General features: G+C 44.1%; 3 protein-coding genes, 2 long non-coding RNA genes and 1 other non-coding gene across 8 annotated transcripts in view; 1 reads left to right on the top strand and 5 right to left on the bottom strand.

Moving 5' to 3' along the window:
* Positions 1-7,777: 7,777 nt before the first annotated feature.
* On the bottom strand, positions 7,778-28,114 carry WHAMM (WASP homolog associated with actin, golgi membranes and microtubules). The gene is made up of 10 exons (XM_032790627.2): positions 27,395-28,114; positions 22,733-22,906; positions 21,220-21,370; positions 19,807-19,976; positions 17,524-17,689; positions 16,307-16,494; positions 14,543-14,629; positions 14,359-14,454; positions 11,745-12,201; positions 7,778-8,506 (listed from the first exon to the last, which is right to left on the bottom strand). Exons 1-10 carry the CDS (start codon positions 27,992-27,994, stop codon positions 8,211-8,213), a joined length of 2,385 nt encoding a protein of 794 aa, XP_032646518.1. The 5' UTR covers positions 27,995-28,114; the 3' UTR covers positions 7,778-8,210.
* On the bottom strand, positions 23,794-24,036 carry LOC116830932 (uncharacterized). Its single transcript, XR_004375103.2, has 2 exons — positions 23,952-24,036; positions 23,794-23,901 (listed from the first exon to the last, which is right to left on the bottom strand). It is a non-coding gene; the product is annotated as an uncharacterized LOC116830932 (long non-coding RNA).
* A 5,284-nt stretch (positions 28,115-33,398) lies between the features above and the next one.
* On the top strand, positions 33,399-59,658 carry FSD2 (fibronectin type III and SPRY domain containing 2). Of its 2 annotated transcripts, none has more exons than XM_075069653.1 (13): positions 33,399-33,521; positions 36,446-37,302; positions 37,392-37,487; positions 38,325-38,558; positions 40,429-40,451; positions 41,606-41,727; positions 44,409-44,564; positions 45,385-45,519; positions 46,530-46,683; positions 47,233-47,366; positions 49,983-50,115; positions 55,120-55,296; positions 58,579-59,658. In XM_075069653.1, exons 2-13 carry the CDS (start codon positions 36,526-36,528, stop codon positions 58,829-58,831), a joined length of 2,394 nt encoding a protein of 797 aa, XP_074925754.1. In that variant the 5' UTR covers positions 33,399-33,521; positions 36,446-36,525; the 3' UTR covers positions 58,832-59,658. The 2 variants fall into 2 exon arrangements, with proteins under 2 accessions (XP_074925754.1, XP_032646515.1); XM_032790624.2 differs by having other exon boundaries at positions 33,399-33,533.
* Positions 59,659-61,191: 1,533 nt separating this feature from the next.
* On the bottom strand, positions 61,192-67,358 carry LOC116830929 (uncharacterized). 2 transcript variants are annotated; one of them, XR_004375102.2, is made up of 4 exons: positions 67,254-67,358; positions 65,170-65,585; positions 64,793-64,956; positions 61,192-62,536 (listed from the first exon to the last, which is right to left on the bottom strand). It is a non-coding gene; the product is annotated as an uncharacterized LOC116830929 (long non-coding RNA). The 2 variants fall into 2 exon arrangements; XR_004375101.2 differs by lacking the exon at positions 67,254-67,358 and adding an exon at positions 66,686-66,811.
* On the bottom strand, positions 63,859-63,989 carry LOC116830949 (small Cajal body-specific RNA 15). The gene has a single exon (XR_004375106.1).
* Positions 67,359-85,064: 17,706 nt separating the features above from the next.
* The window catches only part of PDE8A (phosphodiesterase 8A), a 193,869-nt gene continuing 152,114 nt past the window's right edge, over positions 85,065-126,819 (bottom strand). The window contains exons 9-22 of the mRNA XM_032790623.2: positions 121,752-121,840; positions 119,845-119,896; positions 119,705-119,747; positions 116,568-116,645; positions 115,288-115,358; positions 114,025-114,189; positions 109,747-109,795; positions 109,357-109,492; positions 102,803-103,001; positions 98,311-98,528; positions 96,948-97,080; positions 88,368-88,535; positions 87,416-87,545; positions 85,065-86,638 (exon numbers count right to left, since the gene is read on the bottom strand). Coding sequence (XP_032646514.1) covers positions 86,532-86,638; positions 87,416-87,545; positions 88,368-88,535; positions 96,948-97,080; positions 98,311-98,528; positions 102,803-103,001; positions 109,357-109,492; positions 109,747-109,795; positions 114,025-114,189; positions 115,288-115,358; positions 116,568-116,645; positions 119,705-119,747; positions 119,845-119,896; positions 121,752-121,840 — 1,638 coding nt within the window. The 3' untranslated portion in view covers positions 85,065-86,531. The remainder of the gene's footprint in view (positions 86,639-87,415; positions 87,546-88,367; positions 88,536-96,947; positions 97,081-98,310; positions 98,529-102,802; positions 103,002-109,356; positions 109,493-109,746; positions 109,796-114,024; positions 114,190-115,287; positions 115,359-116,567; positions 116,646-119,704; positions 119,748-119,844; positions 119,897-121,751; positions 121,841-126,819) is intronic.

Raw genomic sequence — 126,819 nt, 5'->3', positions numbered from 1 at the left:
CCCTCAGTCCCTGAACCCTGTCGAGAGGTGATGTCTGCTGGGGACACTGACCCCACCTCTGCCTCTGCTCCTGATCCTGTTCCCGCTCCTGGCTCCAGTCCCCGCCCTGAGGCGCCCCCCCCCTTGCAGCAGCTCTCCACCCCCCCCACCCTCTGCCCTGAGGCAACCCCTGCCCCAGCTCACCCCGTTCCGCACATGAGCATGAGCACAAGCATCCCGAGCACACCATGGCTGCTTCACATCTCCCACCTCCCAGGCTTGCAGCGTCTAAGCTGATTGGCATCGCAAGCCTGGGAGGCAGGAGATGTGAAGCAGCCACGGCGTGGTCGGGGAGGAGGTGGAGCAGGGGTGAGCTGGGGCGAGAAGTTCCTCTGTGTACCGCCCCCCCCCCCTTTACTTGCCGCAGGCAGCCCTCTCCGTGCTCCCCTGCCCCAGCTCCCTCCACCTAAATGCCGGCGGCGACCAGGGCAGGCGAAGATCTGGCCGCCGCAGTTGCTTCGGAAGAAAATGGTGCCCCCCCAAATCCCAGTGCCATAGGCGCCCACCTAGGTCGCCTAAATGGTTGCACCGGCCCTGCCCCAGCCCCAAAAATAGTCAGCTAAGCACTGTTCTGCCCACTTCTAATTAGAGGGATCGCAAGCAACCAGGGCTGCTGCTGAAACATAAATGGGCCTTTTTAACCTCATTGCTTGGTAAACCAGATATCGCTGTGTACAGTATTAACTCTGTAGTGCTGTGTGGTTGGGTTTTCCAAAAAAAATCTAATGCAAATGCACAGTTCATGCAAAAGGGGTCATTTACTAGCCCTGGTTGTGATACATGGATGGGCGTTAAATTGCAAAATACTGTCACACAGAAGCTATGGAAATTAGTATTAATCTGCTCCAACAGCACTGTTCATCCACAATGCAGCCATCCATTCAAACTTTGTGCAGCTTGTTCATTAGCCTTGCAATAGAGCGAAAGCAAAAAATCATGCCACTGAGCATCATAAGCTACGAAAAACTGTCAGGTGACACAATTATTGACCCCATTTTTGAGCAAGACTTTAATGGGTCAGACCCCTTGGAAACTTTCACTCTGTTTTTTTTTTTTTTTTTGAAGTGTAGGGTGAATCCATTTTTGGATGCTCACCTGAAATTCCTAAGGGCACATTGCCCACCTGTAGTTTCTATTGCAGTCTGTTGGCTTTAACACACAAATCAGTTGATAAGGCTATTTGATAGCCTTTTCCAAGAGATAGTATCAGTCTTAATAGCAAATTGATGTTAGCACATTTTCATATGGGAATCTGAGCCTTGGAATATAATCATGTTTGCTTTGATGTGTTATGTCTGCCTCAGCTATATTTAGGTAGATGATGCTTTGCAATAGCATTTCCTGTCAGAACCTGTGCATTAGAAAAGATTGCCAACAAATGCTCAAGACTACACGGTAATTGGCCAATATCTTTCTTAGTCTGGCTGCTGTTACTGGGTACAATTGCTGACTGTCAACCCACAACCTGTCTGTCTGTAGGAGGAACTGCGGTCAGGCTACCCCATGTGCATTTTAAATAGCAGCATTATTTCCCACCATTACAGCTGAGGGAATCTCCCTTAGTAACACAAGCATGTAAGACTCTGACATTGTTCTGGCACGAACCCCTGGCGCACGATGCCTTTTAAAGGTGCAGCTTTTAAAGTAAGTGTGACAGAACCTACAGCAAACAGGTCTAGCAGACCCTCCTAGTTTGAACATGCATATTGTGTCCAAAGCCTGTAAATACGAGATGATCTCATACACTCGCACCCCACCCACATGTCTTTCTTCATGCTGCTCCCACTCAGCCACGCTGCTTAATTCACAACATCTTGCATCATGTACCTACCAGGGCAGGGGCAAAGTGCTGATGGGGAGTGTTTGCAGGCACAGAATTCTCACAGCATGGGTGGGAATACAAGAAGCAAGGGGAGAAGTAGGACACTGAAATCCTAGAAGCAGCCAAAAAGCAAATGAGGAGGGGAGCATTGAAAAGGGAAAAAGGTGTGTATAGGGGGAGACAGGGAGAGCAAGTGTATGTAATTAGGCAGACAAAGTTTAGGACACCTAGCTCTGCTGTTGACAAACATAGCCCTACTTGAAGAGGAAGCAACTTAAACAATGCTGCAGCTGTTGCTAGCAGAGCAGCATAAACCCAGAGTTCCTGCTGCCACCTTAGGAAGGGTGGTGAGCGCTTTTGTTTGTACCCAATGAAATGATGAAAAAGCAGGATATATTGAGCCATAGCTTTTTCTGGCTCTGCCCAGCAAGTGGTGCCAGCAGTTAAGTGGAAACATGCAAGAGATTATACTTAAATTTCTACTGGCACTTCAGAAGTCTTTGGGTTAACACTGAGTTCATGCTGCTCCTAGTAGAATGTGCAATAACAGGCCACACATAAGGGTGACAGACTATTAACTTTTATTGCTGTCAGACTGCACAAGCCCCTGCAGCAGCTGGCTATGGAACAGTTGGGTTAGATGCATTGGGAACCGCATATGGGTGCTAGCCAGTCACACCCGCACTGCTTGTCCCAGCTGTACCTAGGATGTTGCACAAAGAAGGGGTTAAAACACATTTATTCTAATGGGAATATTTTCTATAATAATGGGATAGGAGGAGCTGATTAAGCATATCAGAAATATGGTCTTCAACGCATGACTGTGCTGCAATTGAACTGAACCATTCAGTTTATATACCATATAACCATGAAACCACCAGGCTTAAAAAGCTGTTCTACACAGGTTCTTATGCCATTGCTGTAGTATCAGCACACCATCCCATAGCGCATTAAACAATGTGACTAACATCTGTCAACTGTGAGCCATTCGCTCTACCAGCCACTCCCCGGCAGGAGAACTGTGCATGTTATGAAATGTTTTGTTTCTTTTCGTTGACACTGCTATGCATGTGTTTGTTAGCAAAGGCAGCCTAAGAAATTCACTTGGAGCAGGTGTGCAGAGGTTTGTGATGGTCCTTAGTGTGACTGACGCTGGATAGTCGTTATCACTACTGAGGTATAACCATTGAGTGTGACCCGGCCAGCAAGCGGAAGCTTTTGTGTCTTGGGTTAGTAGAATTTCCTGTATGATTGGTCTTCCTACAGCACCCTATTGAAGCAGATCAGTGGTAACAGGAAACAACACATTAGATAAAAACACCCCAAGTCACACTTGAAAGACAATGTGTCAGGGCCCTGGCTTTGGTCTCTGATAGGGAGCATGTTTATGTTGCTAAGATGGAGAGGTTAATGCTCAAAGGAACACTAAAGCGTTAAAAGCCTTTCCCTGAGTGGCGAGAAGGGCTGACTCAGCTCCTGCAGAAGGACTCTAAGCAGTAGGGCTTTCCCTGATCCAGGGACTGGTAAGCCAGGCCCATAGAGAAAAGCGAGATACAGTCTGTTTTATTATTTACAATCTGTTTTCACTGAAATAACACCTAGTTCTTATATTGTACTTGTTCAGCAGTAGATTGCAAAGCAGTTACAGTCTTTTTTAAGGTGCTGGTTGATTATTGCCACCAGAAAGAAGGGAACTGCAGGGTCTGGACATAAGTCACAGCTGATACACAGGGCACTGCAACGGTAAGGCCCGGTCCGTACGTGAGAGAATTGTATGAGAAGTGACTGCTCAGATGAATGAATGACCACTGTGAATGACAATGAACAGTCATCGTGCCAGGAAAGATTCTGAGAATCCCGTGATAGCCTGGTGATCAGAACACTCACCATGGGTGTGGGAGATCCAAGTCCAAGTCTGTGCTTCAGTGATTATTTATACAAAGGGGAATAGCTTCAACAGGAGACACACCCCTCCCCCCACATGATATCCCATAGGCCAGTGGCTAAGGTCTTCTCATGGAATGTGGGAGACCCAAGTTCCCCTCCCTTTCACAGATGATGGGAGGGGGGACTTGAATCCAGGTTTCTGACATCCTCAGTGAGAGCCCGAACCAGTGAGGCACCATTTACAAAACTTCGAGCAAGTCCTCCCCCACCCATTTGTTTTGCTGCATGTTTCGGCAAACAGACTGTGACCGGAAAACTTGGCCCAGGTCTAACATTGCATTGCTGTTGTCAGACAAAGGTGGATATAAATGATAGTGTTTCCAATGCAGCTGGTGGTGATAAATGGTTCAGAATACCTTGATCCTCCTCTTGTACATCAGATAGGTGCAAGGGCCTGCCTGACTCTGTGATTGTGGCCTTCCAGGCCAGCTGTGTTCCACAGACTAACCAACCAACCTCAAGAGTAAAACTTGTGTCAGCAGCCACTGGATCTCTCTGTACACGTTAGTGAAGCTGGAACTCACTCCTGGAAGAGATCAAGAACCTTGGCCCTTTTAGACAAAATTGCTAAGCCCATTTCTTCACTCTGGCCTTCTTGCAACACACACCACAGATATCATCTACTCACTGGATGGGAGAAAGAGAAATATCTTACGTGTGCATTTCATAAATTTGAGCAGTACTTAGCTATCATGGTAGCAGCCTAAATCAGCAGCAACTCCACTGACCCATCTAATGTTCCATTAGACTTCCATTGCCAATTCTACTGCCGCCTTTGTCTTTGCTTATTTTGATGCCAGTGGAATTATTCATGATTTACACTTGCATAACTCGGATCAGGATTTGGCCTGTAAAACTTAAAATGCTTGGCTTTTTAACATAAGACTCATTTTTATTTTAGACACACACATCCTCACATGCCCGCAAACTTGACAAACAAATAATGGAGCATTACTATCAATGTAAGGTATGGTCTTCTGGCTGTGCCTACTATAAAAAAGGAACTGAGTTTTCTTTCACTCCCAGATAGGAATGTCCACTAAGTGGAAACTTAACCCCAAGTGGGCAGTGGATGCTTTGAGTGAGTTTTGGGTACTACAGTCTATGACTTCAGAATGGAAGAGCTGGTACTACTGTTAACTGCAATTAGTGAATACAGTCCACCTTTGTGACTCAAGGGGAAAAACTTTCAGAAGTGTCTAAAATTGACTTTGGTGCCTAAACTCCATTGAGCTTCAATGATACTTAGGTCATGTCTACATGCACACAAATTGCACCAGTATAGTTATACTGCTAAATCCCATTAGTGTGGATGCAGTTATAGCAGTATAAAAGTAAGTTTCAGAATAGAAGCTCTGTTACTCTGTATCCACAAAAAGAACAGGAGTGCTTGTGGCACCTTCGAGACTAACAAATACAGATATAGCTTCCACTGCTTCCAAATAAAATAAACAAAATAAAGGACAGTTCAATATTAGAGATGCAAGTTCTAAAGCAGCACCAGACCCTAGAGCAGGACACAAACTTTAGTGATGCACTTCCCTTTATGTAAGTTTAGCTTGTGCTTGCTATAACAAAGTAAAAGGGAGAAGGTATGACAAGAGTATATGCCTGTTATCCTCAGCTACCTGCAAATCAGGTAGCACCACTGAAATCAAGTGGTATTATGTCAGTTCAAACTAGCTAAATCTATGACCCAAAGTATGTGAGAGAGTTGTTTTGGTGAAAGAACCTCTTCAGAGTGGGGAGATTCTGTTGCTCCTAACAATGCCTCTGATATTTTTTGTTTAAAAACAACAAATTAAGCTGAAGCTGGTACCTTAGAATCTCAGGGTTGGAAGGGACCTGAAGATCATCTAGTCCAACCTGCTGCTTAAAGCAAGACCAATCCCTAGATAGATTTTTGCCGCAGATCCCTAAATGGCCCCCTCAAGGAGTGAACTCACAACCCCAGGTTTAGCTGGCCAATCAATGCTCAAACCACTGAGCTATCCCTCCCCCCATAATAATAATTTTTTAAAAAATCAACTCATCTGTAGACATGTTTTCCCTCCCCTTGCCCCAAGCTGCTGTAGTTTGCTGCATAGTGTATACAGGCCTAGATTTCACAAAGCCAGCCTCTCCTGCAGTCGCATGATGCCTCAGCCCTGATGAAAACATACCCACCCACAGTCACAACAAGGCTCCAGAGATTGGCTGTATAAAGGCACCAAGACTTCAGGCCTTAACAAATCTTCTATCAAAGAAGATAGGGAACCCAGATTTAGAACCTTCTAGGGCATAATGGGATATAATTCAAATGCTTTTAACTTTACTTAAAAAAGGGAAAGAATTTTATAAGTTGTTTTTCAAAAACCACCTAGACTAAGAACTTTTTGAAAAATGCAAGAGAGCTGTGAAACTTCAAACTGCTTTAGCTTTCTCCCCCCTCAACATTCTTGTGAAGCTCCCACTTCCCTACTCTTCACTCCACTTGCATTTGTTTTGCCTTGCTGAATCGTCAACAGCTTCCATTAATGTGGTGTCCGGTGGCTCTTGTTCAGAGCTACATCATCAATCTCTACGGCAGAAGAACAAGGAGTTAAGGGTCTACCATCCTTCCACATTTGCTGCCAAATTACAATACAAAAATCTTTGAGAAAGCAAGAGCATTTAGCTGCCCTTATTGTGGCAGAGCACAATCACTGTAAGGTTGCCACTCACTACAAAAAAGGCACTTGTCAAGATTTTTGAGGCGCCAAGCTTAAAGCTTTGCATTGAAGGAAATAAGGAATCAATAACTTACACCAAACTATTGATAGTTTTAAAAATGAGAATAAACGACATCCCATCGGTAGTGTAAGGTTTTGTTTTTAATCAAGAGCCAGTATAAACCATAAGAACAAAACTTGATTCATTTGAACATATCACCATCAACCCAAGATAAAATAAGGTCTATAAATATAGTTTAGTTGTATTTTTTTTTAATAGTTGGGTTCCAGGCATAATGTAAATACTTGCCACTTGTTATAAGGCTGTATCAACTACTATAAAATTATAAGCACAGATATAAAAAGTCTCATTTTCCCTACACAGAAGTGCAACAGCACTGTATTACACTTCTGGATCCCAGAAAATGCAGTACATAAAATATTTTGGCATCCTCTCCTATGCCAACAATTCACTATGACTGCTGTAGTATTAAAAACATGCTTCAAAACATCTTAAACGTTAAAAAGAAACACAGTCATGTAAGTTTGAAAGCACATTATTTTCTTAGCTCATCACTGAAACAAACGTTCAGTAATTTAATACAGTATTTCAATATCCATCATTCCTCTTTACAATCATGAGGCTACATTTTAGTCACAGGTATTTTTAGTAAAAGTCAGGGGCACGTCACTGGCAGTAAACAAAAATTCACAACCCGTGACCTGTACATGACTTGTACTATATACCCCTGACTAAAACTTGGGTGCTGGCGGGGAGAGGCTGGCAGACTCCCTACCTGGCTCCGCTCAGGTCCCGGAAGCAGCCGGTACGTCTCTGCGGCCCTTAGGTGGAGGCACGGCTAGGAGGGCTCTGCGCGCTGTCCCCGCCCCGAGCGCCTGCTCTGCTGCTCCCATTGGCAGCCGGCGTGGCTGGCCCGGGGGTCACTGGAGTTGCTTAAATGGCCCCCAGGCCAGCTGCACATGCCACTGCAGAAGCCACAGAGGTCCCAGGAAGTCACGGAATCCGTGACTTCCATGATAGACTCACACCCTTAATCATGAGTACGGAGCTCTTCTCTAGTGCAGGCCTTACAATGGCATGGTAAATTGCTATTTACTAATCAGTAGCAAAGCCCTTATTCACAAATGTTGAGAGTAATCTGTATTATGGACAATATATAGTTCAAGGAAAATGGGCTCTAGAGGTAATGTGAAGAATTTCAAATTGCTTTAAAATGATCTCTCGGGATTTGTTTTTGCCTTTTCAATGCCAGGAATATTTATTTTTTTTTGAGTCTGAAATAGATTTTCTGTTAATTTTTTTTAATTAAAAAAAGGTTGTGGTAGCTTTCTTATGGACTATGCAGTAGTCAGCACCACAAAGTAATTTGGAGATTGAGTTCCTGGATTAAGCTCCCTATAGCCATACTGAAAAACTCTCAGTCTGCCTGAGTAAACTGGAATCTCTTGTTAAGCCGTGAGAATATATTTTAAATCTATGCTTTGTCTGTATCAACAAAAAACACTTAACCTCGGCAAAGAATCAACAGGACTGTTTAAAATAATATGCAGGAGCTTTTGAACTATCACGGGATTAGTTCTCCTGTGCACGCGTACGCATTCATTTCTCCAAAGACAGAACTCAGCTTCTGAAGTGTGCAAACTGATGAAGAGACAGTGTTCCAGTCAATACATCTCTTGCTCTAAATCGGTTAACTGTCCCATTCTCCATTATTGTGATCGCTATTTTCATCCTCTTCAGAGTCAGCAGACACTTTTTTAATTCTCTGGATGGCTGCCTTTATGCTTCTCTCCAGTTCACTGTTGGATCCTTTACTGATATCTTTCTTGGGATCCTGATTCACTTTCCTTAGCTTAACTCCTTGCCGTATAGCAGAGAGGATGCTGTCTTTTATAGAATCATTTGAAGGTGACAAACTGGGCTGTTCCACTTTACGAAGAAGAACTTCACCACGTCTTAAAGAAGCCAAAACTTCATCCATGGATCCTATGACAGATCAAATCAAATTATTATTCTCAGAAGGGGAAAATAGCTAGAGTGTGGGATATGAAATCCTGTAAGAGTGTTTACATTATTTGCTTTTCTCTCTAGCAGAGATTCATGGGAAAACTACTATCAGTTCTGGCATAGATTGTCATGGGCTTCAACCATGTCAGTCGCAATGTTTGGAATTGGGCAGCTAAAGCTCTTGAGTTCAAAATCCAGCCCTCGTCATCTGTACACAAGCTCCTGTGCTATGCCTGAGATGTAATTATATAGCTCAGTGGTTTGACCATTGGCCTGCTAACCCAGGGTTCTGAGTTCAATCCTTGAGGGGGCCACTTAGGGATCTGGGGCAAAATCAGTACTTGGTCCTGCTAGTGAAGGCAGGGGACTGGATCCAATGACCTTTCAAGGTCCCGTCCAGTTCTAGGAGATTGGTATATCTCTATATATTATAAAATTACAAAAAAGAAGACACATTTTACATGTTTTAAAAATAATATTGCTGCACACAAGAATGATAGCACGCATTCTGTATTAGAACCAATCTAGCTTTCCCCCTGTTTGGTTAGATGCCTGCCGTGACTGTCAATTGTGTTTTTCCTCAAGGAAGATAAAAAGAAAAGATGACGGTTACAGCATAAGGGCTAGACCCTCCTGCACTTGTGAAGGCTGTGGGAGTATCACCATTGACATCAGTAGGAGCTGGATCAGGTTCTAAAAGGGATCTTTTGTGTGTTAATTTTGAAAATAACTCAGAGCTGAATGAAAAAAATGGTTTAAATACTGAGTGTTAGTTTCTGAACTTAAGAATCACACTGTGCAAGTTTCTGGCTACATGCTTCTCTTCTGTTTTCTCAGTACTCTGGCAACAGCTCATATTTCTCTTCTTTTGTTGGACTCTGTGTTGATGACCTCAGACTCAATCAGCAAGGAGGAGGTCACCTTGCCTAGCATTCCAGAGAGGCGGTCTCCGCACATCAAAAGGCCCAAGCCCTCTGCTGAGCTGCTCACCCTCGGGAGTACTTCTTCATGTGCACTACAATGAAGTGCTGTGTGACTAATACTTCACACACACAATGTAATACAGTACTGAACTCTGTGCAGTCCTCTGGGACACTGAACTGCAGGTGCCAGGTAAGGACTCAGCAAAAACTAATTTCACTTAGTATACACCTTTCTAAGTCACATTTAAACTAAGTCTGCAGATGAAGACACACTGCCTGATTACAAAGGCCTTTTAGACTGATAATGTTAAGACAGGTGCTCATTTAACTGTTAGCATTTTAAGAGGGAAGTATGATAACACTGAGAGCTAATTTGCAGGAGTCCAAATATCGTATGTGCTGCATACAAATCTATCAGAATACTGTACTCTTCCAAAATCTGAATATGAAAGCCTTCCATATTGAGCATCCATGCAAGCATATTTTACATGCAAAGGTTTTGAATAGCTAAGTGGAGCTTCATAAACAAGTTGCTATAGGATATTTTAGTGTGACCATATCAGAATGCCCTGATGTTGTTCATTCGGATACTATTACAGCAATTAAAATGCTGGCTTTTTTCTTTAAAGAAATACAAGATTAAACTTCAAAACTACAGCTTTTCTGAATTTTAATTTTTGGAAGTGTATAGATCTGAGTGGTTAAAGCTGGAAAACCCAAGACTATGTTTATGCAAAAATAGTAGCATATTATTGTTATTGTGAATGAATTTTAGCAAAGCAGTTCTTATAGAAAAAGATAAAAATTCTGCTCTTGCCTGCAGTTCTTGATGCCAACCACATGCATGCATCCATGAGAAGCATTTATCTCATGACCTTAGTGACTGAAGTCTTACCCTACTGGTCTATGGACCTGCGATAAGACTACTTTTCACAGCACCTTGGAAGAACTGAAGACACTGAACAGGCAGTCCTGCTGGAGGCGAACTGAGTGATTACAATGGTTGGACAGATGTATTGTGAATATTTTGAAAAAGGAAAGGTGGGCACCACATTTACGGAATTGCTTCACTCAAAATGCAGTGCTGCTCTGTAAAGTGTCATTGTAGGATTGCTGTCTTCCTACTTACATCTGTTTCCTGGCAGTACTCAGAATATCATACCTACTTATTTTAGTTACAAAAGTAAGCTTGTTTGCAAGAAGTGGCCAACACAGTTATGAGAGGTTTGCTGAGTTCTGTTCTCATACATATGTAAGAACTGTTAGTTAAGTTCCAATGGCAAAAGTCAACCTTTGGCTACACCTGTGCAACCCCATCAAAGGGGACAATGGTGTCACATAGAGCAGAACTTGGCTGCAGGAACTTTTCCTGCGACCAATGAACGATCTAGAAAAACAAACAACTTGACTTTCAGACCCTGGGCAGAGTATGTACAGAACCACTTACAGTAAATGCTTACTTGGAAGCCAAGCAAATCTCATCTGGTCACATAAACATGGAACCTCATAAGTTCAGAGTTTGGGTAACATCAGAGTACAGTAAACATTCACACTGCATAAACAGTCAACATTAAAGTGCAGGATTACTGGGAGTAAAAGCTGCCCAATGCTGCAGTCTGCCTGAGTGTGTCACACATCCTTCTCCTAAGATTATGGCAAGAGTTTGTTTGGGAGAAAAGGGTTCTGCCCAATGTACGATGCTAAAAGTGCCACTGTACATCCAGAACCACTTCCCAGAAGTCAATGGGAGTTGGATTCACAAGAAAAGCAGGTGCTGGTGCAGAATTTGGATCATTATATCTGAACTGCAGAACTGGTAATAAGAATTGTTTAGATTAATTTTTAAAAGCTGTTAATAGTTATACCCCTGGCATGAGAAGCAAGAGCAGAACTGCCATTCTAGCAGAGACTAAAGCAAACATCATTTTCAAGTAACCAGTGATCTTGGGGGCCCAACTTTTGACAGTGATTTCCAGAAAGTGCTGATCACCCATCCTCTGAAAGTCAGGTCCCTTTGAGGTGCCTCAAAATCACTAGTCACTGCTGAAAATTTTGGCCTGCGTGGACAAGTGCAGGAAAAAAGCATATATTGACAGCTGGTTCATTGAGAGGTCAATACTAACGGCCCTTCTCTCTGGAAGCAGAATTATGGAAGATTTTCCTAGCCCACAGCAGAGAGAGTAGCTGTGAGGAACCTCTCCTTCCTGCGACAATACTCGTTACTTCAAGAGGGTGGGTGAGAGGTCAGAAGCCCAAAGGAGAAGGAAAATATCAGTCAGCATTAGTGTATTTACCTGTATAATTATTTACAGATCTTTTGGATGAGTCATCTAGTCTCCGTGTTGCAGCACTTTCCGTAGAGCCTTCGCTGTTGAGAGGAAGCAGCTGATCTTTGGTTGTCACTGATGTCTTTAAGGGCACAGGCTGGCAGACTGGCAGTGGTGGTGGTGGTGGTGGAGGAGGAAGTGGTGGAGGTGGTGGCATAATCAGCCCTTCATTGTGCTTCTGTTGCTTTGGGTCACCAGCAGGAACAAAAATCTGGACAGGGATGTCTGCAGGGGTATTCCCACATGCTGTTTTTAAACCTCTGGCTTGTGCTGGCCGAGTGCTTTTCAGCTGCTTTGGGGATGGACTAGTTATTGATACAGGCTGAGGGAACAGCGCTGGAGTCTGACGGGAAATACCTTGCGGTTGCTTGGGAGTGCGAGGCTGCGACCGAGATGTTTTTAACACAAACTCAGCTGGACACTTCTGCAAAAAAAATGAGAAGCCAGGAGTTAACATTCCCATCGTATTGGTAAAAACAATATATGCCAAGGAAAAGACTGCACACAGGAGCCAATATCAGACACACAAGCCATGCAAGAGAAACACCTTGTTTTTTTGATTTGTCACACTTTGGGATAAAGCAGGGAGGTGATTAGGGAATAAACACTGTTGCAATTGAGATGGGAAGCCTTGGGAGATGAGACCACAGTCAGGGTGGGTTTCCCCTCTTGACTTAATGATGTTGTGTCCCTTTACAACTGTGGTTCTCAACCAGAGATACACAAACCTCTGGGGCTACACAGAGGTCTTCCAGGGAGTACTCAACTCATCTAGATATTTGCCTAGTTTTACAACAGGCTACATAAAAAGGACTAGGAAAGTCAGTACAAACTAAAATTTCATCCAGACAATGACTTGTTTATACTGCTCTATATACTATACACTGAAATGTAAGTTCAGTATTTATATTCCAATTGATTTATTTTATAATTGTATGGTAAACATGAGACAGTCAGCCATTTTTCAGTTCTAATGTGCTGTGACACCTTTGTATTTTTATGTCTGATTGTGAGAGCAAGTAGTTTTTAAGTGAAGTGTATCTTGGGGGTATGCGAGACAAATCAGACTCCTGAAAGGGGTACAGTACTCTGGAAAGGTTGAGAGCCACTGTTTTATAACACTAGTGCTTGTCACAGGTTCTCTGGCCCTACTCTCTCAACCTGGTGCTAACTTATACAAGTGGACTAAAATAACCACTTCGATAGCAAAAGTCCTTGCTATGGAAACTAACGTAGGTGTCACAAACAAGAGGTTTTGTCTTTCCTGTAAAGATAAGCAGATGTGCTTACAGTTTTAAAAGGAGTGGGACTTAAATTAGACACAAAGCCTGATTTCCAGCCTAGCCTCCCACAAGTGGCGGAAAGGAATAGGCTCCACGTTTTCTAATTAAACAATCTGATTTGCAAAATGGGTAAGACTATCTTCTCTTTGCTAGGTTTTATGTAACCAGAGGCAAACTACTGAAAAGGGTAACAATGTGACATGGTTCCCATCTGGAAGGTGTGAAGATGAGATTTCAGGTTCTTACAAAAAAGGAAAACGCTACTGATTAGCTTTCTTAAGTAGAAACAATTCACTCTTAATTGCAAGAATGTGTGTGCGTACATATATATATGTATACGTTCTACTCTTCACCTCACTTAGCATGGATCATGATGGATTAATTCTTAATGATTTCACTCAGAATTCAATGGTCAGAAAAGCTAACGACCATCCGCTGCTATCCTATAGACATGTTCTTCTCTCAAATTGTCCACTTAAACATTGAAAGCCAGGGCTTTAGAAGTTCTGAAAATACAGCTCAGTCTTAAAACAGTTTACTGTGCTTCTGCATACCAGTCATTGAACAGAATAGGGGGTATAGGTAACAGCAAACATTTATAGCTTCAGACATGTCCTAGGCCAACTGTGGCTACTATCACAAGATACGGAAGACCTTTCGGTCCAGATTTTCAAACTCACATGCCCACTTTTGCGTGCCCAGTGCATACCCACAAATCAGGCATATGTGCGCAGCAGAACATGAAAGCCAAATATTGAGATGCGTAAGTGCCACATTTCTTCTTTGCTCAACACCTGAATTCTCTACAACTGTATCAACTTTACTGTCTTCGCTAAGGATCAGGTCTCCACTCCGTCTGCCAAGTGCCCACTGGCATGTGTGGGAATGACACATGCCTTCTGAAGGCAGCTTAACCCTCCCCATATGCCACGCATCTGAAGGCAATTATTAGGCTATTCCTTAAGCAAAGACATAGATAAGTGATTGTGGAGGTTTTCTTAGGGGGGTGGGAGGAGGAAAGGAAAAGCTGTTGCCTTAAATTCTGTTCATAGTAAGCAAAAGCCACTGCAATACTATTCTGACCCTTTCTGAGGTAAACTACTAGAGTCCACAGTAGTGATCGAAAAGCGTCTCAATGATATTTAAAGGATGTTGTAAAGGACTAGTGACTAAACAATATTTAAGTGGAAGGACTCTTTCCCTCCCCTCGCCACTCACATTAATCCTGTTACTTACATGGCATCTTCATAGTCATACATCTCTTTTTAAAACGTGAGTACGTTATTTACAGTACTTGCCTCTTTGAATGTTTTTAGTCTCTCCAGGGTTTTCTGGCGTTCCTGGCTTATCCAAGCTTTTTTCTTCTTCTCTTCCTCTTTCATCTTGTCTCTTTTCTGCATTTAAAGACAAGCAAGTCAACGGGCATGCATGCAAACGTGCAGCTACACGGTCTGTGCAAGAAATGTTCCTTTTTGTACTCACTAGCTGGATGCTGTGATGCTGATGGAAGCGTTTTGTGTTTTCCTGTGCCTGTTGTAGTCTAAACCGGTGGCTCTCTTCGCACTGATCCTGAGGGAACGGCATAATGCATGCAAACCATAGTTAGTTCACTTTAAAAGTGCGTCTGTGAAATCTGCGCTATTAAAGTAGTTGAAATGTCTATTACATTGGGCCTTGCCTTGTCCTGCCATGTAGGAGTCCCAAGTTCAAGAGACAATGCATCAGGCCCTAAAAATGGAAGTCTGTAGGAATCTTTGCACTGACTTCAGTGGACTTCGGATCAGGGTCTCAGTCTTTTACTACTCTAGGCTGGCAGACTGGGCTTAGGAATGCTACAGAGGAAGCATGTTCAGCCTTTCATGGGAGGGGGCATCTGACATTGCTTCTCTCCCCTGCATTCCATTCAAAAACAGCACTGATAAACACTGAAGAAACTGTATGCACCTGGCCTCAGCCAGAAGGATGGTGGAGATGTGAGGGAGGAGACACAGGAAAGAAAGTGGGTACTATAAGTTACATGGAAACTCCCTCTATTCCCCTCCACTTGATGCTCCCCCTCCCAATATTTCTTTAAATATAAAATCACAGCTGAATCTTGCACATATAGCATGGGGAACATTTAACAGTACAATACTCTTCAACAGGAACAAGTCAGAGAAGACACATGTTCATTATTTTCTGCCCGAGTCACCATTCAGTCATTTATTTGTCACTGTCCACATGGAGGATTTTATCCATGCGGTCGGTTAGGCATTCACAAATCAGCTGGGGTTTGGCTTCAATGTTAAACAACAGAAATAGAGCAATTAAGTGAATGAAAACAGAAGCAAAATACGTTCTCTGCCAAGGAAGTGGTCACAAGAGACAGAATGACTGACTGTTCTCCAGATGTATCTCCAGTGAGATTCTTCTAGCTCTTCTAGGAAAGCTCAGTCTAGAGGGGGTTAGGAAATTGGACAGATAGGCCAAACTCTGTTTTCTGAATTTAGTTCAGTGTAGTTACATGGGCTTAAATGAACCAAATGCATCCCAGCAAGCTTTGTGGGCTGCCGGGGCCAATTGCGATCTCATTGTCTTTCCACTGTGCTGCTCTCACTGCAACTAACACAAATACGAAACAGTGAGTGAACAAGTAACCCACCGAAATGAAAAGGCTGGACAGATTTGCAGCAGCAATGCCATTCCGAATGACCATTGCCCTGAAAGGTAAAGAAGGAACCATGGCACTGCATTTGTTGTTTGTACCTGCAGCCTTCTACAGTCTGGGCCAGATTCTCTGCTGCTCTTCAGCTGCTTTCTTCAGTACTGCTGGGGAACAAGCAGCCCTAAACCTGCCATAGCCAGCCAAGGGAGGATTCTCTCTCATGTAGGTGGATCCTCTGGTGGCACAGAGCCAATGTTACTGCTCTTAGCCCATACTCCTTCCATCTGCTGGCAAGGGAACTGGCTGGGACTTCACTGCACTCTACTAACCCCAGGCGTCTATCAATCCCTTGGGGTCCTCAGAAGCCAGTGTAAGTTAGAGCAACTCTAACGTATCATGGGAGACTGTCCCAGAGCTGACCCAGGATGAGTGGAGCATGAAGCTGTCTCAAACCCCCTCCTCCTGACAAGGACCAGTACTTATTCACATACTGTCCTGTATACCCCTCCTAATGCTTCCCTCATTGTTTTCCATCTATTCCTCAGCAAGCAGGATTTGTGGCATGAGCTAAAGTAACTGCACAGCTTCAGGAGCACATTTACTTTTTTGTTCCTGAGGTAGGCTCGTCTCGCACAGATAGTCCCACGTTTAGCCTCCAGCCGCTGAGTCTTCAGCCTCAGCTTAGTGATTTCTGATGAGCAAGCACAATGTTGTCCCACTGTCTGCTCAATGACCTGGAGCTCCTCAGGATTTTCACAGGTATCATAGTAAACAACTTCATCCTGTTTCTCTAGAAAGGCAGTTGGCATTTTAAAAAAAGGAGAGAGAACTCCAGAGTTCCTTAAATGTTTAAACACTTTGAGAGCTAGTGACACCTTAAAAAGCCATTGAAGCCAATAAGTAATTTGCTAGACAGAACAATTTTAAACAAAGCAGATTACTCTTGCATATATTCAGCTTGATCCTGCAAACACTTACACACATACGTCACTTGACTCCAGTGAGTAAAGTTACTCATGTTTGCAGGATCAAGCTCATACTCCCACTCTTGCCATCACTTAGTTTTCTATTTTAAATGTCTTCTTTTTGGGGATAACATGTACAACTTTTCATTCACCAACTGGAGTCTCGTGGCAAACTAACAAGTGTCATGAGACAAACACTAAGCAGTTAATTCTACTATTAAATAACAATGGACAACATTGTTTCACCGGATGCTGTACTTACAAATAATGGAGACTACTTAACATGGATTCGTATGAACATGAGAAATGTCTAACATTGTGTGTCAAACATATACAGTAGTTTAGAAAAACAACAAGAACGCATCAGTACTTCAGGAGCATCAGATTATCATCATGTCTGTTTGGTTTTAATATTGTGCGTTTTGCAGCTTTACCGTTAATTCTGCTGCAGTTTGATACTTTCAATATTAGGACCCAATTGTTAATGGGTCTCCTTAACTGTGTCACAAGCACATCAGTTTGTATGCACAAATCTGGTAACTGTAGGACCAGAGACACACATGCACATACAGTTACTTGTTTTATACGTGCAAAAGAGACGCACGCACATATCAGAAAGGCAGTTAAGAAGGTAAGTTGTCAATATGAACCTTAATGGCTATTTATCAAAAAGTGTTACCAAATTTGCTTAGTAAGGCAACAAATCAAAAGTTGCTTCAGCACCAAGAAAATCCAGTAATGCTCCCTTGGCATCAAGAGCCGAGTAAGGGTGATCTTTTTTATAGGATGTGTGCACCTCTGTGTTAGAACGTTTGGCTTTCTGCTTTTCTTTAAATGATGAGTTTCTTTCTTACCTTTTATCTGTCTCCTTAAAGTGTCCAGCTGTGTAATAAGCAGCATTTCTTCATGTTTAAGTATCTCAAATTGTACATTATACAGTTCCAGTTGGGTTTCATAATACTCTATTTCCAGCTTCTCTACTAGAGCTATATTCTCCTCTTGTTCATCAAGGTTTTCCATCTGCACGTTTCCGAACAAGAGGGAAAAAAAACAAAGCATCAGGGAGAGAATACACACAGACATACTCCAAGGTTAGCTTTATACGACACAGATGGAAACAGCAGGAGTAAAAACAACAGACTGACTACTTAGTCATTTCAACTGAGAACAGATGGTTGTTTCTAAAGGTGGCCAGCAAAAGGGAGACATGAGACATAGCTCTGGGCCCTTTTTTTGGCACTTATTTATGAATGAATGAAGACCACCTGAAAGAACGGCGTGCAATATATAAATAAATTAATAGCTGAAAGCCTGTGCTGTTGCATGGGTAGAATTGGTCAAATCGTGTGTAAAAGAAAGTTGAAAATGGCTGAGAACTTAAAAATTGGACAGTAACAAACCACAAATCCCAGTGATGATTAAATCTGGTATATTCTGAACTAAAAGAGCTCTCAGCCATGGTTGTAGCTGTTTCCATTGCTTCACACTGACTCAACAGACATTTTAGGTTTCAGAGGGACCCAGTGACAATCCTGGAATCTTATTACATACATAAAAAATCTCACCCACCTAAACAGTTTTTTCCTCTATTTTGTTTTATCTCCTTTAGTAATTAAAATCGTGTCTTCCCAGGACAACTCTCTATGGCAACTGGAGAGCTAGAGAAATGATGACATCACAAGTTCCTTTTTTAACTCCAGTGCCTACTAAACACAGTTGCTGTGTGCGTAGATCTAGGGGACATGACTGGGCACAGTCACATGCGAAAATTCTGACCACAATGACACGTGCTTAGCTGCCAGAGTGATGGACACAACAAATGCTTTAGACAGACATGGCTGGTTTTCTGAAGCAGAAACTGAAAGGGGTTAGATAGAACCTTATTAACCAGGAGTTCCTGTTAACCGATCATTTAAAGAAAAAAAAAAATCTTTTAGGGCCTCCTGCAAAACACATCAAAGTCAAGATGAGTCTTTCGATCAGGTCCTTAAAAAACAAAGCTTTGACTTTTAAAGGTTTGTACATGATTTCGAGTCACAAGGGCCTGTGTTGCATTGCTTGTTTGGACATGCATGTGCAGCATTTGATTTTACAAGACAGAATCAAGATCAAGGACTGAAACCCAAAGTCTGTGTTATTTCAAAATGAAATACAACTAAAATGGACAAACAACTGCTATGAATTAGTGCTCCACACACTGATCAGAGATAATACAATAGTAGTTAATTATTTCCAGTGGTCTCTTGTGGATTTTACTGATGAAAAGTTCTGTCCAATAAAAATACCACCCGGTATGCATGACTCTGCATCACAAATATTTTTTTAAATTAATAGAATATTTTGCCGTTCATAATTCCCCGCCCCCCGCTAACAACACTATGCAGAAATCTATTATAAAGGACCTTTTATAAAACACAAATGCACTGGTCTTAAAAACAACTGGAGACAGTGTAGTATATTACACTTGGAAAATAAAATAAAAATCAGAGAATTGTAGCAGTAGTTAGAGACAGTATCATTTTGAATTTTTATATTATTCAAGGCACAAAATTTCCCATTTCTGATGAAGTGCTATTAATATATCCCAAATTACTGTAAATTATTCTTCTCTGAAAATACCTCACTTCTCAGTGTTAACATTGAAAAGTGAAAAATTCTTTTAAAAAGGTAAAAACCACACTTTAATTTGTAACTTTTTTCTAAGCACTCCTCTTCCCTTATCCCATGCACACTTGGTGGGGGAGGAGTAATTTAAAAAAGGGAGAAAGTGTGCATTTCTCCACAATTGCAAACAAGAAGTTTTGAAAATATCAAAAGGGGCAGGTGAGCCTTTTTTGTTTCAAATTTTAAAAAAAGCAAACAAAAAAACCTAAAAATTCATCAAATAAGTTGGGGAAGGGGAAGGTTCCCCCCACAAAATTGTTTGAGGCAACCCTGGTTGGTTTTTTTTCTAAACAAATAAATTTTTCATCACAAATTTTTTAGACAGTTCTACCATTCAGCATAGCACTTCACCACTCTGCGGAAATGGGCCTTTTGACCCTGAACATCTCCCACTGACTACAGTGGGCTTTGGATGAGGTCCTTTCATTGGAGTAACAGAAAAGAATTCAAGTCACTCTTTGCTAGGGTCTTACATTTTTCCGGATGTCAGTTCTCTTGTGATTCAGACACAGTTCTCTTGCTCTCATGTGCTGAAGAGTCTCTTTTGCTAACATGTACTTCAGGTTTTCTAGTCTTGGAGAAGCAGATGCCCAGGTGGCATGGCCAAATCTCTTCCGATCTTGTTCCATCTGTTTGTGCATTGCTGCCAGATTAAAGGGTTGCAACAAAGCATCATAAATGCTGTGGCAGTAATAACTTTCTTCAGGTTCTACTGAAAGTGGAGCACATAAACTCTGCATGGTATTAAATATTTTGAGGGAATTGCTTATACATTGACTGTGCTGTTTTGAATTTATAGGACTAGAAAAGCTGAAATCATTGTATAATAAATAAAGGTCTACCGGCACTAGAAAAGGTTCAGAAAAGGGCAACTAAAATGATTAGGGGTTTGGAGAGGGTCCCATATGAGGAAAGATTAAAGAGGCTAGGACTCTTCAGCTTGAAAAAGAGGAGACTAAGGGGGGATATGATAGAGGTATATAAAAACAGAAGATGGAGAAAATGTATAGGAAGTAAAAGTTATTTACTTATTCCCATTATACAAAAGTAGGGTGCGAGACACAATAACACAAATTCCACACACGCAAGCGGAGTTTTAAAACTCAGAAATAAGAGAGGAAGTTCTCCCTTCACGGCGAGAGCGAGCGAGGCGAGGTCATGTGTTGAGAGCGCGCTTTACTAGGGATTTGAAGGCTAGACATACAGCGTTTAAAAGAGAATGGATAAATTCATGTGGGTAGAAAAAAAATGGCATAGCCAGGATGGGTAAGGAATGGTGTCCCTAGCCTCTGTTTGTCAGAGGATGGAGATGGATGGCAGGAGAGAGATCACTTGATCATTGCCTGCTAGGTTCACTCCCTCTGGGGCACCTGGCATTGGCCACTGTCGGTAGACAGATACTGGGCTAGATGGACGTTTGGTCTGACCCGGTATAGCCGTTCTTATGCTCATATGGTCTAACGTTTTGGTCACAAGCTCCACCATGCACATGATTAAATACAGCATTAAAAAAAACTCCGATTTAATTAGCAGGATGAAATCCTTAATAGGCCGCACCAAAAAAAATTAAGAGTAAATATTTGTCAGAGATGGTTGAGAAGCTTGTCAGCCATAAATATCAGGCCCTGTCTACAAACAAACTTGCACGGCTTTAACCAATGGTGAGGTTTAATTTGTGTCAAATTTGTGCAAGTTATCATGCAGACACTTTTATTACTTATGCTGGAGACTGGCTCGTGCTGGCCCCAGGATTTGCAGGCGGGAGGGGCTGCAAAGTGGTTCAAGAGTGTTCTCTTCCTATCTCCCGTCTTGTACTGAGCACAGCTCAGCCACACTAGGACATATGTGCCTTAAAGTCAACTCTTCAGTAAGTTCTCCCTCATTACCTGCCAGTGCCGTTACAGTTTCTTTGAAGTAGCTCACAGTGATGTCCTGAATGGAGCACACCGCTTCTTCAGCTTGCTCAGTCCAGTCTTCAGCTTCTTTTTGCAAGGCTTCTATTCTTTTAGGGCCCAGCCTACCAATCTGTAAGGATTTCTACAAAGAGACATGTTATCCTTCAACCAAACTTCAATCACGAGTGTTGTAACTCAGCCTGTACAATACAGTGGAAATTATGCCAAGGCAGGCCATGACGGCTGTCTTGACCTCTACAGCTACTGTAGTGCAGTGAGTCATTACTCATTAATCGAAGCTACCTTATTTTTGTTCTCATTGTCAAAGAGCCACCTTTGTTCTATAACAATAGCTTGAGCATTGCTAGTTAGAAAAACATTGAATTTATTTCTTAAAGTAATGTTAACCTTCACCTTAAAAAAAAAAATTACTTCTGTCTGAAAATGTTTATGTGACCAAGAGTAGTTCAAGTATATTCTGTTCTATTTCAGTTACAGTGAAAGTCTCTATTTTTTTTCACGTTTACTTCATGCATTTGACAGCATTTTACATTCTTATCTGTTTGTGAGGATCTTTCACACTGCAACAGGGTACACAGAAAGATTTAAGAAGCAGAAAAGTGCATTTGTAAAATCCACAAAAATTGGCAGGGGAAAAAGTATGAGCGTAGAACCTGAAAATACTTTAAAAAAATTTGAAATCTAGTCTAATATTCCATATAAGATATTAACATAGACAGAACAAAAAAAATTTTCAGAGTTTGGTCCGTTAACTGCAGTCTTCACTTCTCTCACCATAAATAAAGCAGCACATTGGAAACTGTAACACCTTGTGCACTGATCTTAGACTTTCAATTTGCAGGCCCAATATGGTGAATTAATCATGATGTTGTAGCCCTAACTCAGCACCACTTTGCTTCTGTTAGTTTCACCTAAGACACTATTTTAACACTTCTTTAACAGTTTATTAAAATAAAAAATCAAAGCAATGCATGACTGCTTTCCTTCAAAGTATAGTACAATTGCAGAGTACATCAGATACAAAACCACAAAATACTGACATTAGTTGGAATTTTCAAAAGTGAATAAAGAGCACAAGTCCTTTTGAAAGTTAATACAACTGCTGTTCCTTTGTCGCTGAAGTCCCTGTAAACTCAGAATACCAGGAAAAATGCCACAGAGATGGCTTTTTTGCTTTAAAAAAAAAACAACACCATCACACCCACAGTGGAGAAAACTAAACAGAGCATTAAGCATAAGCCTGTGGATGAGATGCTATTCAACCCTTTACCACATGGATCTTATACAGGCTATTGACAAGTCAGCTTTAAGTTTGAATGCTTCAGGTTTTTATTATGTTACTCACAAGTTGATGAACTTGGGGAATAAAGCCAGTAAATATAAAATCTTGGACATACTTAAGTAATTCAGAGTCTATATTGCACTAGGGGCAGATGGAGTATATCACATGCCAGGGAGTTTGATCTCTCAAACGAAAACCTACCAGGATTTCCAGTCTGTACAATGTTGCCAATTCTCGCATATCTCTAAACGGCTGCAGTAAATATTGGTAGAATTGTGTTGCCATGGTAACTAATTCCTGATAAGCTTCATCTTCTTCTTCATAAATCTTCATTAAAGCCATCATTGTGTCAGTATTTTTATGCTTCTGTAGAACCTAATGGATAAAAGGTTTGTAAGTTAGCATTAGCCGCAGTACGTGCACATTTCTCAGAATGGACAGAAAGGGCACCACTGTTATATCTCAGAGCCTGCATTTTGTGTGTGTGTATTGTCACCCTTGACATATGTGAGTGGAAAGAACCGGTCATTTATCATTAGATGAAATAGTCAAGATTTCCACTTACAAGAGATGTACTCAAGGCATTCAGCAATTACACCCAGCAGGAAATATCACCAACGATAAACTCGTAATGGTACTAATTGCTGAACATTACATTAGTAGAATGACTACACAATGGTACCTAGGCATTTTACTTTTTATTGTAAAAAATTCTAAATGTTCACAATGATTTTGTCATTCCCTATTATAAATATGGATGGCTTGCACAGTAAGTAGATGAGACACCATGGACACTAAGGACAAAGAAGGTATTCCTTAAAATCTCATTCTCGCATCTTCCCCTCCCCACCACCAAGACTACTAAAAGCCTACTAAGGAGAAGTGGATTTTGTATCTGGAGATCTGACTCCAGACACAAAGATACAAACTTTCATTTAAAAAAGAAATTCAGACACAGGGTTTTATTCTTGATAACTTCCGGAGCATATTATAGTTATATTCCTAAAGATGCAGTATCAGAATGGCATGTATGAACCTTTAACTTAATCTTAACTATGCCAATAATATGTATTTTGATTTTTAATTCTTTTAGGGAGGGACTTCCTCTTCCTACATGTCTGTAATGTGCAGCCCAGTCTCATTTAAGGCCTGTAGGTGCTACTGCAATATAAATGTTTTTTTCAAAGTTGCATATGTAATAGAATGCCAATATATCAGTGCATATTAGTCGCTCATCACAAAATCATGACATTTGCATGACACAATGTAACCCCCATTTATTTTTCTTATTTCAGGATGTTTGTGCAAAAAACCACCAAAGTTTTTAACAGTTTTGTGTGTTGTGAGAGAGAAACTGACAACAGCCCAGTCTGTATGCAATTAAGCTGAGAAGGGCTCCACAGGGAACCATCATCCTTACCTAGAAGGATGTTGGTTGTGATACCAAGCCTCAAAGTGTGGAAAGGAGGAAAAAAAGAGGAGATGCTCACGAACGTGACAGGGAAATGAAGTCTTCTATGCAGGGAGGAAAAATAAATGGGAAATGTGGACCTGACCATGTTGCTATTGAAAGAGGTGAAAATCCTCACCCTGTTCTGGCTACTTTATTCTGGGTAAAAAAGGTGGAGAAGCTTCAAAGGGCCCTAAAAGTCTCAGTTTCAGATAGGAGAGAATTGCCTCAATGCATGCCTCACAGGTGCTGACACAGGAGGGGCATGTTAGGGGCAACGCCACACAGTACTGCTGAGGTTCCAGGCAACGCTGGGGATCATAGGGCTGCCCCACGAGGCTGTTGTAACTAAGATGGTCCCCCACAAGTGACTTGCAGCAATTTAATGATGTTTTTTCCCCACTGTCCAAGCCAATGAACAATGAAGTTGGAATGAATGCACAGTGGTTAGCTTCATTTCTGATTCTCACGTACCAGGTGGAGGCGATGGAGTTTCATGTCGCTGCTGGTGAACGTTTATAATTGGGAGGAAATAATCAGTGAATATTAAAGACTACTCATGACAACATTTTAACTCCTCTTAAGTTTTGTAAAACCCTCCAGTTAGAAGACCTAATTTTCTTTTAATAGAAGTCTGGCTGACTGTTAGCTCTAGCGGTTCAGCTGGCATTGCTATAATTGCAGGAACTCCACTTTGGAACAAAAATAGATGACGTTTCTATATATTTCCATGAGTCTTTGTTGGGCCCATTGTACGCTGGAAAGGAAGGTATTACACTTCTGATTGGTGCAGTAGATAGAAGCAGGATATATTTACTCTTGCCTCTAGTTCCATCTACACTGGCACCACCACCATTAATGGAAGGACTTAGTTATAACACCAGAAGGATGATCTTGTATTTAAGACAAGTCAGAAGACAGTTTTATTGACGGCTTTGCTCTAGGTGTCCCTTGTTAGCTGGAGGAGAATAACAGAACCTCAATGTCCTTACCTCTAAAATACATATAAACAATCCACCTCACAGTTGCATTAATTTGCGAGGCCACTAGAGACAATAGTGCTGTTTAAGGCATCCCCTGACGAAGCTAAATTATTGTCCCAGATTGCAGTATAGGTGGAACTGAGCCATGGTTTAATCATGTTCCCAAAGCACGCTAAAGGCCTGCCAAAGTCCAAGGCTGTTGCATGGATCAGGAACACAGATTTATACAGCATTCACTCCAACTTAACGAAAAGACTCAGCTGTGCTTTAGTTGGGTCAGGAGGCGGATAGGTTGAGTCTGGTGATCCAGTTACAGTCTTTTTTACTTATTAAAATGTAAATAGCATCTCATGTGAGGAGTATGCATAAACATTGTGTGTCATTTTGGAAAATTTTGATTATTGTGTAGATAAACAACGATGCATCAGGTTGTGTGAAACACGAGGCCAAACGCTAACAGTTTAACAACCTAAAAAAGTATAATAAGTGTCCTAAAAAACCCCCACATATTATTGCTGTTAGGAAGTGGAATTTAGTTACAGCAAATATGGTTGTGTGGATGCAGCATAATTAGTCTTGACAATTGTTTTTAAAGGCTGTTTTAAGAGTTATATCCCATCTGCACCTAGGTTACTAGGAACCATTTTTTAAAAAGTGATTTCTTAACACTGCTGAAAATATAGCTGTGACCCTAACATACTAAGAAACAGACCTTCAATAATAGTGCCTTGAAGTAAATAAGTATCTTTTTTTTTTATCTTAATTGTCTTCATGAATCATAGTTGGCAGTTTTTCAGAACGTGCTTTTATACATATAAGAAATAAGTACTGGTATCACCATTAGTTTATACACCAACTAGGCCAAAATCTCACACTTAGGCATCCATAAATCAGATATTTGGCACAGGCACAAGGCCACTTAGATACAAATTGTAAAATCTTCAGTTGTGTGCATGTACCAGTCGCTATTATATATACATTAGATGTTCACAAACTTTTTGGTGGGGACATAGTTTTAAGATTATGCGGAGATTAGTTCACATTATTTTGTGCTCTTATTTTTGGTAGACATTATTCTATGGGCAGAGGTAGTGGATATTCTTAGTTGAGGCATGTTTAAAAAAATATATAAAAAAACTTTGAGTATCTTGCACAATACTTTATAGGACACTTGAAACTCACTTTCATTCCATAGTCTCAGATGCTTAGCTATTTTTGGATATACAAGTGTTTACTCATGTAAACACAAAACTTAACAGTGGTCCAGTATTCCACAGTGTCACACCCACATATTTATACACACTCCAAAACTTGGTTCTAGCATCAAACTAGATGACAGGATGGAAGAGGATGCATCACCAATTCAATTATGAAGTCACCATAATTTAAAGATCTACTAAAACAATGTATATATTGACTGATGAAGCACAACCTAGGAAAATGGCATCTTCAGGGGAGTGTGGTTGAATCAGCAGAGCTACGGGATAGGAGTAAATTTACATTATATCCAAATTTAAAGGGTTGGGATCCAACTGAGGCACCCCAAAAGTACTGTGAACTATGTGGTTCTTTCACTGTCCCATTAACTAATCAAAAATACATGAATCTCCTTTAGCGGATGTTCTTATAGTTACATCACCCATTCATGCAGAAATATAACAGTCTACTAGAAGCCCAAAAAGGCACATGAACAGGTTCCAGCAGTGGTATTACTGATCCTTGCCTCATGGAGACAGCTACTGTATTTTAGTCTCCAGTGAAACGAGGTATAAGTGACCCATCTGTATAGTTTGTATATCAACTTGAAAAAGCGTTTTGGGGCTGAAAAGTGCTATGTAAAAAGAAGTAGAGCTCAGAGCCCTGTAGTGCATTAGGATATTGGTCTCAAGATGTGCAAAATTATGTTCAAAATCAGACTAAGCCTGCCAAGCATTGCTGAAATCACTCAATCCCTTTCAGGGCACATGGCTCTATTTCATGGTGACCATGCAAAAGTCATCGAATTTCACATGTTCCCCACCCAAAATGGCAGTTTTGGCTATTGGTCAGTTTTAGCTTGAAATCCAAATGAAAGTGAACATAAGAACGGCCATAAAGGTCCATCCAACCCAAAGAAGAAGTAGCTTGTACTAACCCTACCAAAACCACCACTTTTGGGCTGGAGGCCTCACTAAAGGCCTATGGAGGAGTCTGGGTTTCCCATGTGTTCAGGCTTCACCCACGGGCCTGTGGCTGGGTTACTAATGGTAATGCTGGCACCTTCAGAGCTGGGAGGGGCACTCAGCACAAAGTACCACCATCCCAAGGCCACACCACTGGCACAGAAGCCATCCCCACACCTCCTTGGGCACCTGCCCTATGGGGTCTCAGTACCAGCCCCTCAGGATACCTGGGCCCCATCACCCCCACCCCCAACCCAGGCGCCTGTACCCTCCGCAGGGCCTCCTTGGCCCGGACCAGGTGCCCCTTCAGGGCCTTCCTGCGGAACTCGTGCAAGTTCTCGAAGTACTGGGCCTCCTGCTGCTGGTCCTGGGCGAAGAGCGAGTCCAGCACCACCCTGCGGCCGCACAGCTCCAGCGCCCAGCCCAGGTAGCGCTCCAGCCCGCGGCACAGCGCCTCCAGCTCGGCCTCCTCCAGCACCGGCCCGCTGGGGAAGAGCAGCGCCCACAGGCTGCCGCTGCTCTGGCCGGGCAGCACTGGGGGCAGCTGGGGGAAGCAGGGCTCCAGCCGCTCGCTCAGCGCCGCCAGCTGCCGGTGCACGCCCAGCAGGGCCTGCGCCGAGAACAGGCCGGCCCAGCTCTGCTGCTGCTCGGCTGCCGGCATCTCCTCGCCCCCTTCCCCGGCTGCCGGGCCGGCCGCCCCGCGCTGCTGCTCCTGCAGGGTGCGGTTGTGGCAGGTCACCGCGAACTTGCTCTCGATCTCGTTCCAGCCCACGAGGAAGCGCAGTTTGTGCGGCTCGGGCTCGGCGAACGCGTTCTCCCGGATGGCCACCCAGCCCTCCAGGCTGTCGGGCTGCGGATCGGCCTCCATGGCCCCGCCCGGGGCAGGCGGCTCAGACCCCGGCCAGGCTGCCCGACCCGCCGCCCGCGGGCTCCTCTCGCTGCCCCCCAGCGGGCCGCAACGTTCCGCCCCCCGCTACTGGGTATAACCTGCAGCGAAACAGAAAGTGACATTTCTTAAAGGGCAGCCCGGGGAGGGGGGGGCAAATATACGGGAGAGATATACGTCACCAGAGCCTCTGCTTTTGATTGGTTCCTTGGCCTGGGGGCGGAGCCAAAGAGTTGCCCCAGGAAATGGCGCCCGCTGAAAAACAGACGCTCCTGGGAGGCGTAGTCAGCCTGTGCCTTTAAAAGGAGGGGCCGCGAGGCTGCGATAATTGGTCCAACTTGAAAAAATATAAACACGCAGGCATGCACACAGCTCTCCCTCTTAAATGTAGTTAACATTCCCTGATTCAAACCAGAATCACAAAAACAGTTGATATAAATGATTAGGGTGAACATACTTCCCTATGCTAAATACAGGACAGTGGGTAAAATTACTCATATTCAAGTGTATTCAATGGCAATCAGAACTATGCAGTAGAAAAGTTCAAATTAACATCAGATTGACTGAACCCCTGTCAAAAAGAAATACTGTGTACTCGGATTATTTTTATTTACCTTCTTATCTGTAAGGCTTTAGGGTTCACAAGAGGAGAGGTGACACACACACACATACACATGCCCCCGCCCGCATGCACTCCTCTCTCACACAGGATAGTGACCAATCAACCCGAACCTCCGTGCCCAGCACTCTCTGTTCTCCATGCCTGGCTGGGCCCTTGGGATGGACCTGCCTCTCCTGGTACCTGGCACTGCATCTTCCCAGGGCAACGTGTGTGGGGCACATAGGGTCACATGTCCTCGCCCAGATTTCTCTCAGGGTTCACACCAGAATGTGGCCAGCAGCAACCTTTCAGCACTATGCAGGAGGGAAGGGACAGGAGCTGCTTCCAGCTGCAGGGCAGGGCGTGAGGGTGGGGGTTATGTGTGTGTGTGTGGAAGAGATGGCCTGACCCATGTCTTTAAAGAGCTCATCTCTACTATCTCCCTTCCCTTGTGGCTGGAAGCAGCTTGTCCCTTCCTGCGCACACAGTGTGGAAAGGCAGATAACACCTCCAGGCTACTGCTAGCTACTGACACAACCCAGCCACCTCCTGTCCCCTGGCTATAGCACGGACAGGAAGGTGTTAAGCCCTAAGCATGCGTTGTGCACCAGCGCCCAGGGAACCTGACTGCAGGGGCTTCAGCAAACATGGCCACAGAGGTGGCTCAGCAGGGGATGGTGCCTAGGGGATGGAGCAGCCCCGTGCTCCCTGGGGCAGGACCCAGGGTGGGGGTAAACAGGTGAAGAGGGTAATAAGCCCCTTGCCAGGGGGGCTGCTGTGGAGCTTGCAGGTTTGGGGTGTGAACAGGCTGGAAATCGCTCCCAGAGTTTAGCTGAGGGGCGGAGAGGCTTCCCCGTACCAGCACTGTGTGGGACTTTGGCACATGCAGGCCAGCACCATGGGCAGGAGGGTCTTGGGATTTCCCAGGGCACGAGCCCAGTCAGAGGCAGTGGAGGAAGGAAGGAGCCTGCCAGCTAGGCTGTTGGTAAGCTGAGAGCTCTGACCAGAGGCTGGTTCTCCGCACAGCGCTGGGAGTAGGATGTGCCATGCCGGGGGCGGTGGGAATATAGAGGAGGAGCAGGGTGGGTGAAGGGGCAAAGCAGGGAGAGGACAGCGAGAGGGGGAACACGTAAAGAACTGATGGGTGGGCAGTCGAGGCAACATGTAACTGGCCACTGCCTGGCGCTTCCCTGCACTCACCAGCCACCGCAGCTCACAGCACGGAGACAGCCAGTGCTGGCCAGAAACGGGACGGGAGCAGGGCCCTGCTGGCTGAGAGCCAGCATACAGCAGTCCTCCATGCTGCAGTTTTGCCCTGCCGCCAGCCTTGCACACCCACCCTCATTGTCCACCACTGGACCCCCCCCCACTCACCACTGGTGGGCAAGCAGCTCATGAGCAGGGATCCAGCCAGCAGCAGGACCTGCCAGTACTGATTGGGGGGGATGACAGAATATATGGGACAATTTGCCCATCTTTAAGAAAAAGTTGGGACACCTGCAGGAGGGCTTAAATACGGGATTGTCCCTTTAAAAACAGGACGTCTGGCCACCCTACGAATAATGCAAGCACCTGCAGTTCCATGGTACAGTCACTGTGGCAGTGACTGAGCAAAAATTATATTCAGTTTAGGAAACAGAGAGATTTTCATGCTGTGCATTGTGAACTAGTATGCCACAGAGAGTTATGTCAATGTAACATTGAGAAATTATGTTCAGTCAAGAATCATGAAATACATAGTCACTTCCACAATCACAATATCTTAGCATTAGTTTGCCCATAGTTGAAACACAGCTATCTCTGGTTCAGCCACTGCTTCAGTTTCTCCTTGAATGGCCATCTCACTGTCTTCCTCTCTAATATTCTACCAGCTTTCCCTGTGACACAAGTAGCAGGCCTTTCAGCAGAAAATATCTAATCTGTCTGCCCATCACTTTAGTGTTTGAGACCCAGATCCTCAAATATGTTTAAACACCTAATTCCCTTTGCTTTTAATGTCGTTGTAGCTGGGGTGACCAGATGTCCTGATTTTATAGGGACAGTCCTGATTTTTGGGTCTTTTTCTTATATAGGCTCCTATTACTCCCCACTCCTGTCCTGATTTTTCACATTTGCCATCTGGTCACCCTACCTGTAGCCATGTTGGCCCAGGATATGAGATACTAGATGGGCCAGGTAATATCCTGGTGGTGGAATAGACAGGTTTTTGAGCTAATCCTAAAGAATAATCCTAAACCTGAAAGCTTGTCTCTTCTACCAACAGAAGACAGTCCAGTAAAAAATATTACTTGACTCACCTTGTCTCCCTCATTGATTTCAATGGTAGTTAGGCATCTAGATACCATTGAGGAGAGGGCCTGACTGCTTTCCACGTAAAATCAATAGCAGTTGTGAAGTCAGTAATGGAGAGAGATTAATACACTTTACCCAGGATATGTGATAAATATAATTGCATGGAGAACTGGTACTTTACTAATAAAAATCACTAATTCAAAAGGCATTGTCTTGTAGACATAGAAGAGTAAATATAGAGCTGTGTAGAAGTGTATAGCAAGTCTAGAACCTGATTCTGGAAATAATGGGACTAGTTACGTAAGTCCAGTTGCTCACATGTGACAATGTTTAGGTTATGCTTTTCAGTGGCAGTCATATACCACTGTTGTGAAATTATCAGCTCTTATAAATTAAGGCAGGTTGGGCAGGTTCATTTGATGAATGGGAGAGTACAATGATGTAGTCGCAATTCAGCACTATTTTCTCTCAACCTGAATGTCTCAGCACAGTGTTAAGAGGATGCTGCTACTAGAAATGGAAATTTTGGGATGAAAGATAATACTGGGCTGGGATCAGAAAGATGGAAAGGCTGATAGTACTTTGCCCCCAGTCCCAGAGCTGTTAAATGTTTCTGCCAAAATCAGCAGCAAAAGAGTTAACAATGTTGATATTTAAATTGTCATCATTAACATTTAGCGTTAATACCCCTTTGATGTAAAAGGAGGAAACCCACACCCCTCTTAAAGCTAGCGTCCCTACCTACCGCTCTGTAGACCCAAACAGCACTGCATCCGTTCAAATTCTGAAGATTGTCTCAGCCTTCATAATTTAAAAGGGAAGCATAAATTATAAAGAAACTTACGGGGACACTAGGAAAGTGCCGGACACAAAACAGTGAAGGGATCAAGTGAGAAGAGCAAGTAAAGAACTTGTCTACTTTTAAATGGATACATTTACCTTATAAACAAAATACCATATTTTCCTCCAAACTGAGTAACTTAAAGCATGCATAACATGAAACAGAGACACTGCAGCTGAAATGCAGCTCTGTGCAGAGGGTAAACACAAGGCTTAACTCCCACTTACAGCTCCTTTTTTAAGAGGTTAAGTAGGACTTAGGTAGCACAGAGCCCTGCTGCACACTGGTGAACTTCAGCAAACATTCTGTTGTGGCCTTCTAAAATATGGGCATGCACCATGAGTGCCAGTTTTGCACCAGGATAACCTGGGGGGTGGGAGGGTGTTATTCCAGATTTACACAAGATAATTGAGAGCAAAATTTGGTTCTAGTTTGAAAATTAATACAGGCAATCTTATCAAAATACCGAGAATGGCTGCAATTAAGGCTACACCATTCATGTGGAGATATTTCCTCTCTGACTTCAAAAATAACAGAGGAGGTGCCAGGAGTCTATGCAGAATGAGCCTGGCCACATTGGTAGTTAGTTCATAATTCATCACTTAGTGGACGAACAGCAGGAGAGAGAAAAAATGAGAGGAAGAAACAAAAAATAAAGTGGAGAATTTTCCTTGCTGGGCCTGTGTGGCCAGTGAAACACAAAATAGATATTTCTGAGGCTGTAATAACTGCACTGTTCTTTTAAACAAAACTATGCCAGTCACTCCAGGCGTATACAAGAGAGGAAATGGGTGAATAATTTGTAAGGCATTCAAGAACTTCTGCAATTAATGCTTGCTCTGTAGCTTGTCTGCAAGCTAGAGAGTATTACATATTTCAGTTTCAGTTGATTTGTTTGGACACATAAGTCACAAGGGCTACTGCAATCTAAATAATTTCTAATCATCATTATTAATAATGTAGGGGCTGTTCTTTGATCAGATAAGCCAGTGCACTCCACTTACCTCGCCAGCAGCTGTTTTCTCTGCCATTTTCAGCCTCCAGATAGTCTGTATGTATTGGTACAATACGTATTGGTACAGTATTAACAGAAATAAATGTATTTAAAACATATATACAAATTAATTACTTGTACCATAATGTTTTCTAGGATCTGATCTTGGCTTCCCATTGAAATAAATAGCAATACTTCTACTGACTGAAGTGGAGCAGGACTGTGCCATTTAAACTTTTATAAAGAAGCTAACAGATATTTAAACTTAAGTAGGTCAGTGCATGCGTGTGTGTGTGTGTCTGTGTGAGAGACAGAATATATGCTCCCTACATAAGGTATAAGAAATGTTACTTACTCTTGACTCACTACTCTGTAAAACATGTCTAGGTTCACTGACAGACACCGCAGACACTTTTAATAATATCAGCAGAGTTCTCTATTTTTAAGGGAACATTGCATAATTGTTTAAAGTACTTCAAGCCTGGGAACCGCACAAAACTTTTGGAGTCATTTTTTCAGTGTATGACATTCTTCCTGGTGACACTTATGTAGTGTGCAGCTGAATGACAGCTGGGACAGATCTAAATTTGTCACTCTTGCTCATAGCTGACATGTCATTTGAGAAACGGTCTAGAATTACTTTAATACATCTTCCAGCTGCAGTCACAGGAAGCTGGCAGGGAATTACCTTCATGCGAATAAATTTTTGCTAGGAAAAATAGATGCGAAGTTTGGTTCATCTCGGTTATAAGAAGAATTTATGGATTCTTAAGATAAGAAGGCAAGTTTTTAGGTAGTAAAAGTTCATCTTTTCTTATGTGTTTTGTATTGTTGAACCTCCAGGACTTTAAACATACTGCATTATAACTGTATCTATGTTTGTAAATTGAGCAAACCACATAATCCAGAAAGTTTTTTGGCAGGAGAGTTCCAGACACTTTTAATTACACTTGTTTTTAATGTATGTAATTGAATTACAGCATGCTAGGCAAAATACTTGCTATTTCAGTTTTGACTTTAGTAGCAGATAATTTATAGTTTGTAAAACGGAATGTTTGGTTGTTAAATTATAAAAAATCTTTGCAAGAGTTAGACTTTTTTTCAATATATATTTTAATATTGCATGACACCCAAGATATAAATGTGATTTATTGTATTGCCTGTGGCATATATAATATGGTCTGCCTTTATCAATATTTTTAGGTACAGTGAAATGTGTTAAGTCTAAGTTCAACTTTCATATCTTCAGTGACTGTGTTTGTATATAAAAGCAGAGGTTAGACTGTGTTCTCAGTTACACCAACGTAACTCTGGAGAATGGAATGTTTTCCACCAAAATTCTCACCAGTTCACCTCTAAAGTGATAGTAATATTTGACATCTATTAAGCCAAGATCCCAGTGAACTAATCATATTGCTGGAAATTGGCTGTTATTCCATGATACATGTTTTAAAAGGAAAAATTTAATCTCTCACAAAAATAGAGAAAAAAAGTCTTAATAAAACATTGTTAGCCAATTAACTGCCAGGAAATCAATAAAATCACAGAAAAAAATGTGAAGGGATAGGAGCTAATGGAAACTGTAAGAGCTTTGAATGGCAATTTGGAAACCTTCCAAAGGCTACAGCTACAGCTTCTAAATGGATTCAATAAGCTTGATGATGACTGACAGTTTTGATTCTTTCTGTGAGAGGAAGAAACTCACATTGTCATTTTAGAAGCCTTAAAATGCCCAGCTGAGGTGTGATTAGATGTAACTGTGATATATGTTCATTAACATGCAATGGAAATGTTTAAACTAACACTTGAAATACTTCTATGAACTCTTCAACCATAGCAATAAACTGCTGGAGACAAAACGAAATGTATTTATGCTCTCCATGGCCATGATCTTATTAGTACTGATGAGCTGCATGGCGTTATAGTGAATTTTCAAACCTGACAGAGCACACCAAATGTTCTCTGAATATTAACATAAATTCTTATTATGATGTCAGCTCCAGGTTTGCTAGAAGACCAGGGGTGGGGACTGTTCAATAAACGATGAGAGGACTTTGGCAAAACACAGTAGGAGTGTGTGAGGTGGAGTGCATTACTTCAGTAAAACAGGATGCTTTATGCCATGATGAATGGCATGTAAATTCCACCGTCAGTAATTGGTTGTCTCCTTGCCTCTATAAGTCTATAGATACAGAAATAGTTACATACATATGTAGGAATCTATACATATGTATTTAGAAAATTATACTTAAATTACATGCAATTCTCCCAACCCCCCACCCCAAAACTCCTATATTAAAAGAACATTATGAAGGTTGTAAAGTCAAGCACTCAAAAATCATCCTCTGGGTGGACCAGCATTAGAGGTGGGTGAGACACTCTTTCCCCATTTTCTCCAAACACAACCCCCTTCTACTCAGTCTCCTTCGGCAGTCTCTGTCCCAAGCCTGTCTTTCCTCTACCTAGACAGTTCCACGCCACAGGCTTCTCATCCCAGGTCTCCCTTTCTGGTTCTTCACACAATCTGTCTCTCTTCACCACCCTGGCCTCCAGTCGTCCCACCACCTGCTCACATTCTTTAGCTGCACTGGTTCCCAGTTCCAAGATCGATCCCCAGGCTCCTTGTCCAATTTCAGTGTGTAACCTCTAGCTCTTTGACCCAGTCTCTTTGCCCATCCAGGCCCAGTTTTCCCATTGCACTTTGACTCCTTATTAGGAGTCTCTTCTTCTCTTCTTCCTCTTCAGTTCTTTCCCGTTGTCCCACAGATTCTCAGTCTCAGTCTTCTTGCCTAGCTAGTCCCAGTCTCCTCAGGCACCTCATCTGAACTCAGTTTTCACCTCCCACTCCCAACTACTGGCTCATAGTCCCCCCGTGGCTTCCCTCCATGGCTCCCAGTCCAGTCTCCTTGCTCAGCCAATCCCAGTCTCTTTGCACAAATCTACTCCTTCCTTCATCCTCGCAGGTCCATCTTTTGTCCTCTCTGCATTTGGTTCAGGCAGTTTTCTCCTTTGGGCTGCCTGGGCCCAGCACGGGGTCACTGAGAGCAAGGAGAGACAGGCTCCCTCCCTGCACTCAGTTCCAGGGCATAGTGCTGGCATGCTTCACAGCAGCCCACAGCTTCAATTGCAGGGAAATTTCTCTCAGTCTCAGTGCAGATGGGCATTTAGTTGTTAAAATCTCAGAAGTCGACTGAGCATGCGTTGCAGTTCTCTGATTGCCACCTTGGTTCATTAGCACTAACTGTAGAGTTACACTTTTTGCTCTGGAGGTCCCCCAGTTTAGTCGCTGGTATTGGCCCTACCTGGCAATTGACACTTTACCATTATCCAATATAATAACAGAAGGATGTGACAAAACTGCTTTTTAAGATGTTTGTATTGTGTCACTCCTGCATGTCACGTTGACTAGGCTGTTCTTCCCCCTGTTCTAGTGGAAACTCTGGTTTCCACTAGCCACTTCTGCAGAACATCAGTCTCCGTTTTATCTTTCTGTCTCCATGCTCACAAGAGGCCTTAGGTGTGTTTTGGATGAGCCATGGCAGATCCATTGACAAAAGCAGAGCCCTGTTGGGAAATCCATCTATTAACTCTGGTATTTTCCAGCCAGGGCCTAGGTCCAGATCAACGGCAGTCCTAAACACAACCTCTTCCGTCTGTGCGTTTTAAAGCAAACACACAGCTAATTCTTTTCTTTTTATTCTGAAGGACTAAAACACATTTCATCTGGTCATCTGGAAGGCCTTATTGGGGATACAGTACCGCTGGCATTCAGCCCTGCCACTGCAATGGAGAATGAATTTGTTTTCAGTAGTGATACAGCAGCTTTAGATCCAGCCACTGATCCATCAGCATCCATGATGTTTCCAGAATCTAATGAAAATGAGCCTGAAGGCTTAACTTTTTATCACATGGATCTCTATGAATCAAAGGGAAGATTAGAAATCTTTCCTGAAGAGCCAGCTGGAAGAGAAGATGGGGCTCTAGGTGAAACCAGTAAAGAGTCAACAGAGCCCGGGGAAGATTTTTGCAGTTCTGACCGAAGTGCATATGACTTGGAAAAGGAAGTTGATGAACTAACAAAACTATATGGACTTGATGAGGATAAAGAAATAGATCAGAAACTTCTTGGTGGGAATATAGCAACAGCTGGGATTTTAGAGAGCAAAGAGACACCAGCTCTCAAGGAAGATGTAGCCACAGGATCATATGGCTCCATATATAATGCACCAAAGAGCAGTTCACCAGTAAACGGCTCTCAGCGTAAAGAACACATGGAAACCACAGAGGAACAGGAACTTCCTGGCAAGGATTCTCAAGATGAATCTCAACACCTACACAATGCGAAAGCATATGATGAGTTGCATAATCATGCAAGTTCCAAAGAAGAGCTTAGGAGTGATGACAGGCAAGCTGAGCAGAGTATTCAACCAAACAGTGAAGAGGAAGCTGCTGATATTTATTGTGCTACTTGCAAGATTCCAATTCGAGCCTTTGACAAATTGTTTGGTGATCATAAGGACCATGAGGTGACCCAGCTTGCCAATGCAGTGGAAAGTGCAAAGGTAAGAATAACCCACGGGGTCTCTTCCATTATTCTGCATATTTGTTAAACAGTGTTCAAGCCTATTAATAATGATGCTGTGTTTGGTAGGAAGAGATTCAGAAAAACATGTGTAAATTAGAAGAACAGGTTACTGAAATGGAAAACTTTGCCGGTCACTTGGAGGAAATTTTCATTACTGTAGAGGTAAGCAGTTTGCGCACTGATTAACTCCGCAATGTGGGACCAGCTGAGTACACAGCTGCTTTGACAAGACTGCAGTGTTCACTTTTATACAGGATGAGTAATTACAGCAATAGAGGCCATGGTTACCGTGCACAAAATGTAACATGATACAATGCACTGCAGTATATCAAGGGCTAGATTCAATCTTAGCTTATTCCAGCTCATCCCAGGGTGCCTGGCCCCGATAGTGGAAAATCTGAGTGGAAGGAGGTTGCAGTAGCACAAGGTAGCGGCCAGTGGCTACAGCCAGGCCGTGCTGCCTGAACAGTAAAAAGCTGCTAGCCAGGAAGCCCAGATTTGCACTTAAATCTTCCCTCCCACTGGACCCCTCACTTTGGGAGTGTGAGGATATAAGCATTAGCTGCTCAGCTCCCCAAGAGTGAATGCATGGATCCCCAATGGGGTGCTATGGTTACCCCCACTGCAAATATATAGGTGGAAACACCTACTTATTGTAACTGGAATGTGCACCTATTCGTTTTTCTAGATTTTAGTTTAGAGGCTGGTTTTATTCCTCACACTATTGTTTTATTACACTTTGCTAGGTTTGTATTATATCTGGAATGAATGTACAGCATCCCCAATGCTTTTGTGGGGGGTGAGGGAGCTTAATAAATGGTTATAAAATATGGTCATTATTTATAATCTAATGATAATATTACAGAGTCTAGTAACTATTTATATGTAACAAGATTGTCTTCGTTGTAACAATCACCTTGATTTGATATCAGTAAGATTTTTCTTCTTACTGACCTCAGTGGGCTTTGATGAATGAATTAAAACCCAAATGCCTTCCAGGAGAATTTTGGGCGCCAAGAGCAGAACTTCGAGATGCATTACAATGAAGTGATGCAAACCCTAACTCAGAGATATGAAGAAAAGGTTGAAGGCCTTGGGGAAGAGAAGAAACAGAAGCTAGAAGCCTTGTATGGGCAACTGGTCAGTTGTGGAGAAAATCTTGACACCTGTAAGGAGCTGATGGAAACAATTCAAGAGCTGTGCAAGGACAAGGAGAAAGCTGATTTCATAAAGGTAAAGTAATTAAACTGGCAAGACCTCTTAAGCATGGTCTATTTCCTCACAATTCTGCCCAGTCAAGAGTAGAAGGATCCAGCATTAAGATCATGAGTGATGGACTTTCCATAGAACATTCAAAGCTGGTCATGCGCTCTACCTGCTAGGTTTATGATGATGTCAGTGCTCCAGGTGCTTTGCACATGGTACTAACTCAATCATAAGAAGTTCAACATTACTAACATTCATCAGCAGAGGTTTGTCACTGGTAAATTCAATGATTCATGTGTGTCATTCTGACTTGGAAAATACTGTTTGTTCTCCAGGTCTAACTACGTAAGAAACATTTGAAGTGCTTAGCAGTGTTCATTGCCGCATGCAGTCTTAGCTTTCTAGCTCTAGTTTGGGCTCACAGAGGCAGATTAATGTTTCAGTAGGATGTTGTTTGCCATCACTTTGTTTTGCTCATTTTGCCAGGAAATTCAAACATGCAGTTAAATTGGAGGCCCCAACTGCACACACGAGGGACTCCTGGAAAACCATTAATGAAACCTGCCGTTGAAGCAACTTAGAGAAATATTTTTCTTTGACAGGCGTCCCTTCTCTGGGAAGATAACAGGAATTTTCAAAGTCGATGAGTGATCACTCTAACTTGAACTGTTCTATGATTGGCGTGTGTGGGCTGTTGGGAGGACTAGGGAGCAATTCTGTAGCACAGCAGCAGCAACTTCAGAACTGGACATTGCAAAATATAACATAACACTCTATATCACTTGAAGTCTAACCTAGAATATTAGAGTTGGAAGGGATCTCAGGAGGTCATCTAGTCTAACCCCCTGCTCAAAGGGGGACCAATCCCCAACACAATCCTCAAATCCTGCTCTCAAGGATTGAGCTCACAACTCCGGGTTTTGCAGGCCAATGCTCAAACCACTGAGTTATCCCGCCCCCCCCGGATCTTTTCTATTTTGATCATTTTGATTTGGCCTATTGAGTGCTTTTCATGCTCTGACATTCCCCTTTTCTGCTGCCTCATTGGGAATAGCCCAAAGCAGTATTGCATTAGCCCTAGTAGCCATTTTTTCAATCTCTTCTGAGGTCAGAATGCTCCCCTCATGCAGCACGGAGGGGAGGAAATGGATGTTGATCCCAAGCTCGTGCAGCCAACAGATTCAAGCATGCTGCTCAGGTTGAGATGGAGCAGCACATGCTGTGACCTGGACTCTCCATGAGCTGCATCTCTATATTATAGATGAGAATGGCCACAGCCTGCCTCCCTGAATTCAAATCAGGGTGGCCCTCAGCCGCCTGGAAAATTACCAGCCTGCCCTAAGTTAGGCAAAGTTTGGGCAGCTTTGTTTTATATTAATGGGTGGTGCTCAGTCTCCATCAAATAAGTGTCCATCACAGGGAGTGGGGGGCATTGTAATTTCTAAGAGAAAAGGAAACAGATCGTTCAACAAATGTATCTTCCCTTCATATCTGCAAAGGACATCCAGATCTCTCCACAGATTTTCCTTTCGCCTCAGAGATGCTGCTTGTTCCTGCTAGAGCCAATCTGTGGGCATGATAGCAAGTCTTTGCACTCTTGATTTAGTAGAAGCTAGTTGTGGGAACAGAGGTTGGTTGGTGCTGATTTACATCCCATGCAATCCTACTGCAATTTAGCTCAGTATCTGGTCAGCTGAAAATAAGAGTAAGCCTGAGCTTCATTCTTGGTATCGGAAGTGTTATGAGAAAACAAGCTCTTTAGCTCTGTGTGGCAGCATTCAGAACAAAACCAGTCAGACAAATCTGATCTTGTATAATCTGCTTTTGGGTTAATAAGCTAAATTGCTCCTGTGTACATGGAAGACTTGCTATCTTTTTTCTCTCTCTCTTTTTATAGGCTGCAGTACCCGTGGTGGACAGGTAATATCAATAGTATTTTGTTTTGCTTTTCACTCCTTCTCATCCAAAATAATCGTCTGAAAACGCTAATGTTGGGCAGCCTGTGTTCTCAAGTATTTACTGATTTTGTGACAATGTTCTATCTTTGATGGGGTGCTCCGAATGTTACTGAAGCTAGGAGTTAGAGCTCTATGAATCTTTCATCATTCTAGTTTAAACTGCGGCTGGAAAAGTCTCCAAAACAAGTTCAACAGCTTGAAACTGATTCTGAACTAATTGAATAAAGCACATATATAAGAGACAGAGCGTAACTAAATCAGTGTCACTTTGATTTAGTGATAGAAAACTGATTGCAGTGACTGAAAAACAGGATTGCTCAAGTCTTAAAGAAATCCTCTGGATACAAAATCTGCCTCATCTGGGCTCTCTAAATACACAGTTTAGTAACAAGCTTATTTATACATTAATAAGGAGGTTTAGTAAATGCAGCCAGGGGTGCTCAAAACTGATAACATGAAATATAGTAATGCTCAGAAAAGAGCCCTGGGATATGCCAAATCAATTGCAAAATGTATGTTTTAATTCACTTCAGTCCATCATAAAAACAAGTAGAAGAAAAAAGGGTTGGCTTTGTCTTTTTAACTACCATATAGCACCTAGTCCACTGAGGCCCTGACCTGGCTACTGTAATATGAATAATAAACAAGAATGCAGTTTTTGGAAGCAACAGCTTGTTCCTTCAGAATTAGAGCTTTAGGGGAAAATGTTCTCGGTCACCTGCTTAATGGGACCACCCTATCTAGCATGCCAGCCAAACCAGTGCAAGACCAAGAATGACAAGGGGATGGACAGTAAGAACTAGCAGCAGGGATTTGGCCCAATTTGGATATAACAAAATGTGAGCACGAATCTTATGCAGATCTGAGAATACATTTCTGAGTACATGATGTGAGCAAGTGACAAATGGAAGCCAAGGTATGTCTTGTGCAACCATCTAGCCATTGTTTAAGAAAGGACTTTGCTCTCTTTTTAGTGTATCAGATAAGACAGCTTCTTTATGAATGGCAAAATAAAGAGTTCTATCTTCTTGTTAACCCTGATGTTGTAGCCTGAAAGATCTCTCAGAGAGGATAGTACTATCATCTTATAGGAATCAGGCTCTTTTACACTTACAGGCTGAGAGAATTTTTAAAAAAAGATATGGATTTAGTGCTTTCAACATCGCCAGACTTTGAAGACAGAGTCATAGATTTTTCTGATGTTCAACAACTAATGGATTCCATTAATACCATCGCAGGTACTCATTCTATTTGATCCTTATTTCAATCCTATTTAAAACTCATTATGAATGTCATGTTGAATGGAAGCCTATTATTTATTCCTGGGGGAATTCTGCATCACAGCGCATGCGTAGAATTCATGGCCCCCGCAGATTTCTTTGCTTACCCAAAGAAAAATGACTTCTGATGGGGAAGCAAAGGGAAGCCGCAAGAGCGGTCATGTGCCCACTCCCTGGCAGTGCAGACAGGTTGGTTTGGGCACCCAGAGCAGCCAGTAGACACATAAATAACCACCTGGGTGCAGGGGGTAGGGCTGGGTAGTCATGTGTGTGTGTGAGAGAGAGAGAGAGAGACACTCTGTCCCTCTTGCTTGCGTGCTATTGCAGCACACTCAGTGTGGAGGGGCAGGGCTTTGGGGTGTTTCTGAAGAGATGGGCATGGGGCAGGGCCTGTTCCCTCAGGCAGAGGAAAGTGTAGTAGCCTACCTGCTTAGTGAATTTTTCCCATTGTTCTTAGTGAATTCCCCCAGGAGTATAAAATGGGTGTAAAAATTTCAAGGCTCCTTTACATTGTCAGAGTGGTGTAAAGGAGCTTTATTGTAAAAGACTGTATGGCCTTATGGTGCTTTAGTGATCAGAACTGGTCTAAATTTTTGGACTGAGAAAAATTCCTATCAAAATGTGCTCCATGAACTGTTTTCTACTGACCTTTTCGGAGATTGTCAGTAGCCAGTATAAATTGTGAGTTTGAGTCCCTAGCCCTCATTTGCTCTTCAGTTGCCTATGATGTAACATTGAGCAGATGGCTGCATATATTTGTTGACTAATAATTAGAAGAAAAGGGTCAATACTAGCTACATTAATATTAGACAGAGGGGGGGTTGTGATTTCCTCCAATGTGCCCCACTCCCATTCTCTATCCATTGTATTGTGATCTAAATAAATTACCAAAATAATTGAAACTAGCTGGATTATATTGCATTATTTTGAAAAAATATGCAGAATTTTGCAAATTTTAAAATATTGTGCACAGAATTTTTAATTTTTTGGTGCAGAATTCCTGCAGGAGTAATTATTTCTTTTAAAGGATACTTGCAAGGACAAAAAGTTAGCTATGTGCTTATATATTTTGTTTGTTTGTATATTTATGATGGATAAAAGAGGCTTGGATGTTATTGTCATAGATTTTTTTTTCCTGCTTGTTTTTTAACCTTAGAATTATCAACACTGTCAAGTATGGTCTTTCTTCCCTAGTTTTGCTGGGTGACTTTATTGGAAGACTCAGAGAAGTGGGTTCAGAGTTTTCTCAGCTTTTCCTTGAAGTAGCGGTGGTGCTGACTTTGAAACAAACTTGTCTACCCTTCCAGCTCATTGTACTAAATGGAGATTAATAAAAAACAAAAACAAAAGTTTAAAGCAGTTTGAACCACTTCTCTCAATTAATCAGATTTCAGTTGTTTGCTCTCCTGATGTTACCCTGTAGTTCTCCAGTCATCCCTGGAGTCCACAAAGGAAAACAGGGTACATAAGGTTTGACTTTCTAATTATTAAAAAAAAATCCCCTTTGAAAATAAGATCTTTCAGGCCTTCTTTATGTATCATAAAGAGTCAGAAAAGGCATGGTACTTTTTTTTCCTGTTTGCTGGTCACCTTTAAAAAGTTGTATTGAAAGGTTTGTCATGTAACCTGTTTGCCCTTGAGCATTATGCAAGTCAAGTATTTAACGTGTTCCCTCACACTTGTGCATTCAACATTACCTCCAGAGGCTCCTAAATACTGGAACTAAAAGCTTTATCTGTTGGTAGTGTGGTATTTAGATGTTCCTTGTAATTATTAGAACTGGGAGCACTGGCTGTTGGGAGTCTTAAAGGACAGGAAACAGGAAGGAGAGAGGAGGAATTGAGGAGGCAGAGTGAGAGTTACAGAGGGTGCAGCAGCAGCTTGGTAAAGAGGTTTCCACTTTAAAAATAAAGTCCTGTTGAAGTTTGTCAGTACCTTGCCTGGTTGATACAACAGGTAGGCAATAGTGCAGATCACTGTAGACTTCTCTGCTGCAGCATCCTTCATCCTGTTAGCTCTGCATCCTGTGTGGTATGAGACAGCTTCCAGTTTTCCCTCCCTTTTTCACAAATAGTAAAATTAACCTATATGCACAGGGCCGGCAGCTCTCAGGACAACCAAGTTTAGGGAGCTGCCGTAGGCTGAGGTTTATGTTTTTGTTGATTTAAAGCAAATCCCCGGAAGGGGGTCAGTTTGAACCAAACTCTAAGGGGCCTGGTTCTCATTCCCACTAGTTTTACACACTGACTTTAATGGTGTTACTCATGATGCACATCAGTGTTAGTGAGGGTAGAATCAGGCCCAGTGTGTGTAGACTCTAATCAGAGTCAGGGCTCTATGCTAACATGGGGCTGGTCTATGCTGTGCAGCCCTGTGTGTGTGTGTGAATTGTATAACACGCTAAGTGTTGCACCCTAACAGCTCCAGGTAGACCCTGCTGATGTGCTCTGAAAGGTTCCCACGTTAGTATAGTACTGTTTGCAATAGGATTACGTCAATGCACACTAGGTACCTTTTTGTTTTTTCTCTGTTAGTAACATACCATGCTTCCACTGAGGGAAAGTACCCTCATGCCATTTAATGTTCCTCTCATCACTGACATGTGTGTTCATAAACTGAAATATCTGTCTTCATTTCAGCTCCTTCTGCTCCAGTGATAAATCCCCAAGCTCCCAACTCAGCAACTGGCACCTCTGTGAGAGTATGCTGGGGCCTATTCTCAGATGACACTGTCGAATTCTACCAGCTATATTATAAACAAGTCAGTGATGACACACCTAGTGAGGCACAAGCTGGTAAGAAGGGACACATGTAGGCTCCAGTTCAGAAAGGAACTGGCTTCTGAAACCATCTTCAACAGCAGTCTCAAAAAGGGTTTCAGTGAATACAGCTGTACCTGCTGCTCTGAGTGCTCCGGGGATGGGTAGCTGATCTAACTTGAGGTATTTCAGAGCACAGCTCACCAGATTATCTACGTGGCAACTTAAAAACCCACAATCATTTTGCAGTTTAGCTCAATGCCAATAATAAGCTGCAACTCTCCCCTCCTGCCCAGCCACCCCAGTTACAAAATTGCATTAGCTAATCCTGTTTGTAGGACCGCTTGTTGAAAACAGTTCCAGAGCACAGTCAATTTTCCAGCATAGATGGAGGCCTGAGAGTGCTGAATGGGCTGTTTAGAAAGAAAAGCCAAACCCATGTAAACTTTACAAGATCCAAATAATGAAAACGACATTCTTTGAATGGCCTCTGCACATTTCCGCTGTTGGGATAAATTGACAGTGCTTGGGAATGTGCAGAGTCCATCCTGAAGAAACTCCACTGACAGGCGAGTAACCTTCATCATTCATTTTTGTTTAGTTTGGGTGGTATTAATACCACAGAAGATGTATGGGATATAGAAGATGGATGGGATATAGGATAGATGGATGAAGGCACCAGCCGCTGTACCACGACTGAGTTAGCAATGTGATCTCAGAGCTAGTCAAACAGAAACGACCGAAGAATGGTGTGATACTCAGCTCAGAGGCACAATAAAAAACAATGTTTTCCAGCAGTTGGGGATGAATGTCTGTGTAAAGGAACTGCATGAATACCTGGTGTTTTTCATTTCAGAGCTCATGCTAAAAGTGAAAGAAGCATACTGCACAGTAACGAAACTGATGCCAAATACACAATATGAATTTTGGGTCAGTGCTTTAAACACCGCCGGCGTCAGCCCAGTGAGTGAAAGAGCAGTTTATGTGACAGGTAAATGTACTTCATGACTATAATATGAGTAAATGACTTTCGTATTGAAGTTAATGATAACTCTCTGGACTTTATAATAATAATGCTTTATTCAAACTGATTCTGCTGGCTTGGTGGTTTTAGTGCTGTGTAACTCCATTGGATTCAGTGGCGTTACTCCTGATTTATATTAGAATAATAAAGAATGGGCATTCAAGGACACAAAACAAGGTATTGGCTAAGCTAGAAATGGAACCCAGCTCTTCTGGTTCCTATATCTAAGATATGGACAATGCTACTCTCTCTTCATGGTTTGTAAAGTTTTTGCTATTTTGTCCACTCGGCCGCACTTCGTAATTGCAGGGCAGTAAAGTAGATTTTGATTCGTGATTAGACAGAGCCACAGAGTTCAGATCCAGATCATTCAGGAGTGCTCAGATTTAATTTTAACTTTTTTAAAAAAAGTAAACGTGAGTGCAAGGAGCACTTTTGAATAGGCAGTGCTATCAGACTAGAGGCAATTTAAGTAGAGTCTATGCAATGCCTCATAAAATCTGAAATGCATCAGAATCAAGCTCAGTCCCTGGTTTGCTGTTCTCTTTCCTAGAGCAATTTAGAGTGAGAAGTCCTCTCTCCAGAATCTCTCTTAGGGCCTTAGGATAGCTGGCTGATGCTCTATTGTTTTAAATTAATAATCCATGCAGTGAAGATAAAGGACAATGGCAAAGATAAACCCACATGAAAAAGAACAGGAGTGCTGGACCAGCAAGGATTCGCATTTCGTTCTGATCAATTGTTTTGTGGTTGCTATCATAACTTTAACAGGTCCAAGAACGCTTCTGACTAGCACTGGCATTTATCTACCCAAGAGTTTTCTGTACATTTGGGGAGGTCATGAATGAGTTTATCATTTAATATCAAATATCAATTCTGTGGAAATTAAACAACAACCCAGGAATGTTATTTACAAAGCATGTTTATAGATAATCCCATAACAAAATGGCTTAGAATCTATTTTATCTACATTTTAGCTCCTTCACCGCCTATCATTAAAAGAAAAGAGAGCCGAAGCTGTGAAAATGCAGCACTGGTGTGCTGGGAATCTGGAAACATGAATCCTGTTGACTCCTACACGGTTGAATTGTCCAAACTAACAAATGGAGAGAATGGAGATATCATTACAGAGTGAGTCAGTCATCTATCACGCAGTTTGGGGATATGAAACAATGTCATATGGCATGCAGTATATTTCAAAGCACTTTTAGGTTAAAAAGATGAGACAATATACCCTGAAATATACGAGTGGATGATGCACAGCACAAGCGCTGGAGAATCATGAGCGTGTTCCCTGTTTCCTGACTGGATAAGTTCCACTCCTATTAGTATTTTGGTGTGAACACATACAGAAAACAAACTTAAAATTTGCTTTCCATATAAGAGAGGAGTCACTTTCTGTGACTTTAGTAAACTTGATTGCACAAATGTTTATGCAAAGTGAATTTATAAGGAATTAGAATGTGGGTGAAGTGCAGTAACTTTAAAATCTGAATAAACAGGCATTTCCCCCTCCAATATTCACTTTGGTGGCAGCTAAGCTGGAAAGAGTAAAATACTGTAAATGGTTCTAGGTTTAAAGAGAAGCTAATCATTTAATTGTGTTGTTTGGAAAATAGCTTCAAAAGAACTTACCTTTATTCTGCATCTTTTAATTTTCCATTTATTTATTTTCTACAGATCTATTGTTGGAATTCCTAACTGTGAAGCTCTAATTCAACTGGAGCCAGGACAAAGTTATGTTATCTCTGTAAGAGCTGTAAACATGGGTGGTCCAAGTGAGAGAAGTGAACCTGTCTCTATCCACACCACAGGTGCTGTGATAAATCTCTAATCAGCTTTAAAAGCCTGATCCAAAGCCCACTGAAATCAATGGAAAGATTGCCACTGGTTTCAACAGGCTACGGATCAGGCTCTAAATCTCTTGCATCTAGTCACAATTCTGGTATTTCTTGTGAACTGAATTTCTTGTAATAGTAAATATCTCATTTTAACTCTACATTTCAAAATGATATTTGTGGATTATATTTGTTGCTTAAAAATTACTGATGTTTCAAAATGCTGCTGAAAGACTAAATCAACCCAGTGACTGTGGGTATTTGCCATGAACCTACACCATGTCAAATGTTGACATGCAGACAAACCCGGAGGGCTAGTTGGTAATTTTTCTTGACTCCTAGAATTACTGCCTCATAAAAATGGTGCTTCTGGGAATTATGGAAGAATTAGTCAATCAGCACTCTTCATAATAGTTACGCAAATCCCTCCTGCACAGAATTTCTATTGTTGGCCATGAGGCTGATTATGTGGTCTGGTTCCCTTTACTCTACAATTGTAATCATGTTATCATCAAATGTGTGACATTTCAACCTGCATAAATCAATCTAGGTATTTGAAATTGCAAACAGCCGCTTGACGTCTGTTTGCCCTGCATGTGTTTGCTTTCAGTAACACTGCCAATAATTGCCATGCTGTTGTTTGTATTGTATTTGCATTGAAGTAACTGCATTTTGATTATGCTGATTTCCCTTGGGGTTAGTGCCAAGAGATTTACCTTCACAAAGTCTACATTATGCAAACTCCTGATATTACTGGAAACGGGAAACACCCAAAACTGGGATGCTAGCAATGTCATCAGCAGTGAAAATGGATGCTCTGGGTTATCATCAGAAAGTGCTTTTGCTTGGGATGAAACACACACTTTCATTATTACCCCCAGGGCCGGCGCTTCCATTTAGGTGACCGCCTAGGGTGCCAGGATTTGGGAGAGGGGGGGCAATTTGGCGGCAGTGGGTCCTTCCGTGCTCCGGTGGCAATTCTGCGGCGGGTCCTTCACTCGCTCCGGGACCCACCACTGAAGTGCCCCCCAGACCGGGAGCGCCGAAGGACCCCCCTGCCGCTGAATTGCTGCTGACCGGGAGCACGGAAGGACCCCTGCCTAGGGCGCCAAAAACCCTGGCGCTGCTCCTGATTACCCCTGCAGCACATGTTGCTCTTCTCCAGCATGCCCTGGACACAAAGCATCGCTGCTGCACCAGTGCCAGGATTGGGGGCTGTCTCATGGGAGACAGGGACAAAGGTTGTTTTACGCTACTTATGCACTTCCCCTTTGCTGGGGTGGCCAAAAGCTGCTTTGGCCCCTGGTCAAGCCTGAGGACTGCTCTAACTTACATCCAGTTGCCTATAAACTGTCTCCAGGAATTAAAGAGTAATTTTTAATTAAAGATTATGTCGTGATAAAACCTCCAGGAAAATATCCAACCAATATTGGCAACCTTACTATAAACTCTAGGTGCCATGGTGCTAGTTAGGAATAACTGAAGCTCAGCAGCCTTCACCATCCCTCCATACTCCCTAAAATATCCTGGCATACCCCTTGCCCTGAGTGTTCCTGTAGCTAGCTAAGCCTTCTCCACAATTGCCAGTGAACCTCCTCACTCCCAGATAGGAGGAGTTCCCTGGGAAGCACCTACCATTGCTTGATAGTCATTTCACACAGTGGAACCAATGTACAGTAGCTGCACTGCAAAAATGAACTGGGCCCCACGTTTCTCTTTCTCTGCTGGTTATAACAGCATTAACATAAATACAAAAAAGCAGCCTTTTGTTTCTGCTGGATGGGCAGCTTCAGTTTTGCTCATTTTTGTTGGGGGATCAGTGGCAGTGATCCAGCAGGTCTTACCTGCTACCTAGCGTAAGAGTCTAGTGCAAAAAGTTCTTGACCCTGCTGTGACTTCCTGAGCCCTGCTTTGGTCTCTTTGTGCTATCTGGGGATTTCCCCAGCAGTTTCTCCTTGCATAGGGGAATCCCTAGGTGGTGCGGTGCACCATCTAACTCCACATTCCAAGGAATAAGACACCAAGTGCATTGTGCTCTGGTGATCCCCTGCTGGCACGCTGACCCGTGGGGCCATGCTCAGTCAGGACTAGTTTGGAGCAATCCTACATTAGGGGCCGAAAAGACCCCTGGACTGGGGAGCTGCAAATGGCTCCATTGCAGCTTCTGCAACCAGTACTTACAGGCAGCAGTTGAGGATGGAGGCCATAGTGAATAATTCAAACCCCTTTCCCAAGTCATTATTTTTTTAAAATACCTTTTGGATTATGATAGAGATGAGCCAAAACTGGAACTTCAAAACCCACCCCATAATATTTCTGAGAGGGTATAACATCTTAATACTTGGTTCTCAACCCAACTCTTGGCTTTTGGTCCTAGGCCAGATGAGGCCTGTTTTCTGTATCAGGGTGACTTTTGGCCCATAATGGAGGAAACTCACAAGATCAGCCTCTGACCCATTTCCAGTTCCCTAATTAACCCCAATCTGGATCCAGCCACTGCTTTCCAGCCCAGTGTTAGTTTAGGTATACATTACTTAATGCAATTTCGATGTGCTGAGACAAATAAATTACAACCATTCTGCTCTCTTGTAGGCACTTACTTTTATCTTAATGAGGACACTGCCCATCCTTTGCTGTCTGTTCTAGAAGATGGATTAACAATTGCTTGCAGTGAAATAGAAAACCTAGAATGTGATTTGTCCTTCCGTGATAACGGTTTTACAAGGTACACATAGGAATTTAGCACTCACAGCAGATGTACTTTTTTTCATAGCTGGTTGTTTTTTGTTTGCGTGCAATAATTTTAAATTTTCTTCAAAGCGCTTACTGACTTGAGATCCCTCTTTATGTTCAATTTAGATAGAGATTAACTTCTACCATGCCAAAGGAAAGCCTCAGGGCAGCATATTGCTCTTTTAGCGCTGTGTTTATAATGTATAGCGGTCTCATTTTTCAAAAGTGCCAATAGATGCCTCCATTTTTGGGTTCAAATGCAAGGCACCTTAGAGGGGCCAGACTTTTCAGTGCTGAGCACCTGCTCTTTGAAAAGCAGATCCTTTATGGCATTTCAAATTGTGCCACCAAAATCACTAGTCACTTTGGAATGTGGTAGGCCATTATACTGATGTGATTCACACCATGAGCTTGATAAGAGCCAGTGGTGGGTGAAACTTACCACACAACTTTTTTTTCAAGCATAAAATGCAGATTCAGCAACACTGAAGCATTTAGTAAATTAATGTGGATTACACAGAATTGTCATAGTAAATATAAATAAAAATCAAACCATTTAGTTTAGATATTTTCACAACAAAACACTGATTTTTCTTCCAGTTAGAAATAACTTTGAGTTTCAAAATCTCCTTTAGTTGTATTTAAAAAACAACAACAGTTACAAATGGTCAAAATTTTAAAAAATCTTTTTGATTTTGTCAAAATAAAATATTTTGTTGGATCCAAAAGACAATTTCATCTGATTTTTCGATTTGCTGAAAATTTCAAAAAATTTCATTATTAATTCAATTTATGTTGGCATAACTTATGTCACCCAGGGGTGTGAATAAACCACTCTCATGATGACATATATTACACCAACATAAGCACTTGTGTGCACAGTGCTAAGTCGGCAGTAGAACGCTCTCCCGTCAACATACAGCATCTTCACCACATGTGCTGCAGCTGCATTGGTACAGCTCTGTTTGTCAGAGGGTGGAGATGGATGGCAGGAGAGAGGTCACTTATGTGTAGACATGCCCTCAATCTCAGCACAAAGGTGATTGTTTTAAACTCACTTCAGCGTTAGCGCTCCTGCATGCCCAGAATAGGGGTGACAGGTAGTGTAAAGAGCCACCTTTGCCTCTACACCAGGCATGGGCTGAGCATAGCTTGGGAACTAAGACTCTGACCCTCAGACATTCGCGAAAAGCCCTCATTTTTGACTTAGTCCCTTTTCAGAGCAGAACTCCTTTAAACGGCTTCTAGGCTCCGTCGCTTGGTAATCAAAACTACCCCAGCCATTCAGAGGGACATTGTTATTGAACTTCATATTTTTTTGCTTGCTGCTCATTTGGTAGCATCATTAGAATTTCCTCTGTGATTGCTTCAGCTTGTGTTATATAAATTATATCGTCCTTCTCATTGCATGACACTTGTGCACATAGACAGATCACTTGCCTTTGAAACTCATTTCCCTTTTAATTCTGCACAGAGCCCAAAGCCCAAAGATGAATGTCACAAAAACTGCTCAAAACCATACCTCTTAATCCGGCAGCAGTGGGATTTGAAAATTAGCATAATTACTAGATTTTTTTTTTAATATAGTGATCCAGCGCTTGCACACTTCATAGGCTCCCTCTCCTATTACTAAACACTGCCAAAGTTGCCATGGCAATGCCGCTTCACACATAATGGAACACAGGGACGTCTCTATGGGTTCTTATTCTTGCTATTCATGGATGGTGATATTTGGGGCTGTTTTTATTTGTTGCTATTGAAAGGAAACCACCTAGCCTGCTTCTTACTAACAATTAACTATGGCTAAAATTTTCATAAATGCCCAATTGATGTAGGAGCCTAAATCCCATTTTCAACAGTGACTTAGGTACTAAGGCCCAGATCCTCACAGGCATTCAGATGCATAAGGGCCAGATTTTTAAAGGTATTAAGATGCCTAAAGATGCAGAGAGGCCCCCTAGTAGAATTTTCAAAAGCACATAGGTGTCTAACTCCCACTGATTTCAACACCTTTAGGTGCCTAAATATATTTTAAAATCTGGCCCTTAGGAACCTAAGATTAATTGAAAATTGGTGCAATTTAGTAGCCTAAGGGTCAGATTTACAAAGGTATTTAGGCTCCTACAGATGAAGATAGGTGCCCAGAGGGACTGACAAATGTGCTTAAGCAGGTTAGAAATTTTCAGTAGGAGTTAGGTACCTGTCTCCCTTTGTTTCAGCTGAGTTGCCCACTTAAATACATTTGAAGATCTGGGCTTAGGTCACTTCTGAAGAAGGGATTCAGGCTCCAATTGTTACCCACTTGCTTAAACTGAAGCAAAAATAACTTTTTATTAAGAATCCTGAGATGAGTTTTTAAAAACTGGAATCTAGCTGCATTCGTTTAAATTACACTGGTCTCAGCATTTCAACATGGCCCAACCAGGAGTCCGGAGTGCTAGGCCAAATCTGAAAGATGTGTCACTGGCCACTCTCAGAGGCAGGATATTAGACTATATGGACCACTGGTCTGGCCCAGTATGGGAATTCCCATGTGCCTTGCCCTGTGCCTATGTGAGAGCCCCCACATCCTAGCACCCTTCTTCCATGTGCAGAACAGTAGTTAGCGCAGAGGATTTGAACCTCAGTGTTCTGATTTCAAGCCAAAAATTAGGCCTTTTTATAGTTAAAAGAACCAACCCACCATTGCTCAGGTGAAGCATGCATTTGCTACAGCCACACACAATCCATTTCCAGGCACTGCCAGGTAAATATCACAGAAGCAGTATGGACTCTGCATTAGTACTGGGGGTGGAGAAAGCATAAAACTTAGACCTTTTATGGCAAACATCAGGCCTTTTCGCCAAGAGATTAGTGTGTGACTAGATGGCACAGTGGTAAAGGAACCAGGAGCTAGAAGATTTTCTCCATTGAAGTCCATCCGATGATTCTGAATGGGAGTTCAGACATCATCCTAGGGGCTCTTTTATGATGCACCTAAATAGCTGGTGCTGGCACACTAATAATTCTGAACTCTGAGACTGAGTTTCTGAAGCTGTTGTGAACTCTCTGAACCCTCTATTATGCCAGGATACTGGAAACAGTTCCTGTGCCAAAATCACTGGTGCTACAAGGAAATTCTGCAGCAAGCTTTTTTCTGAAAGGTTCTGTAATCTGAAACCAAATAACGCATTTCCTAACCCTCTAAATCAGGGATGGGCTTGCAGTGCTGGCTTCTCAATCTGAATTACTATGGCAATCCTTTGTTCCCAGATGCTTGCACATCTTTTTTGGCATGTCCTCCCCTTCTTCCCTCCCCACCCCCCAAACTCATACAAAATGCAGGAGCAAGAATTCTTCTCTGAAGTCAAATTTCAACAGTCTTTCTCTACTCTTGAGGCATTTACTTGGGCTTCTAATGAACTACAGAATTGCTTTAAGTGGTTGCTGCTTAGGTGCTGCATGGCCTAGGAATCTTCTCTTGCCACTTATGCCTCTCTTCATGCATTAAGCTCCCAGCATGCCGGGATTTTAATCATGCCTAGAGGCAGCTGAGTTCTGCACTTTTGCCAGCTAAGTCCTTTGCCTTTGTAATTTACTTCCATAAAATAAAAACCGAGCCTGTAAATCTGCAATTAAAACTTATTTGTGTGATTTATCACCAGCTCTGCTCTTTGACATTGACATGAAGGGGGCCACAGCATTGATCTTTCCAGAGGAAGACTGAATACAGCTGGCTAGCCCTTTAGGACTCACTGCCCTTGATTAAGTGTAGTTGAGAAGTTTCAGTAACATATAAATTGCTAAAGGCACTAAACAAATGAACTCAGCCTCTGTCTAAAGGCCCCATGAGCCAATGAGATATAAAGACAAGTTTGAGAGGGAACAAATTCAGAAGCAGTTTTGACACCCATCCTGCTCTGCATACAAATACGCGGTTAGAGTCTGCCACTCTGACTCACACTGAGGCTTATCCTATTCAGTAAGTAGCCCCATTACTTCTAACACTTTGAGGTGCATGTTTGTGGTGGGTGAATTGGAAGGTAACAGTAAAGCCCTGGCTGCATGGGAGAAACACACATTTATAGCTAAGGGTTAGCTTGGCCATGTCCCCTTTTCCCTGCTACACTGACAGCAAGGAGCATATTGGAAAAGTCCCAATCTTGCTTCCAGACCACAAGTGGATCATGACTGCTCTGGGCCAGTTAAGCAGATGTAGGACTCGATTCTGCTGGCAGCATGGCACAAGGTGGCTGTGCCATACCAGAGGATTAGACCCTGGGTTTCTGTGGATTTTACCTTTACTACAATAACCAGCCTGTGGAATTTTTAGCTAAAAAACACCCTGATGGAACTGTGGCTCTTATAAAGCCTGATCCTGCACCACTGCAGTCAATAGGAGTTTTCCTGTTGACGTCAATGAATACAAGATCAAGACCCCACTAAAGCACATTTGTCTGGCTCTGTGCTGCTTGCTGTATGTGCTGCTGGAAATGAAAATGCACAGTGAATAGAAATTGAAGCTTATTGCTAAAACAGTCTTTCACACAAGCCTGATTTAGCTGTGATATGTTAAACCCCATCATGTTCATTATGGTATAACAACAGTGTGTAAAACCTGTATCTTGGGACTCCATTTCTAGCAAATTACTATTTGGCCTACAACCAAAAAATATATGGTATTATTCTCTCTCTTCCTGTAAGATCTCAGCACACGCTTTTATTGTATGCTATAAAATGCATAGACATACATCTAATGACTTTTAAAAAGTTTAACAGGATGAGTAAATACTTCATTTGTATTCTCTGGGCCAGAGCCTCAGCCAGTGTAAATTGGAACAGTTCCACTGACTTCAGGAGAGCTGTATCAGTTTATGCTCGCTGAGGAGCTAACCCACTTCGTTGACAAGTCAGCTGGATCCACTTTTATTGGTAAATATTTAATGTTTGTGCACAAGATTTAAGCATTTTAAATAGTATGCATATAAAATCACATGCTCTGGTTTTCCTTCCCCAGATGTATTGCTATCCTGGGAACCATGATACCATTCCAAGGGAAACATTACTGGGAGGTGGAAGTTGATGAAAATATGGAATACAGAGTTGGCGTGGCTTTTGAAAATACTCACAGACACGGGTACCTGGGGGCAAACAGCTCATCCTGGTGCATGAGGCATATTGTCACACCAGCAAGGTAAACACTCTAGGCTGCATCACTCCAGATTCTTCAGGAGCCACAGCAAAGAGAGCTGTATGTGGAATCCAGCAATGGGCAGATTACAAAAAGCCTAAGCCAGCTATTGAACAGTGTGGTTGTGAACTTCCATCTTTGGCTCTGTGAACTGGTAATGGAAAGATATATTGGAAACATTATACAAAGGTCTTTTAAGCTGCTTAATGGTTCTAGTCAGCAGCAGCCACCTCTCCATGAAGTGGGCCATCCCACATTTAAATCCAAACAAAATCAGTGTTGTAAAAGTTAGTCACAGACCCCCTTTGAGATCATTCAAACCCCCAACTGGAAACAGCCCAGGTGACAGATCCATTTAGACTGTAAATGATGCAGGTATTTGGCTAAACCCAGAAGTACATAATTTATTTGATTCCTTTCCCCCTGCCGAGACACTTAATGGAGATAACTAGATGCAAGGTGTCTTTCTTGCTCCTCAGCTAAGCCTGCAGGTCAGGACCCAGAGAGAACAGAGTGCTCCTGAGCACAAGGGCCATTGCCAGGGTAGCACTTCCAGTGGTATAATATGGCCCCAAGGTGGCTGTCACAGCTGTAGTCTAGTGCCTCCTTTGAGCCACTCACCAAAATGCTGTAAGGGGATCCAGCCGCTGGCTCCCCATATATGGGAGTCTCAGCAGAGCCCAGGCACTGTCTGTTTCTTGAGGTCCCTAGGCATGCTCTCAGGGTGGAGATCCTCTTTCTAGCACATCCTCATGAGAGTTGCAACCATGGGATCCACCCCAGACACCCCCTCACCCCATAGAGTAAACACGCAGTCTCCCAGAATCCAGCCAAAGGTGTGAGCTTTTCTGGTTTACCTCTTCAAGGCGGCATACGATAGGCATAGCATATAATATACAGACTCTTTGCACAGGAATCTACAGCATTTTTGCTCCTTAATAGCATGAGAAACGGGCAGATCTATACAAAAATAATAAATCTTACACACATTTCCTTGCCTCATTTTACTCACCGGTTCAGAGCATTCTTTGGGCTGGCGCCATCCAAGGACCTTCTGTTGCAGTGCATGGCTTGGGCTCCGAAACATGGAGCCTTCTGCCCCCAGCTTGCCTATTCTGACCGGCCACGTTCCCCTCTTCTGCCCGAAACTTCCTGTGTGTGTCTTTCTGAATCTTCTCCCTGCAAGTCCTTTTATCATCTCCTTCTTTGTGACCTCTCTCTCTTTTGTCATGCTTGGAGAATTTCCACTTCCTCCACTCCCCCCCTCCCTTCAGACAAAAGGATGAAGCATCTTCTGCCAGCTCCAGGCAACTTCCTTAGCAAATCCACTGCCCCACGTTGCTTCATCCTGGCTGGATGGTAGCTGGGCTCTAATGACCCACCATTAGGGTCTGGTGGACATGTGACGCAAAGTGATGGATACACAGCAACAGAGGGGCATTCATGATATAGCAGTTTTCACAGTAACTACTTTGCCATAGCAACCAGAATTCATAAGTCATAAACAGGTTCCATAAGTCATCCCCAAGACCACTGCTTCCCTATGAGCACCCAGGGGCAGGTGGGAGATGCAGAACACACTGCAGTGGTTTGCAGCAAGCATTAAGAGCACTCCTTGAGGCATTCCCGCTGTGTGCCTCACTCAGGGCTCCACCATTGAGGGAGTCCCCATGCTCACCACCATTCAATGGATCAAGAGCTCAATTTGGACCCTGGCTAGGTGACTGTCCTGTTAATATCTGGGCTCGCCTCTCACATAGAAAGGGCTGCTGCTCACTTCCAGGCCAGACCTACCAAACTTATTACCTCTTCTACCCCTGCAAGAAGGCTGGTTTGATTTCCCTGCTAAATGTGGCTAAGATGTGCAGTTAGTGACTCTGGGGGAATCTTATGAATAAGGACTTTAGGGGGAAAGATAAACTGACATGGGCAAGGCTCTTTCTGAGTCACTTCCAGGCCCTTCTTCTGTAACACTTAGGGAAAGCAGGCTGCCCTCGAGAACAGGCTGGGAGGAGCGGGTGGTGAGGGAAGAAGCTGTCCCTTGTGAAATGCTGGATCACTTCACTGCTACTACTGAAAAATGGTTCCCATTTTCACTCCAAAGTGCTCCCACAGGAACAAAGGCTATGTGTTCTCAATCTCGACACTGTTAAAAAGCCTGCGTTTCTGGCTGCAGCGCTCTGCCCTGGGGAGCTGGTATACGAGCGTCTGAGCAACTGTTAAAGGAAGTGACTTAATGGAGGAGAAAAGGTCTGACTCCATTACAAACACCTGACGTGGCAAGCACTGAAATCAGAATGCTGTTTGCTTGTGATGTTTAGTTGTATCTCAGGAGTCATGACTAAAGATACCATCATCTAGTAAATGAATATGCATAGCTAGAACCCAGTGGGTTTTCTCAGCAGCACCATTCTTGTTGAATTAGGAGTTCTTTTGAGACAAGTAGCCAGAGATGCAATTTAGAAAATATAGCTTTACAACTGGAGCTAGTTACTTTGGATGATATCAACCCCTCCACTAAATTATACAATCTCTGCTCAATGGGCTAAATTCCTCCATCTGCTAACAGAAGCGAGCAGTGTCAGTACCCCAAAGGAGCAGGGAAGATGGTTCAGCAGCATCTACGTCCCCTGGAGCACCTTCCACAGGACTTGGGCTCAAGGGATAATAGGGCTGGATCTAGAGGGGGTGGAGTAGCACAACAGTTGTTCTTTAGACAATGGTCCTTGCCAGAGCCTGCAGCTATTCAACTGCAGATCTGAGCAGGGGATAAAGCTGCTCTAAGCAAGATTAACTTCCAGTGGATTCTACTGTGCAGCTGGAAGGGGAGGTGGCTGGTACAGCATAACTCCTATATGATGGGGGTGGCTTCTGAAGGTGTACAGATGCCTACTGCACCTCAGGTCACTCACTCATTTGAGGCCAAACCCCTGCACGTTTAGCAGGGATGGGGAAAAACATCAGAGGTCATAGCCCCCTACCTTGATTTTTCCCAGACGGGGAGAATCTGGGCCTGTGTAAAGATTCTAAGACTGCAGCTGACAACTATATACGCTGCAGTTTTAAAGAGACTGTTCATGCTGTGGGTGGGGTGAGACAGTCTGTACATTGCAGGCGAGGTACAGCTGTACATACACTGTGTGCAAGGAGGGATGGTCCATACATTGTGGGGTAGGGCAGAATGGGATGGTGTTGCAGGGCTGTCCATTCACTGTGGGAAGCAGCTTCCCTCTACAAGCGGCAGGATGCAGACAATTGTTCATTTCTTTCTATTTTAATTTGCAGGCACAAATATGAATTTTTGCACAGTGGGACAACGCCAGACATTAGGATTACAATTCCCCCCAAGAGGATTGGCATCCTGCTGGACTACAACAACTGGAAATTGTCTTTTTTTAATCTGGATATTGCACAGCACCTTTATACATTCAACAGTCACTTCCAGCACTATGTGCACCCCTGTTTTGCTTTAGAAAAGCCTGGGGTCCTAAGGATACATAATGGCATTGCGATGCCCACATCTATTACTCTTTTATGATCTATGGCTTTGAGTGGCAGCTGCTGAGCATGGCACATCTGTGTAACAAACTGACAAAAGCCCTATATCGCAATCACTTTCTCACTTTTAAGTACACAGTTTATGCTTCAGCGAATAGTTAAAGGCCCCGTAATACATGCAGAACTCCTGTGGAAGGCATCATCAGCTGAAGGCTTGCAGGATCAAGCCCGCAGACTGCTATATCTGTCCTATGTCATTCAGAAGCTTCATAAGCTCAGAAAGTTTTTCCCTTGCTGGAGGTGGACAGGCTCATGCTAGCACACTAAAGAAAGCAGCATGCAGACTATGGCTTGGGCTGGAGCTCATGCTCTCAGGTCGAGGTAGCAGGAATATTTCTAGCTGAGCTGGGAGCTCACTCTTACCTGTAGTGTAGACATTTCACAAGCTTATAAGGGTATGTTCACAGAAAGAGAGGAAATAGCTCCAGGGACTGACTTCCTGTGAAAGGAAAGTCTCTTCCTTTTAGGGCACTGGTTTGAATCCAGCCCAAGCTAACAGTGAAAAGCAGTTTGATCAATGGGAAATGAGTCAGTAGGATCAGCCCTGTTCTTAGTGGAGAGGAATTCAGATCACAAGAGCCATCACACTCAGCTCCATTGTCAGCAATCTCCAGAGAAGGCCAGGTCCAAACAGGTATGGAGATTTACCTTCCTTGTCCTTTCCAGAGACGATCGCATCAGCTGAGGTTTGACACACAGAGGGGACATTTGAGTTGGGAGGTGTGATTCCCTACCCAGGCTTCAGAGTAGCAGCCGTGTTAATCTGTGTCCGCAAAAAGAACAGGAGTACTTGCAGCACCTTAGGGACTAACAAATTTATTTGAGCATAAGGTTTTGTGGGCTACAGCCCACTTCATCGGATGCATAGAATGGAACATATAGTGAGGACACACACACACACACACACACTCTCTCTCTCTCTCTCTGAAAAGGTGGGAATGGCCCTACCAACTCTAAGAGGCTAATTAATTAAGATGAGCAATTATCAGCAGTTATCAGCAGGAGAAAAAAAAACTTTTGTAGTGATAAGGACAAGGTGTGAAGATACTTAACATGGGGAAATAGATTCGATGCGTGTAATGGCTCAGCCATTCCCAGTCTCTATTCAAGCCTAAATTAATTAGTATCTAGTTTGCATATTAATTCAAGTTCAGCAGTTTCTCCTTGGAGTCTGTTTTTGAAGCTTTTTTGTTGCACGATTGCCACCTTTAAGTCTGTTGTTGAGTGACCAGAGAAGTTCCATTCTATGCATCTGATGAAGTCGGCTGTAGCCTACAAAAGCTTATGCTCAAAGAAATTTGTTAGTCTCTAAGGTGCCACAAGTACTCCTACCCATGCTAACTCACTAAAATGTAGACATGTAGCTGGGGTAGCACAGGCGATGACTCAGGCTTGGCACCCAAGTACATACCCACCCAGACGCCCTGGATATGTTGTGAGGTGGCTAGCCTGAGGCACCACCTATGCTACCCCCACTATATCTATGCATGCTTGGAATTACCTCCCAGCTCAAATAGAGGTACCCAGAGTGAGGATGGCAGTCTGCATTGCTTTTATGCACAAGTAACTCCAGTATCTTTTGATGATCATTTCTTACACAAAAGCAAGTGATTTCTGTTCTTGTTTATGTTTGACAAAGAGCTGTATAAAGATGACCAGAAAAGCAAAGAGCTTAAATCACCACACAGTTGGCAGATGAAGCCAAACATGCTCATAATTTACACAAATACCACAAAGCTAATCTTAAAGTCAGGTATTTTGCAGCTGCATGAAGTCCATAAAACAAGATAATCAAATATGCCTCACTCTCATGTGAATCATCAGCTTTTGCCACTAAGTGAGGCCTCGTGAAATAATCAACTATGCATTATACGCTCAGTCATTAAAGACATTTTATAAAATGCCCATGCTTCTCATTCAGTTTTTCAGCAAAACTGCAGACTAGGCTCTTCATGGCACTGTGCTGCCTGCAAATAAAAGCTGCAGGCATCATTTTTAGCATGCGCTACTTAGCCATCCTCACATCTTTAGATGCCAACTGTACTGCCATTCTCAAATCTATTCATACACATCTCACGACTGCAGCAAGGAAGAACAGAATTGAGGAGCTTGTCTTTGATGCTGTGCCCTTGGCGTGAGGGCTCCCCAACCTGGGTTTGAAATACTTTGACCCAACATTTGATTTCAGTTGCAATTTATTTGTTTGGACTTCACTTAGGAATAATATCAGGCACACGAAGGTACTGGAAGGCTTGCTATATTCCAGCTGTCAAGTCTGGAAGGATTCCAGCTTTAGGTTGCTTCCCAAGTGCAACAAAGCTATTTACATTAAATCAAGAATAATTAGCTAAATGCAGTAAGGCACATTTATTTAGTATTAAAGTTACAAAATAACTGGTACAGCTTTACATACCAAGAATGCTCCAAGAATGAACCAAGTCTGCAAAATACACATTCCATAGGAATAAACACAGGCCTTGAAAAACCAGATACCAGCATTACAGGAATAAGAGAAACAATTCAGGTGCGTGCTGACAATTTAAGATGAAAGCAATGACTGCTGCTAGCTCCTCTCTGAAGATGTCTGGCAATACCAATCTATCAAGGTACAGCATCACCTTTTAGAGTTTATCCTAGCAACAATCCACAGATTCTAAAGTCAGAAGAGACCACTGTGATCATCTAATCTGACTTCCTGTATAACACAGGCTGGACAGTTTCACCCACTAATTCTGGCACTGAGTCAAATAACTTGCAGTTGGCCAAGAGCACGTATTTTAGAAAGACGTCAAGGTCCAGATTCTTAGCTGGTGCAAACTGTCTTAGCTCCACTGACATCAGAGCTATGACAATTTACACCAGCTGAGAATCTGTCCCTTAAATCTTGATTTAAAGACTTCAAAAGATGGGGTTTCCATCACATCCCTTGGTAAGTTGTTCCAATATCTAATTACCCTTACTTAAAAATATAGGCATCATTTCCAGTTTGAATTTGTTCAGCTTCAGCTTCCAGCTACTGGACCTTGTTATTCTCCTATCTGCCAAATTAAAGAGAGTCCTCTAGAATCAGACATCTTCCCCATGTTGAAGGAAAAACTAATCAAAATCTGGAAGGAGAAAAACAAAGCAAAAAGATGACATAAGAGAAATATTAAGGTGACTGAGTAACCTTCTGAGGAAGCAGCATTAACCATGTCACTTAAGGCACAGGGGGAAGAACTTTTCCCAAAATAGGCTTATTAAATGACTGCTTGCTTCCATCTAGATACAGGTGTTTTCCTTGACATAGGCTCGAATGATGCCACTCACCACTAACAGTGTTACATCCTAAAGAGAGTCTTTCATCCATATCTATATTCTTGCCCCATCCGCGTATTCTTTAGTTCACGGTGACCAAGAACCTCGTCCAGAACATAATCCAGCTGGTAAGCAGTCATCAGAGTCCATAGCACTTCCCCACCTCCCCAGGATACAGTGAGGATACATCATTGTGAGGGGCTCAGATTGCTCTGGCAATGGGGACCTGTGGAAATACCGTACCTAGGTCATCGTGTTGCTTGCTTTATGACTCTGACGGATGGAACAAGCCTGGTGTTTTACTACTGAATTGGGTGCTGAGAACAATAGGATTCTGTGTTCGCTATAGGGGATGGCACATGACTGGCAAAGACAGCCACAGAAACATCTAAAAAAGAACAAATACACAACAATTAGCTACCAGGTTACAAACAGAGGAAATGAGCTTGCTGAGTTTTGCTTAATAAAAACGTTACTGGCTGGCTGTAGTCCAGGCATCTTTCTAGGGAATCCAAAGCTTGCTTAAATATTTATAAAGCAGAAGAGGCACAAGCAACCTGAGTTTTTTTTAAATCAGCTGTCACTATGAGTAATCTTTAAACACACCCCTCTGTATTTAAGATACCATTTCCATTACAAGATCTACCGAGCCGTAGGAAGTTACATCAGGCCAGAGTTTTTGCACACGTGCTCTCTGTAGAAGAGAAAGTTCAGTGCATCTTTACACAAGATAATGCGCGCCTGCTCCCCTTCAGACTGAAAGCCGCATTTGAAAATAACGGATGAGGTTCCTACTGGGCTATCCTCCAAAGTGGCTCAATTTTTTTTTTTTTTAAATAGCACCCCCTCATCATTGTAATATGTGAGTACTTCACTCACATTAACAAATTTACCCTCAAACTACCGTCCATGGTAAGGAAAGACCAACCCCATTTTGTAGATGGGAAAACCGAGATACACAGAGGTCCTTTGTACAATAATAATGATAAATAAATTACCCAGGATCAGACAGGGAGTCTATGGCAGAGCAGGGGATTGAATCCAGGTCCCATGAATCTCAGAACAGTGCCTTAACTGCAAGAGTCTCCTTCCTCCCTGATCAAACACACTAAGGCACTAGGTATTTTTTCCACCAGTGGTATCAAATATTTAGTACCAGTCAATCTACAGTAACTGTTGCTATTTCATCTCAATTGTCCACTGCTAATTCAAAGCACCGGTACACAGTGTCACCACTTGAGGGCATCAGATGACACTGTTTTAAAAGACTGCATTTTGTGGACATGCAGCATGAATCTACCAGCTGCAGAGCTGACAAGTCCAAGAGACAGTCACTAAGCAAGGGATACTAAGGAAACAATACAGTTTGCAACTGGTTAACACAATCTTTTTTTCCATCCCATTTCTATCACCATCCAGTTAGAAGAGGAGTCTGGAATAAAGGGCTCTAGGATGCTACAAGCAAACAAATCCAGGTTATACAAAATACAAAAGGCCAATAGTGTGAATTTAACAACATGTGATGTGACAGGCTTAAAACACAATTAGTGAAAGGGTTGAAAGGTAAATGGAATTTTAAAATTCCTTCCGTTTTAACAAGATAATTAGTTCTTACAGACACATACAAGGACATTTTCTTACAATATTTGATTTTTAACTTGACAGCATCCCTTTAACTGCCATAAGAATTTCCAAAATAAAGTGAACAGTGATTGTTGGTAGCTTAAGTAAGTCCTGACTCCATCTCAGAGACAGGTCCTGTTCTTCTACCGTTTGATTTAGGAGGATAGTATCAGTAGAGTCAACTTGACTTCACGGGCTCTACTTTCTTAGTCCTCCAGGTGAACATCAGTAAGAAACTCCTCATAGGAGATTCAGGAATTGAATCCAGCTCTCCTCCATCAGAGTCCAGTGCCATAACTCACTTGGCAGCTGTTGCTTAACCCTCCTTTTTTCTATTAAAGGATTAATAGGTTTGAAGCCCATAGGCATTTTTATACTCACCCTATTTTAGGCACTTGATCAATAATGTTTAGCACCGATAACCATATTACAGTATTATGCTGTGGAGATGAATAATAAAAACAGACAGAAAATGTGCAGAAGGCACCACAGTAATGGAACAAACTCTTATTTAATATTCAGCTTTAACCCACAGTCTGCATTCCACTAAGAGCTGACCACATAATTTTCACTGGTTTCAAGGCCCTGTCTATACAGAAGTTTTTGCCCTCTTACAGTTGCATTAACACTAGCGTAGCTCCAGTGGTGCTACAAAGAGTGTACACAGGGCTCAGGTGTTTCTCCCACTGTATCACCAACACATGCCGTAAGAGTTATGGCCATGGTTATGGTGGTGAAAACACCACTGGCCAGTTTATGCTAGTGCACTGCATTGCTACCACAAGTGGAGCTGGAATGGAGCTAGTCATATAGTGTAAGAGTTTCACAAAAACCTGTGTAGACACAAAACTTAGTTTTAGTGTAAACTGTAATACCTGAGATAGTGCAGTGATGGCTGCACGGACAGTCTGAGCTTTCCCTTGACACAGCTTTGGTCTACGAGTGCTTTTCAAGCCAATGCACCCCCAACAGCAAGAACCCCATAGACAACATGAAGAATGATTGGTTCCTGCAGTCTTACCTTTCCAATTTGAGAAAACACTGAGGTCAGAGAAGCTTCTATGCTAGCTGGCAAGGGGCCCAGTGAAGCCACTGTTGGAAGCAGTGCAGAGGCACTGAAGTGACGGAAGCGATTTCTCCAGTGTGTCTACAAGTCATGCTAGCAGATCCCAGCAATTGATGAACCTAGAATGAACGTATACAATGAAGACAGACAGTTACAAATAAGAAGGTATTCTAAGGCTTACTATACAGCAAACTTAATCATACACAGCCCCTTTACCACACAAGAGGGTGCTAGAGACTGAGCAGCACTCACCATCTGCCTTGAGGGCTAGTTAAATGCAGTTTTATTGCGGTTAAAAGGCCAAACCTTTAAGCACAATTAATTTTACTTACAAAGCATGGTTCTTTTTCAAACTCTTCTTCTATGGTGATAGACTGCAAGATGCAGAATTGCTGGGGTGCAGGCCCCATCCATGCCTCTTCCTTCCTCTAATCTGTCCATAATTCACTTCTGCCTTGGAACATCTCTTTGCCCAGGGTTGCTGTGGAGGCAGCACAAAGCTGATGGTGCTGGCTCTGCACCAGCACAGGGGCACCTGCACAGAGGATATTCCCTGGGCGACCCCTTATGGCATTTCCATTGCAACATCAGTGGGGAGGGCCCAGAATTTTTACTGCGTTGCTGTGCATCTGACATTTTCCTGTGGGCCTTCCCCAGGTGACAGAAGTTGCTCGGCAGAAGATTCAAGGCTGCTTCTCATCACCACCATCTTTAAGGTCATTTTATTTCTGGCCAGTTTCAGTCATGCCTAAGGAAAACACACACTTTTTATGTTGGTCTCTGATAGAAAGAAGTTAAAAAAAAATCCTGGCCAAGTTTATTTTTCCCTGTTCCAAGATAAGGCAATAATTACTGGGATGATCCTCTATGCGCCTTACTGTACTATTAATTTTCTACTAAAATTGGCATAAAATGTTTCCTATGATCAGTTTATCTCCATGTTGCTGAGACTATCACCACAATTAAACCCACTCCGTACTTGATAAATCCTACATATTTTTGTTACGGATAAGCCATCACCTGGAACAAGATCACGCCAACTCTGCAGAGTTAAGACAGATGCTCTTGTGACATAAGATAACATTTTCTCAGACTTAGCAGCCTAAGTCTTACTGAAAGTCAATGAGACTCAGGTTCCCAACTGACATCTGAAAATAGGAATTAGGCACCTAAGTCACTTAAGCACTTATTAAAATTACACTCTTTGGCTGGAACAAACAATTCTTTAAACATGCACGTTTAATAGCACAAATAGAACTACATATTAGAATATAGATGCGCCTATGCATGCTAGATAGCCATACACTCGCATTATCAGACTTGTGATGAAGCGGAGCCCACGGAGTCCTTTAATTGCTTATTTCAAAATTTTAAAAAATCCCACGCACATTTCTGGTTGTGTGCATAACTTAATTCAAACTCTAACTCAAGAGAGTGTCCGCCTTTGTAACCTAAAGCCAGACTGTCTCAAACAGTAACACAGATTCACACTTTTCACTGAGATTCCATGCTTGTCTCTCCAGGAGTCACAGTCCAGGAGGCCCCCAGGAGTCTGAGCTGCTACACCAGTGCACCCACCTTTACTATGTCCAGCTCCAATGATGGGAAATTCTAGCGAAAAAACCCTAGCAAAGACAAGGCCAGTGTGTCACTATGAAACTAAGAGCAGGTACAAAAAAGAGACAAGACCCCATGAAAGCGGCACACAGAACTGCCACACTCCAGGTAGATTTCCCATCTCCTTAGGAATTATCTGCACCTTCAGATTAACCATTTCAGGGGACCACATTATGCAATATTGCCCTGACCTCTGCTATAACACAACAAAGGGAGTTACAAGCACGCTACTGAACGATGTGCAGCCGCGAGGGCCAGGCTGAAACAGTCCCCTCCCATGGCTACCACCCAAGGCCAGACGTTCCTGTTCCACCACAGCCGAGCTGGCGCGGTCCGGTGCTCCCCGAGGCAGCCGGTGGGCTCCTGGCTCATACAGCGAAGGGGCCGCTGCTCGCCACCGGGTAAAATACCAGCGCCCGCCAGTCCAGCACGTGCTAGGCCAGAAATAAATCCCTGCGCAGAGGTGGGGCCACCCTTTCACCCCCATCGGGGTCCATCTCCGGGGCAGCCTCCCCCCACCTAGATCCCGCCTGGCCTGGGGCAGAGGCGAGGCCTTTGTGCAGCTGCTCAGCCGCCCGCAGGGCTGCGCGGAGCGGGAGGCCCAGGGATTAGCTGCAGCGCGACCCCCGGGGGGGTCCGGAGCCATCGCCACGGGCGCCCAGCGGGGCTGTCCCGCTCGCAGCGCTCGGGGCTCCCGTGCCGGGCCGGAGACACTCAGCGCCGCCTGCCGGGCCCGGCCCGAGCCCGTCCCTGCTGCCGGCCGGCGGCTGGGGAGACACTAGCGCGCGGGGGCACTTACAGCGGCCGGCTCCGCTCGCTCTCGCACGGCTACAAAGGCGCCGCACGCTGCAGCGACTTCCTGCTTCCGCCCGCCGGGCCTAGCGCGCTGGGGCCCGGCCCTCGCGTAGCCCCCTCCCTCCAGGAGCCTTGACCCAGTGTGAGCCATTCCCCCCGCCCCGCGTGCAACGGCCTTGCCCGCCAAGCTGTGATTGAGGGGAGGGGAGATGGGGGACGTCCTGTTAAAGCCCCTTGCAAGAGCCTGTTGTTTGCCGGAGCACTGGGAGTTGTGGGGAATTTGTCGCTGACCTCCCCGAGGACCGATACAGCGTGCAGGGCAGTGTTCGGGTCGGCTCCTTAGCCGTGATCCCGGTTTGCGGGTTTTGGGGAAGCTGGTTTGTTTGTTTTAAAGACAGACAGTTGTAATTTTCCAAAGTGTATCTTTTCCGGGGTTAGTTATAAATCACTATAAATGCATACACCGCGGCCAAGATTTTTAAACTTGACCGTCTCAAGACTTTTTCAAGGGTGCTGACCCCACACGGCTGAGATTAACTTCCAAGGGAACTAGGTCCTTGGTTGAGGTTCCTCAGGCCCTGATCTTACAAACCCCAAAACACCCGTGTTTAACTTTATGCAAGTGCAAAATAAAAGGGCTACAGGAGACTTAAATATGGATTTAGGGCACATTTTTCGAAAAGTATCTAGTGTTTTTGGATGCTACAGTTATAGGCACCCAGCTTCCCAGAGAGAGTGCTATGGACCCACCCTCTGCAAATCAGGATCTTTTGAGGTGTTTCAGGTTGGGCACCCAGCATCAGTAGCCACCTCTGAAAATGTTGGCCTAGGAGCCTTGTTTTAGGTACGCAGCTTTGAAATTTTTGCCCTAAATGAATAGAGCTGGGTGGGATGGACAGTGATGGATGGCAGTAGATGAAGCTGGGTAACTAGATAATTCTAGTTCTCACCTTTGCTGCTGCTCCTGCAGCAGTTTATCTAGCCAGGCTGCAACACCAGGGCAAAGGTAGAACAGTTTACCCTGAGCCATTTGATTAAACTTCATACAGGAGCTTAGATTTTGTCAGAAGAGCCTACCTTTTTGGCAGCCACAGTTTTCTCGTGTGATTCTTCTGGTGTTTTAGCCTTTTGTCCACAAACCTCACAGAGGCTTAACAGTGGTTCATAGACTTTAAGGTCAGAAGGGACCATTATGATCATCTAGTCTGACCTCCAGCACAATGAGTTAATGAGATCCTGTCGTGAGAAGGAACATTACAACTGCTGTTCACATGCATTTTCAGAGAAAGGAGTCCATACAGCCCCATAACTAAAGTAAAACATTCCCCAAGACAGGATAATTATACATTTCATGCTGATTCTCAATGGTGGCACCGTCACTAGGTTTTTGATAAGCATCTGCTTAGACCTCACTCCTTCCTCCCTTTATCACATTCTGTGGGAGGCTGCCAGAGCCCACGTAACAAATTGCTACTGTTCAAACACACCAGAACCAGTAATTAGAAAAGTTGATGTACAATGGAGCACAGCGGCAGTCTCTCACTGCAAAGGAAGAGGCAGCTAACTTTAGAATTTGGAGAAAGCCAAAGGGCAGTCACACAGACAGTTCATCAAGGAAGTGCAGGCTCAAGAAGAGAGGGGAGTATGAGCTAGACAAATCCAGATTCTTATTTCGAGGGCTTACATTAGTTTCAAAGATACATTTTCTTGAGAAGTGATTTTGACAGGGCCCAGGGGCTCAGCTGGTAGATGGGCAGTGAATTCTGGAGAAGGGAGCTATGCCTATTTACACCAGCTGAGGATCTGGCCTCTCTCCTTGTTTTGACTTTTATTTACTCTTTGCACGAATGTTCTTTCTTTCCCCCAAATGTCACCATCTTCTGGGTGCCCCTTGCGCTTTGTCTCTTGGCCCTTCTGTTCTTTTCCTTTTTATACTTGGGGCTGGAGCCTGCAAAGATTTAAGCAGATAATTTTTTGTCCTCTGGCAATTGCATTGCCTCCACACTCACTCTGTGGACTGGGCTTAGCACTGGCACATAGATGAATGAGAGCCAGAGAACTGTGAGAATCAAGAGTGTTTGAAGCAGTAAAGTCATTCTCAAAAGCATTTGAAGCAGAGCTGGTGGAGTTCCGGATCTTCATTTCCCTGGCAGGCCAAGCTTTTCATTGCCCCCAAATCAGTAACTAGAGCCTCCAAGACTGCTGACAGTTTCAGGTGGACTGGGTGCTAAAGACCATTTTGATTTGTTTTTAAACTTTGGGTAATTTTTCTTATGTGAATACACCCACAAATTTTTCTTTTCAAGATACTTTTAGATCCCTAGAGAATAATCCCTTTATTTACAGTATTTTTTGGTCATAAAATGGCAGAGGGTCACTTCAAATCTTTGTTCTGATGCTGAACTGCAAATAGACTGCAGTAGTAAATCCATTCATATATTGTGCTGGTGCAGAGTGAGAAATATTTCATGATTTCCTATGTAATTAAACTCTTATTCAGATAAATATGTCCCATAAGCATTGTGTTTGTCTATTTATAGTCTGGATTTGTAAAACTTTTTTTTAATGGGAGCCCTTCCCTGTTCGCATATGCTGTTTTATTCTACCACCATCTCCGCTACAAAGAGAAATTCATGAACACAGTAAGTTTCACTTTGAAATCCGCTGGGCAGCGCAGAGCCAACTGAAGCAAACAGTGAAAGGGAGGAGGACACAGTGCTTAGATAAATCTGAACAGACCGAGCCTTGGGGGTATGTCTTCACTAGCTGGCCTGGGTGGGAGTTCTGCTTTCATTGGGCTAGTAACTTGCCCACTTGGGAATGAGGATGCAAGCTAAATCACTTGAGTGCTGATAGTCCTTCAGTGTCTTCCCACAATTCCCTGTGTGCCCAGAGGGACAGACAAGTGCTTCCACAGTTCACTGGGAAAGAATCATAGGGCAGGGCAGTTTACTGAGCACAAAGAACTATAGGACATACCCCCTGAAGTCCTACTGACACACAGGTGCGTGGAGCACCAGTGTGGACAGAGTAACTTCAGTGAGCTAGGCTAACTTAGGTTGTCAGACTCTGGTGCCGATTGTCCCAGTCCCTGGTATAAGCAAATTGGACCTGCAGAAAAGGAAAGTTGGTCATCAGCCTTTTGGAAAATGACTGTTGCTCTAAATGCTGCTGAAACCTGATACAGTAAACACTTGGATAGCCTAGCATGTGGGGTGGGAGGCAAAGAGCAAAGGCTTTTTCAAGCCTGTGCTAACTATTGGCTGTTCTATTATTAACTTGAGGCAATTTGAAGGGGGAGGTCAGGGGCTTTGACTGCTCTGATATTAAAGCTTTAAAAAAGAGAAAGAGACCACAGTATTGACCGCTGATGACGCTGCTTGCAGATAAAATCTGTCCATTTTGTCTGCAGACCCTTAATGTAACTTCAGTGGCCTGACTTCACCGAAGCTTAAGTCTGATTTATGAGCTACAGCTTTTTGCACTCTGATCCCTCAGAGCTTGAACTTTGTTCTTCAACAACACCCCCTCACGAACATGGGGGAAAAGGTCACATCTCTCCCATTCCCATACATGGAAGTGCAGGGCCTACAATGATATTATGCCAATTCCATTAAGCCCCAATCTTCTGAGCATGCTCAGAGAGCTCACTCACATTGACACGAGAGAGGGTTCTCAGATGCAGTGTAACTTCCTTACAGTCCATCAGTCTTAAAGAAAACATGTTTTCTAGCATCATGATAGCTGCAACCTGCTCTCTTGCTCTGTAGCTATCTCCATATTAACCCTCGATTTGATATATAAATATTCTCATCAGGCAAAAGGGGCCCATACACCCCCATACAGATCTATCTATTTTATCTATCAATAAATGTAGACTTTTTAGCTTTTGCCATGTATGAAAAAGGCATCACACACCCTATTTCTGAGGCTGAGTTGTGTCTCTTTGATTGGTTGCATTCTTTATGATGCCAGTATGTCTTGAATGAAACTGTGTAACTGACTTGGGAGTCAGATCTTCCCAGTCCCTTGACATGACTGTAATCCAGTGTCCAAGCCCAGTGTTTGGATCCCTAACATAATGGCCGTTTCAGTTATGGGGTGAAGGAATAGCTGTATTTCAAGCTCTGGTAGAAGGCTCTAACTGCTGTTACCTTTATTTGTAGCAAAAGCAAGGAGTTAAACTTGTCTACACAAATGTACTTTTATAGACAATTTTGGAGAAAAAAAATCTTTAAATTCCATAGCACCTAGAAGCCCTAGTCATAAGCCCTGTTGCTGCCCCTTTGTTTTGTTTGTTGATATTAATTATTGCCACATAAAATGCATTTTAAATGGCTCACCAAAGGTAACATGCATTACACAGAATGGTTCCAGAAGATGGGGGCTGGCAGATCAGGGACCATTTAAGCATGAGAGACAATGGAAAAATGAAAAGGTCATATTGTGCATTGTAAAAGGCCTAAAGTGAGAAGGAAGATTAATATTAATTGGAGGACTGGCCTAACGTTTGGACAGTCAAAGGCAAGCTTTGTATGAGGTAATAACACATGAAAAGTACATTCCTAGGTAGAAACTTTCCTGATTCTGAGACGGTTGCTCCAGCACTGTGGTCTACCCGTTTGGGGTACAAAAAACTCGACAACTAGTTTATCATGGAAAATAGTGTCTTGTTGATGTGAAATCATCTCGAAATTTCCATATTCTCGGGGATATGTTATAGCACAGGTGATCTGGTCACAGTGTCCTTTTTGTATGATCAGAAGTGAGGAGCTAATTCTCAAATGAAAAGCAAACACAAAAACCAACCAACAAAATAAGGCACCTTTTGTAAATGGACCTTATCTGCCACTGGAAAAGTTAGACCAGTATTTCACTATTGGTGCAGCTGCACCAGCAATATCAGTGTTGGAAGTGCCAGAGTAGAAAAACCACCAGGTGTTTGTGCCATTGTAACTCTGCAGGGTTAGACCAACAGCAGTAAATACACTTGTGCCCTGTCTATGCTTGGTCTCACTCCATTGCTATCATCAGAGGAGCTGCACCAATGGTTAAAAAAGGTCCACTAGTTGCTAGTGTAGATGTACCACAGAGGCAACTGACAGTCAAGTAAAGCTACGCATGTCCCAAGTACTTCGTCTTTGAAGGTGAAGCTATTGTCTTAGAAAATCTGCATAATTTCAGCTAGATCAGATTTCACAGTTCCTTTGTGGCCTTTCTTCTCTAGAAAGTCTCGCCCAGTTCTGAGACCAGGATTATGCAAGACACATTTAATGAGTTCCCAGTGGGACTGATTCGACAAACACCAATTCTGAAATCTGGGAACACAAATCTTAAAACAGAGGAGTTAATTGGAATGTACGGGATGAGTCTGAACTTTACTTAGCCTTGACATTTGCAGGCTCAGGACAGAGCTATGTAAATGTAGAGTGTGTGTGTCAGGGACCCGTCTAGTGGCAGATTCACCCTAGGAAGCCAAAAAGCTTGAAGAGATGGATCTGTCGGTAAATAACAATGCCCATTGAATCAGACTCCGAGCTCAGCTAAAATCGCTGTAAACGTGGAGTATCTATGTTAAAATCAGTGGAGCTACCCCCCAAGTGACTGAGCTCAGAATATGGTCTGATATAATTCGAAAGGTATTTTGCTTAGGGAAGCTGAGGGTTGTACATGTACTTCTAAGGTTGACCCAACTTTTTCAGCCCCTCATCTAGGAACACTACAGCCTCTGGTTTCAGCAGCGGCAACACAAATATCACATTGTTAAGATTTACTGAGCCAGCATTAAATATGTCACTGATGTTTAACTAACTAAACAGAGACACATACTCTGATGTGGTTTAAAGAAATTTGCTATTAAACAGCATATTTTAAAATACATTCAGGGTTTTTTTTCCTTTCTGCCTGTGATGATATAGTGGGGAGAGCTTTCTGAATTCAGCTTGTCAGATTTTTGTCATAACACAGGACAGTACATTCACACATACTGCCAGCGATTTTGTGGTGAGCAAAATTTCAATCTGCAGTGATATTTCACAGGAAACTTTCTATTTGGACAAATGGATTTTTCTCTCTCTCTGAAAGTAACATCAAAAGCCAGTTCTTCTGATGTACTGTACTTCATAGAAATACTGTCTAGGTTGAGCTGCTTCTGTTCCTGACATCTGAACTCACAAGTACATTATTATAGTCTCAGTTGCTCATAAAATTTCAGGCCAGAAGGGAACACTATCATCTCCCGCACCACACAGGCCAGAGAATTTCTCCAAATGAATCTTGCAGCATGTCCACATCTGCTGTTTGAGATACAGCATAACTTAAGCAGCACACACACACACAAAAGAAAACCCAACAAAAATCTCTTTGTAAACAGAATACTTAAAGGTACTCCCTTCTCAGTTAAGGTTATCTCCATGCTAAATTTCAGCATTCAATCCCAGCTGTTTTAGCTATTGAACTGTTTAAACAAAGTTACAATAATTTTTTCATTACTAAAGCATTCCTGTCCCCCACACCTTAAGGTCAAAAATGGTTAAAACATTTTTTCTCAATATTTCCCCCCAAAAATCAACAAACAAAGATAAATAGCTTGTTTGAAAACCTGGAAGTGATAAAAAAAACTGCCTGCTTCAGGGCATATACCAGACTTTTTGATGGAGTCAGGAAGAAATTTTCCCAAGGGTCAGGCTGTATCCTCTTTGAAGACATGAATCCTTGAAGACATAAAAAGAACCCTTCATTGTTCTGCCTACATTAGAATTTAGTTGTATTAATTAACATGTGCTAAACCGTGGGTAGAAATTCAATGTAGACAGACTGCGTTATTTAAACTTGCTCAGAACAGGCCTGGCCACATTTGGGAATAATTTCAAATGAGTTCTCGAATTTATTCCAAAGTAGATACATGCCCATGGCCAGGGGCGGCTCTAGGCATTTTGTCCATGGCAGATAAAAACACCAACAGTCAGCTGGAGCCTTGCCATACCAGCATCATTCCTGCCACCAGTGGAGAAGCATCAGTGCAGGGATCAATAGCAAAGTACTCAGGAAAGAGAATGGTGGAGTTGCAGCCTAAAAGGGGTCCAGAAGCCAGGGAGTTTGCAATGCTGCCGTATAATCTGGGAAAGCCACCAAAGAAAGAAAATGAGCAACTGGATGGCTGAGGAACTGGCATTGGGATGCAGAGCTTTTCACCTGTAGGTCATTGGTTCAATCTAGCCCAGTTGAGTGCAGCTGGAAGTTATCATCCGCCGGAGATTCCACATGGAGGACTTCCAACTGCATGGCAGCCTGGAGTCTCCCCAGCACAAAATCCAGTTTTTTTCTTCAAATAAGGAATAAAACCCGGACGTTTGTCAGAAAACGCTTTGCACAATGTATGTTTCAAACATCCCTCTGAGCCTCAAGCCGCTTCCCCAGCAGCAAACATGTGATGTCACTCTCAGAAGTCTTTTCTGTAAACACTACAAGTTTGTTCCTGGGTGATGCAGAGGCTTACAGGATAGTAGGTTTGTCTTTGGTTTTCTGATAGGAAAATACGGTTTGTTAGCGTGGAACTAAAGTTAAAGTCGTCTGGATTTAATTGTTTTCTCCCTTTGTGAAAGGAGTTTGGCATTATATGGCTTAAACTGCAGAACCAGAAAGAAATGGAGATAGTGGGAAAAGTGAAGCACTACAAGGAGATGCCAAAAAGACAGAGGCTGAGACTAGGAAGGTGCTGAATTTACTCCAACTCTTTTTAAAATTAAAATAAAACTGGCCCCATAGCCCCTTTGAACTCAAGGTTTTTTTTATTAAGCAAACACAAAACCCACCACCACCACTTTCCTCCGTGCCCCTCCAGAGCTAACCGATCACTATCTTCTGTCTTGCATTTACAAAACTCCAAGAGAATCAGTTCAGGTCATCTATTCTTTTCTAATATACCTAAGGGCCCCTCCTCTGGTCTTGGGTTTTCCTGATCACTTAGCTGCAGACAAGGGAGAAAATTGCTGGGTGGAAGCTGAAGGGGGAAGGGGCAGAGAGCTTGCAGCAATGGGCCAAAAGACATAGAAATAGTCTCAATTCATAGGCCCCGATTTTTGGGTCTGGCTGAGTTGTTCTTGCCACAAGTTCCGAAAGGAGGTGTGGTAGATAAATTCAGCTTTGTGCTATCTTTGCAACTCTTTGATCCTGAGGCTCCTGGCATGACTTTAGAGCAGCCTCAGGATGGCACTAAGTTTTGCCCAGCTACATATGGCTTCTGTAGTAAGAGGAGGCCCTAAGATTTAAACCTTGGTATCAGAGGCCTGAGGCCTGAACTAAAGTAATGGTCAAGACTTTGCTAACATAAAGCAAAGTTAAGCTGTGAGCCAGAGGCAGGCCCTGCTCACAGAGGCTGGCAAGGAAAGGGCTGATGCAAGAAGATACGTACCTAAAAGGTACTGAACACTATTAGAACATTCACATACTTGTACATTCCACACAGATAACAAGGAACAGACTGATCCATCCCAATGACAGGGGCAAAAGGGTAATATGATGGATAGAGTTGTTTTGTTCAAACCAACATGTACAAGGTGAGAGCCGGCACCTTACTACGTAGAGGGGTTGTACCTTGCTATGTAGAGGGGTTGCACCTCAGTAATACGTCAGGAATGATGTGTAACTTGTTTGTACCTGTGTATAAGAATGCATCCCTGGGGCGGTGTCTTTGTCTGGCCGAGGGGGCAGTGGAAAGTCCCGCCACTGACTGAGCCGAGTCCAGTGACCAGGGGCACATATTCGTAGTATGCCCCGAGTTAGGCTAAGAAACGTACAGGGAACTATTATTGTGTCCAATACGGCAATAAACCTGGCCGAAGTGCCTTCGTACCTTACTAGACTCTGTGGTCATTGGGGGTTCTCTTCGGGTCTGCTGTGTCAGCTATCTGCAGAGCTGGGGCAGCACAGGAGGGAACACACGCACGCACGCAGCCGAGTGATATCAACACTGAACAGAGCAGAGCACCACACCGGTAGCACATCTGACAACAGCTTCAAGAGATCATTCCAGAAGCTAGAGATTGCTGGAGTGCAGCAGCACTCTAGCTGCATCCCCCAGCACTGAAGGGAGCTTTTGAAATCTGATCTTTAGGACTGAGATGGATGTCAGGCTAAGGAGGAAAGAGGAGAGGGTCCTGCAGAAATAGAAGGAGAGAGAATCTTTTGGAGTTGATGGAGGGAAGGCACGAGCTGCCAGGCTGGTGAGGAAAGGAGACTATATTCAGTGGGTGCCTACTGGGATGGGAAGATGTTTTAGGGGTTGGTCAGACACAGTGGTGGCTGTGGGTCACATTTAGCTGTAATCTACTCCCGGTGACAATAAGTCTTAGGGTATGGCTACACTGGCACTTTACAGCGCTGCAACTTTTGCGCTCAGGGGTGTGAAAAAACACCCCCCTGAGCTCTGCAAGATACAGCGCTGTAAAGCCTCAGTGTAATCAGTGCCACAGCACTGGGAGCGGGGCTCCCAGCGCTGCAAGCTACACCCGTAGAGGATGTGGTTTACGTGCAGTGCTGGGAGAGTTCTCTCCCAGCGCTGGGGCTCCCACCTGGCAGCGCTTTGAAATTTCAAGTGTAGCCATACCCTGAGATGGGAAAAGGAGTGAACAGAGCTGCATTCAGTGGTTGCACATTAAGTGATTGTGAAGGATTGTTTTATGTCAGATTAAATATGCCTATATATCTATCTGGTCTGGTAGGCCGGTGTCACGGAGTGTGGGGGAGTCCGGCCCTGCACCCCTCTTCCTGGACCCCACAGTGACTTTTAGCCAGCCAGTAAAACAGAAGGTTTATTGGACAACAGGAACGCAGGTTACAGCAGAGCTTGCAGGCACAGTCAGGACTCCTCCATCGAGTCCTTCTGGGCTTTCAGGGTGCTTGGATCCCAGCTAGGATACCCTGAATTCCACCCACACAGCCCCAAAACCCAAACTGATCTGCCCCTCCTCCCGCCGGCCGATTCCTTTGTCCCGTTTCCTCCGCAAAGGTCCTCCCCCCCTCCCCCCTGCCTGGCTCAGGTTACAGGCTTAAAGATCCTGTCCCTCACCTAAAGACATCCCCTGCTCTCCCATCCCCCACACCAGACAGCCCCTACTCCATCACATCTCCCCCCTTTTCAGAACTGAACTGAGCGGGGTCACTCTGCCCAGTGACCTGGGGAAGTTCAGGGCCCCCTCTCCGGGACAACGCGTCCGCTATCAGGTTGGCACTTCCCTTCACATGGACCACGTCCATGTCATAGTCCTGCAGGAGCAGGCTCCACCTCAGGAGCTTGGCGTTGGCTCCTTTCATCTGGTGCAGCCAGGTCAGGGGAGAGTGGTCGGTGTACACGGTGAAGTGTCGCCCAAAGAGATATGGCTCTAGCTTCTTAAGGGCCACACCATGGCCAGGCATTCCTTCTCGATGGCCGCGTAGTTTTGCTCCCGGGGGTAGCAGCTTCTTGCTCAGGTACACGATGGGGTGTCTCTCCCCCTTTTCATCCTCCTGCATTAACACCGCCCCCAGTCCCGTGTCTGAGGCGTCGGTGAACACCCATAAAGGGTTTGTCAAAATCTGGGTTCGCCAGAACTGGGCCACTAACCAGAGCCTCCTTCAGCGCCCGGAAAGCCTCCTGGCACTGCTCGGTCCAGATCACCTTGTCTGGCTTCCCCTTTTTGCACAGTTCAGTGATGATGGCCGGCTATGGCACTAAAGTGGGGCACGAACCTTCGATAGTACCCCCCGCCATCCCAATAAAGGCCTGGACCTGCTTTTTTTGGTTTGGGAGCAGGCCAGTCTCTGATCACCTCCACCTTGGCTGGTTCCGGCTTCAGGCAGCCGCTCCCCACCCGATGGCCCAGGTAAGATACTTCAGCCATCCCCACCTTGCACTTCTCAGCCTTTACGGTTAACCCAGCCTCTTTGGGAGTCGGTCCAGGACTTGTGTAACCTGGGACATACGTGGTCCTCCCAGGTCTGGCTGAAGACGCAGATGTCGTCAATATAGGCCCACGGCAAAACTCTCCATCCCCCTCAGTAGCTGATCCACCAGGCGCTGGAAGGTGGCCGGCGTCCCTTGAGGCCAAAGGGCAGGGTCGAAACTCGTAGAGCCCCAGAGGGTGATAAAGGCCGATTTCAGCCTGGCATCTGCGTCCAGCGGCACTTGCCAGTAGCCCTTGGTAAGATCCATGGTGGTGAGGTACCGAGCACCTCCCAGCTTGTCTAGGAGCTCGTCAGGCCTGGGCATGGGGTAGGCATCAGATACGGTGATGGCATTGAGCTTTCGAATAGTCCACACAGAACCGGATGACCCATCCTTCTTGGGGACCAGCACCACTGGCGAGGCCCAAGGGCTGGAAGACTGCTGGATCACCCCCAAAGCCAGCATGTCCCTGACCTCTCTTCCAGATCCTGGGCAGTTTACCAGTGACCCGAAAAAGGGGAGCATCTTATAGGGGATGTGACCCGGTCTCCACCCTGTGGACAGTCAAATTAGTGTTCCAGGCTGGTTGGAAAACAGCTGTCGGTATAGATGCAGCACCCCTCTGATCTCAGCGTGCTGGGCCAGGGTCAGCTGATCAGAGAGGGGAATGCCTCCAGGGGAACCAGCTTTTGTCCCAGGAATAGATCCACTAAAGGGTCATCTCCCTGCCCCTCCCAGTGTCCACACACGGCCACACCACATTTCCCCTGTCATAGTATGGTTTCATCATGTTCACATGGTACAACCCGACAGGTGATGTGCCCGGTTTGACAGCTCCACCACATAGTTTACCTCATTCAGTTGCTTGATAACCTTGAAGGGCCCTTCCCAGGCGGCCTGGAGTTTTTTTTTCCTCACGGGGATGAGAACCATCACCTGATCCCCTGGTGGCAAAAGGCCGGGCCCGGGCCGTGCGGTCATACCAGACCTCTGCTTCCTCTGGGCTCGGGCCAGATTCTCCCTGGCCAGGCCCATGAGCTCGGCCAGTCTTTCCCGGAAGGTCAGGACATACTCCACCACTGACTCTCCCTCGGGAGTGGCCTTCCCCTCCCATTCGTCCCTCATTAGGTCTAGGGCCCCCTTACTCGCCTTCCCATACAACAGTTCGAAAGGCGAAAAATCCGGTAGATTCCTGGGGTACCTCCCTGTATGCGAACAGCAGGTGAGGAAGTACTTGTCCCAATCCTGCGGGTGCTGGTTCATAAATGTGTTTTAGCATCATCTTCAGTGTCCCGTTTGAACCTTTCCACCAGCCCGTTGGACTGGGGGTGATACGCTGAGGCCCAGTTGTTGTGCTGGACCCCACATTTCTGCCATAAGGACCGGAGCAGGCCGACATTGAAGTTGGACCCTGCTGATCCGTTAAGACCTCCTTGGGGAACCCCACCCGGCTGAAAATTGTCAGCAGCGCATCTGCCACTGTGTCTGCTTCGATAGAGGACAAGGCCACCGCCTCGGGGTAGCGAGTGGCAAAATCCACCACCACCAGGATGTATTTCTTCCCCGACCGGGTCGTCTTGCTGAGAGGTCCACTATGTCCATGGCCACCTTCTGAAAAGGTTCTTCTATGATGGGTAAAGGCCTCAAGGCCGCTTTCCCTTGTCCCAGGCCTTCCCCACCCTCTGGCAGGGTCACAGGATTGGCAGTACTGTCGACATGGGTAAAGACCCAGGCCAGTAAAAGTTCTGTAGCAGCCTCTGCCTGGTGCGCCGGATTCCCTGGTGTCCTGCGAGAGGGATGTCATGGGCCAGGTACAGCAGCTTGTGCGAAAACTTCTGGGGAACACCAGCTGCCTCCTGATCCCCATGACTCTACTTCCCCTGGGGGAGCCCATTTCTCGGTACAGGAACCCCTTCTCCCACAGGAACCTCTCCTTGCAACCTCTTCCTCATAGGTCTGTACCGCACTAAGGTTGCAGCCCAGGGTCCTGGGCTTCCGCAAGGAGGGATCTTTCTGCAACTCGGCCTGGAACTCAGCAGCTGGGACAGGGATGGGACCAGCTCTCTCTTGCTGGCTGGGTCTGAGGCCTGCAGCCTCTCTGAGCCATGCCCCTGGGCGTCCCCACCCCCCCAGGTTAGGGTCCTGCACCTCGGGCCGAGTACCTTCCCCGTTGTCGGGGTGCAGTGCCCTTTGGGCGACTCTGACTACGAGTCACGACCAGGGCACTCTGGAGTGCTACTAGGCCAGTCCTCAAGGTCCCTCCCATTAACACGTCTGTGGGCAAATGTGGGTGTACCCCCACGTCCTTGGGGCCCTCCTTGGCCTCCCACTTCAGATGTACTACTCTCGCCACGGGCACCTTGAATGGGGTCCCGCCCACACCCTCCCCCCCATCAGGGTCAGGTAGGTGTTCTCGGGCACCATCCGATCTGAGCCCACCACCTCGGGGCCGGGCAAGCGTCACCTCTGCGCCCGTGTCCCAGTACCCAGTGACCTCCCTCCCATCTACCTCCAGGGACACAGGCACTCTTTTCCGGAGGGGCAGCCCCGCGCCCACCCGGTTAAACCAAAACCCCAGAGGCTGGGCATCCAGCCCCCCAGAGGAGCTGACCTGGGGACCTCCTCCTCCTTCACAGGTGGGTATGTTCCCAGCCCCCCTTTCCCGGGAATGTAGCCCCTCCTCCGATGGGTTTTTACCCAGTCCACCCTCTGCGGGTTGGGTCTGCTTGGTCTGTCCCTGAGCTTGGGCAGGGCCCGTATGTGGCCTCGTTGGCCACATTGATAGCAGCCCATGTCTCGTGGTCCCCTTGAGTGGGTCGGAGGGACCTGATGCTGGATGTTCCCCCTTTTGGGGGGTTCTCCATAGGCCCCCGCTGGGCGGTCCCATGATGACTCTCTCTCTGCGTTGAGGCAGGCCTGCTCCTTCGAGACTCCTCCCTGCCATCCCCTGCCCGACTGTCCACAAATTGGTCGGCAAGTTGGCCTGCGTGCTGCGGGTTTCTCGGCTTCTGGTCCCTCAACCACAGCCTCAGGTCGGACAGGCACTGCTCATACAGGTGCTCCAGTATGAATAGGTCAAGCAGTCCTCTTTAGTTTGGGCCCCAGCTGTCCACTTGCGGGCATACCCCGTGCGCCCGGTTGACCAGTTGTAGTATGTGATCTCACGGGTTTACGCTGACTCCGGAACCTTTTCCGGTACATCTCAGGAGTCAGCCCAAACTCGCGGAGCAGGGCCTGTTTGAACAGTTCATAGTCCCCGCCTCCGCCCTTTCAGTCGGCTGTACACCTCCACGGCTGTGGAGTCCAGTAAGGGGGTGAGAACTGCGATCCTGTGTCTGCAGGGCCAACCCCGTGCAGCTCGCAGGCATTCTCAAAGGCCGTCAGGAAGGTATCTATGTCCTCCCCCTCCTTATGCCGGGGCAGCAAGTGCTTATCAAAGCTCTTTGTAGGCTTGGGTCCCCCCTCACTCCACCGCAGCCGGGGGCCTCCGGCTCCTCAGCTGGGCCAGCTCCAGCTCATGTTTACGCTGTTTCTCCTTCTCCTCCAGCTCATGCTGGCGCTGGTTTTCTCCTCAGCTCATGCTCTTTATGCTCCTGCTGGTTCGCCTTCTCCTCCAGCTCTTGCCTCTTTAACTCGAGCTCCTCCCATCTCAGCTCCCTTCTATATTCCCCAGCCGCGGATGTCGAGCGTCGCCGGGAGGATCCCCTGCTGGGGGGTGAGCTTCGCTGGCAGGATCCCCTGCTGGCCAGGGGGTCACGGTGCCCTCGGTATTTTGCTGGCTCCTCCCCACCCTTCCCTAGGCCTAGGAAGTGGGGGTCTCGGGAAGCCCTCATCCGCCGGCTGACCGCTCCCAGCGGGGACAGACACTGGTGCCTACGCTGCATCCGCCAGGCTGCTTCCCTCAGAGACAGGGCTCCGGTCTCCCTCCTCCAGCTGGGCAATCAGCTGGTCCTTGGTCAGTCTGCCCCTGTGCGCAGCCCCCCTCTACTTGCACAACTCCACCAGGTCACACTTGCGCCACTTGGCATACATCTTCCTGCTGGCCACTCACAGGTCGGGGTGCTCGCCGCTCCCCACGGTTTCCAGGGGGACCCCTAGTGCACCAGCCCTTCTGAGGTCACCACCTCTCTGCCAGGGTCGAGCTTCAGACTCCTCCGCCCCTGGGACCGCTCGCTGCAGTCCCCGGGGGACCCTGGTACTGCAAAGTCCTTCTCACTGGGCACACACTCCCAGGGGTTAATCACCCCTTTCGTTTTACTGCTCCCCAGTCTCCTGTGCCAATAACCTTTGTCTGTTACTGCTGGCTAAAAGCTCACTGGGGGCCAGAAGAGGGTGCAAGGCCGGACTCCCCCACACTCCCGTGACAACGGTGTAGCGTGGGATATACTGCACCCGGTGGACGGCGCCTCAACTGGGCATAAGTGACTGGGGAGGCAGGTTACAGCAGAGCTTGCAGGCACAGTCAGGACTCCTCCATCGAGTCCTTCTGGGCTTTCAGGGTGCTTGGATCGCAGCTAGGATACCCTGAATTCCGCCCACACAGCCCCAAAACCCAAACTGACCTGCCCCTCCTCCCGCCGGTCGATTCCTTTGTCCCGTTTCCTCCGCAAAGGTCCTCCCTCCCACCCCCCTGCCTGGCTCAGGTTACAGGCTTAAAGATCTTGTCCCTCACCTAAAGACATCCCCTGCTCTCCCATCCCCCACACAGACAGCCCCTACTTCATCACAGCCAGTTAGCATGGCTCCATACACGATGGTAATGGCGTTAATGACTCAGTGTGAACGTCAGGGAATTAAATGCATCGATCAGATGGTTTCAGTGATGATGCATCATAAATTTATAACTGGAAAGCAAATCACTTTTACCAAATATCAATACAACTCAGTGCCTTAACTATGCTTATGAAGACCCTTAGATGTTAAGATGCTGTTGACCCATGTGTGGTTCTTGTTATTACACTGCAATTACTTCCTCCACATTGTATTCTTTCCATTGTAGACGATCTGATGAAGCCATGATCAATCTTTTTGCTAACGTAATAAGCATGAACCTTTTTGCTGAATCACCCACATTGAGGCCCTTTGTAATGGGAGGGCCTTGGCCAGCATGTGACAGCAAATCACAACAGAATCAAAAGAAACCTTTATATGAAAAAGAAAGTGCAATATATATTACCAGGAAAACAAATTATCTGGCAGCTGAATGGCCACCTCCCCTTCCAGGCCCTCTATGCAAAAATGGATGGTGAATGGAGGTTGCACACGTCTTGGTTTCTGACAAAATAAGACGCACAACTCCTGATCCCTCTGCATGAAGCATCCCTGTCCCTTAAACTGCATAACAGATTATGGAATTATCTGCAAGTTTTACAAGGACCGGAATCACTCAACACTATTATTATTAGCATCTAGATTCAGGGCTCTCCTGGCAGTAAGCACTGTACAAGCATGTAACAAAGAAGACAATCCCTGCACCAGACAGCACACACTCTACACATGCAACTGGTGGACAACACACATAGGCAGAGGTAGGCTGGGAGGAAGATGTGACAATGATGCAGAGTTTAGCAGCAAAGCAGAAGTCACAGCTATTCCCTGGCCTAGCCAGTGCCCGTGGGTAGTGACCTGTAGGCATCACAGCAAAGGCAGGTTTTAAGGTGGGATTTAACAGAGAACAAGGTCGAGGCGCTATCAATGTCAATGGGGGTTTTCCTCATGCATGTGGGATGGCACAGGAGAATGTGGGCCATCAAGGACAATGGCTCAATAAGTTAATATGTCTTAGATAGGATGGAGCTAACTGGCAAAGGGCCTTAAAGGCAAAGACCAGGAGTTTGTATTCGATGAGGGGTGGGGCACGGCAAGACACAAAGGGGTACATGATGTGATCGGAGCACTGAGCCAGATCCCCCTTTATACTTCTCTGCAGCTCAAAATATCCCACCTCAAAAGCATATGTGAGCAGGAGCCTTTCCCAACCTGTTCCAGAACAGAGCCCACCCCCCGTGGGCAGGGTCAAATCTCATCCCCTCCCTGGGCAGTGATTGTAGTAAGTAAAACACAAAGTTATCAATGTAACGAAATTCAGCTCAGATTCCTCCCTCTCAGGGCCAGCTGCTCCCAGGATGCCACCCTCTGGACTGCTCAGCCCACACTCTCCAGCACCAATCCTGCCTCCATTACCTCTGCCTGAGTCAGCAGAACCTGATTAACCCTTTCCTGCCAGATGAACACCTGCTAACGGAGTGTTTCAATCAGGCCAATTCTACCCACCTGTTACCCTTCCTCACCTGAAATAGGCAACTACAGCATCCTAAATCAACCATTAACAGCAATACCCATTCAGCAATATATCCTATATCCAGCATTAGGATCAAAAGGCATCCACCACCCTCACCCGCCGACTGAACACGTGTACACTGAGCATTTCCAGTTTGGGCTATGTGCCCACTGCAGACTGTATTGATGTAAGTCACAGCCTCTGGTACCAAAGCTTGGCTGTCTGCCTGGGCATAAATTGCTGCAAATCCTGCTGTCTCCTCAGCATATTCAACACTTCACCCTTGCTTTCACAGATAATAGCCACACTACAACACACCGATATCATACTAGCTCTATTGCTCATAGCATCTCAGCAGACAGCTCCACGTCACCTTCAGCCCTTCAAAACAAACCCTAGCAGAATTGAACCTGGGTCTTCGATTGCCCAAGTAAGCACCCAGAACAGGGGACGGGCCGTCCTCTATAGGGGCAGGGCAACTAACGTGCACAACATATGTTCTCAGAAAGCTGTGACGGGCACATCTCAGATTCACAGTTCTCGATGGCAAGTTCTGACTCTAGCTGGCAAGCCAAAAACAAAACAAACACAAATAAGAACCCAGCAAATGATACTTTTAAAAGAAATTGTTTAATTTCACATATCTATCTGATAGTGGGCAAATTAAAAAAAAAGGAAAAAAGAAAAATGTTTCAAATAAAATTGCTAGAACTTTGACACTTCTTAAAATATACATTTTATTATTTTCTGGTGTTTGCTGTGAATGTTTCATTCAAATGGTGAAAGTATGCAACCTTTACAAACTTCTGGAATTAAAGATTTTCTTTTTTTTTCCACTGAGGAGGAAAATACATTGGCTATAAAATGCTGAAATTCATTAAATATTTTGTTTTACCCCCCTAATCTATGTGGTGGAATGCTTTGTAGAAATATTGTATAAAATAAGGCAGACTTTTGATAGGGAATTTAATAAGAAAAATTACAGGGAAGAAAAAAAATGAACATCCCAACTGGTTGTTATTATTTTTTACCAAGAGTAGCAACCTTGGGAAGATCTTGTGGTCACCAGCAGGGAGTGAGAGAGAACTGCTGGAGTTCTGGTGCTTATACAGTATGCATTTCTTGTTTATTTTACTACTCTCCAGTGAGACCTTTTAATAAAACTTATTTTAATTAACATAAAATCAGACAATATTTAAACATACACATCTATCCTTACAGTGCAATAAAAATGTGTCATTGTATAGTATTTTGTATTTGCATTATGAAAATAAAAGGTCTGTACATCAATTAAATGTATATTGATGAGTATGAATCATGTAAATTTGAAATGCATCTAAAGTTGGCTTTGGCTTTTAAGTATTTATAAATTCATAGAAAATATTGAACATCTAACAAAATAAATAAAACATATTTTAATAATAGATGCTAACGATCAACTTCAAAAAATTCTTGTGTTATTTTTTACATTTGCTACTAAATTTCTTTAAGAGAACTCACTTTCAGTAGTGCTCAGAAGTGAATGATTGCACCTTCTGTGATGTGAAAAAATAGAGTACATCTACTTTTCATAGATCAAAAACTCCTTCATGAAGAGTTGCATTTTAAATGTCCGACTGGTATATGTAACTGTTCTTAAGTGCTTATAAAAAGCAAGGAGCTTTCTCATAAAAGCTGTGAGTCACTATTATCAGATACTTCTCCTTCACTTGCAGATTTGAGGACTACGCAAAATCTTCTATAGGACACCCCTTTTCAGGAGGATATCTTCAAGCTTCACATACTGGTATGAAGATAATGCAAAAATATGTTCACTAATAGACCCTCTTCAGTACAGGTACTGCACCAATCCAGTGTAATTCAGCTTGATAAATTCACTTCATCTGAGTCCATACACGGCAGTTTGCAGGAGTCAGCTGCTGACCTCATGTTCTCTTGAATGGGAAAGGTCCACAAGCACATGGGTTAGCCTTACTGTAATACTGAAGGGATCAAAACTAATTTGAAATCACATGAACAAAAGTGAGCTTGAGTATAAATGGATCTGGACAGGTAAGTTACACACTGTGGCCTAATTGCTATTCAGGTGGTGGTCGAAGGCTCCGTAGCTTCTTGTCATCTAGACCTTTCCAATATTTAAAGTTATTGTCCAGATGCTGCATCAAATTTGGTAGGTCTGCAAATGCTAGGAAAGAAAGGACACAATGTAGTTAGCCAGCAGAACCGAAATGGTTCCATGATTCTACTTGCTTAAATATAATTTGAAATACAGGAGGAACTGTATTAAATAGGATGGTTTAAATCTGTTATACTGATACTTGAAATGATTCTTGTCTTCTACATCTTCCCAAGAGAGTTACAAGAATACTGGAAGTATATTTAGCAATTGTATTGCAATCAGGAAGGCACCAGTTTTCTATCAAGGACATAGATACTGTGACTGTAACTATTATGCTTGATAAAATTCCAGTTACGTGCACAGCTGATTTGCCGTTTATGAGTGTGTCGCAATTCTGACTACTTGTAATCACTAATGACAGCAATGGAGAAGAAATGGTTGATATACTGTAAGCCGTTCTCAAAAAGGAATTCAACCTGTTTTTTCTATAGCATTTCCAAGCATTAGAAAATTGTTATAAAAAAATGTGGCTCAGGTGAATATGCATAGTGTGGTAACAAAGTGAGCTCACTTAACATGCCTTGTTCCTTTATGGAAAGCTAGCTAGTCATTTAATAACTGAGAAGAAACTAAATTTTGCCTGAAGTTCACCTATTAAATGAAGTCATAAGAATTATTCATAAGAATGTTAAAATACATGTAAGCATTAATTAAGCTATCAGGTTTACTTGAAATGTAGCAAATTTCTAATTTTTTTCCCATTTGGAGTCACAATGCAGCACTTTTATCTCATAGTACCCTCAAAGGCTTATGATACAAAATATATTATAGAAGCTTGCTTACCATCCCATGCATCAAACATATCCGTGATGAAGTAATCAATGAAGGATATTTGGGATTTGGGAATGCTACAAGTATTTCTGTCAAAAACAGGCATCACCACAGGTAAACTCTGTCTCTTTTCTTCATCAGTCTGCAAAGAAACGATTTTGCGATTATTTGGCTGACATTATCCCAGTGAACTCCCATTAGCAGTAGACTTTTGGCCACCAACTGGTGCATTCAGATGCTTAATAAAAGGAGTGACATAGTGTGAACAGACTTGATCTAATCATGTATATGTTCAGGAGCAACAGAACACTGAACAATGCTCCCTATTGTCTCCCACAAAGTGACACATTTACCCCCTTCCAGATCTACAAACAAAGCTAGTTTTGTGGCACTTTGAAATTTTTAAAGCTATGACTATTTTGGAGCTAAAGATGCTCCATAATTGCCTGTCTCCACCAGAAATGGAGTTTCAAACTTACCAGAGGGCAGGAAAATATCTTACAAAACATTTCTTTTACTTCTGAGGAATACAGGCCTATATTCAGAATTTGGCCATGATCTGTAATGGCAGACGACCAAGCAATCCGCACCAAAACCTCAGCCCCCTAGGTGCTTGCTCCAACATGACTTTATTCCTTGCTGTCTCCTTATGTGCTCCTTCACTAACACTCGTAGTCTATCATCATCTCCATGCAAGAGCGCTATGCGTAAGGCCCTTTTCCTCCACAGGCCGTGAATGGAGTGCATTTTGCAAATTGAACACTCTAGAAACTTAATTTTTTTCAGATTACACTGCAGTGCAGCCAGTTTCCATATGTTCACATGTATATTGATAAAATATAACAAATTAATAGTGTAGCCTTAAGATCTTGGTTGGATATAGCTAGAGTCCGTTTGCTGATTCCTCCTATCCTATCAAAAGAAGTGCTCAGGTAGAATTTTCAGTCTTCTCCAGCTATCTTACCTGTGCAAAGTACTCCTCAGAGATGCGACCAGCCCATTCAATGCACTGCTCTAGGGGTCTGCATGGATTGGAAATGTCAGCGCACTTTATCAACATACGTTTGATAAGTATGCGATTTTCAGGAGACGTGAGAACGTTTTTGACTGAATCTCCATCACCATTATTACTCTGCAACATTTCAAAATTAAAAACAACAAATCAGCATTTTCTGTAAACAGACATTAAAACATTTTCTACTTCGAGAATGTTTCCAGTGTATCCTGCAGGGACTCAGTCCTGCATTCCTTGCATGCTTCACTGAAGACAATTCCAGGTGCTCAAATGCATCAAATCAAGAGGAAGGATGGTTGAGTGGTTAAGGCACTGGACTGGGACTCTGGAGCTCTACGTTCCATTCCTGGCGGTGTCACAGACCTAGTGTGTGAGCTTGGGTAAGTCACTGAGTCTCTCTGTGGCTCCATTCCCATCTCAGGAGTGCTGTGAGGATAAATTCATTAATGTGCAGATAGTACAAAGACATGTAACTACATAGACAGATGTATATAATTTTCCATTGCAGGATTAAGATGATAATTGAAAAAAAAAACCCACAAAACACACTGAGTTACATGTTAGCAGTGGAGCAAACAATTGTTTAGGAAAAAGCTGGGACAAGATGCATGCCTGGTCAGTGCTAGCAGGTCTCATTATCATGAGTACAAACTACTGTGACAGCAGTACTGCTCCGAGGGCCAGCTCCCTCTTCCCATCCCATGCACCTGGTTTTCCATCCGCCCCCTCCCTACGGTGTCTGGCTTGCTCGGCTTATAATGCAAATGAACTGCTCTTTTGATTTCATCATTATCAGATAAATTCATTAAAAACACCTGCTTTTGATGAGCTTTATCTTAGGCAGTTATGGAGAGTGGCGAAGGGACACTTGTTTAGAATATATGGTTATATTTGGACCCCAGCCTGCACTATGGGGGATAGTTCACACAGTTGGGAATGGCAAGATTAGGTCGGCCTTTTATGAGCTGGGCCCGAAGCTACCTTTACTATGGAGCTCTGATTAAAATTGTTTCTAGGGATAGGGAATCAAGGCTGAGATGCCTAAAAATCCACCTACCAGAGTGCAGCATAACTTGAGCTGTTGCCTGATGGTATGAATACACTGCAAAAAAATACTCGCAGCAGTGAGTCTCAGAGCCCAGGTCAACTGACTTGGGCTGGCTCTGCTGGGCTAAAAATAGCAGTGTAGACATTCAGGCTTTGTCTGGAGCCTGAATGTCTACACTGCTATTTTTAGCCCTGTAAGGCTAGTCCTTGTCAGTTAACTCAGGCTCTGAAACTCACTGCTGTGGGTCTTTTTTATTTTTTGCAGTGTATATGTACTCTGGGTTAGCTCTGGATAATGGATTAAAATGTGTGCCATCAATAATAAAAATATTTAGCTATCACTTCCCATACATAAATCTCCAAGTGCTTCACAAAGGAAAGGAAGTCACAGTATTTCCCATTGATAGCTGGGGAAATTAAGGCTCAGACAGGTGAAGTGACTTGCTCAAGGTTACACAGCAGGTCAGTAGCATAACTGAGAATAGAACCCAGCTATCTTAGTTCTCAGGCCAGAGTCAGATTCACTTGTCCAACGCGTCTCCTGGGAAACAAGCTTTTGTTCTGTTTCCCAATTTTGTACCCTGCCCTCATCTGATCTCCATTGATCTTTAAACACAAAGTGTGGCTATTGAATATGGAGTAATCACTTCAGCTATTCCTTCACTGGCCTAACTGTACTTTGGGCCCACTCCAACCCCTGCTGAAGTGAATGGAAAAACTGTCATTGACTTCAGTTGGAGCTGGATGAGGCCCTTTGTGAGGAATGCAGATATGAAGCATGGTAGCACACCTTCCTTCACATCCCTTTTTAATTTTCTCCTTTTCTGTGATGCCTACAAAAACTTGACAACGGTTAGGCTGCTAGTGTGCTAAGCCCACAGCTTATCATGCTGACCAATATTGCTTCCTTGTACTTCCCTGTCTATTTGCATCCATCTGATATCTCTTACCTTGTATTTCGATTGTAAGCTCTCTGGAGCAGGGACCATCTTTTGTTCTATGTCTGCACAGTGCCTAGCACAATGGGGTTCTGGTCCACTCCTGGGCCTTCTAGCATTACAGTAATTGTGACAATTACCACACTCATAATGCAGCCAGCTCCCACATCTATTTGTGCAAGAGGTACCAACTAGACAGAATTCCACGCTCCACTGCACAAAAGTAAACACCGGATTGAGGTCAGCCAGGGTGGAATCTGAAATTCCCACTGTTCTGATCTTTTCCTAGTGCACATTGTTAATTACAGGGAAGAAAGTTCTTCCTGCAGGGCCACACTGATAAACCACAGCAAAAGCAAATTAGACACTGGCGCTTTAAAAAAAATGTTTAACTGCTAAAAATGATTAGAGATCATTCAGTAAATGACAGCAGAGATCAATAGGTACATCTCCCGGAGCTGAGAAAGAACTTTTGCTTCTATGAACTGGAACCTGTCCAAATCAAAGCTATGGTTCTACTCAGAGCTTAGTCCCAGCGTCCTGCTGAGAGCACAGAGGTGTCTCTACAGGCCAGATCTAGGCTTCCTGTCACAAACTTAGGTGACCTCACGAAGGGAAATAGCAGGATAAAGGATGCTGAAGCTGGAATGGATTTTGTCCATTTATGACACAAAAGAAGACAAGGAGCAAACCTAACAACTTCTCATCATGGCCCATTGAACAAATCTGTACAGAAAGGACTAAAAAGGGGAACTGTCCCATATGGAACAAACAGATGGCAGCTTGCCAACAAACACTCCGTTGAGTCACAGCCGTGATCCAACGCAAAGCTCAGAGAAGCATGCTGCCGTGCAAATACAGGACCAAACTCGAGGGAAGATCTGCTGGAGTGTAGTGTCCTCCCAACAACAAGCCCTGCAAATGAGTGGTTTTACTCACTCAAACATCGCAAACATTCTTACAGGAGTCTGTAGTTTGGAGAAATGCACAGCTCAAATGAGGGAAACACTTTGATTTGCTTATTTAAGTCAAACAGCAAATTAAGCCCTATTTTTCTCCAGAAAATGTACATGCAGGTCAAACTGCTAGGAATGAGACCAGACCCTTTGGCAGGGCCAGCTTTAAGCTGATTCACCCAATTTCCCGGAATTGGACCCTGAGCCTAAGGGGGCCCTGCTCCGGGGGTCTTTGGTGGCATTTTAGTGGCGGGGGGTTCTTCAGTGCCACAGAAAGCCCAGAGCTGACCCCCTGCCACCAAAGTGCTGTCGAAGCCCCGGACCACCGCCGAGTGTTCCAATTGGGCCCCATGGATCATACAGTTGGCCCAGTCCTTTGGCACAGGTTTTGCCCCTGAAATCAATGGGGCTGCGCAGGATGTAAGCCAGGGCAGCATTTAGACTTGGTTTGACTTCAGTCTAACCTGTATGTGTGTAGGGCTTGTCACTGCTGCTATTTGATCTCACAGAGGAATGTGATATTGTCAGCCCCTTCCTCCAACCAAGAGAACTTTCTTCCCCGCTCAGACTGTGACTGTTGCGGCAGAAGCAGTGAGTGAAGTGGGGCTCTAGTTCTGCCCTCCCTGCTGCCTGGCGGGCGAGGAACACAGGAAGGAGCAAGCTGTGAAGTACTTTACTCCTCCTCAGAGCAAAGGAGCAGCAGCCCAGGAGGAATTGTGACAGTTGAATCCGTTTGTACTTTGGTCTGCTTCCGGGACCGTGCAGCTGTGCGCTACACTTCCCTTTCTCAGAGCAGCTTGAAAGCCTCAGACTAGCCCTTAACCTCATTACATTTCTGTTGCATTCATGGATGCTAAGCTAATTTAACACCTGGACGTTGTGTAGCCTAACAGCTAAAGGGCCTGGCTTATATTTCACAGGTGTTTATTTAACATCCACTTGGGGATTGTGTTATTATTTTAAAAATTCCTTCTCTTTTTACTTGTAGTGTCAAAAGGATCCCTATGTTCCAAGCACTTACTATAATTACCTTTATTATCCAAAAATACTCTGCAATTACCCAAAACATGTTAACAACTCCTTTTATTGGAGAAACAAAATAATATTCAGTATCAAGTCTGTGCTGTACAACAATTTGCAGAAGTGTGTTTTGCAGCTTGATGCTTCTTTTATCAAAGGTTTTGACTGTTTTGACTTCTGTAACTCTGCCAGAGGTTCTGGGTCTATTGCAGCAGTGGGTGGGTGAGTTTCTCTGGCCTGCAATGTGCAAGAACTCACACTAGATGATCACGATGGCCCCTTCTGGCCATAAAGTCTATGAAAGTTATTTTTACATGTTCATTAAATTCCTGGAATTCAGTAGATTGATTTTTAGCCTAAAAATTCTCTATCGGTTTTATTGGCCATATATGTCCATTAAAATATCTATCAGCATTTTCCCAATAAAACAATTAAAGAGAGTTTGATTATTTCTTACTGTAGTTCTTAAGTAAAACATAATTTATCAAAAACATTGTGCAAAACATAAATTACTAAAATTACAAAAATGGCAAAATGAAAGAGAGACCGTTTGATAGTTTAAAAATATAATTTTAGCGCGGGCTGGTACTGCTGCCCATTATTAAGATTGCCTGACACTATCTATTGTTAGACCCTGTGTTTTAAGTTGCTTGTAACTTTGCCAAACTTTAATAGTTTGGTTTAAAATACTTCCTGGCTGGTGTATACTTCAGGCTGAGATGTTTTGTAAAATTTTAGCCATTTCTAAAAACAAGGTAAAGGAAAAAAATGTTGGTTTTGCCAATATTCAAAAATTCTGGCAACTTTTTCTTTGAGAAGCTCTAGTGCCCCCACGCTTTGGAGCAGGGATTTGAAATTCAGCAGGAGGTGACCTTTGAGTCAAGGATATGCCTTTGCTGTCCCTGTGAAGATCCACCCAAATTTGGCCAAGTTGTAAGCATTTGAAAAAAATCACAGTTCGCACAAGCTCAGTAGGGACTTGCAAGCGCTTCACAGCTTAATTGCTCAAAGATTCCATCTACTCTGATCTTGCTCCAGCCTTGGGCTGAGCAGGTCATTCCTTGTAATTGAAGTTCCTGGCTGCTCTGGGTCATGCCAAGTCCAAGTCCAGAACTGACAGCAGGGAGCCTGCCTCTCCACTGCTATCAATGACACCCCCACTCCTCACCCCTGCTGGGCCGTGCGGAGGAGAAAACTGCATGATTCAAATGCAGAGTGGACAAGAGCCAGATCTGGGATGGGGTAGGAGGGTTATGCTAGGACAAGATCCAGGGTGTTTGTGCTTGGGGACTGCAGGTTGATGGAGAGGGGAACTGGGACAGGGAGTTCATGGGGGAGAGTAGGACTCGCTTAACGAGGGGAGTGGGACTGGGAGCTACGGGAGGGCAGAGGACATTGGAACTGGTTGGGTAAAGAGACTGGGGGCATGGCTCCCCTTGCAGATGTAGAGCGCAGTAGGGAAAGCGCTGTAGTCTGTCCACACTGACAGCTGACAGTGCACTGGCGTGGCCACATTAGCAGCTCTTGCAATGGCCACAGAGAGCAGTGCATTGTGGTAGCTATACCAGCACGTGAGTGGCTGCAGCGTGCTTTTCAAATGAGGGGGTGGGGTGGAGTGTAACAAGGAGTGTGTTGTGTGTAAGTGGGGGAGGAGAGAGTGGGTTTTGGGGGGCTGGGAGCATGTCAGCATGCTGTCTTGTAAGTTCAGACAGCAACAGACCTCCCCCTCCCACGCATCTGTCTTTCTCTCTCTCACACACAGCATTCCACAGTAATGGTTGCTTTGTCTCAGAGCAGATAAGCATACTGGATGTCAGAAATGGAGCTTTCAAAGGGCATATCGGCATGCCTGGAGTGATTCCAAAACAATGACAAGAGTGGCCCCTTGACTTAACGGGATTATGGGATGTTTCCAGAGGCTGATCAGAGCACAGTAATGCAACACCTCGTTCACACTGATGCCTGGGTATTTCAGCCAATGCATACCAACTGTTAATCTTCTCGCTGAGGTGGCGTACCAGGAACACTCTAGCCCTGGAGTCAGAGGGCTCTATGTGTCTTGCCAGTGTGGATGGGTAGTGAGCTAGGGTGTCCAGGGTTGCTTTAATGCGCTCTAACTCGTAATGGGGCTTTGCCAGCAGTGCTATTGGGGTATAAACTTTGATATAATAGTTTTTGAAACTCTTCTCTTTGCAAAAAACATTCCAACAAAATTGCACTCCACTTAAACACTGGCAACAGAACTGCTAGCTACAGCTGTTATTCAAACTGGTTTGTTTGTTTTTGTTTTTTAAAGAACCATTTCCTAACAGGCAATTTTGTAGAGTCCACAGGATTCCAGTTGGCTACTGATTGTGCCCATATGATACTGAATGCCACAATCGGATCTTCTGCCCACTTTCTTAAAAAAAAAAACAAAAAAAACAAAAAAACAAACTTTAAAAGACTCACAACTGCTGCCAGACTGACAGCACTGAAAACTGCTGTCTTTTATTGACAGAGCACGTGCCACGTGGTCAGCTCAGTATACACATCCTCAAACTGCTCCCTCATGGGCTCATATCCTGACCCTGAGCATCCAACTCTAAGAATGTAATTCAGTCTCTCTTCCCACTCAGTCCTGGGCAGGGCCAGATTTACACCTTGGGTGCCCCTAGTGCAGGGGCTCCGAGCCCCACCCTGCCGCCTGCGGCAGCTCTGAGCTGCAGGACGCCACCAATGGGAGCTGTGGGGTTACCTTGCTGCCCACGGCAACTCAAAGCTCTGGGGGCTCCCACTGCCCACAGCATCTCGGAGCTCCTAACCTCTGTGGGCAGCTGGAGTACCCCGCCACTTTTAACTTTTAGGTGCCCCGCTTCCCACAGACCCCCAACTGCCCAGCACCCTCACACAGCCCCACTACAACTTTCCAGTGCCCCTCACAGACACTGCTCAGAGCCCCCCACAAGCACCCCCAGAAACCCATTCTCCCAAGTCATGCCCTCCGGCCGCACTCATCGGCCCACTGGAAGGTGACTCTGTCTGCTGGGCTGAGTGAGGAGCGCTCCAGAAGGGCTACATAGGGCTGTCTCCTCAGCAGGCTCCTCCCCCTGCTAGGACCCAGGAGCAGCAAAATTTGAATTTTTAGGCACCCCTAGAATGCCAGCGCCCCTAGGCACATGCCTACTGTGCCTAATGGGGAATCCAGCCCTGGTCCTTGGCCCCTTTGCAGGAAAGGCCAACAGTGATACCAGTCACTGCCAACTGTGATGATGGGTTTCCAGAAGGGACACTTGCCATCTCCTCTGGATGCTGGAGAGAGGATCCCCACTATATCTCATAGAGCAGGGTTCCAACCTTGTACTTGCTGAGCCCTGCCCCAACATGCTATAAAAATGCCAGGGCCTTGGGGGGGTGGAGAGGGGAAGAGCACAGGGCTCTGAGTCGGGTAGGGTGGGGACCCTTGGGCATAGACATAATTTTAACTTCTATTTGGGGGGTGGGGGAGAAAGGGCTGGCAGGGCTCAAGCCAGCTCCGCACAGCAGGGTCCAGGGAGCTAGCACCACCTCCACCCGCTGATTCACTCAGGAGGCAACCCAGCCTGTCTGGACTATGGGGGGATGCAATCAAAAAATATAAGTCAAAAGGAGAGGCTCAGTTCAAAAAGTTTGAAAACTGCTCAGGGTGCAGGGAGGGGATAGCTAGGAGCTGTGTGAAGTGAAGGGAGTAGCTCAGGGTGCAGGGAGGGGGTAGCTAGGGGCTGTGTGCGGGCAAGGGGGTAGCTCAGAGTGCATGCACAGGGTAGTTAGGGGCTGTGTACAGGCAGAGGGGCTCCCAGTGCAGCTCCTAGTTTCAGTGTGGGGGGAGGAGGGTGGCCCTGGGGCTCCCGGCTTCAGCCCCCTGTTACTCCTAACTTGGGGAAGGGAGGGTTGCTGGCTTCAGCTCCACGATCCTCCCGGCTTTGGGGGCTTGGGAGGGATCCACCTACAGCCCCACACTGCTCCCAGCTGGGGCAGGGGTCACCGGCTTCGGCCAGGCGCCTCTCCCAGCTGGGGAAGGGGTGTGCCAGCTTCAGCGGCAGGGCTTGGGGCACTAGGTTTCAGCGGCAGGGCTCAGGGCACTGGATTTCAGCGGTGGGCTCCATGGCCCCCCTGAAAGGGCTCGCGGACCCCTGGTTGAGAACTGCTGTCACTAAGGTTACTACGAAGTCATCAAATGTTAATAGCCAAAAGGGGTTTGAATTACCACCCATTCAGTTTTTCTGGAATCATCCCATTTTTAACAAGAAAATCTGTTTCCCATAAGTACTCTGATGAGTTAATGGGTCCCAAACATACTGCTGGCTCTGGGAAAACATCGCTACATTGCAGTGTAAGTGATGTCCAAATTAGTCCCATTAACTTGCAAAACTGTGATGACCGGTCTAGACATATGTGCATTCAGACCAGTGACTTAGAGGTGAAAGACTCTGTATTTCCAGTGGGCCAATCACCATACTGTCTAGGTACAGCCCGTTACCAGTAGCTCGAGTGCCTCAATCCCCTTTTGTTTGCCTGTTAATTAAGGGAGAATTTGTTGTTTTGCTTACCCCATTCTCTTCTAGTGCTGCCAAGGGTTTATTAATGCTGTTGACAAATTTGTTGACATGCTCAAAGTGCTTTGTCATTTCTGTTGCTAGGACCATGTCAATAATGGCTTGACGAAGAGTTCGATATTCATTCCTGTTTAAAGAAGGAAACAATTAGACATGAGGGCTCATTCACTAAGGGCTGCTTGCTTAAACTAACTGAATCCCTCTGAAAAAAATACTATAGAGCACTAAAACAGGGAGTCCAGTGGCACTTTAAAGACTAACAGATTTATTTGGGCATAAGCTTTCGTGGGTAAAAAACCTCACTTCTTCCATGCATCTGAAGAAGTGAGGTTTTTTTACCCACGAAAGCTTATGCCCAAATAAATCTGTTAGTTGTTAAGGTGCCCCCGGACTCCCTGTTGTTTTTGTGGATACAGACTAACACGGCTAACCCCTGACACTATAGAGCACTGGTGTTCCAGAGATGGGTAGGGGAAGGGAGAGACAGAGAGAAGGGGCTGGTAAACTGAATCTATGCTGTACAGATGCATTCCTTTTGTAGAGTGGCGTGCAGTGAATTATACCTTAGGGGCACACTTTTGTCTCTCAAAGGGCTGCTCGTGCTGGATGGGACAGGAAATGCCAACTCCTCAGCAGCACTGCCAGGAGACACTATGTCTGCACAAGCCTCCCCCGGTGCTCTGGCAGCACACTTAGCAGAGGGTCTTGCTCCAGCCAAGCTTCCGCCATCACGCTCTTGCTAACACAGCTGGGTGAGTAGGGAGAGTGGAGCTATGAACATGCTCCCACCCCAAAATGCAGCAGCCTCTCCCTTTAGCCATCAGCCAGCCATGTTACACCTGCCAACTAGTCCGGTGTGCTGAGGGGAAGGGACTCCCCTTTCTATCCAGTTACATGCACAGGCCAACCATTGCTTGGCCCTAGAGGTCGAATGGTATAAAATGGATTTTTCAAAGCAGAACTGACACCAATTTACAAGCAACCAGATTCGCCCTTATTTTAATGCTATAAAAACAGTGGAAGTGTTCATATCGAGAGTTACATTGTAAGCTTCTTGTTCTGTGTTTGCACAGAGCCTAGGACAGTGGGGTCTTGGCCCACGTCTACAGCTCCTAGTTTCTGTGGCAATACAAATCATCATCATCAGCATTATCCTTTAGATTTTGGCATTCTCTGCAGTATGAGAGCGAGCGGTATTGTTTCATGAGCAAACCTACCAAGGGGCTAACTCCACCCCTCCAGAAGCTGCGATTTTCCTCTGGTGCATTTGCTTGCATTTCTTTATGCTGCCGTAAGATATGTAGAATAAGAATATTGTGGTTAATGGACTGATAAATGTCCCATATTTTCAACTCACCTCTCCATGTTTTTAAAGATATTGCATTTATCATCCCGTGCGGTGAGCTGGAAAGCCAGCGCTGCATGATGGCTCTCTAGCACAGCAGTGTCATTGTACAGGATCGCTAGTTCACTGCCTGCATTGCACAGGAAGGAGTTTGTTCTTCCTGGGTGATCCACGTCATGGACAGTGGCAGCAATGAGAGCAGCAACCTCATCTATGGGATCCAGAGTTTGCTGAAAAGAGAAGTCAGGGACATTTAGGTTTCCTGGAAGAATCACTAGAAATCCTGCACTGGTCCTTAAAGGTTAAACTGAGCTGCTTAGAGGCAAAAGGCAGGATTCTGCAGATTGCTTAGGGTTAGATGGTCTAAAGAGCCATGGAAAGTTCATTGTAGGCTTCATGGAACTTTGCATGACATTTTTGGACATTTTGTGCCCTCTAAATTTTACTTTATTCACAATCTGGACAAAATGCATCAAACTTGTAAAATTGAGTTTCCACATTCTGCCATGGCAGAAACAACCTTCACTAAAAATGAGTATTCTGACCTGGAAAAAGGTCTGTTGCTGCTCAAAAATGGTTCAGTTTTGACAGAAAACAGGCCCATTTTTGGAAAAAAAATAATCATGTACAATAGGCCAATTTTTGCTGAGTTCAGAATCAGCTGTGGAAGATTGGTTCTACAAGATGAGTGAAGATGTACTTTCCTGTCTAAGAGCAATCTCGGCACCATGGCCTGGCCAGCAGCCTGACTAAGTAGCACCCTACCCAGTGCAATAGTTATCTCTGTTACATTTTGACAACTGGAGATAATTACGTTCTCAGTGATGCTTTCAGCCATCCCATAGCCCAGGTGCAAGGCATTCCTTATTTTCTGGTGGAGCCTCAATGCTCCTCACTGGCTCTGGGGCTGCATTTTCTGGAGTTAATATGTTCTGACCTTTTTCCTGCTGTAAGGTTGGGGGGTACGGGCCTCTTTACATCTGCAAGCTTCATGGGATGCATCATCCACTGTGCTTTATATCTAAAATTGTGCAGCTTTTGTTTCAGCCTTAGAAGGCCTTTAGTAGCATAGGCAGTAGTTAGCAGAGAGCAGGAAATCTGCATCTTTGCAGCACTGCCCTCTTTAATATGGTACAGCAGTCACTTTATCTCATTTTGGGCATTTATGGGAAGTGTGAATATCTACAATTCACTCAGGCTGAAATTCACCGAAGTGCAAAGGGCCCCACGTAAGGGTCTCAGACTGACGTAAGCCCTGCAGTTGGACTAGGGAGAAGGGGGAGTAAGGAATGGCAGATGGAACGGCTGTAAAGGGGTGCATCTTCACCCTACAAGAGCCACAACAGGGGTTCTCCATGCCAGTTGCAAACAGATTGGCATGAAATGAGGTCTTGGGGATAGTTCAGGGAAGGGATCACAGGATCTAAGCTTACGCAGAACCAATAATCCCCAAGCCCCTGAATAAGGGGCATAAATGATCTGTGGGGCTATTCCAGCCAGCTGATGGGGGAGATGGAGTCCTTCCCTCCTATCCTCTTCCCCACCATTGGATCTTCCCACACAACCAATGGCTTGAGCTTTCAATTTACGGAGAAAATCCTGTAGTTCTCTTACTTCAATGGAAGTTCAGCCTGAATAGAGTCTTCAGGATTTGGTCCCAAAAATTAGCCACCAAAGCAATGCATTGAATTATCCACCAATATACAACAGCCCTCCATAAAAAAGCCACACCTTCCCAAAGAAATACGCACTCCATTAAATGTGCTTCTATTGTGTTAACTCGGGCTTTGTGTATTTGGCCCTGCTGTCCAGACTACAGGAGTGAGACCTGAAGTGTGCAATAAAGTTTTGTGCTGTAAACTGCCCTGCGTTGACATGGCTAGTGCAAATGAAAAGGCACTTAGTTTGTGTTAACATAGTCCTGTTTCAAACAGGACTACGTTAGCACAAACTAGGTGCTAGCAGGGTCTACATGGGGTAGTTACAGCACAACACTCTAGTGTGCGCTTCAGTTGATACCCCCTTAGTCTGCACCATAGGACCGTATAGACAAGCCCTCAATTGTAGCAGGTCTACTTGCATTGCTAGTGTTAACGGGCCCTTCTACGACACACACCGGTTGTAGAGGTTAATTGGTACTTGCATCAGCAGTCTATGGAAACCAAACCAACCAACCAACCACATTGGGGCCATCAGGAACAACTTGTAAACTCCAGCTTTATTTGGATCATGAAAATTTCAGCTCAACAAACCAGCACCTGCTTGCAATACTTCTTTCATGATACCTGGACATACAGAGAGAACAAGAACAGTGTAGCCATGGCTGACGCAGTGCAGGTGGAAGTCCAGGATGCTTTCCTTATCTATGTCCTGTCCCCTATAGATCTATGGGGCAACAGCAATGTGTCTCAGGCTTATTCTCTTGGTTTGATGAGATCGCTATGCTCTGTCCAGCTTTGGATGAATTTACAGTCCATCATAGATTGATGTCACATTGATGTCATGCTAAACCCTACTCCACACCAATGAAAACACAGTTCCACAAACACTGTTTCATTATTTTGTGGTCCAGGTATGATTTTTCTTAATGCTCAATCAAGAATCTGGCCCAGAAATACTGCAGTAAAGTGGCAACCCTTATTCACACTGAGTAGCACCTGGCCTGGCACGTAGTCCCAATGATCTCAATAGGTCTGTTCAAGGAGTATGGTATTACTCAGTGTGAGTATGGGTGTCAGAAGCTGGCATTCTTCTACTTTGCTTTTGTTTATTACAATTTTTCTTTTCCTGTGCATCCTGCAGATGAATAAAAAACTTTTTCAAAAAGGGAAGGGCGGTCGCACTTCTTTGGCATTGGAATGATTCCAGATCACATCTGTTTGTCACAGATAGTCATGGGACGGCATCCAAACCTTGGCAACTTGAGGACTGAAAACTTCCAGTGAAATTCTCTCTCCTCCGTGGCGTATATTGCCTGAGAGTCAGCCTCTGGAGAGCAGGTTAATGAGCTGCAGCTCCAGGTTATAATACATATACCAGCTTTAATGAGAGGTTAGAAACTTGTTTACAATCACAAATGATGTCCCTTTGAGCAAGGTTTCAGCTCTAGCAATAGGCTCAGGGAGGCCAATTTCAGGATAGGAAGTTTGGTCCAAAGCTGTAGCAGAGAAGCACCCAATGCCACAGGGCATGTGCGTGTAAGTGTGGCTTTAGTTTACCTTTGCACTCCCCAGATCCCAGGCCAGCTGTATGCCAGTCTGTTCCCCAGTATATTTTAGAGCAGCCAATGGTCCTGTAACTGTAAAGGATTCCCTCACCGCAGGCTCACCTCCATTGGCTGGACATGGCATAGCGGCTGTCTCCCTGTAAGGTGCCCCCTGCTGATAGTTGCTCTGTCATTGTGGTGGTCTCTCTTCCCGCAACTTGGCCCTACAGCCAGGTTACACTTTAGTCCACCACTTCTGGTGTAACGAAGAGTCCAACCAAGATGCAGTCCAGTGATCTTACAGCAGGTCTTCTGCCTGTCTCTGGGCTCCACAGTCCTTACACCCATTACTTCAGGGGGTTTCACTTCATCTTATTCAGTGGCTAGTAGGGGAATCCAGGCCCACCCTCTACTCTGGGTTCTAGCCCAGGGATCTTATAGCTGGAAGTCAAGGTCTTCTCCCTCAGCATGCTTGCTGCCTTCTTGTACTGCTCCCTACCTCTTCTATTCCCCCAGAGAGTGACTACAGACTCTCTCCCCACAGCCTCTTTCTGCTGCAAATGTCTTGGTTTCATAGTCACCAGCTCCTGCCGAGCTGATCTTCATGTTCAATTAAGCCTGGATTTCCCTCCATATGCAGCCAGGCTCCTCTAAGGCCCACATAAACCCCGTCAGGGCCTGTGGGAGGTACAGGCCCCAGGGGACCAATATGGTCACAGGGCATAAGGAAATCCCAGACATGCTTCTTTTTTTGCCACCACACCACTGATGTTGGCAATAGCAAAGGGCCAGGTTTGGCGTTGGAGCTGCTATGCTTTCTCCATGACACTTGGGTATCCTCTATACGGGGGTGATCCTCCTGGGAAAGGACAGACAGGGAACAAGGCTGCTTTGTTCTGATGGTGTGGTGCAAAGCAGCCTTAAATGGGCTTTTATTTTAAAGACCTATTGGAGAGTGCATTTCCAGTGAGAAAATGTTGCTCACTCATTTGACTTTCACACTGCTGAGGTGACTGTAATAGATTGTTTTCTTTTAAAAGGAGGCTCTCTCTACCTCCTTCCAAGTACAGCCCAGCTCTGTGGTGCTGGAAACTACTACCTGACACAATTTCTTAACTAAGGTCAGCTCCTCAGCTTGTGTAAATCAGCAAAGCTCCCTTGACTTCACAAGTACTATGTTGATTTACATCAGCTGAAGTTCTGGCCCTATAGATCAGTTATTAAGGTTGATTTCTGCTAATGTTCCCACTACTCACGTATTTTCCACCTCTACTGTATTTCTTATAACTGTACACTTACCTTTACCCTTTCTTTGGATAAGAAATAGGCAGTGGCATGCAGTACATCTGCAGAATGAGTAGAATTATGATAGGAGTTGGAAGAATGGTAGTTGGCTTCAATAACTTGCAACCACGACCTCAGAGTTGATTCTGAACAGTTTAGGAATTCACAGATTCCAAAGCGAGCAAACATTTTGAGACCAAGATAAACCAAAGGCCTGGAGAGAAAAAAAGAGACAAAGTTTTAAAACAAATGACTTAGAAGGAAAACTAGACAGAGCAAATGAGACTAGCAGAAAAAGCATTTCTAAACTGTTGATATGTTAGATTAAGTATAACAGTTCAATTGTTCATAAAAATATACTCAAGATTTGTAGAAAGCTTCCACCTAACCACAGTGTTTGGGACTGATACTTCTGGAAGTTCCTGAGAATTATTAAAATACTGAACAGGTTCTATCCTCCCGGTAAATCCATTTACAATTTTTGTTTTAGGGAGTCTTCTGTCTCTCTCAGGGCTCTGTGTCCCCTACCAGCCTACCCTCAAGATTCCATGGCTCAACCACCTTCCTGCAGTAGAGAGAGATTGGAGGTGATGCAGTGCTTGCTGCTCAGGGAGAAGAGGCACTACTCACTCCCCTCCAGCCTATATTCACATTGTTCTTCAAATATCCCAGTGTTGCTGTATCCGTGTTACAGCTCCACCAGAGGGAGTGCTAGAGCACACCAGTCAATGGTACCTTGCTTATATTAGCGCTTCCACTCTTGCCAACGCTGGGGAAGCTGCAGCAGTGGTAGTGCAAAGGTGGGACACTGGGGGAAGGGGGGGCACATGTAGAGATTAAAACTAACACCACAGTGTTGACAAGGTCAGAGTGTCAGCACGCTCTCTCCAGCACTCCTTGCTCATGTCAACTCAGGAAGCAACAGCTGGAATGCAGGAATCAAGCCCCACATTGTACTAGAGAACAAAAATCACAGGATGATTGAAGCAGCCTGGAATAATGTCTAATCCCAAAGCAGAGAGCAAGCAGTATTTTCAATCCAAGAGAGAGAAAATATTGGTATAGAGGGGTATAGCCTATTCAGGAAGACCTGACAGGGAACGAAGGGAGGAGGTGTTGCATTATGTTCTGAGGTGCAGAAGAAGGTGAGAGGCAAACCAGCTGAAATTCTCTAGGTAAAGATAAAAGGGGAAACAACATTGGGGTGATGTCATGGTAGAGGTCTATTATAGACAACCAAATCAAGAAGAGGAGGTGGATGAGGCTGTTCTATAACAAACAGACAGAGCCAAAACACAAGACCTGATAGTAATGAGGGCCGTTAACTACCCAGAGATCTGTTGGAAAAATAATATGGCAAAACATGAAATTTCCGATAAGTTCTTGGAATGTATCAGGGACAAATTTTTGATTTCAGAAAGTGGAGGAAGTAACCGGGGGAGAGACATCTGAGACTTGAATCTGACCAACCGAGAGGAATTGGTTGCGAATTTCAAGGTGGAAAGCACTTTGGATAACAGTGACTATGAAATGATAAATTTCATGATTCTAAGCAAAGGAAGGAATGAGAGAAGCAGAATACAGACAGTAGCAGACTTCAATAAACTCAGAGAACTGGCAGGTAAGGTCCTATGCAAGAAAATCTAAGGGATAAAGGAGTTCAAGAGAATAGGCAGTTTCCCAAGGACACAATATTAAAGGCACAACTTGAAAGGAAGAACAGTAAGAGGCCAATATGGCTCTAACAGGAGCTCTTTAATGACCTGAAAATCAAAAAGGAATTCCACAAAAAGTGGAAACAGGGCCGAATTGCTAAGGAGGCATATAAAGGAATAGCACATGCATGTAGGGACAAAATCAGAAAAGCTAAGGCACAAAATGGCAAGGTACGTAAAAGGCAATAAGAAGAGGTTCTTTAAATACATTAGGAGCAGGAGAAAGATGAAGGAAAGTGCAGGTCCACTGCTTAGCAGGGAAAGAGAGCTAATAACTGAGGACATCAAGAAGGCTGAGATGTTTAATGCCTATTTGGCTTGAGTCTTCACTAAAAAGGTTAATGATGACCAGATACTCAACAGAATTAATATTAACAAGGGGAAGGAACACATGCCAAAATAGAGAAAGAACAGATTAAAGACTATTTAGATAAATTAGGTGTATTCAAGTTGGCAGGGCCTTATGAAGTTCATCCTATGGTACCGGCTGAAGCAATGTTGGAACTATTAGCAACTATACACAAGAACTCATGGAGGACAGATGAAGTCCTAGAGGACTGGAGAAGGGCAAACATAGTACCTGTAGCATTAAAAAGGGGAACAAAGAGGACCCGGAGAATTATAGACCTGTCAGCCTAACTTCAATACCTGGAGAGATACTGGAAACAATCATTTGTAAGTACCTAGATCAATGGTTCTCAACCTATTTACCATTGTGGGCTGCATATGCAGCTCTGTGCGTTATGTGAGCCTCATCCACACAATATATATATATATTCTACCTGCAAATCTACAAAAAAATAATGTTTAGTATTTACAGTGAAACCCTGCTATAAAATGACCTTTGGGGTCCAAAAAATTCCATCGCGCTAAATGCAGGGTCGCGGTATAGTGGGGTTTCAAATCAGTCAGGTTTTCAATGGTCCCCAAAGCGGTGCATTGAGATGCACCGCCTAGTGCTCCTGGTGCCTAATGCCCAGCAGGGGAGATGAGCTGCGGCCCCCCACCTGCCAGGGACAGAGAACTCCGGGGCTGCGGGCACCGGTGCTCTCTGTCCCCGGCAGGTGCGGGGCCGCGGCTTCCCTCCGGCTACAAGAGGAGCTGCGGCTCCCTGCCTGCCGGGGACAGAGAACTCTGGGGCTGCGGGTGCTGGTGCTCTCCATCCCCAGCAGGTGCGGGGCCACGGCTTCTCTCCCGCTTCAAGAGGAGCCACAGCTCCCCGCCTGCCGGGGACAGAGGGCACTGGTGCCTGCAGCCTCTGAGAAGCCAGAGAGAAGCTCGGGCCCCACGCCTGCTGGGGACAGAGCACCGGCGCCAGCAGCCTTGGAATTCTCTGTCCCCAGCAGGTGTGGGGCTGCAGCTTCTCTCCCCTGCCATCGTGTTGGGGACCATTGGTACAGTACCATACTGTATTATACTGTACCTTAAAGGGGAGCAAACCTGTGATCGCGTTATATGTGATTTCGCGTTACGGCGGGGCACGTTATGGCGGGGTTTGACTGTATTATATAGCAGTAATATGATTCAAAACAATATAGCACCTTTCATTTCAACACCGGCAAATGTTTACCACAAGCATTTTAAATTAGCAAAGTCAGTCAAAACATTACCTGTTAAAATGAATGAGTCTATTGTAAGGGTGGCATGGCGTATTGCCATCCTCACTTCTGCGCTGCTGTTGGTAATGCGGCTGGGTGGTGGTGTGGCCTGGAGAGCACAGCTGTGGAGCCTGCCTGCCAAGAGGGGATGCCCCCCCCCCCCCCCAGGGACGGCCCCTGTGCACCCAGCTTCCCTGTGCATCCATCTCCCCATGAACCCAGGGACTGTCCCCCAGCCCCTCTCCAGACTCCTTCCCCCAGCCAGGGAATTCCCCCAATCACGTAACCCCACTGGGACTGTCCCCCCAGCATCCAGACCCCCCCAACACTGGGCCGGCACATGTGCCTGTCCTGCAGAGATCGGGAGCCCTGACCAGGGCAGAACACCCCCCTCCCAGGGACTGCCCCTACAGCATCCAGTCCCCAACCCTGGAACTTCTCCCCATGCACTCAGGACCCCCCCTCCCCCCAAAGACTGCCCCCCAGCACTCAACGCCCCCTCCAGGAGTTTGCCCCAGTTTCCAGCCTCCCATCCAACCCCTTTGCATTTTGCTGTGATGCTGGGAGCATCTTTCCCAGACCTGAAGAAGAACTGTGTATGGCTCAAAAGCTTGTCTCTCTCACCAACAGAAGTTGGTTGACCCAATAAAAGATATTACCGTATATACTCGATCATAAGCCGGTTCATTTATAAGCCGACCTCCCCAAGATGCATAAGTAAAAATGGAAAATTTGTATAACCCATTCACAAGCCGACCCTGTAATTCAGGGGTCAGCAAACTTTGTTTACCTCGAGTGTCTGCAGGCACAGAGGTAAACCTAAGTAAACAACGTGTCCCGGTGCGGCAGCTGCTTACCCTGATGGGCCGGGACAGCAATTGGTGGGGAAATTTTTTTGGGAGGGATAAGCTGGGAGTCAGGGGAGTAACCCCTGGGACCACCCCTCACATGACCCCACCCTTAGACCAGGACCCCCACACTCTCCCCATCCCACCTTATCTGGGGAGGGCCAGGCAAGGATGTCTCTGACCTGGCTGGAGCTGCTCTGGCAGGCTGGGCAGCATGGCCGCAGCCTGCTCCGGTGGGTCAGACTGGGTGGCACGGACCAGGGGCGGCTCTGCCAGTGCCGCGAGGGCGGCAGGCAGGCTGCCCTCGGTGGCTTGCCTGCGGAGGGTCCGCTGGTCCCATGGCTTCGGTGAAGGCAGCCTGAGGCAATCTGCCTGCCGTGCTTGGGGCGGCAAAATCCCTAGAGCCGCCCCTGGCACGGACACAGCATGTTCCAGCGGGCTGGGCCAGGCAGCGTGACAGCCCTGGAGCTGCAGCTGCTTCGGAGGCTTGGGGGAGAGCAGCGCTGCCAGAAGTGGAGAGACTCTGGCCCCGCCTCTTCCCTTCTGGCTCTGCTGGCTGTGCTGCCTCTCCTTGCTCCCTCTGTTGGGGGGAGGGGCTGTGTCCCACCTCTCCCTCTCTATACCCATTCACATGTCGACCCCCTTCTCTGGTGCTTCCCTTTTTCACTAAAAAAAATTTGAATGAGTATATACAGTACCTCGCCCATCTTACCCTTTTGGTAGGCATGTTTGAAAATGTTCATCTACTTAAATAGTATCACCATAACATGCTAGAACATCTGGCCTTCAAATCAAACTACCCTCACATGTGTGGCAGCTAGGAGAGAGTTATTGCTATGTAGCATTAGTAGGCAGAGAGCTCACTGTGCTTCTGTATCAGGGAACAGTCACTCTCACAGCACTGAGTTTAGATTTAATGAGCTTTTTGTCTTGGCACCACTTCTATATGACTACTTGGACTTGAAAAGAGCATGAATAACTTATTCACAGCTGTGATTCACAGAATGCTCACTTGAATTTTCTTAACAAATGGTTAGCTTTTATTTAAACATAGAAAGGACAAGAAAGAACATGTGAGTGATGTAAATTATAATTCTTTTAATTAGAGAAAGCTGCAACAATCTATCACCTTTTGCCTCTTTCCAGTAGAAACACAGAAACTACCTAGTTAGCATATATGTATTGACAGTGATATAATTAACGCTTCATTAACTGCAAAATTCACATTTAACACAATAATTCACATGGACTGAATGCCATTTGTTTAAAACTATTTGTATCTGTAACCTCTTTACTTATGGGAACACGAGGCAAAGGAAAAGGCATAAAATTCGGGACATAAGTTTCTCCATTTGCAATAAAATCTTAAGTTACAATGTCATGTTAAGGAATAACAAAACATCAGATTTTTTCCAAATGCATGTGTTTGTTGTTTCTTGGGGGTTTTGTGGGTTTTTTTTTTTTTTTGGTGCTTATGCAGAAAAGAGCTCAAATAAACCTGGGTAAAGATCAAGGACTTTGACACAAAAGTAAGATAATCAGTACTTGGCAGGATCTAGTCCTTAAATTAGAATCGTGTGGGATCTCAAATGATATCAGAACAAACATCGAACAGACGTAATAGATTTTCAAAAGTATATTTCACCTTTGGGCCAAGACAAAGCATAGAAAATTTCAGCCCCACAGGGAAATTTTAACAGGTATTAACGAGTAAAAACAGGGATTTATAATGGAGTTATAAGGTTAATTATTGCATTTCCTGCTACTGAAGTATATTAGAGTCTGTTACAACTCCTGATCTACAGCTATGCAATGACAGATAAGGAGTCTGTATCTTGTAGTATGGACAAAAGTGTAGTTTGTTGAGTTCATAGAATTGGGGCCCTTCTCCTACTCCCAGTTGAAGTCATTGTTTTTAGAAATAAATACGTTCTGGCTACAAGGAGCAGAAATAAGGTGTGATCTATCAATACTTTCTGTAAACACAGTAAATTCACACTGTACGTAGTTTGTAGTTCAAAATGGATATAATTTGGATCCCCAGAATCCAACAGCAAGCTCTGTCAAGATTTTTTAGTAATGTGAAAAAAAAGGGAAGGCTTCCAAAATGACGTTGCCTTTTTTCAATGTCACATCAAAAGATATATGAGGGCTTCAGATGCAGCCAATATTTCTCTGTAGAAATCAGAAGAAAATAAATTTGTGATAGTGCAAAAGGTACTTAAAAGTATGGGAAGCAAGCAAGGCAAGGATCATGCGCAAATGAGGAAGTTACACATGTTCTTCTTTTAAAAAAAGGGATCCCAGTTTGAAAAGTAGAGAGAGAGAAATTAAAACCCTGACTGATGACGACGAAGCAGCAGCTAATTCTTGGTAGCTTTAACTTACTATTTTTTTGCCTTACTAACCTTTTATGGGTTGCAGCCTCCAGTTCAAAGATATCAAAGTCCCAGTATTCTTCATTTTCCATTGCTTGTGCTATCCGTGGTGGGATGTCATTAAGGGAGATAGGGGAGATCAAACTGCCAGGAACCTGATGAGTTTCTGTTAAGGAATATATTTGGGAAATACAATTAATTTACTGCAATACTTTTACTAAACACTGTGGCTTCTCTTCTCTGCAAAACCTTAAACTTCCTTAGCAATTCCTCTGCTGCTGTTTGTAATGCAGTAGAAAATTGTGTATAAATAAAAAAATAAAAAGTCCTTGGAACATTTGATCAAAACATTTACTATGTTTCTTAAATCTGTTAGATCATAATTTTTTGCTTCCCAAAAACCGCAAAGAGAAAACTTACGTTTTGCTGACAATATGTATTCATTTCCTGATAATCTTCGTAAGCCATCCTGTTAAATAAAAATTGATAATCAAAAAAGTTCTCATGTACTCTCTATTCCAAATGTTAAGTACTCTATAAGTTATCTAACACGGCACTAACTAATAGTGCAATGATTCTGCATAAGCTTGACTAGTCTTGTTTCATCCTTAGAAGCTATCTTATCTTACTTTGTCTGTCTTTGCTTATATCCAAATGTTTTAGATATGCCCATAGAAATACTTCATCTTCTCGGTAGATCATAATGGAACGGAGATAGCAAGATGCAGGTCACAAAATTAACTAGGTTCTATCTGAGCAGTAATTTCTTAAGCCTCATATTGTGGTTTCAGACAATATGCCCACAGCAAGAACTCTGCTTCCATCTTTGTATGTGCTATCTGGACCTTGGGCCTGGATGTGTCCACTCACTCCCTGTAAAGCAAGTGGGCGAACAGTATCAGGGAATAGGTGGAGTGCTGGCTCAACCCACCTCTCCTGGTAGCCCAGTACAATGGCTCTTGTGACTTGCTGCTAGTTCAGGCCAGCAACATCTTACTGTGGGCAAGGAGAAAGCGGGAAGGAAATGTGCCTCAGAGATATATACCTGAGAGTCAGTGCTTCCCTGGTTTAATTCTGGGCTAGTGCCTAAAGGCACAATCTTGCCCATAGTGGTTAAAATAAACACAATTATGTATTTGATACTTACCCTTAAACTCATCAGTTTAACAATATTGCACCAATTCCTGCTTGCTTCACAGATGCAAGCAGGATTTAGCCCAACATCTTTTAGACGCAGTGAATTAATGTTGGCCCTGTATGTATAAACTAGTTGTTAAAAAAATCCCTTTATAAACACACCTTTCTAACTTACTAATAACATTATATGCCTAGTGTACAACAGAAGCAAATCTGGATGCCATATCTGACCTGTGTAATGTCTGCACTTATAAGAATTATTACATCTAGTTTCTATTTTAAGATTTGTAAGTAAATTAGTCTGGAGTTTTGTGACTTATGGGGAAGGCTGTCCTGCTGTTAAAGCAAGTTAAACATTTCTTCAATAGCACTGCTGTGACACAAATATTCAAGACACCAGACTCAGTGTGTCCTCGAGAATAAAGGACTAGATTTTGTTACAGTTAGATACTAGATCCGATTACAGCTGGCAAATCTATGTTCTGATTCTCAATGCCCTTCCCATATTGAGTTTAATAAAACTCAAATAATAATAGCCTACATGACACACAGAGACACTCCTGTACATGAGATCATCATCATGATGTTCCTATTACACCTCTAGTGTTTAGGGAAGTGACGAAGCTCCTCCACTCCTATCTGTTTCTGGCAAGTTTTTCAGTGGTTCCCCAGCTGTGTCCTGGGTTTTTCAGCTCAGCTTCCACAGCTCTTCGCCATGCTGTTTTTGGGCGGCCTCATTTTTGCTTGCCTTCAGGTGTCCATCTTATTGCTACTCTGGCGATGGAATCAGTTTCCATCTGAATCACATGACTGATCCATCTCCAATGCCTCCTGGCAATGATGGTGCTCAGATCCTCTTGGCTGCATTGTGTCAATAGATCTTGGTTTGAGATTGTTCTGAGCCAAAAGATACGGAGGATTTTTCTGAGGCAGGTTGTATGGAATGAAGACAGTTCGGCCATGTCATACTTTCTCATTCCCCAGCATTCTGCACTATGAAGTAGTGTTAGAAGTACGCAGCTCTGATAAATCTTGAGTTTTGTTTTGGTATTGTATTTTGATGATTTGCAGACTGTGTTTAAACTCCTGAAGGTGTTCCTGGCTTTACTGATTTTGTTTCGGATGCCCTGGCTTGTTACACCACCCTGGCTGATGGTCTGCCCAAGTATGTGAATGTTTCTACATGAGTGAGAACATAATCCTCTATCCGGACTGGTGATGGTGAGGCAAGTTTAAAGGTTATGATATCTGTCTTATTGTGGTTGGTTTTCAGACCAATTTGCTGGCTGAACGTGTTGAGTTGAGTTGTTTTTTCTTGTATATTGTGTTGGGTACGTGATAGGAGAGCGAAGTCCAGGTCTTCAAGGGATGAGAAGAGTGTCCATTTAATGCCTCTTGACATGTCTTCTGTTGTACGCCACATTACTCAGTCGATGACCATGCTGAAGAGGATTGCAGCTATGACACACCCCTGACATACTCCTGTTTTGGCTTCAAAACTGAGCTCACTGTGATCAACACTGCATGTAAAGTTGAAATAGAAGCTTTTGATGACATTTATTATATGGAATGGAATTCCATATGCCTGCAGAATGTGCCATAGGCTGGTCCTGTGAATGCTATCAAAAGCCTTCTCAAAGTCTATGAAATTTATGTAGAGTTGCCGTTGCCATTCTAAGCACTGTTCTATTATGTTGAGTAGAGTGAAGATTTGATCTGTGCATCCACGTCTTTTCCAAAAACCAGCTTGCTCTTTTCTGAGAACACTATCAACTGCCTTAAATTTACACTGGACTATGATCTTACACAATACTTTGCTTGGCACAGATAAAGGTGTGATACCACGCCAGTTATTACAATCACCAAGAGTTTCTTTCTTGGGTATCTTCACTATAACCCCATTGGTCCACCCATCTGGCACTTTTTTCCTTTCCCAGACTGATGTAAATAGAGAGTCCAGGATAGATGCTGCTAATTTAAGATTTACCCTGAACAATTCTGCATTCTAGTTATCCTTGCCTGGAGCTTTCCCATTTTTTAAGAATTTGATGGCTTGAATGATCTCTTCCTTAGCTGAGGTGTCTGTGTTGATATCAAGATCTTCTGCCTCCTGGACGTTTGCTTCCTCTTTAGATGGCTCCCTGTTCAGCAATTCTTTGGAGTGCTCTGTCCAGCGCATTTCTTGTTCTTTTTCAGTTGTTAGTAGGTGGCCTTGTTTGTTCGTGATGAGAGTGTTTGTTGGTGTCTGCCATTTACCACTGAGAAGCCACGTCATTTCGTAGACGGTTCCTTGATCACCACGAGCAGTGCATCCTCTGCTTGTGCTGCCAGATTACCAATATAATGCCGTTTGTACATGAGATGGATTAATTTAATTCAATTTTCAACTGATCCTTTGCTGAATAAATGTTTCTTGTAGATCATTTTAAAAATAAATATAGACGATACATTAATCCTCTGAGACATCCCTTCTCTGACTCTCCCTTTGCTTTGTAAAAGTTTTTGCTCTATATCCAGTGAGGATTTTGTATATTATGGTACCCTAACTTTCTGTGAATCCTTATGCCATGTGATTATGGACTGACGTTCGGGGTTGTGTGGGATCAGAACACACGTTTACAGAGGTTGGTTCAGATGGAATGAAGTGAGCAATGAATTACTGATTTGTGCCAATTTAAAGAGTAGATCATAGAATCATAGAAGATTAGGGCTGCAAGAGACCTCAGGAGGTCACCTAGTCCAACCCCCCTGCTCAAAGCAGGACCAAGATGCAAAGGCCACTCAAGCTGTAGGTAAAGTAGACAACTGCCTCGGCGAGGCAGATTTTTGGGAGAAACAATTTTCCATGGGGCTGCAGACTGGTCTACAGTGGTATGAAGTGCAGAGTGCGCTAATGGGTGGTGCTTTAATGTCCCATATAGATCCTGCTGGCACGTGCTACACTGATGTAGTCTGTTCAGGTCAGGCAGGCTGCAGGGGAGCTGGGCTTGGAGAGGCCTCTGTGCGTGTGCCCTGCAGGAGAGCCAGGCTTGCTGGTGGGAAGCAACAGTGGGAGCAGCCTCCTATCTCATTGGGCTTGGCAGGGAAGATGCAGGGTTGGCTGGGCACTAGCCAACTGGCCCTGACAGGGAGTGAGAGCGAACTGGGGGGCACCCTGCCTCCTAACTTCCTGCAGGCAGCCAGAACCCCTTCCCTACCTCCCTCACAACCCCCCCCAGACTCCTGCAGGCATCCACACCCACCCTCTGCCTCCCACAGAAGCCTGCCCACCTCCACCTCCTGCACAATCTCCCCTGCCTCACATGCGTGCATCATATGATGCAGTTTGGGCTCCCAACCTATGCACAGAACTTTAATACGTATACTTGAGTATTCCATTAAAAAAAAATAATCTAGGTGCCTGATCCTCCTTTCACTTGTAACAATGTAAAAATCGGGAGTGAATCCATTTAAATCAATGGAGTTCCACTGAAGCTACACTGATGTAAACTAGAGTAAATGCAAGGAGAATCCAGGCCCCAGCATTTATGTCAGCAATCATTTGCCATCATATGTACTCACTGTCATTAATCCTCCAACAAGATCACTTGTATGTGGATCTTCATCTTTTGTCCCAAGTTGCGGAGAGTATAACTCAGTGGTCCTTAGGATCTCCAACACTCGATCTAAAGCTTCTGCAACAGGCATGGGACTGCTTTCTTGTGCAGCATTGATAATATTTATTACCTAGGTTAATATAAGAAACTCTTGAAACTTATAAGCGATTGAAGAAAAGAGAGATTCTCAGTGACTAATATGAGAAGTTATCGCTATTAAACATAGCAGTATTTAATTCAGATTGTGTAGAACTACTGTGAAACCTCTAGGGGATCAATAGTGAAACACTGAAGTCTTTTACTGACTGTGGGAGCAGGATCGAGGCTTTAAAGAGGCTATTCTTATTAGGCAACTTCCTATCTTAAGACACTCGCCCAAAGTATCTCCAAACAGACTCAGTACAATCCCCTACTACCTGTATCAGAAGGTCACTTTATTAAGCAACTGATATTTGTTGGTCTCTTGAATGATTTCTTCAGATACATTACAACACAGGCACTGACTCTGTGGGTGCTCCAGGGCTTGAACGCCCACAGAAAAAAAATAGTGGGTGCTCGGCGCCAATCAGCTGTTTGGGGGCTGGGGAAGGAGCTGGGGGAGGGCAGAGAGCAGCACGCGACAGGCAGGTGGGGACCTCAGGGAGGGGTTGGAGCGGAGGTGGGAAGAGCGATAGTGGGGCCGCTGGAGAGGGAGCAGAGCCAAGGCAGGAAGAGGCAGATTGAGGGCAGGGTCTCGGGAGAAGGGGTGGAGTGGGGGCAGGACCTCAGGGCAGAGCACCCCTAGGGAAAAATAAAAGTCAGCCCCTATGCATTACAATGAATATGTATGAAGGGGAAATCCAGTCCCTTCCTTTGCATGGGCAGAGTGCCTCCAGGCAACAGAACCAGTGTGATTGTGCTAAAGAGGGGGCTGAATGCGGAGAGCGATGCAGATGGTGCACACTCCTGTGTGGCAGATGGAAGGGACAGGCAGGGACAGTATTGGGGGCGAGGGTGGATTGGGAACAGAGCTGTTGCCACTTCCTGGATCCTTCCAGTCACTCACTGTGGGAGATGGGAGAAAGGGAAGACGTGGTGTAAGGGCCAGCATAAGCTTCTACAGCCATTGCATGTGGCCCAGCTACTCAGCTCAGATGCTGTGCAGAGGGTTTCTGCCAGAGAATTTCAGAAAAAAATCCAGGTAAATTCCGATTGTCTGACTTCATGAACACTAACAGTGGTGCACTACCTTGGTGATGGGTGCTTCAATAGTCATGGAATGTATCCTGGCCATGGAGGAGTGTCGCCTCTGTGAACTGCCTGTGCAAAAAACAAAGCAAAATTAGCACTCTGATTAAAAATGACAATGCATGACATCCAGAGTTAGCCAAGAATTCCTCGTTTGGCATGACCTTCAGGACCATCTATAACAGTAGGCATATGCACACTTGTCCTGCTATGTTGATAAGGATGCCCACATAGATGCACGCTGAATCACCAACAACATAGAACAGAGATAAGCAGCCACAATGGCCTGGCAACATAGTTGCTGTTTTTATATTTTAAATGGTTTATAAAATGTTCAGCCACAAGCGCCTATATATGTTATCTCTAGGGGGGAGAAGAGGGGCATGTAATACTACAAGGGTGTAAGACATGACAAGACACAATGAGTCAGATCATCAGCTGGTGTACATCAGTGTAGGTTCTTTGAACTTTATTCATCGATGATGAGCTATGCCAACTGAGGTTCTGACCTATAACAACCGATGTCATTAATCAGGGACTGGAAATCTTTTGTGTCAATTAGTAATTTTTGGCAGCAAAGACCAAACTAGGCTACTTCCTGTTCTGTAACCTAGTAAGATGTGGCTACTTCTGTGCTATTCTGTATGCTGATGCTGAGCACATCGTCAGCATCAGAATCCAGGCTATTTTTGTAGCAATGGTCAAAGTCTGGTGAAAATTAGAAGTAAATCTGTTACTTCAAATTTTCACCAGACTTTGACCATTACCTGGAATGTACTGATACATGTTTTAACAGAAGCTTTATAAACACCAGCAAAACCCTGCAGTATGTGAACTACCTACTAAGGGGAAGGGTGATATGCCATGATGAAGTGTAACTCCCTGATGGAGGACACAAAATAGTGCAAATGAAACAAACAAAAACTAAGAAGAAATTGAACTTTGACTTTAATGGGAAGAGTAGATAGGGAAACTACAACAAACCCCAATACTTGTGGGGGGTCCAGAATCTGCTATCTTTACTAATGAAGAAGAGTAACTTACTTTGTGAGTAGCTCTATTGAATTCTATGGGATTACTCATGACAGTAAGTGCTACCCAATGTTAGTAAGGGTAGCAGAATACAGCCTTTCATTTTTAAAGTTTTCCAAAAAAACAGGATAAAGAATATTGCTCAGAGGCAAAACACATGGGGTAGTTGCATAAATATGAAATATTCATGTCTGGAGGGTTTTTAAAAGCCATATGAAAAATATATAAACATCCACTTATCTAACATACCATCACTTCCTCGTGAGGTTGTGGATCTGACATCAAGCGATCCTTTCCTCCTATCTTTGTGTCGGCAAGTCTGAATATCTGTAGAGACATCAGTGTTATACAATGACTGCAACAAAGGCTCTTCCCAGATTATATATTAAAGGAAACTAAACATAGGTAAAAGCTTGATAGCAGCGGAGCAATGTGGATAATGCTACAGTTGGTTGGGAAACAGCTTCTTAGAACTGTATTCACATTGGCCTTGCCATGGATGCTCCCACGTCATACTCTTTGGATGCTGCTCTTGCCTCAAGCAAAGACACAAGAGTAAATGGTCTTTATGTAGAGGATCTTTGGGTATGTCTACACTACCCGCTGGATTGGCGGGTAGTGATTGATCTAGCGGAGACTGATTTATCGCATCTAGTCTAGACACGATAAATCAACCCCTGAGCCCTCTCCCGTTGACTCCTGTACTCCAGCACTGCGAGAGGAAGGAGCAGCAGTCGACTCACCGCGGTGAAGACACCATGGTAAGTCGATCTAAGTACATCGACTTCAGCTACGTCATTCACATAGCTGAAGCTGTGTAACTTAGATGGATCTCCCCCCCTAGTGTAGACTAGGGCTAAGAGCATTTAGAGTCCTCTCTCAACCCACGGCATTGGTGCAGAGTGGCGGTTCAGTCACAGCACTGCCAGTAATAGCGATGTACAGGTCAGAGGGGCCCCTGAACACCCCTTATGGATCTACAGAGACAAGGTGGGTGAGGTAATATGTTCTACTGGACCAACTTCTGTTGCTGAGAGAGACAAACTTTCGAGCTACACAGAGCTCTTCCTCAGATCCTATGGGTCTACGCAGTGATGAAGCCGCTGACCACTTCCCTGTCCCACCCTACCAACCCCTCAAACTCTGGGTGGAGTCTGCGTTGTCTTTGAGGCTACCCCCTGCACTAGATGTGTTCAGAGCCGGAGGCAGACAGCATTTGGCTCTAAGGCAAGATAGAAACTTCAGTAGACAAGAGTTCTCTGTTGTCTGAATATTTCACAAGTTAGAAAATCACCATTAAATGGCTTCATGCAAGAGCTGTTGGACGGTACAATTAATAATAATATTTAGTAAGCCAACCTTGACATATGTATAGACATTATCTACTTAATCCTCAGAACAGCCTATGAGAGGGAGTCTGTTCTCCCTGTTTTACAGATGGGGGAACTGAAAGGCAGATATAGTGACTTAAGTCAATAGGGCAATTTCTGAGCTCACTTAGGCCCACGCAGTCCCATTACATGTGGTTAATTAGCACAGAAAGTGGTTACACAAGGATAACAGAGGACAGAGTTTGGCCCATTGCTTGTTTTTTAGTTTTAATTGACTCATACCATATAAGTGTTTGTCAATGAGCTGAGATTGCCTAAGGCAGGGGATGGGGGCATTACTACTGAGTACAACAAGAAGGAGCAGACAGAGAGTTGCAGCCTAGGATGCTAAGGGTATGGCTACACTTGCACATGTACAGCCTGTGAGTTAAACGGTGTTTATGTTTTTTTGATAAATAGCCCCCAAAACGGTGCTTTGAAACGGCATTTCCGCATCTGGAGTTCACAACAAAACAAGAGAGGATGCTTCCATTAAAAGGATTATGGGGCGTTTCTGGAGGTCAATCAGTGTGTAATAATGTTACTCCCCATTTACACTGGCGCCACAGCACAGCAGAAGTGGGGCAATAAACTTTATTCCTCTTGGGGAGGTGGAGTACCAGCAGCGCTGTAGCCGCGGAGACACAGCGCTGTACGTGCCTTGCCAGTGTGGACGGGGAGTGAGGTACAGTGCTGTGGTGGCTTTATTGTGCTGTAACTTGCAAGTGTAGCCAAGGCCTAAGTGTGGGTGTACATACTCCTTCATCCCTTCAAAGGAACTAGTTTAGGGTGGGAAGATCAAAAGGGGAACGAATTATGAGCAGAGCCCAAGGGCTTAGCAGAGAGGAGAGGAGGAACAAAGGTTTTATTTTAAGTTCTCTAAAATGCCAACACTGGAGGGGCAAATCCCAGCACTGATGGGGTATGTGTGTCTTAAGACCACCAGGCAGGAGAGAGTAGAGTTAGATAGCAAAATCCATGGTTGCTCCTTGTACAGAACTCCCTGGAATGCTAGGGTATTGCTTTCTTCTGATTCACTCCCTAAGCTACCTCATTGTCCCCCCATACCCTCCAATGGAAGATGGCTTCCACCAGAGGCACATGAGGAATGTGGGTTTGATTCCTCTGCTTTTCTGTTTGTAACAGAAGGCGGAATAGCATAACTTGGTCCCACACACCACCTGCTTCAGGTGGGAAGGAGCCTAGAGGCACGCTTGCTATACGAGACCCCTTGTTAAAATGTACTGTTGTCTCCTGCAGCACTGGCCCCAGATCCTGAAGTGGCACTACTGGAAGCTGTAATGTTTGGGGCAAATCCTGCTAGAATACGTCAGTATTTTTTTTTTAAGGGAGGAGGCAGTTATCTGGGTTTAAATTTAAATTAAATAAAAAACCAACTGGGAATTTCCTAATCATAATTGTTCAGAATATAAACAGATTGATTTGGGGTTGAAACCACCCTGTAAACTCTGGAACTCTAAGGCCCATAGAAGGCAAGGCGAGTTTAACCATGAACTTCAATGGGAGCAGGACCAAGCCCTAAATTATGTGCATTCATCATCGTATCCATCCACTTGCAATACCCCAACGTAGCAAAAGCAACAGATTTTCAATATAGCAGCAAAAGGTGCATGCCATGAATTATATGAGCCATGATGTAAATTCCATCTAGATGGTGTCCTTGACATTTCTAATCTAGTCATAGAGATTGCATCAACTACACTACCTACGACTAGAATGTGAAATAGAGCCAAATGTGGTACCCACTCATGGTTCTAACACAGACACATTACATTTTCAAGGTTTGTTTGATTTATGTCACTTCTGAAACAAATTTGCCTGGCATAGATAACTTGCATTTATTTTGTCTCCCCCAGGAATACCATCTTATTGCTATCAAAATATTATTGTTTTCACTGCGCTGTGTAACCCGCGTTTGAGTCTGATCTTAGTGACCTATCTAATCTTTTCCTGCATACATCCCATACTTCTTGTTACAAAAATGAAATAACGTACCCGTCTGAGATTCAGCCTGAACACGTTCACATATTCTTTCTGCCTACAAATCAATATAAGAAATCCAGTTAATCAATTTCCTGATCAGACTGTGATATTTTCTGCTTAAACTAAAATGGACTAATCACCTTTTTTCTTACCTTATTGTTGTCATTGCACAGTCTACTAATTGACACATAGTGTCTAATCTTTCTGTAGGCAAAAAACAATGTGTTATTGTTGTTCTGATTCCCAGCTCTGATTCACATCTAGCTGCATTTTAAATTTACAAGATCCATACTAGCAATAAATCCATCCAGGACAAATTCTACTCTGTGGGGGCCTGGAACCAATGCAGTGCAGCTGCACTGGAGGGCAGCAGGGAGGAAGGGTGGGATGTATGTGCTGTATAGCCATACTATGTGGGCTCATTCTCTGCTGCTGCTGGGGGAAGTTTAGGTATAAGGTATGGCTGGTGCATCTGCAATGATGTAGGTCCAGAGAGACAGACTACAGGGTTTAGGGGCAGAGCAGTCACCTAGACTAGTACCATCCTAAATGCCTCCGGATTGCCATGACACTCAGTGTGCCAGCTGCGTTTGCTTTGTACTCAGGTAATGTACACAGGAGTAGAGGTCCATCTCCTCTGCTTTGTGTTACAAGCTGCCAGATGCTTTTGCTCCACTGATGGAGAATAGAGAGTATGAATTACTACTAAGGGATGCCAGCAATTTAAAACATCTCACTTCTTCTGCCTATAAAAAGTGGAGTTTCCCCTGCTCATTTAATTAACCTATAATGTTTGTTGGATAGGAAAGAAGTTGCATACAACCTTTCCTTCATGGTAAGATAGATCAGCCTGAGAAACAGGGGCGGCTCTATGTTTTTTGCCGCCCCAAGCATGGCAGTCAGGCAGCCTTCGGCGGCGTTTCTGCGGGAGGTCCGCCGGTCACGCAGATTCGGCAGCGGTTCTGCGAGTGGTCTGCCGGTCCCGTGCGTTACTCGTACCCGCTGCCGAATTGCCGCCAAAACCGCGGGACCGGTGGAACTTCCGCAGAAACGCTCTGCCACCCTCACAGCGACCAGTAGGCTGCCCCCCACGGCTTGCCACCCCAGGCACGTGCTTGCTGCACTGGTGCCTGGAGCCTCCCCTGCTGAGAAGGAAGGGACATACAAAAGTGGAGGTTCCTGGAGGAAAGTGTATTCTTATATCATCAGGCCCATATTATTTTAATAACTCTGCATGTTTTCCACTGGCATCATCTGGGAAGAAGCATCACAACTAGCACGTGATGATAATCAGTGGAGGAACTGGACTGCCTGATGCTTCAGTGGGATAGGAGGAACTAAGGTGTAAGGTAAGGTGCATGTTTAGAAAATTCTCAGCGAGTTTAGGGACAGCTACAATATATGCCAGCCGGTCCCCCTTTCCTTACTGAAATTGCATAGGGGGACTTAACATCAAAGTTCTAATAATCAGAATTTACTATTCTGCTCTAAACATCCCAGTCAATAGCTGACTGGAAATGCTGGGAAAATGGGAATTTTGCCTGAGTAAGGAATTTTAGCTCCCTTTGGGTGAAGATCACCTGGGATGTAAGTGTAAAGGACCTACACAGATCAAGTAGCTGCACCAGAGAACCAGTCTGTATACCAGCTTGCATAGGCCAGCATGGATGGAGATGATGGGAGGGAACATAGGCTCTAGATTCATGTGGCTCCCTCCAGTGGCCTCAACACAAGGCATAATGGAGCACTCACCACTTTAGCCCACAGGCTGGAATAATAGCCATAGGGGAGCTTGGCCCAAACCCTGGCTCTGCATTAGGGGTTGGATTTCACTTCCCTTGCATACAGTGCTATTAGCTGAGCATTATGTGAGTCAAGTGGATTCTACCCTAAGGACTTAAGTGTGGATCAGTCCCACTACAGGCTCCCAGCTCTGTAGGGATGGATTTCACTTAGAAAGCAATAGAGACTGATGCAAGGCCTACTGAAGCCAGTGGGAGTCTCTGACTTCATTGAGCATTGTATCAGACCTCAAATACATATTAACTTTTGCACTTACCCTCCCTGTCCGATGACAGGTATTATCTTCACATTTTGTTGTATGCTATCTCCATTTTTCTTTTTGGTGTAATACATTCCTTGCCATTCCTGCAAGAGTAGTTCAAGGGTAATTACATTCAATTAAGTAATCAACAAATCTAAGGCTAATTTCTACAAATTCCTCTTCATTTATTACTGCCAAGAGAGTCAGGAAAAAATAAAAAAAATCTAAATTTGATATATTTTCATTTTAATCTTCTTTGCAATCCCAGACCTAGACATTCATTCTTAGGGGTCTTAGAAGCAATGCACGTGTCAGAGAAACGTGGACTCAGAAAGAGGAAATATGAAAGAAGAGGAATTGAAGATGCATCTAGGGCTGTGGATTCTCACTCCACTTATAAGCATATCATTCTTTTAGGTCATTGGAAAAATTATCAACCTCTCCAGAAAACGCAGGCAGCCACTCCGTCTGCCCCAATATGTTATTTATAGAAAGAAATTTAAGAATTTAAACTCCAAAATAATTTCACACAATTTTGAAGCTGAATTTCAGAGACAGAAAACATGAGAAACGTTTTGTATATATAATAGCACACTGACCAGCCAATTGGGGAGCATTGGTTGATGGGCTCCAGCGGACTCCAACTCTGGGGGGGTTGAAACATGTCTACTTCTTGGTCTCTGAAGTTAGCTCTGTAGTTATAATAGATCCACACTCTTGGGTTTCAGGCTATCGGGTGAGTAGAGTTTGTAAGAAAACTTGTTTTTTTTTCTGCCAAACATTTCAACTTTGTCAACAATCCAAAAAATGGAATGATTTTTTTTTTAAATAGTCAAAATTTTCTATGGAAGGCAGAAACTTCTAGTGAAGGTTGCAGTTAATTGAAAACCAAATTTTCTGTCAAAAAATAGCTTAGATGTAAAATTTTTGGTCAGCCCTGGATGTAATTTTCAGAAACTGACTATTTCCATTCCTGTTTTAAACCTATACACCTCTACCGCGATATAACACGACCCGATATAACACAAATTCGGATATAATGCGGTAAAGCAGCGCTCCGGGGGAGCAAGGCTGCGCATTCCAGTGGATCAAAGCAAGTTTGATATAACGCAGTTTCACCTATAATGCGGTAAGATTTTTTGGCTCCTCAGGACAGCATTATATCAGGGAAGAGGTGTATTTTTAAAGGACATCCTGTTAAAAAAAAATCTTTTTTTATTCATTGATTCTAAAGCCAGAAGAGACCATTATCTGATCTTCTGTATAATAGTTGGCAGATTTCACCCAGTTACTCCTATTATTATTTTCATATATCTAACTCAACAACTTCTGCTTAAAGCAGAGGCTGTTCCATGTATTGGGGAATAGAAAAAACTCCACAAGTGAGGCTGGCACAAACAGATGTTGTAGATCCCATATTTTTCCAGTAGAATTCTTTTTCTCTCTCTATAGCTTTCTTCAGTCTTCTCCCACAACCTCCTCCTCATTCTGTCTGCTTTCTGTTCCACTGTTCACCTGACTTCTCTCCCACGCGCCTCCTTTTGTTCTTTTCTCCATAGCATAATGCAAAGCCAATAACATTCAGTATGAAGGAGTCTGTAGACCCATGATATTTGAGTGGATTCAAAGTCATGCCCACAAGTTTGTCCATCGTAGCATAAATTTAAAGAAAAAAAAAGAGTCTGGAAAATCTGGGTCCAAGAGCTTCCAACGATGAACAAGTTGACTGCTTACTGTATATGGGTGTCATCCAAAGCCCATTGAAGTTACAAGGAGTCTTTTAATTGATCAGGTTTTCTATGCACATGTGTAGCCATGTGCACATACACATAGTACAGAATAAGGTATATACACACCTACATTTATCCTTATATTGTAGAGAAACCAACAGACAGATGGGCCAAGACTGCACAAGCATAACTGAGGGTAGAATTTGCCCTACATTCTAATGTAATTTGCACTGGGGAAGGAGAACCAACAAGCAAAGAATCCAGCATTCGTAAGGACTGTATAATGCCAAGCCGTGGGGGAGAGGAAGGAAAGGAATAATAAAAAAAATAAAAACCCTGAAAGGTTTTTCCATGTGTCAGTCTGAGAAAAGAACTGTGCACAACAAACTGGGAAGCAAGCATAATATCTTCTCCCAAATGTTGCATGAGGAATATAAATGAGGACTAAGCAAACATTACACAGTTCTATGCTCTTGGAATTAAAATGATACATAGCAATAGTTCCCTGACAACCAGGATAAGGGAGAGATGAGTAATCAATCTCTAAACCCAGATAATAAGGTCAGAATATGCATAAAAGGATGAAGTCATAATGCACAGATTGAATAATTCTAGAGCTGCAAGTGCCTTCCCATCATGTCAGGATAGAAGCAGTCACTAATGGATTTTGCTTCACATTCAATAGGCAAAATTCACAGTTGTAAAAAAAAAACAAAAGAAAACAAACAAGAAAACCTTGAAAGGCAACATGTGGAGAAGGGTCAGAACAATTCAGTTCTGGTCTAAACCAAACACCAACCATTATGTAAAGTTCTTACAAGGATATTACATAAACATATTTTAAGAACTCCGTATGCTTTCTCCAAGAACCTCTGTCGGCCAGCTAAACAGAGAATATGTACCTCTCGACACATGCCTTCAACTGAGCTCATCCTTATGAGTGAATTACTGTCCTAGAAATATGGTGCCACAGTCACTTCAGCATGGCCTAATGTTCTGGTGTTAAATAAAGACTAAGAATGTCTGGTGTAAGTAGAAAAGAAAGAATCAATAACATCCTTGATATAATAATCTAATGCTCTAATGCTACCTTCGGAAGGCAATGCTTCATTATCCATCATCCCATGGATTCATATATACAGTAAGACACCAAAGCTCATTGTAAACACCAATGTCGAGCACAAAATCTTCCATAATGTAATCTGAGTCCAGGGAAGGGCCACTGAGTTTGGTTCATTTTTCGTATAAAATTGCACACAGTGTGCACCCTTACAAACTACTCACTTGCCTTAGATAACTAAAGAACTTTCCCTATAGTGTGCAGGATTTATATTCCTCTGCGGTGTAACTCCCAAGCAGTGAGAAAGATTGGGAGCCTTGTCTGAATTATCAACAGGTATTTCATAAGGGTTGGTCTACATTACCGCTTAAGTCAATGTAACTTATGTCGCTCAGGGATGTGAAAAAGACATCCCCCCTGAGCAACGTAAGTTACACCAAACTAAGTGCTGTCTGCACTGACATTATGTTGGTGGGAGACACTCTCACTGTGGTGTATATTTGTCCTCATTTTATGAAAAGTGAAAACTATCTCAAATAAAGATTTTTTTTGTCCCAGATCATAGGGATTAGATTCAGCAAAACTTCTAGTCAGATGTGATCAGCTAGTTCACATTTCACCTCAGTGGATCTAATTTGATTCATTCAACGAGTTAAGAATATGCAAGGGGTGTGTCTTAATTTCTTAAATTAGAACAGAAGGAAAATGCCTTGTGGTAGTGCTGGTCTCTTGTGAGTACAGCCAGCACACATTAACCAAAGACATCTTTTTGCTTGGCTCTACAATATTCTTCCTGATCTCTGTATACTACATGGATTATCCAAGTCCATTCGCTAAAACAGTCCCTTGCTTTATTGTGTAAAATGCCAATTAAATGCTCTTTGAAGATGCTAAACTTAGCCACAGATTAATGTTTCTCAACACAGGAGTTAAAATACTACAGGTGTGGATGAACAGGCATAGATCCATCTTGGATCCCACTGTACAACTAGAAACATTTCCCCCAAATCCTTAGCGCAGCTCTGTGAGAAATTCTGGTTTGTTACTATGTTTGTTATGATACTACGTAGTCTCAAACTGGGAAGGGTTAGTCTCATCACGAGATAAGAACTACTACTATGTGCCGGATGATCAGAAAACATCACAACACAGTTTTTTGTCTGGGCTAGAGAAATTGCTTGGTATATTATAAGCTGGTGTAATCAAGTCACAGTGCCCACATAGTTGGTTGCTAACTGGAAGCAGTCTTTTTTCATATGTAAAAAGAAATCACAAACATGGAGGGAGACAGATAAGTCAAATCAGATTTATCTTGACACAACCAAAATTTTTTGGAGAATGTTATTCCTTCCAGAGGCAAGTTAGTTGCAAATTTATACTGAATTGTTCCAGGAGAAACACTTTCAAAGTATTGTGATCTTTCAAATGTTGAACCACACAGTAAAATTGCATCTGCGAATGTTTCATGGAAGAACTCCTTTTGTGATAATAGGTAAAATTCTACATTTTTATAATCTATGTAGATTACAAAATGTTAAGTGTCCCAATGGAAAATAAGAAGACATATGAAACAAACACAGATCTACATCGAGGAGAGTTTAAGACCTTCCAGGAATGTAGGGTTTAAAGTTTAATATCTCACTAATATTCACAGGAGGGTGTCCTGAAATCAGAATACTAAAACACGAAAATCTTGACAGCTCCATACTTAGAGGAAAAATATTACTCAGAATTAGTGTTTTTTTTAAACACACCATGAGTAGTCTAAAAATACATTTCTGTTAAGAGACATTTTTGTTATTACATTAAAAATAACTGAAAATGTGATAATTGGATATAGTGAATACTAGACGCTGTAGTCATGAGGCCCAATAGAACTAACTGGTCTGTATTCTTAACTCAATGAACACCACATAATGGTATCAGACCTGTACCATGTGTCTTTATTTGGATGCACCTTCACAGAGGCAACAGAAAACTGTGAAGCACCATCATTTTAGCCCTTGGATGTCTCTTGGATCTGTTCCAGCACTCCAGTCAATATCCAGACACGAGTTCCATCTGCACAGAGACACATCATTGCCTTTCTAGACGAATACTCATGTTACTACCTTGATATACACAGTGTGACTAATCACATCTTTGGCTACGTCTACACTGCACGATTATTTCGAAGTAGTTTAAACCGATATTACGAAACCGATGTTATAAAATCGGTTTTGCGCGTCCACAATGCGATCACAAAATCGATTGCTTGTGTCCATGGTCCAAGGCTACCATCGATTTCAGGAGC

The sequence above is a fragment of the Chelonoidis abingdonii genome, chromosome 9 (assembly GCF_003597395.2).
Source record: "Chelonoidis abingdonii isolate Lonesome George chromosome 9, CheloAbing_2.0, whole genome shotgun sequence".
In the NCBI taxonomy this organism is placed as follows: domain Eukaryota; kingdom Metazoa; phylum Chordata; order Testudines; family Testudinidae; genus Chelonoidis; species Chelonoidis abingdonii.
The sequence above is the reverse complement of the archived record's forward strand: the minus strand, read 5'-3'. Positions and strand labels throughout refer to the sequence as shown.

Bases quoted from the DNA above. Each gene is read 5' to 3' on its own strand.
- WHAMM (XM_032790627.2), bottom strand. From the start codon at position 27,994: ATGGAGGCCGATCCGCAGCCCGACAGCCTGGAGGGCTGGGTGGCCATC. The intron at 17,690-19,806 runs GTAAGACCCTAG...GGAAACGTGCAG, and splicing joins GAACTGACATCCGGAAAAAT to ATGGAAAACCTTGATGAACA. The intron at 16,495-17,523 runs GTAAGAAAGAAA...CTGCCTTTCTAG, and splicing joins TTTAAGGAGACAGATAAAAG to AGAAACAGGATGAAGTTGTT.
- FSD2 (XM_075069653.1), top strand. From the start codon at position 36,526: ATGGAGAATGAATTTGTTTTCAGTAGTGATACAGCAGCTTTAGATCCA. The intron at 38,559-40,428 runs GTAAAGTAATTA...CTCTTTTTATAG, and splicing joins AGAAAGCTGATTTCATAAAG to GCTGCAGTACCCGTGGTGGA. The intron at 40,452-41,605 runs GTAATATCAATA...TTACACTTACAG, and splicing joins GCAGTACCCGTGGTGGACAG to GCTGAGAGAATTTTTAAAAA.